This window comes from Cibotium barometz, chromosome 48 (genome assembly GCF_041138505.1).
Source record: "Cibotium barometz isolate CiBa-2024 chromosome 48, ASM4113850v1, whole genome shotgun sequence".
NCBI lineage: Eukaryota > Viridiplantae > Streptophyta > Polypodiopsida > Cyatheales > Cibotiaceae > Cibotium > Cibotium barometz.
Window position 1 is genome coordinate 35,710,343 of NC_141093.1, and position 144,179 is coordinate 35,854,521.

The following is a 144,179-nucleotide window of genomic DNA, read 5'->3' on the forward strand; positions in this document are numbered from 1 at the left end:
GTGTTAGCCAACACCTAAATCAGCCATAAGACGTCTGAGCCACACACACTCAATTGTAGCTGTTAAAGTTGTCATGTACTCAGCTTCACAGCTAGAAGTGGCCACTGTAGGCTGCTTCTTGTCGAGCCATGATATACATGAATCACTAAGGTGAAAGCAAAACCCACTAGTAACATCTAGCCCAATCCAAATCACTGAAAGCATGCAACTATGACTCACCCCCCTTTGAATAAAATAATCCAAAATACTGAGTGCCCTGTAAATAGTGGAAAACCCGCTTAACAGCGTGCCAATGCTTCATACCTGGGCTATGCATAAATCTGCTCTCAACTATGAGACCGCATACTGTATATCTAGCCTCGTGTTGCACACATAAAGAAGGGATCCAACAACCTGCTGATACAAACTAGCATCAAAAGAGTCTCCTGCAGCTTGAAGACTAAGATAAGTACCTATCTCCATAGGTGTAGCCACAGGTTTATAGTCTTCAAGATTAAACCTCTTCAATAGCTTATGTATATATTTAGACTGTAGCATAATAACGCCATCATTGCGTTACATAAACTGAATCCCCAAATAGTAATGCAAGGGCCCCAAATCTAACATCTCAAACGATGACTGCAAATCAGCCTTAAAGGCTGAAATCTGATCTATATCGGGTCCCGTGAGCATCATGTCATCAACGTATAAAACGATGACAAAAAATGTGTCCTTACTCCTCTTCACATAGACGGTACTCTATATTGAACTGTTGCAAAAATCATTTGCAACCAAGTATGCATGAATCTTCTCATACCATGCTCTAGGAGCCTGCTTAAGGCCATAAAGAGCTTTTTTCAACCTGCATACTTTAGACTCTTCTCCTTTCACAGCAAAACTAGGAGGTTACAATACATACACCTCCTCATGCAAATCACCATTCAGGAATGTAGTCTTAATGTCCAATTGATGTATATTCCACCCATGATGTGCTGCCAAAGCAATGAGACACCTAATGGTAGTTATACGAGATGTGGGTGCAAATGTTTCATCATAATCAATGCCCTTTGCTCGGCATACCCCTTTGCAAAACAAATCTTACCTTATAGAGATCAATGCTACCATTTGCTTTGCGTTTTAACTTGTAAACTCACTTAGTACCAATGGCATTCTTGCCATGAGGCAGATCTGTCAAATACCAGGTGTCATTCTTGAGTATAGAGTTATACTCATCCTGCATAGCATGAATCCAATGATCATCATCCTGTTCTTCCTCAAAGTAAACAGGTTCCTCCTCATTACATAAAGTAGAAATGAGAACATGATCCACATGAGAATAATCTGCATGATGAGAACCTGCACGAGTTCTGCTAGGTAAAGAAGTTGTCAACTTACTATCCCTCAATGTCTTCACAAGGCATTTTGGCATACGCCTAGATTCTTCTATGGCTGCTCTCTCCTCATCCACTACATCCTCAATAATTGCCTCATCAAAAGGATGATTTGCAGGCTGATTTTGCACCTACAAAGGCTGAATTTCAGCACTTGGTTGAGCATTCAATTGCTCTACATATGGTTGCCCTCCATTAAACAAAGGTAGGAGCAAATCAAACATGTCCCGTGAGCATAAATTCTGTTGTTTTTGCATGAAAGCATGGGCTGAACTGAGTTTTCGAAAAAAACATCTCTACTTACCAAAATCCACTTTGAGGCCGAATGGTAGTGTCTATATCCCTTGCTTTCTAAATTGTATCCCACAAATATGCATTTAACTGCCTTATCTCATCAAGCTTATTGCATTGTTGCTTAGGCATAAGAGCATAAGCAAGACAACCAAGAACACGCAAATGAGCCACATAAGGCTTCCTGCTGCCATGTCAAGCTTCATAAGGAGTTTTAGATTGCAAGGCCTTGGTAGGGCAAAAGAGCATTTAACTGCCTTATCATCAAGCTTATTGCATTGTTGCTTAGGCATAAGAGCATAAGCAAGACAACCAAGAACACGCAAATGAGCCACATAAGGCTTCCTGCTGCCATGCCAAGCTTCATATAAGGAGTTTTAGACTGCAAGGCCTTGGTAGGGCATTTGTTCAACACATAGTTACCTCTAACCAAAAACCACGAGGTAAATCTTAGGCTTTCACCATACATTGTGCTACCTGTTCTTCCTCTGAGCCACACCATTTTGCTAAGGTGTGTATGGCACTGTATATTGATGCCTTATGCCTTTTTCAGCCATATATGCATGAAATTCCTCGGACATATACTCCCCCCCTCGATCTGAACGAAGGGTGCTAACTTTACATTCACATGCATTTTCAGCCATGCATACAAAGTGCATAAAGCACATAAAAACCTCTGACTTCTACTTTAATATCTGGAGTAATCATCAATAAAAGTGACAAAGTAGAGATATCCCCCAATAGATGGTGTCCTCATAGGATCACATACATCACTATGTATAAGCTATAATTTCTTAACAGTTCTCACAGATCATCCTTTGGAAATGATGACCGATGCATTTTACCAAGAATACACCCCTCACATACATGTCTACCAAAGGGCCCCAGGAGTTGGCAACTCAGACACCATATTATGCCTTTGAAGGCGTAACAAACTACCATAATTTAGATGGCCAAATCGTGCATGCCATAATCTTGCATCACTCATAGCACAAGTCGTAAAGACTGAGCAAGTATCATGCTGCAACTTCTCAAATACATCCACCTTGTATAGGCCATAAAACAAGGTACCTGAGGCAATGATAGAATAACCATCATTTCTATCCTGAACTGTACATCTGCCATCCACAAATTTCACCGTCAAAGCCTGACAAGGCTAAGGCTGAAATTGACAGTAAGTTCTTCTTAATGTCTCGCACATATAAAACTTTAGAAATAGTAAATGCGTCCCCATTTGCAGCAATGAGCACAACTCTACTAACTCCTTTGACAGGATATGAGGAACCATTTGCACATGTGACGGTTCCTGCACTTGGGACAGATTCCAGATATGAGAACAAATTTTTTTGGTGAAGTAATGTGCTTACTAGCACCACTGTCAAAGTACCAAGCATCTGATTCTACCGCTGACATGCATACATCATGAACAGAAGGGTCATAATCATCTTGAGCAAAACTTGCAGATTCCTTCTTCTCTGCACTTGGTGCAGATGCATCAGCCACAACCATACCTGACTTTTTCTTTTTCTCCTTCTCTAGCCTTTTCTTGAACTCATTTATGTAGTGCCATGGTTTCCTGCAATAGTGACACTTGCCCTTCTTTTTAGGCTTATCACCTTCTTTCTCTGCATCCTTACGTGAGGATTCTGATTTTGGCTTATAGCCAACATGCAAAGAAGCTTTACCTTTGCCTTTCTGATTAGCAACAAAAGCTTGGTCACCAACTCGCATAACATATTTGTTTTGCCTAGATTGCTCTTCTTTCAAGAAAACTAAAACCAGCTCATCAAATGTAATGGCATTTGGATTTCCCTTCATTATGAGTCTAAGACTAAGGGTAGAGGCAAAACTCTGATAAGAATCCGGCAATGCATTGAGAACTGTGGGCACCAATGTACTATCAGGATATATCTCATCCACACTAGCAAGCTGCTCCTTAAAATCTTTGATCTTGGTCAAGACGCTATCCATTGAGTCTCTCTCATTCATGTGCTCAGACTCCAACTGTTTGCGCAGATATGCAACCATCTGGCCTGCTTAAGGAAAGTGCTCGAGCAATGTCGATTATATCGTATATCCTTGAACCCTTTAAAGTGTCAATTTTGGGTCAAACATGGTGTGATATTGGGACACACTATCTAAAATATTGGTATATCCAACAGATGATGGCAAGGTCAAGCTGATATTGGAGCTGCCACCGCCTGGCAATTACAAAGGTATGCAAAGATTTATGGACCATGTGGGGTATTATTGCCGCTTCATAATTTTCTATGCTGAAATAGCTAGACCATTGTACAAGCTACTCATTATCTTTGAATGGACCGAGGAATGCTAGGAAGCATATGATTGACTGAAGCAAGCTTTGGCAAGTGTGCCAATTCTATGACACCCCAATTGGGATCTCATATTTCACGCGCATATTGATGCATCAAATTTTACGATTGGTTGGTACTAGCCCAGCCTGGTGAGTTCAAATTGGACTATCCAGTCTGCTTCGCTAGTCGTCAGTTAAATGATACTACACCACCACAGAGAGGGAAGGATTGGCCATGGTTTACGCCATCAAGAAGTATCAACATTATCTCGTGGCCAACAAATTTGTATTCTTCGTGGACCATCAAGCCTTATTATACCTGGTGAATAAGCCTTGCACCACAGGGAGAATCACATGATGGTTGCTATTATTGTTGGAATTCAACTTTATAATCACGGAAAGAAAAGGAACACAACATGTGTTAGCCGATCATATGTCAAGAATTCCAAATAGGCAACCAGCATAACTGGTGTTGAAGATGATCTCCCTGATGCTTGTTTGTTCAAATTGGACATGGTACCCGAATGGAGCGAGGAAATCTCAAATTATCTAGCTCATGGTTTTCTGTAGGAAATACCTTTGAACAAAGATAAAATGCGATGGCTTATGAAGCTTGCTGCACCTTATCAACTGATTGCGAGAGAACTATATAAGCTAGGAAAAGAAAATGTGCTAAGAAGATGCGTGAGAGAAGATGAGTTCGTCACAATATTGGATGACGCTCATTCAAGGATAGCATGCAAGCATTTTGCTGGAGAGATCATAGCTCAAAAAGTGCTTCAAACAAGACTATGGTGGCCTACATTATTCGGAGACGCTATAGAATTTGTCAAAAGTTGCAAAGAATGTTAGCGTTTTGCTATCCCACAACAAAAGGACAAGATGCCGCTCACCCCTATGATTGTAAGACAACCATTCAAGAAACGGGGAGTAGATTTTGTTGGATCTATTAGTCCAGTGGCACATCTATCCCAAGCCCGATACGTGATCGTGGTGGCCATGGACTATTTCACAAAATGGCAGAAGCTAGAGCCTCAAAGCATGCACGAACAGCAGCAAAATTCTTATACAAGAAAATTACCTCGAGGTTCAACTACCCATTAGAATTAGTTAGTGATCGCAGCTCACATTTTATTAATGAGGTGATTGATCATTTACTTGCGGGATTCTTAGTGGTCCATCGAAAATCATCACCTTATTATCCACATGCCAATGGCAAGCAGAGAGTACAAACAAAATTTTGTGTACTATCTTGACAAAAACCTTGGACGCAAGTTGAACAGACTGGGAACATAAGCTGACAGTAGCTCTATGGGCGTATCGAACATCATATAAGGTAGCGACATCATACACTCCCTTCTGTCTAGCTTATGGTGTTGAAGCAGTTGTGCCTATGAAATACCTATTCCCGAGCTTAAGGATTGTAGTACAAGAACGTCTGAGGGAGAATGCATTAGCTGAAAGGCTAATTGACTTAGAGAAGCTTGATGAGACCAGGCTAATAGCATCACATGGACTCATGGTTGAAAAACTACGTAGGAAACATTGGTTCGATAAAAATATAAAACAAAAAGAACTGAAAACTGGGGACATTGTCCTCATCATCATGTATGGTGTAGGAAGCACCAAGAAAAAGAAACTCAAATATCGAGGCCTGGGACCATTTCGAGTATCTAAGATTACGCCTTAGGGGTCTGTTCGAATTGAGATAATCGACGGCATACAGATGGAGGGTTACGTCAATGGAAGTAAATTAAAAAAATATTTTGGACCACTGACCCAAGAGATGCTCTTGCAAGAACATCTCTTAAAACAACAGAAACAGCTCGCAAAGGAAAAAATCCAGCAAGCTCAAGAAGAAGCTAAGGCCAGGGAGGCTAAAGCTAAACAATTACTGTAGAAGAGACTTCAATACATGTCAACATAGCTTCCACGACTCTCTTGGATGAAGAGGAACTAAACATTGAGCCAGCACGACTCAATGTGGGACTTACTACATCTAGAGGCCATGCAATGAGCATTGCATTAATAGATACGGGGTCGAGTCATAACTTGATCTCGTATGAAACCTCGGTAGCATTAGATAGACCATGCCTTGAACAACCCAGTGATGTGCAAGTACACAGTGTTCACTTAATAACTACGAGAACTGAGGAATTTTTAAATGTTAACATTTCCATAAAAAATAATTCCTTGGTCGAGAAGGTGTTTGTCATGCCTGCAGGTTCCATGGAAGAGGAAATGATTCTAGGACGATCCTGGATTTGTGCGAGCAAATGCAATATCCAATGGGAAGAGAGGATAGCATTGTTGAGCGAGGGCGACAAGGTCATGTCCATACCCTTATGGAGCTTGATAAACAAAGGAAAAAAGATCATAAATGATGAACAAATAACACCGAATACAATTGCAACACCTCATAAAATAGAAGAAGCATCAGTCCCACGAAACTCGCATAAACAATACCCAAAATCTAAGGGTACACAGAAGTGGGTGCCCAAGATTCAACTAAAAAACCAACTCACAAGAAGAACGACATGAGTAATATGGGGACCACAAGAAGAATCTGTAAAAAATTCAAAAGTTAGACCTTGCTGACATAAATAGATTGGTAGGACTCCAAGTATCCCAATAGACCTCAACCAAGACATTGAAAATCCATGTATTCCAATGATTTAGAGAACAATGGGTACAAGGTAAGCAAGGTATCATTCGCTCATTATGTGCATGTTTGACTGCTTGAGCATGAAGAAAAAATGGGAAGGTATTGATCTTATGCATTCATGATTCAAAAACATTTAAGTCGTGAACTGGTTCACAAAGGTTTCCAGAATACAGCCAGGTCTATATGTGCGTACCACCAATACAGCGAGTTGACCGTTTATGCATGCCAGTCATCAAGAGAAGATAAACATTGCTGGAGTTTCAGGCAGTCAAAAGATGTGACTCCCATGTTTTCTACAACTTTCCAATCTTCATGCCAGCAACATTTGCAGACATACGAGAGAAAAGATAGCAAATGCTTACATGGATACAAGCATGGCGAAGAATTCTAGACCCAACAATTGTGGCTAACGTCAAAATTTTAAAATTGCTGGTGGTGCTGATTGATCAACCCAAGGAGCCCTACGATGCCTATGAAGCTGAACAATTGAAGTTCGACATGAATCAAGGGCCATCTGACAGGGGCATGATGCTCTACTACCACCGTCTAAGATGTCTTCTCGGCTACATGCATGTAACATTCAAAGACATGGTGGACATAGGATTTTGGCTATCCCACTTAGCGTTCAGACGTACACTCAGAAAGCTCCAGTCAAGAAGAAATTTCTACCGACATGAGTTCGGTGACTAGGTCTTTAGACCTCGGTAAAAACAGGTTCTGCGGACATAATCTACATTAGGAAGGCGGGGATGTTAAATCCCAATTTGGATTTACAAACATGATCCTCCAATTGAGGACATTAATAAGTGTCATGAAACGGCAATATAAAAGTTATACATTATGAGATATTGGCCACCCATGACTTAGTTAAGTAAGTTTTGGACGCCCAAGTGTGAATAAGGACCAAATGTATATAAGGCATTTTCTCATAATGAAAAGACACAACCCCCTTTGTGCTATAGAGAGCTCTTCCTTATGTCTTGAGAGAGATTGAGAGAGAGAGCATTCTAGCATTGTTCCTCTTCTATGCTTGTATGATTCATGCTTGTGTGGGAGAGTGAGAGAGAGTGATTGCCTTATGCGACGGTGCGAGCGACTTTACGGTGACAGCGTGGAGGTGGAGCTTGGAGGTTTAGAGCTTAACAAGTGAGCTTGGAGGCCTAAAGAAGAGACTCAAGTTCGAAGCATTGGTAAGTTCCCTACGACATTTGTGATCTATTGCTCATCCTTTAGGTGAATGCATTGAGTTCCCTCTTGGAGGTGTGGTAGCCCATAACAGGAGCAAGGGGGAACCAATAGTGCGAGTATTGTAGGAGATATGGAAATCATGAATCGTCTAATTGCTACCACACACAACGAATGCTAGAATAATAGGAGTGCTTGCATTACTAGTAGCTCCTTGGCCGTTACGTTTACCAGCCCCACTAACAACTGGACCAAATTCTACTCGTGTAGTAGTGAACCCTATGTTGGCAAGAATCCCATACAGAACATCAATGTTACCACCACAACCAATGCCACTAAGAACCACGTTGATGAGGCTAGTAGATGTGGAACACATTTCAGATGAGCCCCTAGCATGTCAAAATTTTACGTTGACTATCCAGACTTAATCCTTGAGAGGCTCACCTAGAAGTGCATCATTTAGGACAACGAGGACCAATGATGTAGGATATATAACAATTGACTACCTTAATGCAAATAGCATCAGGAGCTGATAGATTGTTAGACATTAATGACCCGAGGGGAGCCTCTCTTGCTTATTTTAGATGCCTAAGCTCCTTGGGAATTTCCTTGATGCCCCTTATCTTCATATACATGCCTTAATTCAATCATGCCTTAGTGTGCATGCCCTTCCTTCCCTTCATGTATTTATTACCCATCGTGCTAGTTATGCATTTAATGCCCATCACCATGCCAGTAATGCCTTCATCTTATCTACATGCTTTCATACCCTAAACAATTATCATGGTCACATTATAAGTGCTGCCACAAGACCTCCCCCTAGACTACATCTTCACTGACATGGCCTCTAGGTGTGATTCCCATGCACGGCTTGGCTTAAAAGATGCCATGCCTCGTTGTTGGAAGAAACATGATAGCGGGCAAACTCCATGATGGCAAGGTCTCTCTTGAAAGGTGGTGACATTGCCACAGCCTCTTTCAAGGAGAAAATTACATGGCTTTTAATAAAACTTTAATTCTAAAAACTTTGGTTGAATGCCACTTTGTATGTTTAAAACCCTATCTATCTATCTATCTACATACATACATACATACATACATACATACATACATATATATATATATATATATATAACCCTTGTTATATATCGTGCACATGTGTGTGCAAGACTTATGCTCATTTTTGTAAAAAAGCTCAATATTGTTTGAAAAATATTTATGACTCTTTGCTACTTTATTAATTTCTTCATGATTTTATATGCCATTATATATTTTTACATGGTTGACTTATTTGAACGTGTCCTTCACTCCTAGTTTAAAAGATAAGAAAGTGTTAAGATTTCTCCTTGCACTAAGATCCGAACACATTTCTCTCTCTTTATATACATGCCCTAATTTATACACACCATTGTGTAGACTTCTCTCTCTCTCTCTCTCTCTCTCTCTCTCTCTATATATATATATATATATACACACTAATTTATACACACCAGCCATTGTGTATCGATTCTTCCTCTCTCTCTCTCCCTCTCCTCTCATTTTTCCTAGTCTCACTTTCCGGCCGTTTAATCTCTCTCAAGCCGCCTCCTAAAATGAAAATGGTAAAGTAAACAGGTTTCAATTAAAAATTTAGATGTTCGTTCACACTCCTGGATTTAAACTAACACGCGTACAGAGAGTGTATTTGGAGACACGTAGAAGGGACGGAAGAAACAAACTCTCCCATGTCTTCTTTACAACAGTCACAATCCTCATCATAGAAATCCAAAATGTGAGGTTTTTTTAACTAATGATCGAACTTCATTTTGGGAGCGAGAAATCACAAGATAACATGAGCGCACGAGTACGACGTTCGTGTGTGGGGGCACGTGTGAGCATGTACACACGTGTGTTCAGAAAGGTGCAGAAGGCAGTTTGGGAGGAGGCGTAGTTTGCCTCTGGCTCTCTTGGATACCTACAGGAGGAACTGGTTGATGAGGTGAGACATCTACACAGGGCTGTAAAAATCAAAATTAAAAAAAATGAGGCAGCATTATGTGATTAATCAAAGAAAACCTCTTCTCTGATTAAGATTAAAGAACTCCACACAGATCTAGCTTAAGGGCCTAGTACCGTTGTGAAAATTTCCATGGCTTCTCCTGCATCTTTCGTTTGTAGTATATCAATTGCCGCATCCTGCATCACGAACAAAATCACTTTTATATTAAATACGCGGTAAATTCCTAATTAACACCTCCATAATTAAAACTCTTAATGATGATAAAACATACATCATTAAGGAGATGGCTGACCTGGGCCTCTGCAATCTGATCTTCGTAAAGCGTGCGGGGCTCGGTTTCAAGGGAAGACGTCCGTTGGCCCTCAGGGGCGACGCTGATGCACGAAGGGGGCGGAGGAGGAGGAGGAGGAGGAGGAGGAGCCGCCTCCAGTCTGCTATGCGGGGCTTGCTGCGCCACTGTGACAAACTGTGTTGTGATTGGCTACGAGGAAAAACAAGATCTCAAGGGCCTGAGTAAATGGAGAGAGAGAGAGTGTTCTTCCATAATTTGACTTGGTCTTTACCGACCACTAGTATATTAGCTCGACACACGTGTATTAAAGTTTGCCTTACACGTTTCGCTTTCCTATCTCTCCATGTGGGATCTCCTCCTCCTCCTCCTCCTCTTCTTCTTCATCATCATAGGAATAACCATGGTCTGTACACATGATGAGCCATGAGAGTCTTTGGCCCTTGGGCACACTACAATAAACCCCCACAACGTTTTTTGCTTTTTTGATTAATTCATTTCTCATTGCTAGTGTAAGGTATTCTTGGACATGTGTTTGCATGCTCGGTTTCTTGTATTTTGCATTTTTCGTCTACGGTTGCGTCTGCCATGGTCCTGTTGTTGCCATGCCGTGGTGATTGGTTCCCGTGCCATGCCTTGGTGCCCATGCTGTGTTGCCATGCCGTGGTCCCTGTGGTTCTTCTGAGGCTTCCCGCGAGCTCATGCTTCGCTCGTTGGTTCCTGTTTTACTGGGCACAGTGCTTCCAACACCTTGTACGTAACTTCCTTTTGGAATTGCATGGAGTTGTTTCATCAACAGTCGTCTTCATCCTCAAAGTGCATGCTTCTTGTTCCTGGTTGGTTACACTTTTGGTGAGCACGCTGCTTCGACCGCCTTTTAGTCATCATATCCGGCTTCCAGTATGCATATATCGGATCATCGGATTTCATCTTCTGGAGATCTGTCGTGGACAGCCGTGCCTTTTGGACGCTTTTTATTCTACAAGTTATGGTCTCCTCTTCTATTTAATGGCAATGCGCGTTGTCTTGTTCATCTACTTTCCCGTCTGCTCTGTGTTCCCCTCGCTGCCTTGCTCTTGATTGTTGTTATGGCTCCTAAAAGAAAACCCATGCATGACATCAGTAATATCATGCAAGTCGACCACCGACCATCTTTCCCCTCTGATGAAGGTCGTCCATCGATTTGCGGTCTAGCACGACCTACAACAGTTTTGCAGTCCCCATGGACATCTACTGTGCCCAGACAACAAGCCGCTTCTATGTAGAATCGTGTTGTGACACCTCCCGAAGGCCCTTCCACACTTCGTCATTTGCATGCTATCAAGCAGGGAGCTCAATCTTCTGGTCTATATAAGCTCTAGTTCTAATTAATTTATTATATATATGTCTTTTCTGCTATGTATAAGCTCCGAGAAGTTTTTTCATGTCTTCTTCTTATACATTAATAGTACGTTGATTGATTAAACAATGTGTGCACATGTTCACTGATTGTTTGCACTGTTGATAAGATTTTGTGGTTAATAATAAAAAGCATAAGAATAAGATGCAATTTAAGCATGCACTTATTGTATTACCAGGCACTTACTGTAAATAAGCACTCAAAACGTTTCTATGTTTCTATAGTATATATTCAGTGTAGAGAAGTCGTAAACAGTGAATTCTGTTTTGCTTACTGTAGTAGTCATCCGAGAATACCTTACACTAGCAATGAATAATAAATTAATCAAAAAATCAAAAACATTGTGGGCTCTTATTAGTCGTCTTTCATAACGTTTTGTACACTGGTCGTTATAAAAAATTAACTAGTGATACTTTATTACTGGGTGCTCATTTAATTTATGTGTCTTGCTTATAATAAATTAAACAGAAACGTGAAAACGTTGTTGGCGCTTACATTAGAGGCTTACTGTACAACTTACTGTGTAGGATCCACACAGTGCGACAACAAAGGTAAACAACCAATGACAGAAATGCAAATTCGGAGCCTTCTGTGCACAAGACGCTTGCATTTCCTCCAAAGAAGAAAACAAAGCTCTTCGAAGTGTCAGTGACCGTGGCTATTGGGAATGGAGATATACAATTGTCATATTGGGAACCACTAGAAGAATTTATAAGAATAGATTGTTTAAAAGGGCTCTTTGCACTAGAGAAAGGTGGTACTTTGGACCACTTGCATTTTCAGATGGTCCTCAGTTTGATGGCTCCATCTCTTATAAGTATAGGCAAAGCTATAAAACGATATTTAGGATGATATTTTTTCAAACGAGAGGGTGGATTGGTGATGTGTAGAGGTCAGACAAATTAAAATGCACACCTTCACATGGTAGGTTACTGTGTATGAAAGACTTGTACAAGCCGCACTTCAAGTTCTTCTCTGTGAGATCCCACTGCCCCCTCCGCACACCGGATTCCCGGTAGAGCTGGCAGCAGAAGCAACTCCCTCATGCGCGGGGTAGGGTTTCCCACTCGGGGCCTCGCCCTGAAATGTCTGGGCGCACGAGACTAAGCTAGTGGTCATTCCGAAAACCGAAAGCGGGAAAATTTTCCATGCCCGGAAAACGGGGACGATTCCACCATTTTTATTTTCTTAACGAATTTTTCTAACGAAGTCAAGATACTGAACTAACCTTCATCTGAATAAACCAGATAGAAGGGAAATGATTACGGACTTAACTTGAAGGGATCAACGCTTTTTTCCTAATTGAATCAGGCACAGCCGTTGATCTATTCATTAGAGAAGTCTTCAGGCTTTTATTTAACTACTCGAGCTCTAAACGTATTCCTATTAATCAATTTTATTATTAAAACTCTACTGCCACCGCCCAACCATTGGAATTGGTAGAACCAGACAAGTACTCACCCACCCATAATTGAATGCCTTTCTTAACTTTTGCTTTAGAATACAGATACGCACACACTCCTCTTTAAACTTTAACTTATAAAATAATCCATTGACAAACAATTATTGGTTACAGATGTCATAACTCAAAATTTCCATTCAATCCTTGTTTCTCACAAAAAAACAGTATCACTCTGGACTCTCCGTTGAGACTAGCTGGTCAGCAGCAGCGAGATCCAGTAATAACAGATTACAATAAACATTGGTCCATCATATAATATATATCTTCCATGACATACGCATGGGTATCCTAAGCACCACGAGCCCGTGCATCGCCTGGTCAGAACCCTCCAGGATCCTCCTTAGGTGTCGTGGCACTTCTCTCAGCAGGGACCGCTTCGTCGGCCCTCGCCCATCGTACCGGAAGCACACCATTTTTCACCAAGGCTGGTCAAGACCTGGGCAGGTTTTTGCCGCGTGAGCCGTCCTTTGAACACTCCTCACCAGTTGTTGCAAACGAACTTCCCTTAGAAAAACACATATACCAAATGCTCCCTCCAGCATTCTGGCGTAAGACAGTCCTTTAAGAAAACAGGGTTTCTATGTAAGTTTTCATTTTTTATTTTCTTTTGAATATAATGAGTATATCTTAAATCCGTATCCCAATACTTCTAGATCGCAGGCCTGAATTCCAACAGAATTTCATGAATTCTGTAACCTTGATCCTCAGATCTGAATCAAAGGGTCTTAACTTGATTTCAGATTATTCGGTGGGTGATTTGAGTGAATTTTCCTGAACTGGTCACATTGTCTTTTCTTGAAACTGACGAAGGAGTTATGTCTTGGTCATAGTCTGATTTAGGGTTTGAGTCTGGAAAGGTTTTCCCTGAACTATCTTTCTCGAAGGGTAATATTTCAATTACTACTTTACTGAATTTCATTCATTGAGTATTTGCTTAACTGAATTCAAAACTAATCACGAATTCCTATAAGGAATAAATTAATCATTTATCTAAAATTTTGACTTCGATAGTTTTTCTAAGTTTTCTCATTACGGTAGAATTTTCTCTCACATAGTATTTACTTATTCATTTACCAATATTCATGGGATTTAAACATAGGATTAAAGAGAACTCTTATTTTGATATAAAAATTTTGTATGCATCTATTTATGCATAAAATCCAACTTCTATGAAAATAACACTTTTATATAAAAGAAAATCCTTTTATGCATCTATTTATGCATAAAAATCAATTTTGATGAAAGTAACACTTTTATAATAAAAAATTCTTTTATGCATAAATTTTTTTTTTGATGAAAGTAACACTTTTATAATTTAAAAAATCTTTTATGCATCTATTTATGCATAAAAATCAATTTTGATGGAAGCAACACTTTTATAATTTAAAAAAAATCTTTTATGTGTCTATTTATGCATAAAAATCAATTTTGATAAAAGCAACACTTTTATAATAAAAAAAAACTTTTATGCATCTATTTATGCATAAAAATCAATTTTGATGAAAGCAACACTTTTAGAATTAAAAAAATTCTTTTATGCATCTATTTATGCATAAAAATCAATTTTGATGAAAGCAACACTTTTAGAATAAAAAAAATTCTTTTATGCATCTATTTATGCATAAAAATCAATTTTGATCAAAGTAACACTTTTATATTAAAAAAATCTTTTATGCATCTAATCAATTTTGATGAAAGTAACACTTTTAGAATTAAAAAAAAATCTTTCATGCATCTATTTATGCATAAAAATCAATTTTGATGAAAGTAACACTTTTAGAATAAAAAAAATTCTTTTATGCATCTAGTTATGCATAAAAAATCAATTTTGATGAAAGTAACACTTTTATAATAAAAAAATTCTTTTATGCATCTATTTATGCATAAAAATCAATTTTGATGAAAGTAAAACTTCTAGAATAATAAAAGTTTTCCAATATGCATCTTTTTATGCATAGAAATTAATTCTAATGGAAATAACACTTTTATAATAAAAATATTTCTAATATGCATTTTTCTATGCATAGAATGAAAATAACACTTTGAGAATACACAAACGGTGGGGATTACTCTTTTTGAATAATAAAAGATAAAACTTATTTCACAAAATTTAAGAAAGTTTTGCCGTAACCTCCTTTGTATGGCAGACCATTTTTCATTTTTTTCATTCTCAAGTTACTTAAAAATTATCCCAAATGGTGTTAAGCATTCTAAACTAATCAAATTTCACTTATTAAAGAGAAACAATATGAAAAGTTTAATTATAAGAATTTGATTACATATCTAGGATAAAGAAAGGCTGAATTCAAGAATGAAGAGAGGGGGAAAGCCTTTCCAACAACAAGGCATAACATCATTTTTTATTTTAAAGAAAATAAAAATTAGAAAACCATTAAATGGAATAAAGAAAAAGTAGGATTTCTAGCTTACATGAATTTTTGTGAGCTTTCCTTTGGCTTGATGGTTTGAGGGGTCTACTCTTGTTTGCAACAAGAGTGGCCACCAATTCTTTTGAAGAGGAAATGGTCAAAAACTAATGAATTATCAATAAATTCACCGTTTTTGGCTCTGGGGAGGAGTAGAGTAACAGTGCATAAAACACTATTGAGCTTCTACAAAGGGGGAGGCTTCTATTTATAGGAAAAAGTGAGCTTCTAACCAAGCAAACTGGTTCTAGAATTTTCCAGATCAGTTTGGTCAATTTTTTTACCATTTTTGGGTCAGTTTAGTTCACTTTTTGGATCCAGTTTTGAATTAGGAGAGAGGAGAGATGAAATATCTAATTTTATTGATTTAAAATTCAAAAGCAATGATGGAAAAAAGGCACCTAATTCATGAGGTGGAATCCCCACTCTGAGGTATCAAAATTTTATTTTTTTAGTATTTCCTTTGGTCCTTAGTCCACTCTTCATCTTATGTGAGTATTTACTCATTTTTGGAGGGAATTTTCTTTATTTCTTTAATTTACCTCCTCTCTACATTTGGATTAATCTTATTGGTCCATAGGAACCTTAATTTAAATTTTTTAAAAAATCTAGACCCTTAGGAAATAAGGCCTTTTGAACAGATTATAATTTATTTCTAATGGACCTTCTGAAATTCTTTTTGAATTTCTGTTTCGGGGGAATTTATTTTAATAAGATGAGATATTTTTCCATCCAAAAATATTTAAAAACTAAATCACCTCTCTCTAGAAGATTTTCTCTCTCTAGGCCAAAACAGGTAGAAACAAGATCTTTTATATTTCTGAAGAGGGAGTTGATTATGAGGAAGATACTGGAATTCTTGAGAGGCTGGGGAGGAATCTTACATTCTCTCCCACTTTAAAAACGCGAGATGTCCTCATCTCACAAACTGGGGGTAACAGTTCGGCTTCTTTTTCCCAGGTGGCATCTTCAAAAGGATAGAACTTCCATTTAACCAATAATTCTCTCAGAATTCTATTCCTGAGAACCTTCTCTCAAACATCAAGGATTTCTTCAGGTTGGAGTTCCATATGCCCTTGGGTTTGAAGAAGTTAAGATTTCATCATCAAGCAAATGATTCGGGCTTGGTACATACTTTTTAAGTAGGCTGACATGAAATACTTTTTAAGTAGGCTGACATGAAATACTTTTTAAGTAGGCTGACATGAAATACATTATGTACTCTGAGATGAGGAGGCAGAAGAAGTTCGTAGGCTAAGTCACCTACTTTCTTTGTAATCAGATATGGCCCACAATATCTGGGGGATAACTTCTTGTACTTCCCAAGAGATAGAGAACTTCTTTTGGGGTGTACTCGAATGAAGACCATATCTGCTTCTTCGAATTTTTTGTCTGTTCTCTTCTTATCTGCATACTGTTTCTATCTATCCTGGGCAGCTTTTATATCTTTGCAAATTGACTGCATTTGCTGCTCCATGTCGTCAGCATCTGTCTGGACATCTCGACCCTAATCAATGGGTCGGGACCAAGTTAATGGAGTTAAGCAATCTTGTCAATACAGAGCTTTGAAAGGGCTCATCCCAATACTTCGGTGGTAAGAAGCATTGTAGGCGAACTCGACTAGGTGCAGATAACTTAGCCACTTCTTGGGTTCCCTGCCCCACAGCATGACCAAAGTATATCTTCGATTACTTGGTTTACCCTTTCTGTTTGACCGTCGGTCTCGGGGTGGTAAGCTGTGCTAACATCCAAGAAGGTTCCTACTGCTTCGAAAAATGCAGTCCAGAATCTTGACGTGAATTTGGGGTCTCGATCACTTACTGTTCTTCTAGGCCATGCAATCTGAAGATTTCCTTGAGGAACACTCTGGCCACATCCACTGTAGTGTAGGTTTCTTTTACTGGAACCAGATGGGCAACTTTGGTTAATCTATCAACTACCACAAAGATGGAGTTGCAACCTGATTGCACTGAAGGTAATCCAGTAATAAAATCCATACTGATGCATTCCCACTTCATCTGGGGGATGTCTAATGGATGTAACTTCATAGGCATTTTTACTATCTCGGCCTTGACTTTCTGACATGTCAGACACATTGACGTACATGATTAAGTACATCCTTTTTTAATCTAGGCCAAAAGAAGCTTTTCTTCACAGACATGTAGGTTTTGATGAAACCTGGATGTCCTGCAATAAGGCTGTCATGGGCTTCATTCAGAATTTGACCCTTAGTTCCCTCATCATTGGGAGTGCATAGCTTGCAAAATTATAATACATAATTCCATCATCCAGGCTGTACCCTTGAACTCGGTTCAACTCGTGTAGAGTTTTGCTTTCCTGCATAAGTAGGGTAGCAATAGGGCCAAAGAATCTATCCTGCATGATCTTCTCTCTTGCTTCAATAATCAAAGGATTTGACACTTCAGTAATTGCAAGCAAGAAGGCTTTTCTGCTGAGGGCATCTGCTACCACATTTTCTTTGCCTGGGCGGTACTTGATTTCAAAATCAAATTCCTGCAAGGTCTGCATCCACCTTGAAACGGGGTATTCTTCTTGAGAAGATTAGTCAGGGGGGAAGCTATGAGAGCATACTTTGGTATAAAAATTCTATACCAGTCAATCCCAAGAATCCCCTGACTTCTTTCACTGTTTTTGGTTCAGGCCAATTTTGGTTCAGGCCAATCTATGACTGCTTGGACTTTTGTGGAATCTAGAGAAATTCCATCTTTGGATACCAGAAAGCCCAAGTATTCAACATGGTCGACAGAGAAAGTGTATTTGCTCCTTTTTGCAAAGAGTTGGTGCTTCCTTAGAATCTTAAGAACTTTTCTGACATGAACTTCATGGTCAGCTGCATTCTTTGAGTAAATCAGAATATCATCAAAGAAAACAAGAACAAAATCATCCAGGTATTCTCTGAGAATGTCCTACATTAGGCAATTGAATGTAGCTGGGACATTTGTCAATCCAAACGGCATGACAGTGAATTCATAATTCCCATACCGAGTATTGATGGCTTTCTTCGGGATATCTTGCTCATTAATCCTGATGTGATAATACCCTGATTTGAGATCTATCTTTGTGAAGATCTGGGCTCCACTTAGCCTATCCAGAAGCTCATCAATTCTGGGGATAGGATACTTATTCTTAACTGTCAGCTGATTGAGACCTCTGTAGTCCACACAGAGTCTAAGCGTTCCATCTTTATTTTCTGAAAGAGAACTGGCGCACCCCAAGGTGAAACATTGGGTCTTACAAACCCTTGTTCTAACAGATGTCTAAGCTGTCTAAGCTGTCTAAGCTGTTCCTTGAGTTTGATGGCTTCAGGAACTGGCATTTTGTACATGCGCAGGGCTACTGGCTGGGGGGGTCAATTCTATCTCATGATCTACTTCCCGGATTGGAGGCATCTCTGTTAATTCTGCTGGGAATAAATCATCATAATCACTTAACCATTTAGGTTCTTTCGCTTTTAACTTTGTGTCTACTGGATTCATTTTGACAACATAAATGAGCTGCTTCTTTCTAAGTCCTTTTAGTAACTTAGAAGCTTTTACTAATTGCAGACTTGGGGATCCTGAAATTCCGGTTCCTTGAACTTTGCTTCTGTGAAAGTCACGAAAGTAAATGGTTCCATTATGATAGTGAATGTCAGCTTGATTTTTGTGGAGCCAATCCATTCTAAGGATCCCGTCAAAAACTCCCAAAGGTAGGACTCTGAACTGACAGTCAGTTAAATTCCCATCTAGATTGAACTGAATACGACCTGTCTCTCAAGGTGAGTGAAAAGAATCTTCCCACTGACCAATTCAACTTGCATAAGTTTCCCTGATTTCTGTTCTAAGACTAGCTTACGCAAGCATCCTGGGGAAATGAAAGAATGAGTACTGCCTAAATCAATCAAAAGCTTAAACGGCTTACCCTGATACTCAGCTGAAGTATGGATGACTGAGATTTGACGGTCTAGCCCTTGGTTTTCAATTGCTGCATAAATGTGTCCTCTTTTCTCTTCCACTACTTCTGCTATTGTGATTGCTCTGGCTGTTGTGCAGTCTGATGCAGAACTATTTCTCTTTGGTTGCCCTAGTTCTGGGAAGGAGTTCTGAGGCTACTCTGGATAGAGGCATATGGCTGAGCTAGAGTTCTCCTGGGATTTTCCTGATTTGGGCGAGACGGACCCTAATTTGACTGATACGAAGGGATTGGTCTGTGCACTCTGGGTCCTTTGACTTCCCTGTCCCCTTGACATGGTAGGAGTCGGGCAGTCTTTCAGCTGGTGACTAAAACCCTGGCATCCAAAACACCGGTTCTCACTTCTGAGCTCGTCCCTCTGAATCCTTGAAAGAGGTGGGGCTCCTGAGAAAGTGTTCTGGGGGAAGGGTCTTCCTTCACTTCTGTGGAGAATATTTGAGGAGAAGGGCAAAAGCTTGATGGTACTCTTCAATTGTCCGGCTATCCTACTTTAGTTCCAAGAACTCATTCATTTTAGTTTCAAGGAAGCCCAGAGGACAAAACCTCTTTCTGAGGTAAGCTTTAAGATCGATCCAAGTGTCTGGGTATTTCGGTTGAGACGGTTGGTCTCGCAGTGATTCCTCCAAGCGACCCTGGCCGTTTCCACAATCTTTAACCTGGCGAGAGCCATCTTGCTTCTCTCATTTTAGCCAGTTACATCAAAGTATTCTTCCATAGCCTCAATCCACTTTAACCTAGCAAGAATCCACATCAATCCACACGTCAATCCACATTACCCACACATCAATCCACATCATCCATACATCCATTCACGTCAATCCACATTACCCGCACATCAATCCATATCATCCATACATCCATCCACATCAATCCACATTACCCTCACATCAATCCACATCATCCATACATCCATTCACGTCAATCCACATTACCCACACATCAATCCATATCATCCATACATCCATCCACATCATCCACATCAATCCACATTACCCACACATCAATCCACATTCATTTCATAAGTATTCCCATTCTCATCTAATCACATCTTTTTCTAACTCATCACTTATTTTCTCATTTATCCTCATCAGATAACATCTGCTTGCATCTACCCATACATCTCATCACTTCACATCTATTTACCTCTCATTCTCATCACTTCTATTCTCATCACATCCATCCATCCATCCATCCATCCATTCATTCCTATCTATCTGATTCGCATCCCATCTCATCACATCTATTTACCTCTCATTCTCATCACTTCTATTCTCATCACATCCATCCATCCATTCATTCCCATCTATCTGATTCGCATCCCATCTCATCACATCTATTTACCTCTCATTCTCATCACTTCTATTCTCATCACATCCATCCTCTATTCATTCTCATCTATCTGATTCATATCACATCTATTTATAGAATGTAAGAGAATTCTTATTTTTGATATAAAGATTCTTTACGCATCTATTTATGCATAAGAACATTCAGTGAGAAATAACACTTTTATAAAAATCCGTTTATGCATCTATTTATGCATAAATTCAATTTTAACGAGAATAACACTTTCAAAATAAAAATAAATATTTTATGCATCTTTCGATGCCAATTTTAATGAGAATAACTCTTTTGAAATAAAAATAAATTTCTTTATGCATCTTTCTATGCATAAAATCAAAATTGATGAGAATAACTCTTTTGAAATAAAAATAAATTTCTTTATGCATCTTTCTATGCATAAAATCAAAATTGATGAGAATAACTCTTTTGAAATAAAAATAAATTTCTTTATGCATCTTTCTATGCATAAAATCAAAATTTGATGAAAGTAACACTTTTATTAAAAAAAATCTTTTATGCATAAAAATCAATTTTGATGAAAGTAACACTTTTATAATCAAAATATTCCCAATATGCATCTCTCTATGCATAGAAATTAATTCTAATGAAAATAACACTTTTATTATAAAAAAATATTTCTAATATGCATTTTTCTATGCATAGAATAAAAAAAACACTTTTAGAATACACAAGCGGTGGAGATTACTCTTTTTGAATAATAAAAGATAAAACTTATTTCATAAAATTTTAGAAAATTTTGCCATAACCTCCTTTATATGGCTGACTATTTTTTAATTTTTTTCATTCTCAAGTTACTTAGAAATTATCCCAAATGGTTTAAAGCATTCTAAACTAAACAAATTCCACTTTTTAAAGAGAAACAATATGAAAAGTTTAATTCTAACAATTTGATTACATATCTAGGATAAAGAAAGGCTGAATTCAAGAATGAAGAGAGGGGGAAAGCCTTTCCAACAAGGCATAGCATCATTTTTCATTTTAAGGAAAAACTTTTCCTCTAAAACCTGCATCTGATGCACATACAGTTCTGTTATTTCTGGTTCTCTGTGAAATAATGAGAATATATGGTTTTTAGAAAAAGCTGAATATATCCCATGTGGATATATATATCTTGATTGGACAGGGCTTTTCTGTTAGCTGCTCATATAGGTTGGGTTTTGACAACTTCTATTCATACCTCTTGGCCTAATATGGTGGCTTTTACTTGGGGTATTTCATCTCTCTTGTTGGTGAAATGTCATTTTTGCTCTTTTCCCTAGGTAACATAAAACTGCTATGCTCTAGTTGCTCAGCTACACTGTAAACTCTTGGTTTTGAGGTTTGTTAGTAACATTAGTCTTATGTTGGTGGCTGATACTATTGATTTGGTATACCTATTTGCAGCATTTACTCTTAGATCCCTTATAACTTTGCTTAGCCTAGCTAGTTTTTCTACTGCTACTACAATGCATCTAAAGTGATCTTTTTAGCTGCTAAACAAAAATATACACCTATATAAGCTTTGGGTGTTTGGATTGCCTACCCTTCTACTCAAACTTGATGTGAATTGGTCTTGACAGAATACATCTTATTGCATTTTTGCTGCTTGACATGTTGGCATTATACTTTTAATGTTTTCAACTGTGCTTGGTAGTTTCTGGGAGGAAGATTGATTTCTCCTCTGCTCTGTCTAACTGTGAGATTCTGAGTCTCCTCTCCTGTTATAACTTGGGTATTGTTTTGGGACATATGACTTTTGTCCTATTTTCAGCTTTGGTTTACTGCTTTCTTGATAGATTTCTAGCTCTACCTTTGTCTAGATTGCTTTTTGCCATTGGGTTGATACTTTGCCTTGTTGGAATTAGGGTTGCAGGAATGCACACACAACTTCAAGAAGATGAGGAAGCTTGAGCACAACACAGTAGTGTATTATGAGTGCCAAAAATGAAAGATAACAAGCCCTAGAAGATAATGGGCGTATATACAATGCACGGGGGAAAAAACCTCCTAGTGAGGGAAAAAGTGCCCCGGCGGTCCTAAGTGTGTTCACATACATCACTACTATAATATGGTAACAAATCCCCCCTGGAGTGATGCGGTGAACAAGAGCTAGCACTCATGTATAGGGAAGTGTCTAGCTATGTGGACGAATCCACAAAAGGGAGTAAGCCCAAAGCTTTGAGAAAAGCTTCGAACTTCTCACGAGGCAGAGCCTTTGTGAAAAGGTCTGCAAGGTTATCCTGTGTTGGCACATAAGCCAAACTGATCTCTCCTGCAGAGAGTCTCTCCCTGACATAATGGTAGTGCACCTCAATGTGCTTCGTACGAGCATGGAACACTGGGTTCCGCGCAACTGCCAATGCGCTCTGACTGTCAGTGAAGATGGTGGTGGCAGATGGCTGCCCAACACCCAAATCAGCCATAAGGCGTCTGAGCCACACACACTCAACCGTAGCTGTGAAAGCTGCCCTGTACTCAGCTTCACAACTAGAAGTGGCCACAGTAGGCTGCTTCTTGCTCAACCATGATATGCATGAGCTTCCAAGCATGAAGCAAAAACCACTCGTGGACACGCGTGTGTCATAACAACCAGCCCAGTCAGAATCTGAAAAAACATGTAAATCTGGCGGCAATGATCCCCCCTTGGGATAAAACAACCCAAGATGCCGAGTACCACTCAAATAGCGAAAGATACGCTTCACTGCCTGCCAATGCTTAATGCCTGGGCTATGCATAAATCTGCTCACCTGTGAGACTGCAAACTGAATGTCTGGCCTCGTAATGCATACATAAATGAGGCAACCAACAGCTGTCTGATAGAGTGTGACATCAAAGTGATCTCCAGCATCATGAAGACTCAACTTCAAACCTGTCTCCATTGGAGTAGCAATAGGCTTACAGTCTTCAAGGCCAAATCTCCGCAACAATGTTTCAATATACTTTGTCTGACACAAAGCAATACCTCCATCACACTGCTTAAATTGTATCCCCAAATAATGATGCAAATGCCCCAAATCTGACATCTCAAAAGAGGCATTCAAATCAGCCTTAAAATCAGCAATATGACTCTCATTTGGTCCTGTGAGCAGCATGTCATCGACATAGAGAGCAATGATTAGATGTACACCATCCACACGTTTAACATACAAAGTGCTTTCTGTTGGACTATTCTGAAACCCATGTGCAGTCAAATATGCATGTATTTTTTCATACCAAGCTCGTGGAGCTTGCTTTAAACCATATAAAGCCTTTTTTAACCTGCACACTTTGTTTTCCTGCCCTCTTTGAACAAAACCACGAGGCTGCGATACATACACCTCCTCATGCAAATCTCCATTTAAGAACGCAGTCTTTATGTCCAGCTGATGTACATTCCAACCATTATGAGCTGCTAATGCACAGATGCTACGAACAGTGGTCATACGACATGTGGGAGCAAAAGTCTCATCAAAATCAATGCCCTTCTCTTGAGCATAACCTTTTGCAACAAGCCTAGCCTTATGGCGATCCACTGTGCCATCAGGCTTACGCTTCAATTTGTATACCCACTTAGTGCCAATGGCCTTCTTGCCAGGGGGCAAGTCACATAAAGACCATGTACCATTCTTCATAATAGCATCGTATTCTGCTTGCATAGCAGCCATCCAATTTTCTGAACTTTGTGCCTCATCAAATGAAACAGGCTCACTTTCATCGCACATACTAGAAACAGCCAATGCATAACAATCTGACGCATAAGAGGCACCATGAGAGCCAGAACGAGTGCGACTAGACAAAGGGGCATCCAACTTGCTGTCACGCAAAGTCTGCACCAGCCATCTAGGCATATTCCTAGAGCCCTCAATCTCTTGTCTCTCATCCTCAAGTGCATCATGCACATCTACATCAGATATAGGCTGATCTGTGCCATCATTTAAAACCTGCATAGGCTGAAAAACTGCCTCATGAGGTATTGCACTTGACTGTGCACCACTGAAAAGAGGCAACAATGTATCATAGACATCACGTGAGCTGATATCTGTCTCCTTAGTACATGAAACCAAGGGCTGAACTGCATCTTCCACAAATACAACATCACGGCTAACCAAAATGCGCTTTGTCTGTGGATGATACAAACGATAGCCTTTGCTCTCAGCACTATATCCAACAAAAATACATTTGACAGCTTTGTCATCCAATTTTCTGCGATGTTGCACAGGCACTAATGCATATGCCAGGCAACCAAAAACACGTAAATGGCCAACAGATGGCTTGCGGCTATGCCAAGCCTCATATGGAGTGACAACCTGTAATGCTTTGGTGGGACACCTGTTTAGTACATAAGTGGCACACATGACAGCCTCAAGCCAAAAACCATGTGGTAGACTTTGACTCTTAACCATACATCTTGCCATTTCCATGAGAGACCTGTTTTTTCTCTCAGCCACACCATTTTGCTGTGGTGTATACGGCACTGTACATTGGTGTTTTATCCCACGCTCAGCCAGAAATGCATTAAATTCTGAAGACATATACTCCCCCCCTCGATTTGAACGGAGGGTGCCCATCTTACTTTCTGACACATTTTCAGCCATAACCAAAAACTGTTTGAAGCACAAAAACACTTCGGACTTTGCCTTCAAAGGATATACCCATGCATGCCTGGTAAAATCATCAATGAAAGTCACGAAGTAAAGGTAGTTTCCAAATGATGGAGTTTGCATGGGACCACAAACATCACTGTGAACAAGCTGCAATCTGCGTTCAGCTCTCACTGATCCATCTTTGGGAAAGGAAGCACGCTGCATTTTACCCAATATGCAGCCCTCACAAACATGCTTGACAGGTGCCTCAAGCTTAGGCAAAGAAGACACCATTTCAGATTTCTGCAGGCGCAGCAAACTTGCAAAATTCAGATGACCAAAACGTGCATGCCACAGTTTTGCATTTGAAATAGCCTGCGTATCCATAATAGCACATGCTGAATCCTCTACACATTTGCCATCCATATTGAGCTTATACAGCCCTCGACATAGTGAACCAGATGCTACAATGATGTCACCACAAGAGAGATCATGAACAGTACATCTGTCATCCACAAATTTTACAACCAAACCTATTTTGGCAAATGCGGAGACTGACAGCAGATTCTTTTTGATCCCTGGCACATACAATGCATCAAAAAGTGTAAAGGTGTTGCCATTTGCAACATTCAGCACAATCTGTCCAACTCCTTCAACGGGATAAGAGGAGTTATTGGCACAAGTGACAGTATTCCCTGTGGGAGCAGACTCAAGGAAAGTGAATAAACTGCGCTGCGAGGTGATATGCTTAGTGGCACCACTGTCAAAGTACCATACATCTGAATCTACTGCAGACATACATGTGTCATGCAAAGATGGGTCATAACTGCACTGCGCATTGAATGCCCATTCTGTATCTAGCACAACATTAGCAGATTCATTGTTAGAAGGAGAGGCATCTGCAACAGCCATACCAGCCTCTTTCTTCTTAGCCTCTTTCGCAGCCAGCTTAGGACACGCTTTGATGACATGATCATTTCCCTTACAGTACTTGCAAAATGTCTTCTGTTTGTCACCCTTCTTCTCATCTTTGTCTTCCTTCTTTGGTTGCGCAGCATTTGCAGATTTCTGCTTATTAGAAGAAAAGCCAGCTTTACCTTTCCCGCTTCTCTGACTAGCAACGAAAGCTTGATCTGCGACACGCATAATATTCCTGTTTTGCCTTGACTGGTCTTCTTGCAGCAAAACAGAAACTAACTCCTCAAATGATAAGGCATTGGGATTGCCTTTCATCATCAAGCGAAGAGTGGAAGCAAAACCCTGATAAGAATCTGGTAGACCATTCAAAACAGTCTGCACAAGTGAACTGTCTGACAGGATTTCATCTGCAGAAATGAGCTGCTCTTTGAAATCCTTGATCTTTGTCAAAAAGCTATCCATAGAATCACCTTCGTTCATATGCTCACTCTCCAACTGTTTTCGGAGATAAGCAACACGAGCCTCATTTCTTGCCTGATACAATGTGGCAAGTACATCCCAAGCATCCTTAGAAGTCCTGCAGGAGCGAATATGTGGGATAATGGTACGTTTGACAGACAGCGCAATCAAGGCATGAGCCTGCGCATCTCTACCATCCCAACGAATCTGCTCTGCTGAAAGTGGTGGTTCTCGAACAGCTGCTACAGCACTTGTGCCTGCACCATCATCAACAGTACCTGTTTCTGATGTGTTTGCAGCATTTCCAGCCACAATAGGACGTGCATCAATACCCTGCACAATGTTCCATAACCCCTTTGCTACCAATACATGTCGCATCATATATGCCCACAATGGATAGTTGGTGCCATCCAACTTATCCTCAGCAGCCAACATGCGGAATACATCATTGTTGTCAGCCATGGCCAATGACTGTACTACTAGATGTAAATGCTGTCTGTAAGAGGTAAACCTGTATAAAATCGACCTGTGCTATGTAGCACAGCCCAAAACAGACGAATGGGCACCTGTCCTGCAGATTTTAATCTTGACAGAAAATCTGCACAGTAGGACGATTTTGCCTGCGCAGTACTTGGAATGCAAAAACGGAGGGCGAAATGACTTCAGATCAAAATTCTGAAACGAACGAGCCCTACGGGTTCTCCCACGGCATATACTAACCTGCAGACGCTCGTGAAACCTCGTCGCAATCGGAGGAGATGAAGCGGCAGGTGCCGGTGATGCTGCCCGGGAGGAGGAAGCCTGCTCTGATACCAATTGTTGGAATTAGGGTTGCAGGAATGCACACACAACTTCAAGAAGATGAGGAAGCTTGAGCACAACACAGTAGTGTATTATGAGTGCCAAAAATGAAAGATAACAAGCCCTAGAAGATAATGGGCGTATATACAATGCACGGGGGAAAAAACCTCCTAGTGAGGGAAAAAGTGCCCCGGCGGTCCTAAGTGTGTTCACACACATCACTACTATAATATGGTAACATGCCTTTAATCTGTTTGCATGGGACGTTCTCTAAAGACTATGCCTCTTGATATACTATTTAAGATTATGCTCTGCCTAGCAGGATTGGAATTATCTTTGTGCTAGGCCATGTTTCCTTCTGAGCTAACAGTATGACTTGGTGTTTGCATATACTGGTAGAAATGATAGTAGCTCCTAAATGGATGTTTTCCCTTAGCTAGGTTTTGACTTTTATATGGGGTTTTTTTACAAATAGGCATAGGCCTTTTTTGCCTTAATCTGAGGGTCAATCTGATATGTTTTGCCTACACATAGGTTGTATTTGCCTTAATCTGAGGGTTAAGCTGCTATGTTTTGCAGTAATGCATTCCAATAATTTGAAGGGATGATAAAACATGAGTATTATATTCTAGATTTAACTTAAGCACATTTCTTAAGCTGACAGATAATAGTCTAAGTTTGCATACTGAGATTTGGAAATTTCTGATGGAATTTACTGAGTAACTTTGTAAAAACAAAACTAATTGTGCCTCAATTGACAAACTTTTGTACAAAACTTAAAAAATTCTTTTTTAACAAATGTGAAGCATTTGTATACTCTGATTGGTTCATATATCAGTATAATACTTTGTTATGTTTTCTTGGTATAACTTCTTTTAGGGAATTTATTTCTTACTGCATAGAGACCTATGACATGTGTAATGTTGAGTGACATCGATGACAAGTGGCTGAGTCCCTGACACCTGCAAGACACATCCAGACTAACGCATTTGTTTGTCTGTTTGTATGGATGCAGGTAACAGGACTCTCCTTCTCTGGATTGCATGTGTGAAAAAGGGTTTCTCTGCTGAGGATCTGCCTCGGCTTGTTGTGTTTTTCTCTCTCACTAGATCTAAATTTCATCTTGAAGTTTTACTTGAGACTCAGTGCTCCAAAAACATGATGTATTACACAGATGATGAAATATATCATGTTTCCATTCATATCTTGAGTATAGAGTGTCTTTTGAATTTGGTATTCAGCTTTAGGGTATTGTATTATGTTTAAAACGAAAACACACACACACACACACACACACACACACACACACACACATTACATTGTTACCCTCTTTCGACCACTACAACTTAGCACTATCTATCTTCTCCATGTATAATGATGCACACACACATGTATATGTATATCTTTTGGTGCACCTATCCTAACCTATCCTATGTTGTTTGCCTTAGGATATGGGGTAATGTTGAGCTTATTATGTATATTTTTGAGGACTTATCCTATGTTGCCTTAGGATATGGGGTAACATTGAAATTATTATGTATATTTTTAAAGACTTATCTATGCTTGCCATGTGGTATCGTGCATATGGGATGGCCCTACTTTTTCCTATATATACAGATTATGGGTTAGGGAGATCACATTCCCCTCTAGCCTGTGATCTCCCCTCTAGCTCAAGTTGTGAAGTTCATCCTTTTGTTCCTTCTTAGATTAGTGAGATGAGTGATTTCATCTCCTCCTTGTTCTTGTAGGAGTGGAGCTTGTTGGGTGTGGCTTGCTCACTCTTGAGCACTCCTCATGTATGAGATGCTTGCTGTTGAGAGCTTGTGTGGGTTTGCCTTCATCTCATTGCCGTGTCCTTGTCATTTACTAGCTTAAGCTTGTGAGTATGTCTTTGTCATTTGCTTGAGCTTAAGCTTGTGAGTGTGTCCTTGTCATTTGCTTGAGCTTAAGCTTGTGAGTGTGTCCTTGTCATTTGCTTGAGCTTAAGCTTGTGAGTATGTCCTTGTCATTTGCTTGAGCTTAGGCTTGTGAGTGTGGAGATGAGTTTGATGGTGTTGTTTTGATTTTCCTTTTAGATTAGGTTCCTTTTCCTCTTGCTAAACAAATTGCTCTCTTCTTTTGTTGCTTTGGTTTCCCTTCATTAGGTTCCTTTCCCTTTTGTTACCCTCTTCCTCTCTCCCCTTATTTCCATTAGATTAGCATATTCTTTATTCATTATTCATTTGCTCAAGGGTTTGCGTGAGAAGCAAGCTCTTGGGTGGCCTCCCATGGGTATTCCATGGGCCCATGAACACTCAGACTAGAGAGAGCACCTCGTGGTGGTGGCTTAACAAATATATACATGTGTGTGTGTGTGTAACATATACATATATACATCACACATGTGTGTGATATGTACACACACACACACACATCACACGTGTGTGATATGTAAACACGCACACACACACACATACACACACACACTTACTCCATTTGTGCTCATATGACACGTGTAATGGCACAAATTGCACGATAGCCTACTTTACTAGGGTTTTTTTACTTCTGCAACTCTTTCACATTAGACCTCTGGATTGTGCGACTCTGCCACGCCTTTGTACACGAATGTTCATCATAACCCTACAAGGGATGGTGGTGGGCACTTACATTTTTGTGGCACCTGTTGCCTATGAGTTGTTGCAACTCTGTTGTGCCCTCTGTACATGATTGTTCATCATAATCTTACAAGGGATGGTGGTGGGTAGTAACGTTCTTGTAGCACTTGCTGCTATGATGAAGATGGAAGACTCCTCCGCTCTGCCTCACTTATGATCCATATATTAGAATGGAGGTGGGTTCTTTTACTCACTTAGTATGTCTGCCTTCTTATTGAGCATTACACGATGTCTCACTCTTGCCTCTGTAGGGGGTTCGTTTGCCCAGGTACACAAGTACTTAAGAAAAACACTATTTTTCATACCTCAATAAGCTGGGATTTTGCAAGTAATTAAAATAATCTATGGAACTATATCAATGGGCATCATTATGTGTTTTAGCTCTGAATATTGTTGGATCAAAGCTTTGTTTTAATTGTTTTGCATGGTAAGTATTTGAGAAAAATGAAAGAGTGTTGCTTTAAACTATGAATACACATGGTTATGAACATGGGTTCATTATGGCCATCATTATCACTCTGTTTGGACTACATCTACTCATACTAATGATATGCTACAGATGGTTATGAGTTGCCCAGCCCAAGGTACAAAACAGATTTACAATTATCTTCTGAATCTCTGCTGATATAGTCTGACACCTTACCCTTCTCAACTTGAATTAGCTGATCCACTAAAATGTCTTCTTAGGTCAGATATGATTGTAAACAACCCCGATCTTCAACCCTATCTCCTTACTTGACCTTCTCTGATAACATGCCAACCTAAATTGACCCCAGGAGCTGACTCTCAGCTGACAACTACCTATGTGACTGTAATCTAATTCAGCTAATTGTTGTGACCTCTGTCAAATTCTTGTCCTCCAAACCTTCAGATTTTCCTTCAAGACCAAGAATCTTCAATCCTCAAAGCTCTAGCTCTAGGACCCCACTGAATACGTCAATTGTCCTCTACTGACGTTTATTTGATTCAGGTCTCATTAAACTAATTCAATTGACTTAGTTGATTCAGATCTCCTTACCTATGTGTCCTTTGACTCAGCTGATTCAGATATCCTTACCTCTGTGTCCATTGACACTCATAGACCTTCGAACACTTTAGATCCTATATAGATTAAAAACTACAGTCTCTTACCTCACTTTAGCTGACCTTCAGCTATGATGACTGCCTGAGTCGTCCTATCTAGTTCAATTGATTGATCTGACTCAAATCTTTCCACTTATGTATTCTTTAAGGCTTAAAAACCTTCCAAAACCTTAAATCTCATAAAGATTCAGCCTTATAATCCCTAAGCCGACACATCAGCTATCTTCCAGAGCTGATTATGTTAGATATCCTTCAGCCCACAAATTGTTTGATTGACTTAGACCGACTTTTGATTATTAAACTAGATCTAAAATAACTTCCTCTCAACCTCAAAAAAACTGACTCTATTCTTCCGCACCCTAAGCTAACGAGTTCTGACACTCACTTGACCCTGTTGGACACTGATGACTCTCAGCTAATGCTGTCTAGCTCAAACCTCACTCAACATACTTCAGATCTTCACTCATAAGTGTTTTTACAGTCTTACTGAGTTTTGAGAGTCTTTTTAAATAGTAACATCTTATTGAAACCTACAGGATTTAGCTCTAGGGGTGCTCCTTAGAAATTGTATGCAGGTTTGCTAGTTACATAGCAATGAATATTTTGCTATCTTCAGCTCACTTGGTCTACTCTTACTAAGAGGAAGTACACTCCCCTTTCACCTATTTGATCTGGTTCTGTTCAGGTCCTCCTTCTATGTATGTAGGCAGGATTTCAAGATTGATAGACACAAGCTGGCAAATAAAAAAATCATAAGATTTGTAAGATATTAATAAACTTGATAAATGGAGGTTCTCTCAACATAAATTTAATGATGACTGTTGGATAAACACATAACAACTGGATGTATCAGTACATGTGGTGTTAAGTGCTACTTGGACTTACATAATTTAGCTTGGTTAGGCTTTCTTGTTTTTAACTTGTGGAGATAGGGTGATATCTATAACATGTGGATAGGTCCATTGACACCTGTAATACGTATTCAGGCTAATAAATTATTTAATCTTTTTGTTTGTATGGACCTACCTTCTCTTCTCTTGCGATTAATTTCAAACAAGCTTCCCTTGCTATTTTAATTTTATTTCCACTAGATGCAGCATGTCATCATTGACCCGAAAATGTACATAACTCATGGTTGAACTTGTTTCATATATAACATTTCTTTAGATCAAGACGGTATGGCTTCATGAATAGTTTTGTCTATTCATCTGTGGATATTGTATATGTTTTAAACTAGCAACACACACACACACATAGATCCCTAACACACTGACCATGGATAAGTCCTATGAAGATGATATGTTGTCAAAACCAACTCGTTCTTATGGTAAGGTCTCCCTTTATCTCATTGCATGAGCTTAAGAAATAGAGGCATGACGTGCAAAGACAAAAAAAAGGAAAGAGAGGAGAGATTTTATATAGCCTACACCCTCCTCTTAGAAATGCATATGTTTTGTGAATTAACTTGTGGCTTGGTTGTAACATTAGTATGGTTTTATCAACAAAAATGCAACAAAAGGTTTTTTTGGTATTACAAGATAATTTTTACGACAATGATATTTTGCAAATGTGTCATTGCAAAAGGGCACTTCCTCTTAAGGTATATATGCAAGGATGGGAGGGTAAACAATCTATTTTTAACAAAAGGTACTTGCTAAATTTTATGATAATGATATTTTGTAAACGTGTCACTACAAAAGGGCACTCCCTTTCTCAAGGTATATATAAGAGGATGGGAGGCTAAACAATCTTTCCATGCTAGGGTTTCTTACTTAATCGATAGCTTATTATCTTCTTGCTCATGCAGGTGCTTGAGAAGAGGCCATAACTAAGGTTAGGGTCTACTTGAGAGATAGTCCTAATACTCCCACCATCACTAGGTCCTATGAAGATGATACGCCATTACATCTTGATGCAAGGAGTCTCTTTATCCCATTCCCTATTGCATGAACTTATAACACTTGGGAACTTTATGTAAAACACAAGTTTACTCTCTATATGTCTTATTGTTGCTGCCCAATTTTTAGATGAGACACTAGAGGAAAGAATCATCGTGGTGGTTTTGATCACATTTGATGCATGCATGGAAGAAGTAGAGGTATGAGTGACCAAGACAGAGAAAGGAGAGAGAGGAGTGATTCTATGTAGCCTAGACCCTCTTCTTTATGTTTTGTGAATTTGGTTAGAGGCATTAGTATAGATTTATTATAAAAAATGCCCCTAGTGGTTTCCCGTAGTGTTGTTAAAAAAATCATTGCCAAACTTATATGAAAATGTGTGAATGCAAATGGGCATTGCTTTAAAATAGTCGTTTTTAAGAAGTCCCCTTAGCCCCCAAAAAAGAAAAAATTGGGCCTAGTCACATCAAATAAATATATCAATGCATAGTAAATATCTATTTAGTGATGTGAAACCTCAATACATTATAAGATAAGGGGCGAGATTATAGTTGAATTTAATAGGGGCGAGATTATAGTTGAATTTAATAGGGGGATTTAAGAGCAAGTGATCTATTCTCAATTGGGTGGATAATGAGAATGGTTTGAAATTCATGTGGATAAATCATCACTTTTGCACTTAAAGTCATGCTTGCACTACACTCTTTATTAAGGACATGTTTATATCTTTTAAATAAATCCACCTTGAATCAAATGCAATAGATTTGTGTAAACATGCGTATACCTTTTTAATTTCAATCTTGCCTTAAGCTAAGGATCCAATGTTGCAAAACATTGCAAATAAATCTATTGTGGTCAATTTCAAAGTGTCTGGATCATTCTATCAACCATAACTTTTATGTGATATTGCATGGATATGCTTGAGTTGGCCTAGCTATATGCTTTCTAAGGTGATTGATTTTGTAAATGTTATTCCTCATAATTAAACCCTCAATACCTTGAAAAGCAATGTGCTTTTCTTCTCTTTTATGTTCAAAAGAGCCAAGTGCTTACTCAGCTTCAATATGTGAGCATTTTTACACACCATTGTTCATTGTAGCCTAAGGTACCTCACATTAGAAGGCTTTTTGCTAAGAACAAGTGAAGAAAATAAGGTACCTCACATTAGAAGGTTCTTAAATGAAAATACAATGCCATGATTTATACTAACCAATTCTTAAATGCCTCTTAATTTCGAGGAAAGGGGGTCTTAGAGTTGCACCCCAACTTGACTTAGGAGATCTTACTGTTTACTTTTAATACTCCTCATATTGAATGTTTATAGGGAAAGCTCATGTCTTTCATGATAAGTAACTAAAGGTCCAAAATGGGGGTGACTAGGGGGTCACTATGACTATATGACTAACTGCAACCGGACCTTTAATTTTCTTGAAGAGAATAATCAAAAGACTCATAAAAATTATATCAAATATCAAAACAACTACTTGAATTAAATTAAAAATTAAGCATATAACAAAACATAAGACAAGAGAAAGAAATACATCACCATCAACACAAGGCAACATAAGACTGGGTGCAATCTTTCCCCCCCAACGTGAGTGGCTTCCTCTCGCGTGGGTATTTTTGATATATTCCCAAAAGTAGGCTTTCAGCCAAAAATAAAGTATACATCCATATTTGGACTTTGCCATTTAATTAGCCTTTGTCCTCAATTAACCTTTGTCCTCAAACCTTCTAAGGTTTGCACAATTTTTCTAATACAATAATCTAACTTGTGCACATATGCACATTACAAAATAAATCAACTAGTGCTCGTACACACACTTGTACAATAAATTGACGTGTGCACACACACATCACACTGATGTCAAAATAATATCTCGCCATAATACAGCCACAAAATATTGTGAGATTGGTCCACACGCCATGACTCAATCCACCATTCGTGCGACACCTAAATCGGTACCCTTGCACACCTCATCGCCTAAACTCATAAACATAAACCACGTCAGTAGTAACAATCAATTGACATCACATCAATCAATCCTAACGTGTTCATGAGAAATAGGCATCATAAAAAATATATAAATTTAAATGACCATGATTATCATTCAAATAACATGGGTCATAACAGTCCCCCTGTTGGGAATCAACTGTCCTCAGTTGCGCAATCAATGAGTGGATGGCTTCATGGCACAAGTGGAGGACAAGATCATCACATCAAACAATTTCTGAAAATAAAACCAAACAAGTGAATGCATGTAAAAGAGATCTAAGTGTCCCATACCACAGAGGTACCTTCCACATACAAACACTCGCTGGTGAAAGATAGAAGACATAGATATGTCTGGGGTAGGCATGTAAAACCAATCTAATGTCCCATACCATAGATTAATTCCACATGACACTACCTTAAGAACAGAAGTTTGAGACGGAGTAGCTAATTCCCTCTGAAACTTTCATTCCGACATAACTTTTCTCTATCCTCAAAATTAGACTACAAGTCTTATTCCAAAAATGAATTAGGTCGAAATGGAAATTCTTGTCAACTTAAGATTGAAAAATAATCACTTACATTACTGTTAATAACTTGATGAATTTTGGGGATTTGTTCTTAATCTTAATCTTGTAATTGTCTGACTAAATTCTCGGGATTTATTTTTTATCTTAATCTTGATGAATTCTCGAGATTGGTTTTTGATCTTAATCTTAATCTTGTAATTGTTTAACTAAATTTCAAAAATTATAATCTTTGAATAGGTTTATAATTCTTGAATTTGTGAATCTTTACTTGTAAACAATGAAATCTAAAGGGGATCTTGATCTTAAGCTTAATCTTAAACTTGAAATGAGAACTTGAATAATGATAGACATCTTGCGTCCTAGTTGATAGCAAGAACTTGATATACTAGTAATGAATCTTGGTTTAGATTAAAAATACTTGAATGCACGAAAATTGAGAGATCAGTCTTTAATTAATCATAATTGCAATTCTTGAATAAATCTTGTTCTTAAGGGGTTTAAATCTTGTGGTTGAATATATCTTTGACTTAGAGTAATTCTTGGTCTAGAAAGAATCTTATACTTGGATAGATCTTAAACTAGAACACTTGAAAATTTAGACAAAACTTTACTTGAATTGGTATAAACTTCGTAATTGTGATTGGTATACAACTTAAGCTTGGTTTCTAGTCACTTGAGAGCTATTTCTTTACTTTTTTCATCATCACTAAATTCGATGGTGAAGCAATTGATAACTTGAATCAAAGACTGGAGAAACTTGCTTGGATCTTGAATCTTCAAATTGGTCTTAATCTTCTATGAAATGTATAGCAATAACTTTTACTTGAATTTGGGCAACTAGATCTTGAAGATAACTTTTGCTAATCTTGTCTCGATCTTTCTAGTTAGGTCACGGTATCTAAAATTCTTTTCAGGAGCTAAAGTTTTCTAACTAGGTCTAGAAGGAAAGAATATTTAGAAAACAGATGCAAAAGCAAACAAGAAATTGTATACAATAAATAAGTTTTTTACATGTGTCGAGTGCGTTAACCTCTTCGGTGTCAAGCTGTTCCTGAATAGTACGATGGTGCGGATATTCACCCATTTCTTGACAATTAAAAGAATAGGAAAAATTTAAAACAAGAGAAAAGATAGGGTTTCTTATCTCATTTGGAATGTCGAACTAGATGTGAGTCTTGCCAAGTTAGCTCAATACACAAATGTATAATTTTTCAAGAAATAATCCATATACTCTTTAAAATTAGAAAACTAGCCGTAGGTTAAAGCAAAATTTTAATGATATCTTCACTAATAAACTGTTTATATTATTTGGACTTCATGAGAATTTAGAAAACAACATTATTCACAATAATTTGACAACTCTCAAAATTTCTCTTGAGGTAAATTCTAAAAATCTGTAGAAGAAATCCAAACTAACTATATGTACATGAGATTCTTTTCGATAAAATATGTTGGAAATAGTTAAAAAAAATATTTTCTTTTGTAAAACTTTTGATTGGTCTCATTTGTAAAGCTTTATGCTTATTGGGAAAGCTTATTTGAAAGCTTTTAAAGCTTAGTCAAAAGCTTAGATATATATAAAGTTTTATGCTGGTTAATAAGCTTTTAATTAAGCTTATTAAAGCTTTTATAAGCTTTAGAATTTCTTTTTCTCCCATGGCTATTCACACAACGCAGCCCGTAAGAGTAAAAAGGGAGATTTTTAATTAATTTTTTTAATTTTTTTTTAAAAAAAATAGTGCCTCCTGGATTTCGCACGGCCAAGATTTGAGGGACAACCCTTAATGTGGGTTGTAAGCAAAAGCTCACAAAGCTTTTGAGCTTCTGCTTTAAATAAGCGCAAATAGAAAAAATTGGGGCCTCCCTTGAATTCGCAGTGCCCGCCGGACGGATGGAGAGAGAGAAGCCGCTGCCGCTGCCGCCCGGGTATGAAGGAGGGAGAGAGAGGGAAATTGGAAATCAATTGGGAAATTATATATATATATATATTTCTCTAAGATTTGCGCCCAGCGCATAAACTATGGAGGCGAAAGGAAAATAAAAATTAACAGTAATTCTTTTTTTTTAAACAACTCTTGAAGAATTCTCATCCCTCTATTATAGAAACTGAGCAAAGGGAAGGTTTAGCAATTCCGATTTTAGCTTTCCATGCTCCTCTGCTTGCTCTTTCAATCCGTACGGACAGATTAAGAAGAGGATTAGTGAAGAAGAAGGTGGTTTTATGGTTTTGAAAAACCCACTAATGGTTTTCCACCTAGTTTTACCCTTTGGGCAATAGATTGATGGAGATTGATTACCCAATGGTTAAAAACAAGCTTTATTTCATCCATACATAAACAAAAATCCCTAAACGTGTTCTTCTTCAATTTAAATTCAAGAAAATTACCAAAATCACCTCTGTTTTTGTCTCTTTCACCTCTTTTGACCGCCTTCAAGAAAATTAAATTACACCAAAGCTCTGATACCACTGCAATCGGACCTTTAATTTTCTTGAAGAGAATAATCAAAAGACTCATAAAAATTATATCAAATATCAAAACAACTACTTGAATTAAATTAAAAATTAAGCATATAACAAAACATAAGACAAGAGAAAGAAATACATCACCATCAACACAAGGCAACATAAGACTGGGTGCAATCTTCCCCCCCAAACGTGAGTGGCTTCCTCTCGCGTGGGTATTTTTGATATATTCCCAAAAGTAGGCTTTCAGCCAAAAATAAAGTATACATCCATATTTGGACTTTGCCATTTAATTAGCCTTTGTCCTCAATTAACCTTTGTCCTTAAAACTTCTAAGGTTTGCACAATTTTTCTAATACAATAATCTAACTTGTGCACATATACACATTACAAAATAAATCAACTAGTGCTCGTACGCACACTTGTACAATAAATTGACGCGTGCACACACACACATCACACTGATGTCAAAATAATATCTCGCCATAATACAGCCACAAAATATTGTGAGATCGGTCCACACGCCATGACTCAATCCACCATCCGTGCGACACCTAAATCGGTACCCTCGCACTGTGCAACACCTAAATCGGTACCCTTGTACACCTAAACTCATAAACATAAACCACGTCAGTAGTAACAATCAATTGACATCACATCAATCAATCCTAACGTGTTCATGAGAAATAGGCATCATAAAAAATATATAAATTTAAATGATCATGATTATCATTCAAATAACATGGGTCATAACACTAACCAATTAGCTTTCATTGTAGGCATTTAATAAAAGCAAAAAGTGGGACATAACTTTCATGGGCTTTCTTAATATGAAACCCATGATTAACACCATTCTAGGCATGCATGATAGGTGAAAAAATTTTCAACAATGAATCTTCCAAGGGTTTTCTTCTTAACAATTGCTTTCCTTGGGCTATCTAAAACACATCTTTTTTGAGAAGGAGACTCTTGGGCGAAGGGAGTTTTGAAATGGTGTAAACTTTTCAAAGGGAGATCTCTTTACTTGGAAGCATGAAATATCAAAAAATATCAAAAGTGTAGGCATTTTTAAAAATTCAGGAGGTGGAAACAAAAGTAGAAGTTTTATCATCAAAACACTCCAAAAGTATCAAGAACAAGAGGAGTAACTAGTTATGATAATAGGACCTTTTATTGAATATAATGCCCACTATATTGAGCATTGCGAAAGGACCATGTGGCACAAAAATCGCATAGTGGTATATGCATAAATGCAGACAATAAAGTTCACAACAAAGACAAAGTCTCATTTTCACAAGAATTAGATATAAATATCTTAGAGGGGTGAACTTTATCTTACCTATTATATTCATATTCTTTTATTTATTGGATGTAATTTTGGAAATTTGTTATTAGTTAGGGGATAAAAGTCACAATGTGTAGGTTGTGGGTTTAGAGCTAAATATATTAGTGGGGTGAACTTTATCTTACCTATTATATTCATTTATTTATTAGATATAATTTTGGAAATTTGTTATTAGTTAGGGGATCAATGTCCCAATGTGCAGGTTATGGGTTTGACTGGTGCTGCACAACCAAGTGCGACATGATGAAATAAAGGGTCGTCTAGCCCATCGGGTTGACATACCCAAAAATCTCAAAATTTTTTGTTTTAAATATCATTGCCATATAATGAGTGAACATAGTTTAATTTTAATTCTATAACAAAAAATGCAAAATCATAAGTGATATAGTGCACATGATTTATTGTTTAAACACTAATTAATAATGTATGTTGAAATTTTTATTATAATTACAAATTTGAATTTTTGTTATTGCTATGCGATAAAATAAACCTGGTGAGATTTTGCCCGAGTGGCTATCGTACCACATGAACTCTACTATAAGCATTTATTTCATGGACCTTTGGATATAATATCCTAGGATTTATCCCAACAGTAGCGCCCTTGCCTCTAGAAAGGGCGAGGCAACCATTTTTTTCATAACCACGTGAACTCTATAACCATTTTTTTCATGGACCTTTGGATATAATGTTTCTTTTCCTGGGATTTATCCCAATGGTAGTGCCCTTGCCTTTGGTACATGGGTCGAATCTACCCACATCCATAGTGGTAAGTGATGGCATGTCTTACGCTACCATTCAACGTATCGTGTAGCGATAAGTTGTGGCTGAGATGACACTTGCTGCCTTTGGCAACAAGTAACCATTCAAATATCACTTTAGTATTTTAACAAAGTAATAAATTATTGAGTGGAAGAATGCACACGGCAATAATTAATATCACTTTAGTATTTTAACAAAGTAATAAATTATTGAGTGGAAGAATGCACACGGCAATAATTAATAACCATATTTAAAATGTTAACCATCGAGAATTAAGGAATACTATTATGTACTGATGGCTTCGTGTGTGTCGTGGGGCCAAAGCCTTTTACTGTTTTGTATTTTGCTCTGTTTGCTTTAACCTCTTCATGTTTCTTCGTTAACAAACCCTAATCGCGCCAAGCAGCTTCGTTTATCCGATCGCGGCGCCGGCTTCTGATCTCTTAAGGTGCGTTTTAAATCCTAACTCTAGCAGATTGACTCTACATCCGTCTAATTCAAAATATTAAACTGTGACATTGCATCCCTCGTAATTATCCCCCAACTTTATTCTCTTTGCTAAGTACATTAACCTAGTTTGTTAATCTTGGTCTTCCATGTAACAACCGTGCACGGAAGGTTAATCTCTTTGTTAAGTAGATTAACCCAGTCTGTTAATATTTGTCTTCAACAGAGATTACTTTAATTTATCCAGATTAGGGCGTTTGGGACATGGCAACAGAAAAACACTGTTAAGCATAAAATGATACTGAGTTTTACTTAATTTTAAAAAATGGTTTAGGAGATCTCTGACATGCCACCATCAATGTGAAGCCACACATCTGGATACCCTTGAAACTTCCTTTGAACATAGCTTTGAGGCCCAAGACTAGTACAGAATTGTAAACAGATGGTTATTTCACCGAAATTAAAGATGATATTTCAATCATTTAGAATCATCAGATTGGCCATAGAATACCACACGAGTGCTGTGTGTGTGTTGGGGAGGTGGGGTGTGCGTGTGTGATGTGGTGTTGGGGGGGTCGGTAGAGCATGCGCGGTGCATCTGGCTGTGTTTGCAAACATAATAATGGTTGAATTGAATTCCATATTTTTATTCACAATGAAGTTCTGTATACAATATTGATCTTGAAGTTATGACAGCAGGTGGGCTCAGCATCTGCCGCATGGTAATGGCTTCCCATGACAATGTGAATCAGGAGGCCGAAATAGTTTACAAGACAAAGGTTGTGGAGTTTCTCGGCCGCTCTGTCCCAATCATTCTACAGAACGACAATGGCCCATGTCCTCTTCTTGCCATTTGTGAGTGCCTCTGTTGGTCTTTTCACCAATCAAAATCACTTGTAAACTTTTACATGATTTATAGTTGAGGAAGAGCTCACATATCAGTCATGTTTACTGCCCTTACATCATTGTCAAGCATTGACACCTCTCCCCACATGCAGGAATACTTGTTATGATTACACATTGTTAGTAGAGCTTTGTTGGTAATGGTTGCAAAACAAACAATGAATCTGAATGATTGCATATGCACAAGCAGAGCTTTCTTGGTCATGGTTGCAAAACAAACAATGATGGCTCCTGCACATGCATGCACTCACATCCACACACAGACATGTAACCACACGTACACACGTGGTTGGTAGGGAGTGAGGTTCTAATCACCAAATTGATATGTGGCATATGAGACCTAAAACCGGAGTACAAACTTGGGCAAGAAAGTGACAGGAAAAGTCAATAGACCATGACCCTTGTCTAAGTGGCATAGGCTGGGTAATTCAACCAGTGTTTTATGACATTGAGCTGAAACAAAAGTAGCCATGTTATTTACAACATGAATTTTAGTATTGCATTTTTGAAAAGGAGCTGCCTCAAGAATGTGAGCCGTACATAAGGTGGGCTTCACATGTGTCCTTGGACTGGGGGAGCCTTTTTGCAAACGATTGCGTGCCAAACATGGGTCTTCACAAAGACCATGGACACTTGTGCCAAGGACTGACCTTTTCTGCCAACTCACTGTTAGGGGGTGTGCATTACCCGGAGACTTCAATTAGCCATTTAGTCATTCACATAACCAATCATTATAGCATTCACATAATGCACAACTATAAAAATAAACATTTGCAAGATATAAACACATGCTTTGTGCTTGTGCATTATGCCACATTAGCAATGTTGGAAAGAAGATGGCGGCGAACAACAACAGACAACTGGATTTAAGTTGATTTATAGGTTTTTGGGCGTAAAAAATGCTCAAAAACTGGATTTTAGGGTTTCCAGTAGGTAGATAGTTTTTCAATCTCACAAGGTATCTCTTGGAAAGCTTGCCACCAGCTAGCTTTCTCTCCTTGTGAAAAACAATCTGCTGAGGCCGGAGAATCTCTTGTAGCCTATCAACCTTTGGCGGAACTTCTGTGATAGGCTTTGGTGGGTTTGGCCCCACGTACTTCCGCAATAGATTCACATGAAAATGATAAGGTAATGCCAACTTGAAAGCAACCTCATTGATTTGCTTGTTCACCTTAAAAGGCCCATAGTACTTACTAGAGAGCTTAGGGCACGCTCCCTCTTTCCCTGGCCTCTTACGTAGTCTTGCTTTCTCAAATTTTAGCAATACCAAATCATTCTCCTTGATGTCCAATTCTCTTCTACGCTTGTGAGCAGTCCGTTTATGCTTATCTCCCCCCCTCTCCCTTGGGAAAAAGATCCTTATATTAGTTATTAAGAAAATTATTCAAAATGGCTAAGGACAAACTCGTCTCCATATGGGAAACCAGAGTCAAGATGTACAAAGGGGGACGACTCCTCCGGTTGGCCGTTCTTAGGATTAGAAAGCTATCTCATACAATATGGGGAGGGGGAAACAACCACATATGTAGTCTAAAATGCCAATGTGGTCTAAGCCACCTTGAAGCTGCCCCCACTAACCACGGAGGGTATGAATGATATCGAGCCAGATGCTCCGGATAGACTCCGTTGGGGGGTGAGGCAGGTCATGAGGGGCTGGCCAACTGGAGCAAGACAACCTGGTTGAGTGGAAATGCATCACCCGACTTGGGAAAAATACCAAGAAAATGGGGGAAAAATAAGGAGAAAATAAGGGTGGCCAGCCCACAACCAAGGGCCATAAAAGTGATCAAATATGGGCACAATACATGGGCAGAATATGGGGATGAATCTGCCAACACCTCCTCTTAGCACCAGATGTTGAACAAACGCTGAGAAGCCGAAGAAGTCGTCCTCTGTCAAAGAGAAAAGAATGCAGCAACAACAGGTACTACGGAAGCTCCACAAGCAATCCCCTCAGCAACTTAGCTACAAAAGCAAAAGAACAAGCTGCCAGGTACACCGCTCCTCTGGAAGAAAACAACCATGTAGGCTGCGTTGTGCTGCTCCAAATAATGGTGCCAAACCCAAATGTAAACACAGTGCCAAAGTCAAAGAAATCCCTAGAAGCTTGTAGCTCCAAGAAGAAAATACTCTCAAAATAATGGTGCCAAACCCAAATGTAAACACAGTGCCATGGTCAAAGAAATCCCTAGAAGCTTGCAGAAGAATGCAGCAACAACAGGTACTAGGAAAGCTCCGCAAGCGATCTCCTTAGCAACTTAGCTACAAAAGCAAAAGAACAAGCTGCCAGGTACATCGCTCCTCTGGAAGAAAACAACCATGTAACCTGCGTCGTGTTGCTCCAAATAATGGTGCCAAACCCAAATGTAAACACAGTGCCACAATCAAAGAAATCCCTAGAAGCTTGTAGCTCCAAGAAGAAAATACCCTCAAAAGAAAGAGTCCATCTGCTCCAACTCTGTACCAAGAGTAACCCAATGCTGAACAATAGCACCCTCCTTGAAGGTCGGCATCGCAAGATGTAAGAACTCAACTGCCCCCTCTGAAAACTACTGTTGGGACTCCACAAGCCCAACCAAATCCAAATCCCAATCCTTCAAGCCTTGGAAGCACCACTATGCCCTAGGCACGGTCACAGACACACCTGACCACAATCCAAAATCCCACCAAGTTTGTAAGCACCACCTCCAAACAAATCCAGCATCTTGCAACATCGAAGAAGCAGATCTATGGAGCCGGGTGGTCTCATCAATAGCATCACTCAAAGCTAAAGTAGACTCCTCATGTAGAGAAAGGGAAACATGTAAATTCACTGTAGTGGTAACTGTTGTAGTAGCCTCCTCAATAGCATCATACAATGTAGAGGCAGGCTCCTCCATAGAAGGCAAAGGGACGTGCAACACATCCTGGTTCGAAGAAAGAGTCGGAGGTGAAGCAACAGGAGACAAATCTCCCTCAGAAGCTGTGGGCAAAGGTAGCCCATTGTCCTCCACTGCAGGAACATCTCCCAAAGAAGCGTCCACAAGATGCAGAGCACCCAGAAGCAGAAACCATTTGCCGATTATTGGCATCACTATAAAGGTCACAAAGCAATTGCCACACATAGAAAGTAGAAGCAGCACAGATGAAGTGTCGAAGAACTGAATCCTGACAATTCAGGAGGAGAAAGTCATAGATCTGTCCGTCAGTCTTCCTCCACCGACACACATCCTCCATTGAGGCAAGGTCTGGTAAACACCGATTCTTGTACGAGAGAAACTCCATCAAACCATACTCCCTGAGAATAGAAGTAACCGGCAGCTTCCATGAGTGAAAGTTACCACCGACCAACTTGTCTGCCTCATCCAAGTAATAACAAGAAAGTGGTATGGGAGCCAAATCTGAAACTGTCATTGGTGATCCAATCATTAGGATCAAACCTTTGTAACATGCGGAAGCTTCGGGGGAGATCGGTAACTTCAATGCTCAGAAATCCGCACTCTTTTCGCGACGGAATTAACGCACAAAAATTGAATGAAGATGTGCAGAAAATAGAGAGAGAGAGGGAGAGATGGAGAGGACACAGTATTGGGACCCAAATACCCCGAGTAGGGCCCCCACCACGGGGATGGTGTATTTGCTTTATTAGAATGATGTAAATTTGAAAAGAAAATACAGAAATCTTGACCTTTCTTGGCTGAGAAATCTTTGCGAGACGGTTTCTTGGACACAGAAATGGGCTTAAGAGCTCAAGTGTCAAGCGGAAAGTATGTATGAACTCTTGAGGATTTGGGAGGGATTGAGCAATCAAACAAGTTTCTACGTGGTGCTTACATGTATTTCTCATGTGGTGGAACACAAAGAGATCATCTCCAAAATTTTAGGGAAAGTTGCTATTTTCGGCAATCTCCGATGGAATTTTCGTTTGTGTCATTACCTCTGGAATTTGACAGAGATCGAGTATTGCCAAAGCGCCATTGTGAAATAAGCTATCATTTGGGATATTTTTAGAGTTGAAGATTGTGGAATTTTTGGCCTTTGGATTTGGAACATGTGGCAGATAAGAGGATAAAAGTGAGACAAGTGTCCTCACACTTGTAAATTCAGCTCTACACATGGCATTGTAGCATTTTCTTGCTTTTTTGAATATGAGAGATTTATCGCTTGGGCGAGTTTGAGCTTCAAGCAGGTTTTTGGAGGTTGAAAACACTAATTTTTCACCATTTCTTCATTTCTAAGCCCACTGTAGCCATCCGGCTTGGGGAAGATGATTTTCACTACTCTACACCATCTTGCACACCCCGGATGGCTATTTTTCAGCAAAACAATCTAAAGCTTGCTGAAATTTCTGGTGTTATGCGATATACAGGTTGTTATATAGGTTTACGAGCTCATGAATGAGCCGCATGGGCTGGTCTACAGGTTTATGAGTTCATGGATGAGCCACATGGGCTGGTTTACAGGTTTTGGCCCTCATGGATATGACATACAGGCTTTTATATTGGTTTATGCGCTCATGGATGAGCCACATGGGCTCGTCTAAGGTTTATGAGCTCATGAATGAGCCACAGGGGCTAGTTTGCAGGTTTATGTGCTTGTGGATGAGCCATATGGGCTGTCATACAAGTTTATGTGCGTATGGAAGAGCCATGTGGGCCATTATACATGTTTGTGTGCCTATGGAAGGACATGTTGGATAGCCATATTGGATGAAGGACACATTTATGGTTGTATATGGATTATCCGGCATCTCCCATGGAGAGAGTAAGGCCCTCAAAGCTTGTACATGTTATATTTCTCGCTGGATAATGAAATACTCCAAGGGTGATCGGCCCATTCTGGCCTCTATGCGGTGTTATATGTGCAACTTTTATTTTTAGCTTTGTGGATTGTTTAATGGTTGTGATTAAATCCCGAGATGTTTAATTGTGCTCATGGTCAAGCGATGCACACCCACTCCCTTGCTTCCTGGGCAAGTTTCAGTTGCTCTCTTTGCCCTTATTTTTTAGAGTCCTGTATGTTTTTAGTGGCATCTTTTTTGCTTTTCTTTTTCTATTTACTTAGTTGTGTCACTTAAATCTAATGAGGGTGCATAGGGTTTATTTTTTGATCAAGCCTTGTAGTTAAATTTGTTTGGTTGAATTTACAGGCAATGTGCTGCTCCTGCGAAATAATGTAAACCTGAGTTTGGACATTGCAGAAATAGCCTCATCGAGGTTGCTATCTTTGGTGGCTGAGAGGCTTCTTGATTCCAACAGTAACATAGAGGTATGCTAGGTTACACTGTCTAGAACATAGTATCGTAGAGAGAGAGAGAGAGAGAGAGAGAGAGAGAGAGAGAGAGAGATTAAACATCTTCAAAGGACCCAGTGGGTCTTTGAGACCAAAAGTGATACAATAGTGTCTACGTAATCTCATTATGGTACAAAAGAAAACAAAGAAGAGAGCTATGAGCTGGGAATGTCAAATCTGAGCCATATGATACACAATGGGACCATCATCATCATGTAGCCTATGGAGCTAACCCCCCCGAGGAGGAGGAGGAGGAGGAGAGAGAGAGAGAGAGAGAGAGAGAGAGAAAGTTGTATTAACGTCTTCAAAAGGCCAAAATGACCTATGAGACCAAAAGGTTACATCATATCCATGAGGTACATCATCCTGGGTACAAAATAGTAATAAAGAAAGATAACAAAAAGCTAGAACTATAAAATCTGATCTTAGGTACATGAGGAGAGAGCTCTCATGTCATCCTAATACATCCCTCATGGGCCGTTGTGACATGGTGCTCAAGGTGGTAAAACTGAGCTGGCGCAAGGTCTTGTGATGATGGGAGATGATGGCCCGGATCCTCTTGTGGGGGGGTGGCCGTGGGTGAGGGCCATGGGCTCCGGGGCATCGAGCTCTGCATAACTGAGTGGTTTTGTTGAGTGTCACACCTCTGGGTCGAGCTCCTGCACTAGCTTGTGGTCCGGGTTGGTGGGTGGATCGGCCCTCGGAGCGGTGGTCTGGAAGAAGAGAGAGAGAGAGAGAGAGAGAGAGAGAGATGGGAGAGTAACACGATGCTGAATGTATTAGAAAGATGAGGTTGTTTGTTCACAACCACAAGTACAAGGCATAATAATAAATGCTGTCCATATGGTGTCCTTTCCAACCGGGTGGTCATGGGAAAAACCCTTCAATATAGAAGGTAAAAAGTGCCCCTGATAAGCCCATGTTCACACCTAGCACTACCACTATGAATTTTCCTACAAATCTCCCCTGTAATGATAGTGTGAATATGTACACAATAGCATATCATCAGTCTCCTAACAGGAGTAAGCTCAAAGCTTTGCGGAAAGCTTCAAGCTTCTCTCTAGGTAATGCCTTAGTAAAGAGATCTGTAGTGTTCTCATGTGTAGATCAGTAAATGAAACTGATTTGCCTTGCATGTAGCCTTTCTTTGACATAGTGATAATGTATCTCTATGTGCTTGGTGTGAGCATGGAAGACTGGTTTCTATGCTATAGCCATAGCACTTTGACTGTCATTGAGAATGGAAGTGGGTGTCAGTTGACTCCCACGAAGATTAACCATCAATCTCCTCAGCCTTACACAATCAACTGTAGTAGTGAAAGTTGTATTGTACTCAGTGTAACGGAAGGGCAGCTTTAACACGGAAATCATATCAATCATGAATATTGATCAAACACATGAACATGCCAGATAAGAGAGAGAAGAAAACAACTTTGCACAGTACACCACACTAGGGGTCAAAAGATGGGCTGGACCCCCCCCCCACCCTCTTTTTTCCCTTTTTCTGGTTAGATTACCAAAAAGGAGTCTGCTTTAGATACAACCTTGCGGGTGCCCAGGGATTCTCCATTGGCTAGCACTTGATTCTCCCAGTACAAGATGAAAACAAAAGCAAAACATATACTGAATTCGGTGTTCGTTCACAGAACAGGAGAGGCTTGAGCACATGTAGGACAACCATGGACAGCCCACAGCATTCCCACATCAGCCCGGGACAGCCCTGTAAAACCATCTTCAACCCTCCAAGCCCACAGAGCAAATGGACCAGCCTTAAGGGGCTATTTTAGCAGTCGACCAGCTCTCAGGAGTCTCAAAAGAAGTCGGCCAGGAGAGGTTTACACGCCAGAAGACAACCGGCCAGCAGAGAGAAGTCCCCACACAAATGGATCAGCTTCTGCTCTTGCAAAGATGAGTTGGCTAGTTGCTTTTCAAGGCCTGTTAGCAGTCGGCCAGCTCAAGGGAAGCCTTTGGTTTAGTCAACCAGTTCCCACCAGCCACTTGGATGATACAGATCTTGACGACTAGTAGTAAAACAGCTCTAGATCAGGTTGGCCAGGTCCACGTACACCAGTAAAGCACGTGAGCACCCCAAAACACGACGTCTCTCTAGTAATAGGACTTGTCCTCCAAAAATATCCCAGGCGTGTGCTTTTTAAGTCTAGGAAGGGGCGCCTACAAGCAACCAGCCCATAAACTGTCCGGTGCCTGTCCTTTGGCCGCCACATGTATTAAAATAGTCATGTGCAATGTGTACAACTTATAAGTTTGTCCAGTCACTCATAAGACCTGCATCCATATATATTAGTATGTGAAATCATAAAGCTGTAAATTGAGTTTTTAGGAACACTTACCACCTGTAAAACACATGTAGACCGCATGTCAGTCCAAAACAGGTGCGCACATACACATCCACATCCACAGGGTGCTCAGGCATCCCCGGCCCCATGGACAACACAGGCAATAATCTCAGGCATTGTCCAAGCAAATGAGCAGATGGGTGTTTCTTCCAATCTAGTTGCACTCATGTGTGTGCCTGACCTTAATTGGAAAGCAAGTCAACCCACCTGAATCTGGCCACTGAGTCATCCCGTTATAAATAACGAGATGGTGTCAGGCCCCAAGCTCCAGCAAATGTTGCCCATATCCAGTGCTGTCAGCTCCTCCATCAGCGGAGATCCGAGTGGTCCCTGTATCCTCTGTAGCTTGCGGCTCTAGTCTCAAGGGATCCTCAAAGTCATAGATCTCGCACTGTCTGCTCTGAGTCCGTGCATTGAAGTGCCCCATCAAGAAGACTTCTCCCAGTGTCGAATAGTGTAAGATCTCCTCAGATAAGACAGAGTATGGAGACTCACTAGCCTCTCCTCCACCCGGCTCCTCGGTGGTGGCAAACCGCGACCCCTTCGGAGGAAATAGCAAAGGGCGATATAAATCCATCTGGTCTCCGAGAGACGTAAGCTAATCCACATGTATCTCACCTCCGAGTCTCATGCTACGACTCGAACATGCTCATGTAACCCATGCCTGAAAAGCACTGCAATACCTCTTGAATCTCGGGAGGTGGCCTGTCTCATCCCCTGTCGGTGAGCTGACTCCCACTGATAACCCTCAATCCGTGGTAAGCCCCTCTCCGGGCTCTCATGTGTCTCTGTCATCAAGATGATATCCCGGCCCTCCATCACCTCCTCAAGTCTCCCTGGATGTGTCCATAGGACTCCATTACAGTTCCAGATTGCTATGTGTATCTCTTTGTCTTCATGTTGTTTCCTCCGTGTCTCATAGGCCAGATGGCGCTATTCGACCCTCTTCCCATCAATGTAGATGTGACCATCCCTATAATGTGCCTTCTTCCCTTCTTTGCGTGCCGCCTTGATCTTCGGCATGCATAATCTTCTGTGCTCCAGTTGCATCCATGTGAGATCATCATCGAAGTAGATGGGGTCCCCTGGCAAGCTCCTCAAGATAGCGCGTCTTCTCATAAAGCTCATCCTACTCTCCTCGTCCGGGAACTGTAGCACTAAGGCCTTGCCTTTGGTGGAGTCCTTTGGGGTTGTCCTTCATACTCTAGTGAATGGGAGCGGCTCATCCTCCTTTAGTCCTAGCTTGGTACATAGGTTCCGCCCGTCAATCTCGGGCGTGGAGGTAGTGCTCTCTGGTATCCCTGTGACTCGGATGTTGAGGCGCCGGATCCGTCGCATCTTCTCTTCATCAAGAGTAGACTGCATCATGTGTACATCTTCTTGTACCTCCTTCTTGATGTTCTTCTTCATCACTTGTACATCTTCTTGCACCTCCTTTTTGATGTTCTTCTTCATCACTTCTACCCATCCTTCGCGGGCCGCCTCCATTTTCCCCTCGATTGTGTGGGTGAGGGTTTTGGTGATCTCTTCTTTGATTGCCTCTTTGTCCACCTCAAGAGTCTCTCCTTCCTCCCGTGGACGATCGCGTAAGGATGCCACTTCGCCCTTCAAAAGGTTGATTTCCTCCTTCATGGCGAGCTTTTCCTTCTCCCACTCCTCTTGCATGGTAAGCTTCTCTTCCTTCCATATTTCCGCTTCAGCCTCCAGCTTCCCCATGCGCGTCAATAAGTCCTCCTTGATGGCGGTGATGGTGCTGTCCAATGTCTTCTTCTGGTCCTTGATAAGATCCCTAAGGATATGATCAAGCTGGCTGATTTTGTCATCTACAGACCCTCCCATTGTAGAGGGAGGGAATGTTTGAAAGGAGCAGGTAAATATGTGGGAGAGAAAGAGAAGAAATGGATGAAATTCAAGTCCCCATTATGTTGCTGCCTTGGGGGCCTGAGCAAGGGTGGCTGGGGAAAGAGACGGGCTACACACAGAGGGGGCGAATGCAGGCGAACAGTGACAGAGAGGCCTGACGAAAGAGAGGGGCTACACACAGAGGGGGCGAATGCAGGCGAACAGGTGTGATGGAGAGAGACGGGAGGGAGAGAAAGAGAGAGAGAGAGAGAGAGAGAGATGGGGGGCGCAGGCAAGCAGCGGGAGGGGAGAGCGAAGAGCGAAGGGAGCAGCGGCAGGGGTGGGCACAGAGCGAAGCGGGCAGCGGGAGGGGTGGGCGCAGCGGGAGGGGGGGGCGCAGGCAAGCAGCGGGGAGGGGAGAGCGAAGAGCGGGAGGGGTGGGCGCAGAGCGAAGCGGGAGGAGTGCAGGCAGGCAGCGAAGCGGGCAGCGGGAGGGGTGGGCGCAGCGGGAGGGGGGGGAGAGAGAGAGAGAGAGAGAGAGAGAGAGAGAGAGAGAGAGAGAGAGAGAGAGAGACTCTGAGTGACTTGGGGCCTTGGGCAATGAGCGCAGGCTGCAGCACGCTGAGAGAAGTCCAGCACGTCGGCACGACCAGCCCACGAGCGCCCGCCGCCGAACAGAGATAGAGCCGCGCACACGTAAGAAACAGGGAAAAAAAACTTGATGTTGACGTGCGTGGGTTTTTTTAACCTACATTAATCAAAATCCCAAGGACCCATGTTCACTCAGGTTTCCAAACGTTAGTGAACGTTTCAATCGTTCTTAATGTTTGGATCAGATCCCTTGATGCTGCGGTTCCGAGGCCAAGAGGAACCCAAGGTCTGAGTCCCATTTGACGTTCGTACCAAGATTGGTGAAAAGAAGGTCAGAAATCAACAAATTCCACGCCTAGATAACCTTATCCGGGGTCCCTGATTGGCTGTCAGGATCCTCCCCGGTGAAGGTCTCCTCCCACGTGTCGTCTACATCCTCATCTGGGTGATCGTCGGCCTCCCTTGGATAGCCTTTGTTAGCCAGCTCAGTGAGTCTGGCATGCTCCAGACAAACATCGCCCGTGGTCGGTTATGTGCTCCATTGCCTTCAACGGCCATAACCGCGCTCGTTCCAAAGGGTTTCTTGTGTTGGCAGTCATCTCCTGTCTGTATATTTACACCAGGCCCTTTGTTGTGGGTGTGCCCTTCCGATTTAGGTGTTTTCTCATTTTTCCCCCCTCTCCATATTTTTTTCCTATTTTTACCAGGTGTGGGAGGCTGTTGTGTGGCTCCTAGCTGATCCAGACACTGGCTGACTGCCGGTCTGAGTGTTCTATACGCTGGCCGACTGCCCTTGCTGCTCCACATCTCCATCTGTGTGCTGGCCGACTGGCTATATGAGCAGGTCGTGACGTTTTTGCTGCTGTCGGTTGCTTTTTGGGCTGGCCGATTGGCTCATAGGGGACATATAAAATGGCCCCTTTCCCCCACACATGTATTCAGTTACCGGGATTTTCTTGTGTATATATAGTAGAGTTACACGCCTCTCTCTCTCTCTCTCTCTCTCTCTCTCTCTCCCCTTCTCTATTGCTGTGTTTTTCTGCAGTGCACTTGCTCTTGAGTTTTCAGATTTTGTCTTCATCTCCGCAGCATATTCTGACATGGTATCAGAGCTCTAGGCTCTTGATAAATGTTGGGAACTGTGTGGGCAAGAGGGGTGCTGTTGTGTTGCTGATTGGTGGACTGCTTTGGACCGTCCGGGAAGAGGAGAAGCAAGAGGAAGGCGGGCTGATTTGTTGGACAGCCACTTGCAGGCTTAAGTTCTTATTTTTTCCCACCCACCCATCCTTTTCAGGTACACCCCTGCAATGGCAGCAGATTTACTTGAGATGGCTGAGAGGCACGTGAAGATCCCGACACTCCCCACATTTCCAGTGGGTCGTCAGCTGGACGGGAACAACCACGGCATATGGAAGGTAATGATGGAATCTGTTTTGGAGTCTTACGACCTTGCTGATTTCATTGTGTTGGGGTTCCACGGCCGGAGTTAGAGAAAGGGGAGTTACCCTCAATTCGGAAGGAACGTGAGGCACATGCACATTTATGGGATCGTGTCAATTCCAGGATGAAGTCCTAAGTGATGTACTTCATGGATATATTATGAGAGTAGTCATTGTAATAGCATTAGGCCTCTTATGAGTCTAAAGTGTCCGGCCAGCCACAGTTTAAGTGAGTGTGAACACTTACGGCCATGTATATAAGTGAATTTCTCTCATAATACAACATACTCTCCCATTGTGCAATTGAGTCTTACTCTTGCTAATCTCTCTCCTTAATGCATGCTAGTGAGTGTGTGTGAGTGAAGTGAGGTGAGAGGAGGGACGAGGACTTGTAGTGCAACGCGGCGGTGTGACAACGTTCGCGGGGAGATGCGGTGGAATTGCTTCTCAAGTGTTACTTGTGCAAGCACTGCTCGGTGAGAGGGCATGCAAATCTTATTGTGTGTTAGCTTGTAAGGAGAAGTTTGATGATATCTCTTGCAAGGTTACATCAGCCTGGTGACTTGCTAGAGTCAAAGAAAAATTGTCAGAATTTGTGGAGTTGCTAGATATTGCTTGTAGTTGGCATCTTATGCATAATAGGAGTAACCATGCCTCATGTTACCAAATCATGACGATAAAATCATCACAAGTCGCGCTAATGCTTTGGGGGTGGATTATGGAAGTGAAAGTGAGAGTGAGGATGATGAGAGTGACCTTGATAGCCATGATGATGGGATGGATATGGTGGTGGTTGAGGGAGCATCGGAGGATCAAGAAGGCCGGAAGTGCTAGGAGTCGTCCTCGAGTGTAATATGCGGAAGCTTCGGAGAAGGATCGGTACTTCAAAACTCAGGGACATTAGCACTCTTTTCGCGACAGAATTAACGCACAAACTGAAAGGAGATGTGCAGAAAATAGAGAGAGAAGGGGGAGATGGAGAGGACACAGTATTGGGTCCCAATTACCCTCTGTAGGGCCCCCACCACCACGGATGGTGTATTTGCTTTATTAGAATGATGTAAATCTGAAAACAAATACAGAAACTTGACCTTTTCTTGGCTGGATAATCCTGCCCTTGACCTTCAGTCCTTCACCCCTTTGCGTTAGCAACTTCTTGGCTGTCCTGGCCCTTGTTTGCTTGAGCACTTGGTGAATTATGAGATGATTTCATTGATTCTTGGCTGGAGTATTCATACTCCCTTTATCATCCAGTCGGCCAGCTTTATTAAGCCTCACGACCATGTCTTTAGTAATATTGTGCTTTCACACTATTGCAAACTGCTGGCCACTCTGCGCATGCCTGCTGGGACAGTGCCAGGCTGCTGGGCACTCTGCGCATGGGTGTGGGACTGCCCCCTACACCTGGCCGACCTGCTAGGTAGGGTTTCTAGCCCTGTCGGCTGCCTGTCCAGAAGCACTAGAGCTGGCCGACAGCCCTTCCAGCCCATGCCATGGCTGGTGGGCACAGCCTGGGCCCTCCTGGCCCCTTGGGGGGGTGGTTCTACATCTCCCCCATGCCCACACTAAGAGTGCAAACCTTCGCACTGGGGTAGCCTTATGGGCTGGCCCCATCTCTACATGCAAACCTACATGCCCACAGAGGTCTGGCATCCAGTTGCAAACTAGATACACAGAACATCTGACATCATTCCAGAGGGAGACTCACAGCGCGGACTGGCACTGTTTCATGTGCAGGACAGTGCACACCTGACCTTGGACTCATGTGCAGGACAATGCACACCTGACCTTGGACGACTGAGATGGATCCCTGGCTGACTCGTCCCGGATTGGGCTCACATGGGACCAGTTCACCATCCTAGGTCCTGCACCTTCTGTACAGAAATGTCTACGTGGCTTCCAAGTGCGGGATGTACGTGACATCCCCTTTTGCTTAACTTGACGGAAGCTGCATAGCCTCCAAATAATCCGTCAATAATGCCAGATAGTCTTCAAAAAATTCTTTGTCGAGCCATACTGCTTCATGAGTTCCTCGGTCCTGAAACTTCGTGAGAAACTGTCGTAGTCTTCGGCCTGAGCCATGCTTGAAACGGTGCAGAAGGATCTGTTCTGGAACCATTACTTCTGCTTCATCAATAATGTCTGGTTCCGCTTCGTCTTTGACCTCTGAAGGGGGTGGACCTGCATATGGCTTTAACCAACTGACATGAAATACATCGTGCATAGTCCAACTCGGAGGTAGCTTTAACTGCATAGACACCTCATTAATCTTTTTCCGGATGGGAAATGGTCCGAAGCTCCTGAAAGACAACTTTGGGCATCTCTTGCCCACTTGCTTCAATCTTTGCTTCATAATCCGAAGATACACCCAATCCCCTTCCGAGAACTTCATGTCCCTTCAGTCTTTATTGGCCTGTCGAGTGTAGGCCTCTTGCGCTTTAGCCAATCTGTCTTTAACGGACTCTAGGATCTCCTGGTAAGACTCCGTCACTCTGTTCGCCTCCGGTACTGAAGACGAAGTCCTGGTTAACGACGACTGGAAAGGCCTTCCAAACGTTGCCTCATATGGAGTCCTGCCAATAGCTGAAGAAAAAGAGTCATTCAAAACAGCTTGAACTAAAGGCAAAAACGATTCCCACTTACCTTGCTGATCGTGGACATAACACTTCAGCACATCAAAGGCCAACTGGTTGTATATCTCTGTTTGGCCATCTGTCTGTGGGTGGAATGCACTGGAAAAATTCAACTTAGTACCAAAATTATCAACAATGCCAATAGCTGAAGAAAAAGAGTCATTCAAAACAGCTTGAACTAAAGGTAAAAACGATTCCCACTTACCTTGCTGATCGTGGACATAACACTTCAGCACATCAAAGGCCAACTGGTTGTATATCTCTGTCTGGCCATCTGTCTGTGGGTGGAATGCACTGGAAAAATTCAACTTAGTACCAAAATTATCAAACAATGCCCTCCAAAAATGACTGGTAAACTTGGCAGCTCGGTCTGACACTATGGTCCTAGGAATCCCGCCAATCGGGTACCAATGCCGAATGAATAGCTGGGCAACATCCTCGGCGGTCACATTGGCCTTGCAAGGAATAAGCATAACAAATTTGCTGAACCTATCAACAATAGTTAAACACTGCGTATTACGCTTACTCGGACTGGGAGGCAGATTTGTGACAAAGTCCATCGAAATGTCCTGGAAAGGACCCTCAGGAATTGGCAAAGGCTGTAACAACCCTATTTTCTTTCCACGAGGAGCTTTCACCTTTTGACAAATGTCACAGCGTTGTACATATGTAAACACATCACGCCTCATCTTTGGCCAATAGTATTGCCGTTCTAATTTCTCCAGAGTCGAATTCATGCCCCTATGACCACCTGTAATGGCGTCATGGGCGGCATCATGGAGAAGAGCTGCCCGGAATGATTTCATGACACATAGTCGGCCTTTGTAGAAAAGCCAACCATCGCGTATCAGAAAATGGCATGGTCCTGTGGCATCCAATGCCTGTTCCCACTGTGTACCGAATTCCTCGGAATCCGCGTACGTGTGCTTCATGTCTTCTAGTCCTGTACCAACAAGGTCAAGTCTAGTGGTCTGAATCGCAGATACTTGTCCCTTCCTGCTCAAAGCATCGGCCACTGGATTGGCCTTTCCTGGAAGGTACTCAATCATACCACCGAACTGCTGGAATATCTGACTCCAGCGGTGTTGTCGATCACTCCACTGTGCACTTGGCATCGTCTGAATCCAGCGCAATGCCTGATGGTCAGTGCGAACCTCGAAGTCACGGCCATGCAGGAAATGTTTCCAATGTTTCAAGGCTTGTATAACTGCTAAGAGTTCACGATCATAGACTGAGTAGTTCTTTTCGGCGGGCCAGACATGTAAGCTACCGGATGACCATTTTGTTGCAATACACCTCCAATTGCGATGTTACTCGCATCGGTGATCACTTGAAATGGTTCGTCCCACGAGGCAAGGGCTAAACAAGACGCTTCTGATAAAGCCACCTTGAGGTTCTGGAATGCCTCCAATGCTCGTGGAGTCATTCAAATCTTTTGCCTTCTTGTTTTCACTCCCTTTAGCAGATCGGTGAGGTCTGCCGAGAGATCAGAAAACTTGTCAATGTGGGTGGAATATGCCTGGCATATACCCACAAATGATCTAATATCATAAGCGGTCTGAGGTACTTCCCAGTTAACAATCTCGGCCACTTTAGCCGGATCCAGTCGAATGCCTTCAGCACTAATTATATATCCCAAGTAATGTACCTGGAACAGATAAAATTCTGACTTCTTTTCATTGACATAGAGCTCGTTGCTTTCCAGCAACTTAAGGACTTTCTCCACATCAATGTCATGCTGCTCAACTGTAGCAGAAAATATGAGTATGTCGTCCAGAAATATGAACACACACTCTCCAATCAACTCCCGGAAAATACGCATCATCATGCGGTTAAATGTAGCTGGGGCGTTCGTCAATCCAAATGGCATAACCGCAAATTCATAGTGGGCCCGTTCTGTACGGAAGGTTGTCTTGGGGATGTCCCCCTCTACAATCCGTACCTGGTGGTACCCACTCTTTAAATCCAGTTTGGAGAACACCTTAGCTCCATTCAGCCTCTCGAGAATATAGTCAATTCGAGGCATCGGGAATCTGCTCTTGATAGTCAGCTTGTTGAGTGCACGATAATCGACACACAACCGAGAAGACCCATCTTTCTTCTTGACAAACAAGATCGGTGCTGCAAATGGCGACACGCTGGGGCGGATGAAGCCAGCTTGCAACAATTCTTGGAGTTGGCGGTCCAACTCCGATTCCATTGCCTTAGAAAGGCGATACGGAAACTTGCCCGGGGGTTCCGAGCCTGGGAGGAGGTCAATCTTGTGATCCTCCGGTCTGGACGGGGGGAGCTGGGGAGGGAGACTGTCCCGAAGAAAAATCTTCTGGAACTTTTCATGGAGAACCGAGTACTTCTCGGAAGCACTGGCCACCGTCTGGGTTGTCTGAATGTAAATCATCGCACACTGTGCGCCTTTCCTGACTGCTCGCTTAGCCTGCAAGTGGCTTATGAGCGAAAAATTTGGAATACCTGGCTCACACTTAATGGTCACCGGGGTGTTTGACACATTCCGATCGATCTGGAACGTGTGCTTGTCCCACTTGACATCAGGAAGAAACTTGTGAAACCACTGGATACCCAAAATTATGTCTGCTCCTACAAGAGGGGCAACCATAAAGTCACGCACAAACTCTATGCCCTGAATCACTAATTTAGCACCTAGAGCTTCATACTTGACGCTCGTTGTCATACCTGTGCTAAAACCCTCAACCTGTTTGTCCACCGGAGTCAGCTCGAAACGGGCACGCCTAGCGGCCTGTTCCGTGACCACATCCTCCGTGCTGCCGCTGTCAAACAAGACAACGACTCTCTGGCCACCTATGTAGCCAAAGGACTTGAGCAATTCGTTACGCTCATACTCTTGGTCATGGGCGCCCTTCTGCTTATCTTCGAGCTCCCGGCTAATAATTGCTCCAACTGAAGCACCGGGGGTTGAAGAACTAGGGTTAGCCGCTGGGGTCTGTGTGGGAGCTGTGCTCACCACGGAAGCTGTGGAGGCGGCGGCGGCCTTTGGAGGCTTCTTCGGGCAATCTCGAGAAGTATGTCCTTTTGTGTGACAAAAGAAACATCTACCCTCCTTCTTGTACTGAGAAAGCTCCTCAGCACTCAACTTGCCACCTGTCTTGCCTGCCTCCGCTTTCTGGTCTGGAGTAAGCTTAGACGCATTGTTCGAGTTCTTGGAGCCAGAGGCTCCCGGGCTCTGTCCTGGGGAAGACCCCGTCTGGTTCTGGCTTTTGCCCCCCGATGCGTTAGCCTTAGGGGAAGCCGGCTGGGAAGTCTTGGGCTTGCCACCATTGTGTTTCATTTCTGCACTCTGTGCAAGCAAGAGTGCGTCCTCAAAGGTGGCTGGCCTAAACATACGCACCTCCCATTCGATTTGCGTGTCCAGGCCATACAAAAACTGCCCTTTCTTGTCCGAATCAGATAAGCCTAATTGTAGACACAAGGTCGAAATTTTATTGGCAAACTGAAGGACTGGTTGCGTATTCTGACGCGCTCCCTTGAACTCGTCTTCGAGTCGCTCAAGGTAGTGGGGCGGTAGAAACCGCTGCTGAAGGTCGCGGACGAACTCGTCCCACACATAAGCTGCCATACCTGCTCTGGTGTGGGCATGAGCCCACTGAGTCCACCAAGGAATGGCCTCACCTTCCAAGTACCAACTAGCTAAGATCACCTTGTCAGTATCTGTTTTCCTAATTGCGGCAAAGTAAGCTTCAAATTGATGTAACCATGAATAAAGAGTTGTGGGATCGAGTTTACCATTATACTTACTGAAATTCATTTTCTCGGGAAAATGATTTGAGGGCGCCGCCGGTGTCAATCTGGCGTCCAAAGCTCTGAGGTAACGCTCGTGTTCCACTCGTCGCATGGCGTCGTCTTCTCGTTGTCGAATCTCCAATGCACGCATCTGCATCTCAAGCAAGGAGCTTGGCTGCGGCTGTGACCCCGCGAGAGGGTCCCTGTGACGAGGATCTGGTATCTGGGGTACGGAAGGAGAGGGAGGAGGAGATGGAAAACGCGACGCTGGAGAGCGAGAACGCTCCTCTAGAGCCAAAATCCGCGCCTTCTGCTCATCCAACTTGGTTGTGTGGTTTGCGATTGCTCGCATCATCTGCTGGAACATGTCTGTGACACTTAAGCCGGGTGCCCTCGCTGGGCTGCCTGGTGCACTCTGGTCCCATGGTTCTGGTTCTCTCTCGTCGCCAAAGCTCGCCATAGCGGGAAAATGCAATTCCTTTCCGGAACGCAATCTGACCATCCACTATCTGTGTGGGTGACTTCCGGAGGCTTCCGGAGGCTAAAAACCAACCGTCCTTCGAGGGACATGAGTCACTCCGAAAAGGGTAGTCCACCGGCGTCTAAAAACCAACCACACGAGCGAAATTTTTTTTTCTGGTTTTCTTCGCTGAATCTTTGTCCTTGAAGTAGGCTCTGATACCACTGTAATATGCGGAAGCTTCGGAGAAGGATTGGTACTTCAAAACTCAGACATCAGCACTCTTTTCGCGACGGAATTAACGCACAAACTGAAAGGAGATGTGCAGAAAATAGAGAGAGAAGGGGGAGATGGAGAGGACACAGTATTGGGTCCCAATTACCTCTGTAGGGCCCCCACCACGGATGGTGTATTTGCTTTATTAGAATGATGTAAATCTGAAAACAAATACAGAAACTTGACCTTTTCTTGGCTGGATAATCCTGCCCTTGACCTTCAGTCCTTCACCCCTTTGCGTTAGCAACTTCTTGGCTGTCCTGGCCCTTGTTTGCTTGAGCACTTGGTGAATTATGAGATGATTTCATTGATTCTTGGCTGGAGTATTCATACTCCCTTTATCATCCAGTCGGCCAGCTTTATTAAGCCTCACGACCATGTCTTTAGTAATATTGTGCTTTCACACTATTGCAAACTGCTGGCCACTCTGCGCATGCCTGCTGGGACAGTGCCAGGCTGCTGGGCACTCTGCGCATGGGTGTGGGACTGCCCCCTACACCTGGCCGACCTGCTGGGTAGGGTTTCTAGCCCTGTCGGCTGCCTGTCCAGAAGCACTAGGGCTGGCCGACAGCCCTTCCAGCCCATGCCATGGCTGGTGGGCACAGCCTGGGCCCTCCTGGCCCCTTGGGGGGGTGGTTCTACATCTCCCCCATGCCCACACTAAGAGTGCAAACCTTCGCACTGGGGTAGCCTTATGGGCTGGCCCCATCTCTACATGCAAACCTACATGCCCACAGAGGTCTGGCATCCAGTTGCAAACTAGATACACAGAACATCTGACATCATTCCAGAGGGAGACTCACAGCGCAGACTGGCACTGTTTCATGTGTAGGACAGTGCACACCTGACCTTGGACTCATGTGCAGGACAATGCACACCTGACCTTGGACGACTGAGATGGATCCCTGGCTGACTTGTCCCGGACTGGGCTCACATGGGACCAGTTCACCATCCCAGGTCCTGCACCTTCTGTACAGAAATGTCTACGTGGCATCCAAGTGCGGGATGCACGTGACATCGAGTGTCCCTAGCCTTGCATCGGATTATCCTATGGATTGGCGGATGGTCAGGATAATGGTGATGATGATGGGCATACACATGATGGGGACACACATAGTGATGATGCGGTGATGCATGGTGATGTGTTTTCCATTCATGATCAGATTTGTGATCCAAATCTTCATATGGGTGTGGAGGCTCACATAAATTTTACTATACATGATGTTTTTGGTCTGGATAGCAATCCTGATCCGGATGCTCCAGATCAACCTGATCCGGATTCATTTGCCAATCCGGATAATCAGGATATGCCCATTATTGATGATGATGCAGAGGAGCTAGTTTTGACTAGTAGAGATGCATATATGAGGGCTCTCTTTGAGCCTATCCATGATGTTCCAGATGGTGATTCGTATGTTCTTGCGGATAGCGATCCGGATGACCTGGATATTTCAGCTTGTGATGCGGATGGAGAGGCTTCTTTGATGAAGTCTATGCTTGAGGATGTTGATGTTCGTGGTGACATGGATACATATAGTGATGTTCCACATCTTGTGGAGTTGTCTTTTCATGATGTTTCTTCTTTTGATCCGGATCTGGACACTTCTTCTATGCATGACATTAGTGATGGTATTCATGATGCTATCATGGATGATCCAGATATTCTTACAGATGGTAATTTTGATTCAAATATTCTTTCAGATGATCTTCTTGATCCGAAGTTTCTGGATGTTCATGTTCTTGATTTAGATGCAGCGGTTTATACTTATGATGCGGATAGTATGGTTCGCATGGATTCTCATGTGGATATTGATCTTGATCCATATATGCATGATGGTGGTGATCGAGGTCTAGTTGCTGATGTTCGAGCTTATATTCATGATGATGATGCGGTTTCTCTTATTCTTGATGATGCTATTGTTGTCCATGATGATCTTCATGATGTTTTTATGCATGATGGGGCTTTGCCTATCCATGCTATGGTTTCTTATTCTCGGCATGATGGGATTTTTATCTTTGCATGCTCATATTGATGGATGTTCAGGCATGTGCTTATAGATTATATGTTGCAGTGGGAGAGCATGGATTTTCCTATGCTATTGGCATGGGGATATTATACATTTATCGTTTTGTGTGTTTATATTCTTTGATGCTAACATGGGAGATATATTTCTTGAAGGCCCTCCTTATTTATCTTATCACCTTGATTGGTGACACACATGTTCTTGATGATGATGATATCTTTTATGATGCTATGTCCGAGTTAGAGCATGGTGGTGCTCTAGATGATCTTCTATTGGAGGTGCATACTCTTGCTCTAGATGATCTTCTATTGGAGGTGCATACTCTTGCTCTATGTGTGGATCATTCCGATGTTATGATGTTCTCTTTGGAGAATGATCTGACCATCCATGCTTTCTTGATGCAGTTGCTCAGATCCTATTTGGCATGGTTTTATGGTGATGATTTTTTACCATGTGCTTCATTGACATATATTCTTGGTGTTGTGCCATCTTGGGAACATGTCCTAGTTGCTGGAGTTTTGTCATCGACACATCGCTTTGTTGTTTCATGTGTTTCAGTTACTGGTGGATCTACATTGACATCTCTTTCTGGTGATAGGCTATTTTCAGCCTATGATGAAGATGCTGGTGCTTCATGCAGATTCTTATGTTTCACTCCATGCTCTTGGAGTGTGGATCTCATGATTGATTCATGGTTCCATATATTCACATTATATGATATAACATGGCATTGCATGTACCTTATGGGATTTCATTTCCGGCATGCCTTGGCATTTATGTGGGTTCTCACTTTGGATTGGCATCCGATTCACCGCGTGTGCCGGGTGTTAGTGGACACATTACTCATACACTAGCTTAGGCATTAGCATGGACATTTCCATAATTATATGGTGATCAGACCTTATGCTTCATGCAGATTCTTATGTTTCACTCCATGCTCTTGGAGTGTGGATCTCATGATTGATTCATGGTTCCATATATTCATATTATATGATATAACATGGCATTGCATGTACCTTATGGGATTTCATTTCCGGCATGCCTTGGCATTTATGTGGGTTCTCACTTTGGATTGGCATCCGATCCACCGCATGTGCCGGGTGTTAGTGGACACATTACTCATACACTAGCTTAGGCATTAGCATGGACATTTCCATAATTATATGGTGATCAGACCTTAGGAAAATACACCCATTTGATTGCACCTTTTCATATCATAACCACCATCATCTCTCTCATGTAGACACAGGAAATGTAATCTCTCTTTTCATGCAATACGAGCAATGGTGTGCGCGTGCATAATCTTTATGTTGACAAGTCTTTGTCAACAAGCTCATCATGTTTAGGAAGGTCAAGATGGTCTATTGCAGGACGAAATAGAATTATGCAGGGGATCAGATGGATGTCTTCATCAACTCGGCATTGGACAATAGAGGTAGTTTACCTTCAGGTGTTGGATATCAATGCTGCACCCTCATATTGTTTTGTCCAAGCATTGGCTAGATCATGTTTGGTCCCCGTTACAAGGAGTAGCCATGGTTGAGCAGCCCAGGCGCTCCTTCATTCCCATATTCACACGAGAAGGTGGTGTGGGAGGCGAGATGGTTTAGAGATGACTTGGATTTGATTTGGCACAGTACCAAATAGGCTACATGCTACATTGGATTGTTATCTCACAACGGTCCACACATGGAGTAGGTAGACTTCACTCTTGGACACCCTGTCCTGATATTGCGGGGTCTGAACGGGGGCCAAGATGAACTGGTGGGAGGTGGCACCGACTATGACCGCGGACCTACGTGGTTATGTCATGGCCGCCTCACGTATATAGGCCTATATAGATACACGGCCAACCCCTTCTCCACATAGTTAATCAGTCATCATTGTGAGTTTACTCCCTAGCTTCTACTAGCACACAACCTTGGTCTTAGCAGTTCTAGATCAGCCATCGAAGCTCCCTTCATAGGAGCACACAAGTGTGGGGCTTTGTTGCCATCTAATGTATCACTTTAGTAATACAATATACGTCTCTATCTCTGTTATTATGCAATTTGATTTTTAAAGTTTTGTGTTGCAAAAGATCTTACTTCTTGTGAGTGTTCTCTTGTATACACCGCATGTTGTAACCACTTATAGTGTGTACATGTTAGTCATGGATTTTGACGTGTGTACATGCTTATCTTGTATAACGGTTGCATGGATGGTCTCCATGAAACTTAGGCTTGGACATGTGTATAGGTCTCATGGATGGTGTCCATGAGGAGTCCAATGAGATGGCTGGGCAGCTCTTTAGGGACAATGGTCTCAAGAGAGTACTTGGACTTTGTGGGTAGCACCCATAAAGAGTACTGGTCTGAACATGGCATGCACATCAACGATTAGTCATGGAACTTGGTGTACAGCTTGTTTACGATCGGGACTTTCCAAGTCGACAATTGCATGTGAATGTTGCATGGTTGCATGTTGCGTGGTAGTTAATGCATGTGAAATTGTGAATGCCCTCCTGTGAATGTCCACAGGACCGGGGACACCTTGGCACTTAGTGAATGCTTGTGTGCTTGACCTCTTTGGGAGTAAAGACTTCTGTTATGGGTTTTGCAAATGGTAAGTGTGCACACAAACCCAATTTGTATGTCTTAGCATTTATTACTAATGTTTGATACAGTAGGTACACACTGCATTAAATCACGTGCCGTCAAATTATAAGCTAGTTACAAACAGGGCAGGTAATATTTAAAAAAATAGAGGACACATTGGTCAATGGCACCTAAAACCGGGCTGCTCATGCATGTGTAAGAACATGAATTGCCAGATATAGCAGGAGGGACAGGACAGGATTAGCAACTCGACCAGTTATTGTGCCATGTGGGCTGGACTGCTTTCATGCTCGTTTTTGCTCTTGGAGGCCTCATAGCCCCCATCTCCACGAGGTGTTTGCCGTAACTGGTGATAATGTATCCAGTATCCTCTGATATCCCAACTCCAGCGGATCTATTTCTGAGAGCACCACCGGATCCATTTGGAAATCATACATGTGCATCTGTCTATTTGCTGTCTGAACATTGAATCGGCCCAAAAGGAGGATGTCTCCTTGATGGACAAACTCCCCACTATCTGCAAAAAGGAGCTTGTGGTGATTGACCTTGCTGCAACAAATCCTGTGCAAAGGCAAATGTCTCTGGTAGGAAGTAACTAAGTGCAATGTGTACTACCGTTGCTCTTGGCAAAGCTAAGTGGAATCTCATATAACCTCTGCAATCACTCACGTAGATGAAGTTGGAAGGAGACTTGCAACAACAAAACCCACCCACACAACAACCAACCAACCCCCCCCCCCGCCCCCCCCCCCCCCTCTGCGCCGCCTTCCAAACACCCAACACACACAAACAAAAGAGGTACAAGTCTGACCCCTATAGGCAGACTTCCATACATAACCTGACACCTCGGGTAGCTCTCTCTCGGGGCCCCCTATAGGCAGACTCCCATACATAACCTGACACCTCGGGTAGCTCTCTCTCGGGGCTCTGGTGCGTCTCTATGTGAAAGTTCTCATTCTGTATCTCTCTGCAAAGGCTCCAGGATCTCACCATATTGTCTAGTTACAATCGTGTGTAATGAGAGAGATCACACACACACACACAGACACACACAAATCTTCTAGTATTAGGCATAACATCAAACTTGTCTATTTGAATAAGCAATGTTTGTATTGATTTTGCAAAGTAAACTAGGTTACTCAGTGCTGATTACTCTGTACCATCATTCACATACAGGTAAGAGAGAGACGTCCTCCTCTATTTATAGTTTCCAAGGGAGAAACGTGTGCGCATGCGCCCACACACACACGTGCATCATAGAAACACATCAAATTTTGGTATTTGAAGAAGTGTTTGTGTTGATATTGCATGTACGTTTGGTTTTGAGGTATGATGTTTTAAGCATAAGTAATCATGTGTAATCCTAAGTACTCAGTATGGGTGCTGATATTGCATGCTTTTGACAATGTTTTTTTTTTCTTTTCTGGAAAACACAGAATAAAGATGAGGAGTATGCACGCAATCAACAACAAAACATATCAGATGTTCTTCCATTGCTTCGTCACCTTGCGACCGGTCTGGATGTGAATGTTCGTTTCCGGAGGTAAGTCAGTAAGACTCATTGCTTGAGAAAGCAAATCTTTTATTTTGTAGTGGGTTACATGTTACATCATAGGTGTCGGGCTTCGGTCCCACACCCTCTTTTGGGCAGCATGGTGGTAGATAGCCACACAGGCAAGGGCCCATGGATGTCATATTCTGACTGCATGGTTTTCATTCACTCTGAGCTCGCATCAGCCCCGATTTCTTTTGGGGAAATGCAATGTAAAAGGAGTATTGTGTTTGTGTGTGTATTATCTTGTGGGAACAACCCCTTGTAAAAGAAGTGTGCTTTAGTGTAGGAACAACGTCTTAGATAGGTTCTTCTAAAGGTGACAACTCTCCTGGCCACTTGGCACTCTTGTTGACATGTGTCATATGTGTTGGCAACACATGCTTGTATCTTGTTAAGAGGTTTAAACCTATATAAAGACCTAACAACTAATGTAAAATATGCTTGCCAAAGATGTAGCCTCTCGTGCATCTTGTGTTTAGATTAGGGTTATCTTTATTTATTGCTTTTCAATCTTAAGCCCCAAATTACAAGTCAATAATTGGTATCAGAGCCTGTCACCGTCGTGCTGTTGCACTTCCCCGCCTTGCTGCTCACGCATCTGCACACTCAAATCTGGTTGACATTCTGCGCCGATCTGTATCTGCGTGCCTTGCAGCCACCCTCCTGTGTTCCCAGACTGCCCGCATTGTACGCCTTCTCTGCCTCCTGTTTGCGCCGCCATCTCGGACAGCACTAGTGCCCGCAGCCCCACCGCCCAGCCTGGCCGGTGGCTCCTCCTCATCCGTGTTGAGAGGTTTTTTCTGGTGATTAAAAAAAAAGGTCCTTTTAGCTCAAACATTTTGGGGAAGCTTTCCAGCTGGAGGATTTTTGGGGATCAGTTGGATTTTTTAGGGGCTTGAAGGTTTTTTGGGGCTTCTTCAGCTTTTGGATTTGGGGGTTCTCCATCAAGTGAAGCTTTCCTGTCGATTGGAGCTTCTCAAATTTGGGGCTTTTCGCATTCACGCATCAGCACACATCCTGCATCCATGTCAACCGTTTTGTTCAAATATTGGGTTAAGTTGCAGTCTCGTCAACCTGCTACAATCCTCTTCTAGAGGCTAATGGGAACTAAGCCGGTTTCGTCTTTTTGCTCCAGTTCTGTTAATGTTGCAACTCTGTGCCTCAACCAGTTTTGCTGGCTCTTGTTTTTCACTAGTCTTGTTATCTGGCCCCGTTCATTAGCTGGAGATCCAGTCGTGAGGATTTTGTCCTCGTTCTACTACTGCAGTTTTCATGTGTGGTGCTTTTGGGTAGGTGATTAGGCATCTAGTTTGGGTATCTTGTTCTTGTGCTTTCTGTTCATTTGAATAGGTATATGTTTAAGTTTTAGTTTCTGAATAGTCATTTGCAAGGGTCTAGTTTGTACAACACACATTATGTTGACACTCTCAATTGGTTCTCCTAACCGTCATCAAGCAAGTCAACTGCCCTCAACATTCTTCCATGAAGATTTCAGAGGATTCTGTTCTTTGGTCTCACCTCACCTATGACACATTCAAAGCTTGGTGCAAAGGAGGATCTGCTGGAGACCATTCTTGTTCCCGTGGCTTGACATCTTGGAGGCTTTCGTTAGTCTGAAACATGAGTTCCAGATTGGGCCCGTATAGGCTAACCACAACTCATGACTCCTTCCATTGACGGAGGATTTGTTGGGGAAATGCAATGTAAAAGGAATATTGTGTTGTGTGTGTATTATCATGTGGAAAAAACCCCTTGTAAAGGAAGTGTGCTATAGTGTAGGAACAACCTCTTAGATAGGTTCTTATAAAGGTGACACCTCTCCCTATTCTATATAGGGATGAGAACGTTGCTGTGAGACACAAAGGGATGCATATGGTAGTTTAGGATTGCATTGGGGAATGAGTGTGAAACAAGGAATCGAGGAGCTAACAGGGCCAGCCAAGGCAAGGAGGATCAGGTTATCTGAGAAGCAACTCAGAATGGCAGGTGTCAGAGCAGGCCAAGCAAGCACCCAGGATATGCAGGTTTGTCTGGGCCAGTTTGGCCACTTCTTTGGAAGGCAAAATAAAGAGAAATATTCTATGCCGGTTGTGGGCTGGTTGCCCCCCTCTTTCATCCCAGAACAACCAACATAGAATACTTTTTCAGCTGTTTTGGTTACATTTCACTGCATAGACTGCTGCTGGTTTTCCAGTCTGATTTCTTACTCTCTTTTTTGGATTAGCTGGATTCCCCCTTTTTTTTTGGGGGGGTCTTCATAGATTTTTTTAGCAGGCTTCCTGACTCTCCTTTGTCAATCTGAAGGTAATGGTGAGCGATGGGTGTGTGACCCAGAAACGTGTTTCAGTTTGTCTGAAACATTTGAAACAGTTTCATGAAACCCGAGTGTTAAATGTATACTGAGGTCTTGCTAATTGTGGGGCTTTTTTGATCCTTTTTTTTTTTTTGGATAACATCGCTGCCCATACTGCACCGTGTATGAGATGCCTTGAATCCCATTGCTCTCAGGGTTTGAGTTGTGGAAGTCCATTGCTGTCCTCTTGCTTACTTATGTGAACATGTCACGCCACCATTAACAGCAGCAAGAAGCAACCTGTAATCAGCTCTTTGTTAGGCTTGAGTCACCATTAGAAGCAGCAAGAAGCAACCTTTTTTTGGTAGGTTTGAGTCACCATTAGCAAAACATTTGTCTACATACTAGGGCAAAAAGCTTAATGATAGATGTCCCTTAGCTCATCACCACCTTCTGGAGCGTAAAGATAGTAGAAATTCACCAACACACATTAAGGCTCCAATTGGGAATATCACACGAGCTCTTGGCATGGAATTTCAATAAATGTAATATTAAACAAGAACACACAAGCCATTCTCATGATTTACAAGAGAGCCTCTTAAATAAGCTCTTTAATATCACTAGATTTGGTAACTTTGCCTATTTCTAATGCCAATTTAAAATGATAAAAGAAACTTTCTCTTTGCAAAAGTCACAAAGGTAACTTCCGTTTTGGAAGTAGCTCTATGATTAAGTTACGACTAGCTACTCATTTAGTAGATTACTTTACAAAAAGAACTATTAAAAGGATTTACAGCTTCAAAATATCCCTTTTTATTCCAGGTCGTTTAAGGTGTAGCCCTTTCTATCTATTAAAAGCAGCAAGAAGCAACATGTAAGTTGTAATCAACTATTTATTCAGCTCAAGCCTCACACACAGCCCATGCATCTTTGTGTAACATGACTACGGAAGCTGTTGTAGATCATGCTAGTTAATGCTGATTAAGAACCGCGAAGTACATGACCTGATCACTTATCTACAAATACAGAAGGACAAGGCAAGATAGACCTAATCTATTGTATATTACCATAACATGACCGTATATAATGATGATACAGATCCAAACTCAGATCTATCCATGCATAATTGTGCTAAACTGCTAAAATGCATGATTTAACTGATGGTATTGCTGTCCTCCCTTGAGCATTGAGAAACGCTCATGGAAGATGCACACTGCAAATGAGATGCCCTGTGTGCTGTCCCCCCGAGTACTCTGCAAGGCAGCGCCGCCATATTTAGCCACAGGAGGTCGATGGTACTGCTGCTGCAGCCACTCATTCCTTTTCTCACAGACTTTTGGTGATAGCTATGGGACAGTTTCCACCTTAAGAAGATTATCCTCTTTCTGTGTGGGCTACACAAGAGCCGTCTGGTGGGCATGTGGTTAGCCATCGGAGGCCAACCGGCCTCGTGGATCTGGCCACCTCTTTCCTTCTGGTGAGCCATCGGACTGGGTCAAAAGCTATCCCTAGATAGGATATCGGTTAGGAGCTGTCAACCCTCGATGATGTCATGGAAATTGGGCATCCCATCATGGGTCAGACGAAATACGACCCAGTCCGTGACCAATATGACCCACTTACGATACGGCCCTGTGGAGCTTCCGAGGAGAGACTGTGTCATTGCCCAAGGGCGTAGCAGGTTTGGTGGAGGATTCTTCTCCTTGTTGCACCTCCAAGCCTCGTACCCACTGGACCATCACCTGGGGGACCATTGCTTGGGCCGTGGAGGCAGGCTGATACTCCTTGAGGAGGACGGCGAGGGTCTAGCATTTCAGCTCACTGTGCCCTTTCGGATCATGGGTATCCCTGTTGCTGCAGCCCTGGCAACTCCCCGGATCCGAGAGACCCGATCGGACTTAGGAGGGGAGCCTATCATCAGCATTGCAACTTGGCACATATGGTACGCTCGATGCAGCGAGGTTATTGAGGGTTTTGTTGCCCTGCTGGTGCGCAGTGACCATCCACTGCATTTGGAGAGACCTCATTCACAGGCTTGGTGGGTGCTGGGAGTGCTTGACAGTTGACTGAAACCGGATGCAACCATGCCAAGTTGCTTTCCTTTGCATGTGAAGCTGGGGCCCCTTCCCCATCCGAGGGGACTCTGGGCTAGTTTGGCATTATATGCCCTCCGTGTGGCTCCTCTAACCCGCCCCGATGTAGCCTCTCCTTGAGGCTGCTAGAAGTTCCCCCCCCTTTTTTTTCATTGTATCATTACCTCATGAGTGGGTTGTAGTTTGCTTTTGAGTGAACACCTTTTTCCTACTTATAGCAGGAGCTTTTCTAGGGAAAAGAAAGAGCCCAATTTCTAGTAAAAATCCCATGTTGAGCAAAATTCCCATTTTGTAGTAGAATTCCCAATTTTTTAGCCTAGAGATTCAAAAGTTTCTATTAGAGAGAAAGAGAAGAAGATTATTTATTAAAGTCTTGCAAAAGACCGAACGGGCCTATGAGACAAAAGGTGTACATGTGTCCATGTTATATGGATCATCATCGTCATCCTAATCATCATGGATAGAAAGTGGGTGTAGAGGATACGGGGGCTTGAGCTGAATAGTGTGCTAATTATGGGTTCTTGCTGCATCTTGTGGTGAAGTTCCCACCTTAGCAAGCAAGAGCTGAGTGATGGTCTTCAAGGTGTCACTCATGCAGGGTTGTCAAAACTTCAGAAACATGTGAACAGTATGGGTTTTGAACGAGTTTAGTATGGGTTTTGAAAGTTTCGATCCCCAAAGGAGATGCATTGTTCACCTGTTCACTTGTTCAGTGTGTGTGTGTGATTGTATGTGTGGGGCTAATGAGTATGGTTGAGAGGTCTCCCTCGGCTATGTCATGTGGAAAGGTAGCTCGATGGCGATGGAGCATGTCCAAGATCTCAAGCTGATGAGGGGATCGTGGCCGATGTCCGGGGGGCCGGGGGCGTCAGGCACGCTAGAATGTGGAGGCCCGGTCCGAGGTAACTCCTCTCGGACGAGGTGGAACCACAACAGGCCGAGGTGGGTCCACGGGATCCATTGTATGGGAGGAGTCCTCTTGGTTTCGGAAGAAGTTGGTGATGGTTGGTTGGCGAGGAAGGGGCCGGGGTGGTTGGGGCGAAGCTCTCTCAAGAAAGTGTCCATGTGTCTGTGAAGCTTGAGTAGTAGGAAAGTGTCCGTGTGTCTGTGAAGAAACCTCCTGCGGATCTCATAGTATACTAGGTAGCGACATATGTAATGCTTCTCTGTCTCAACTTCTGTGTGGCATAACTGGTATATCCTCTCCTCCTTGGGTCTCTGTATGAACTTCTTGGCTTTGAAGGCGCTCTTAGGTCTCCTTGTCTCCACTCTGAGGTGGTGGGATAAAACTCGTATCTGGCCAATCGCAATCCGCATGGCATGGGACATGTGAACACTCAGGTAGCTCGGGTGCAAAATGAATCTGTCCTCAGTGAGCTTGAGGAAGTGATCTCTGTAGAAGTGCATCTTTGGGGAGCTCCAAAGGTGTGATCCATGTGTAGTGGATGTAGAGGCTGAGAAGATCTAACCGGATAACCTGGTTGGTGTCCTCACGAGAGAGTTGGAGAAAAGGGGAGTCCAAATTGTACTGAAGGCTATGCGGAGCCCATATTCTGAGAATCAAGTGGAAACTCGGGCATGCCATACTCCAGGATGGCCCTCGAGTGCTAGCTATTTGCGAGAGAGAGAGAGAGAAAGAAAGAAAGAAAGAAAGATTTTATTAACGTCTTCCAAAAGACCGAACTCGGCCTATGAGACAAATCGGAGTACCTGTATGGGGTATCCTCTGTCATCCCAACAAAATGAAAAAGTACTGAATAAAAAGGCTGAATCTGGGTGTGCAGGGGATGGAGCTCTATTACTAGGAGAATGCAAAGCTATATGCATAGAGTATACAATCATGATATGCAACCTAGCTAGCTCCATCCTGTACCATACTGGGGGTATAAAATGGTATACATCAGTGAAGGGGGTGTCCACAGCTCCCTGAAGAACATGCCTGGGTGTGCTCTGAAGCGAGCCAGTCGCTCCGCACCCTCTCTGTGAAACTGAGCTCTGATCTCTGTCATCTCTCTCTGGTATAGGCGTGGTGTCCGAAAGCCAGGTGTCCTCTGTCTCCTGCGGGCTCTAAGTGTCTCTGCTCTCTGGAGAGTAATTCCCTGCCGTGTAGGGGCTGGGAGGGGTATGGATCTCTGAAAAAATGTAGTAATCTGTGTCTGTCGCCCCCCCTCTGGAGCTGTCTGAGCCTGTAATAATGTCTCTCTGTGGCGCTGTATGTCTAGAATGTATCTCCCTAGTATGCGCTGGTCTGCTGTCTCAAAGATCTGGCGTAGGGAATGTGGCTCTCTGAATAAAATGGGATATCTCTCTCTCTCATGGCTGTATATGCTCTGCATCTGCATACATAATGCTCCTCACTCTCCACCTCCTCTCTGCACAATCTGCATACCCTCTCCTCTCGGGGGATCCGTGCTGCTCTGCCAGTCTCAATCTCCAATCGGTGTGATGAAACTCTGAGCTGACCAATAGCCACTCGGGAGCCGTGTGGTAAAAAGCCCTCCATGTATCTAGGCCTCTCTATAAATCCATCAACAGTGATACTCATGAAGTGATCTCTGTAGTATAGCATCTTCGGTGGAAGAGGCTGTGTAGGCGATATCCATGTCTCTCGTGTATAGAGCTGCCATAGATCCTGTCTCAATACTCTGTTCCTCTCACTATGAGAGAGACAGATATGTGGTGCATCCCTGTCATACTGGAATGGTGGTAGTTGATCCATGTCTAGGCCATGCTGTGAGAACCAATGTGTGACCTGTGCATACCATGATCCTCTATCTCCTGCCTCAGCCAACTGTCTAGATGCCTGAAAAGCTCTGTATGATAATCTGTCGTGTGGCATCTCTCTGAATCTGTCTAGCAGGCATATAGTCTGAAATATGGCCTCTACCATCATAGGAGGCGCAGCAAACTCTGCTCGGATAATGTCATGAGGTACTGACGGTTTGCTGCGTATCATGCGTGCCATCATGAGGGCCTGTGGTCTCTCTATCTGTGTCCACCAATGGGTAGCAAGGCTTGGCGCCCATACTACTGCTCCATACATCAATGCCGGTGTGACTAATGTGTCAAATAGCCACCCCTTCGTCCGGGGCTCCTGAAAATGCGCCTGGAGGCACTGTCTCTCTAGCATAGCCAATGCTGCATATCCCCGTGTCAATCTAGCTCTGGCTGCTGAACCCATGGTAAAGCGTGTGGCTGCTGCAGAGAAGGTAACCCCTAGGTACACATATGATGTCACCACCTCCACCTGGCATCCTGCGAGAGTGAATGTCAGCTGACTCCTGCCCTGTCTCGATGTATGAAAGACCATAACCTTGGTTTTCCCAAGGTTCACAGTAAGACCCCTCTGTGTGCAGAAATCATCGAGTGCATGTAGATGCTGCTGTAGACCACCTGGGGACTCAGACACTAATACAATATCATCAGCATAGAGCATAATATGTACTGAGGTACCTGCTAAATCAACTCCATCTCCGCCTCCCCGTGTAATGAAGTCAGCCACCTCATCAATGTATAACCCAAATAGCGTGGGGGAAAGTGGGCATCCTTGCTTCACACCAATGGTGCTAGCAATAGTCTCGGACATACCTCCTGGACATCTGCTGGTATGCCAAGAGACTGCAGGCGCTGAAAGAGCCTCTCTCGTGGTACTGTGTCAAATGCCTTGCGGAAATCCACAAAGCAGCAATAGAGCTTTCTCTTCCTCACTCTGGCCTGATCAATCATACATCTCAAAGTGAATACATGGTCAGTGGTAGAGAAAGCTCTCTTGAAGCCTGCCTGCCCTGATGAGCGTAAACCTGCTCGCTCAGCATATAAGCTAAGCTCTTGCTCCAGCACTGCACCATAGAGTTTGGCCAGCACGTGGCCAACCATAACCGTCCTGTAGTTGCTCGGATCGAGCATATCCCCTGTTTTGTGAATCGGCACAATGGTGTGCATCGTCCACTCCACAGGCAAACCCTCTGCTAGTGCCCTGCCCTGTTAAACAGGTGTGCAAGAAAAGGAGCTAAAGAATCTACTGCATATATGAGATGCTCACCCTACAGGCCCATATGGTCGGCGGCCCGTCCATGCTGTAGGCGGCGGATAGCTTCCTGTACCATCGAGTGGGTAAAGAAGCTAGCTATGGTAGGTCGAGGCTCCTGTGGCTGAGGTATAGGTGGTTGCTGTGGGGCATGGTATAGACCCTCTGCATATGTGTGCCATGTCTGTGGGTCTGCAATAGGTGTCGGGGTCCGGGGCTCTCTGAAGTGCCGCCATGAGACAGGGCTATCTCTACTCATGAAGAAATGAAAGATCTCTAGCTCCTGTATCTCTGCGAAGGCCCGCCTTTTGCGGCGAGTAAGTCTCCTCATCTCTCTCCTCGACTCCTGCTCTATGATGGCTCCCAAGGCTCTCTGTATGCGGAGTCGTGAGTACAGGGCTCTGCACTCGTCATCATACCATCTGTTCTGGGGCATAGTCCTAGGTCTCGCAGGCTCTCCTGAGTGTACACGAGAGAGAGAGAGAGAGAGAGAGAGAGCGACTACTAAAGACCCAATGGGCCTATGAGACCAAAGTGATACAATAACTTTGTAGGCTCTGATCTAAAAGGAATGCATCTGAATATGATGATTTTGCTACTCACATATACATGTGCATTGATAGTGTTGGTCAGTTTGTACTACCTATGTGGGTCTGCTCTATCTGACGTGGCACGTGTTATTGCTGCCATGTCATGGCACTGCCACATGGCACCTACTGTCATGTGCACCCTGCACTGGGGTACACAGTGACACACTGGCATGATCATCAGTGCAAACATTTGTACAGTAGTAGTACCTTTTCTAGGAATATTTGTCGTACGCCGTGACCCATTGTGAGCCCTCAGTCCAAGGACAGCCAGGCACGAGCTATGTAGGTCAGTCTCCAAGCCATAGAGGTCAATCTGGAGTCAGTCCTGTTAATGTACAGAATTCATTAGATAATGCAATAGGGTTTCATTAGCAAGCATGTAGAGTGTTGAAGAATTATCTATGGGCCAGCCCGTAAGCATGGCAGCCTAGAAGGGCATCATCAAGGCCTTGGAGGGGCATAGCTGGCTGCCTACACCTGCCCCTACCTACAGTCGGCCAGCCATGGGAGCCCTAGAGCACCAGTTGGCCAGCATTGGAAGAGGCAGTAGCAAGTCGGCCAGTGGGCAGGGAGTCGGCTAGGTCTAGGGACAACAACATCTAAAAAGTGCAGCATTTAATGCTGTAAAACAGCAAATTTTGTCGATTCAAACAGGCCGATAGCCTTTGGTATGACCGACCAGCAGCCTGGTAAATATAAAAGCAGGCGCCTCATTCCCTTATTCATCATTCAATATTCAACAAAACATTAAGCAGTAAATCAGCCCACATCGTCCTCTCAACTCTAGGCAAAGATTGAAGCTCCTCTTCAGCATTCTCAGCCAGCATATGTGCAGTCCTACAACTATCTGGACTTGCATAAGTGGCCCAAAGAGTCTTGTGCAGTGTGTTGGATTGGTGGATACTCAGCCGACGTAGAGTCTTCCTCATCCTTGCGTTGGGCAGTCATATCGCTTGTTCTCAAGCATTGTAAAGCATACTCCAAAGAATTAATATAAGCAAATACTCCTACTTGGGGGGGGGGTGTTCAATGGGTAAATTAGGACCCAATACTGAGCACCATATTTTTCCCTCTAGTCAGGGCCCTTGGTTGTAGGGTTGGCCACCCATTTTCACATGTTTATTATTTTCTAGTCGTGGGTCCTTTTTTTAAGAGCAAGACGGGGCTATATAAGGCCAGAACTTTGTAGAGCCTCTACCAGCATCCACCGGATCCCGTAACACTCAGTGTTTCACCATTGTAGATGGCTTCAGTAAATTCTGCATGCTCATCCCATGCAAGCATACGGCCACAGCCGAGGACGTAGCTCGTCTGTTTCTCAAGCATTGGTACCCAATTTGTGGTTTGCCTAGCACCATTACATCAGATAGAGATTCCAAGTTTACCTTGCATTTCTGGAGGGCATTATTTGAAAAGTTCGGAACTAAGTTGCAGTTGTCTAGCGCATTCCATCCGCAGACAGACGACCAAACATAAATTTATAACTAGTTGGCCTTTGATGTTCTCAAGTCATATTGTCATGACCAGCAGTCTGGGGCTGAAGAGGGAGCACATTGTGTGGATAGGTGTGATACAGATTGGGTTGGAGATATGGACATCTGGTGGTTCTTTTTTTGGATTTTGTTGGACTTCTGGATCGGGAGCGGTTTCTTGGAGTAAGTGGCAGAGGCAGGAGCAGATTGACTTCTCGACTTGCTTTGGAGGTTTCCTTTTCCAGCTCCTTGGACTAGTTTCTCTCCCAGGATCTGAGAGCTGGTGTTAGCATTATTCATCTCTTGGTAGTGTGCCCAAGTTGTGTATTAGGGGTGCTCAGATTTATCCCGGGCAGCACCATATTTTTCCCTCTGGTCAGGGCCCTTGGTTGTAGGGTTGGCCACCCATTTTCACATGTCGGCCAGCTCCAGTAGGGGCTATATAAGGCCAGGCTCTTACTCATTTGTAGACATCTTGACAGGGGCTTCCAGGCCCGGGTCCTCCCTCAGGGGAGTTGCTCATCATGCCCTCACTTACGAGGACCACCCGTTGCACAGGGCTGCTTGTATCATTGCTTCTTCATCATTATGGAGATTTGTCTCACGCTTTCCGCTGTGCACTTTTGACACTTTCTGCAGAGGACGTGCTTAGGAGAGTATGGTCTGCCAGTTTCCCTCTTCCTTTGCCATTAGGATTTCATGGGAGCTAATAGAAGGTTCTTTCTTTGGGGAAAAAAAATTTGCAAGCTTTGTGGGATCCATAACAAGTCGCCCAAAATTAGGGGTAAAGATGGCAAAGGATGAAAGATTTTCACACTAAGAAAGGGTGGCTGCGATAAAGGTGGGTCACCCTACACCACAAGTATCATAAAGAATCCAAATGATTACTCTTCCGAGACCGGACTTGTGCCACTATTGGAGCCTAGGGACTCTACCCTATCCAAGCAGTCAATGCATGTTGGGGTAAAGGCATTATGCCCACCCTTATAGTGTGTACTAGCCCATAAGTTTTATAGTACATAGTACACTTAGTACTTTTAATGTACTAAGTGCACTATGTGTACTAGAGCAAATATACATGTGTGATAGGGGAGTCACACACTCATACTGTGAGTTGACTTATCCCCACATGTCTCTCTCTCTCTCTCTCTCTCTGTCCCTTCTTCTCTGTGTATGTCTCCCACATGAAACCCTAACTCTCTCCCTTCAACTGGTTTCAGAGCCACGGTTGTGTCCGTGTGCGTGCGGGTGTGCGGAGTCATCTTCATCGCGAAGAAGAAGCTCGGCTATGGAGCCTTGAGCTTGGCACGAGCAGAGGAGATTGCTTGGAGCTTTCTGGTGCTCAGCAAGGAGCACGTGCGCTGCAAGACAGTGAGAGGGAGTGGCAGCCTGTGCGTGTGAGCATTGGAGACAGCGCTGGACTTTGGGCAGCGTGAGCAAAACACGTGGTAGCGGGCGGCAGCAAGAAGCCGGCGAGTGAGGAGGAAGGGCAGCGGTGCCTCACGAGCACGCGCAAGGAGTTTCGCGCGCAGCTGGAGGAGTCGGGCGCCATGCGGGAGAAACTCCATTCCATCGTCGCCGACCTTGATAGCGCAACTCGGGCGCCATGCGGGAGAAACGAGGCTCGCATCGTCCCAAATGGCGTCCGCCTAGCCTATGAGGCCGCGCGACTGCTTCAATGCCTCCAGCTTTGCCTTGCGAGCGTAGGAGGCGTAGGCGTTTAGCAGCGCCGTCAGGTCCCTCGCCTGCCCAAACAGGGCCCACGCCTGTGACTAGCCCAAGCTTGACTGTGAATTGGCATCTCGACCACCTCTCTCCACAGCCGCTGCAAACAGGGGTCCTCTTTGCAAGCAGCAGCATCAGCTCCTTCACGAATCAGCAAATACGAAGCCCCCCCCTTTTCTAAAACAAAAATTAGAAATTGTCTGAGATATCTTGCTTCAAATTTTTTTTTGGGGATTTTGCATGTCCATTATCATCAATTGAGCAGGTACAGGTCCTAATGGCTCAGATTTTGAGCACAACTGGCAACATTGGGTGACATTGGTCACATTCCGGGTCAATTTGCTGGAAATAGGGTGTCAACATTTGGGGCTTTTGATGTAATTGTGCCATTGGGCATTCATACATGCTGTATGATGTGAGCAATCTCACATTCGGGGCTAAATTGCAAGAAATTGCAGTGCAAATCAAAGGGCTTTTGTGTCAATTGGATTGATTTGCATGCAGGCATTGGCATTGTGTTGATGCCTGTCAAGCACTCAATGTGCCAGTAAATCAAGGGGCTTTTATGTATTGGATGTATATGTGGCCAGGGGGAAGCATTGTGAAGACTCTGGATGCCTTCATGTGCATTAATGTACCATTCATGATCAGAAATTGATCTTGAATCAAGGGGCTTTTCAAGATTTGTGCTTGTTGAGCTTGGCAAAGCAGCAGGGAAGACTTTTATGCCTTGAACCCTCAGTAATCCACTTGCAGTCAAGGGGCTTTTGCCTAATTTCTGTCCGGGACTGTTGTATACAGTGGTGGGGACAGTCAAGGTCTGATTTTCACTCATTTGGACAGCCAGAGAGCATTTATTGCTACTGTACTTGCTGGTACAGATTTGGTACAACTTTGTACAAGTTTTGGCATGGCTGTACAGTGATTTGAGTGAGGAAAAGGCTCATTTTCAGCTGCTGTACTTGTCGGTACAGGTTTGGTACATCATTGGTGAGCACTTAGTGCTGTCATACAGTATTTTGGAAGGGGAACAGAGCACATCTAAGGTGCTGTCATAAATCTGCAGCAACCAGATTTTCGTGATTTTATCACATTCAGTGGGAGGAGGGTTGCATTCGTGCTTCCGCAGTGGGAGATAAACTTTGGGAGATTAACTGTGAGCACTTTGTGTGCTTTGGTGCAGTGTTTGCACATCTTGCAGGGAGTCAGGCATTGACTGTGTCAAAGGTTGCATATTGCTATGGCAACCACAGGTGAGAGCTCTTCATTGCTTCACATCAAAAAGCTTGAAGGCTCACATAATTATGACATTTGGCAAACCCAGTGCTATAATGTGTTGCTCCAGAAGAAGCAGCACAAGCCCATCAAAGAAAGGGGTGTAATGCCCGCTTCTCTTACTGCTAAAGAATGGGAAGATATGGATGAGCTGGCAAGATCCACCATCATGTTGTCTGTGTCAGACACTTTACTTTTCAGCATACGTGAAGAGAAGACAGCTTGGGGAATGTGGCAAAGATTGCAGGACTTGTATGCCCAGCAAAGTGCCTCAAGCAAAGTGTATTGGTTGAAGAAACTCATAGGTCTTCAAATGAAGGAAGGGGCGTCTATGACAGCCCATCTAAATGAGTTTAATGGTGTTATCAATCAAAAGTTGGCAATGGACGATGAGTTCAAAGCCACCTTTCTCTTATGCACTTTGCCAGAGAGTTGGGACACATTCAGGACAGCCACTAGCAATTCAAATGCTATGCTATCATATGCAGATGTGGAGGGTGCTCTCCTTCAAGAGGAGATGAACAGGAAGAACAACTCTGTTGGAAAGTCCAATGCAATGAATGCACGTGGGAGATCCCAGCAAAGGGGTAAAAGCCAAGAACGGGGAAGGAGCAAGTCCCGCTCCAAAAAGGACTTGGAATGCCATTATTGTGGCAAGAAGGGACATTTCAAAAAGCAATGCTACAAATGGAAGAATGATCAAAAGGAAAAGGGCAAAAGGAAAAGACAAAGACAAAGATGAAGCCAAAGATGCAAAGCCAAAGGGCAAAAGTGGAGTCAAGATTGAAGAAGTCAATGTGTCACATGCAGGTGACAGTGAGGATGAAGTCCTATTCACGTCTTCACTTGATGCCCATTCACTCCTTGCAGGAGATGGTCATGGTATGCACTCATGGATCATTGATTCAGGTGCCTCCTTTCATGTCACAGGTTACAGAGACTTGTTTGTCAGGTATTCTGTTGGCAATGAAGGAGTAGTTTATTTGGGTGACAACCATGCATGCCAGATTCTTGGCAGAGGTGATGTGAGGCTTGTGTTTTCAGATGGCTCACAGCTTATGCTCCATGATGTCAGGCATGTGCCTGAGATCAAGAAGAACCTGCTTTCTACTGGACAGCTTGATGATGCTGATTATGTTACCACATTTGGTCGTGGAAAGTGGAAGATTAGTAGTAAGGGCTCACTGGTTGTTGCCAGAGGCTCTAAGGTGGACACTCTTTACTTCATGCATGCTGGTGTTTGTCACCATGTTAATGTAAATGCAACCGAGCTGTCGGAAATCTCTATGTGGCATAGCCGGTTGGGACACATGAGTGTCAAAGGAATGGAGCAATTGTCTCGTTTTGGTTACTTGCCTTCTCTAAAGTTCTCAAGTTTTCAGTTTTGTGAGCATTGTATATATGGTAGGCAACTCCAGTGCCCCCACAAGAAAGCTCTTGGACAGAAAGATGCTCAGTTAGAGCTTGTGCATACAAATGTATGTGAGATGCCTCAGCTTTCTTTGGGAGGGGCAAAATATTGTGTGTCTTTTATTGATGATGCCACACGCAAGGTGTGGGTTTATCCTCTTCGATTGAAGAGTGATACATTCTCAGTGTTTGAGAAGTTTGTTGCTTATGTTGAGAATCAAACTGGCAAAACACTGAAGGCTTTGCGTTCCGACAATGGTGGAGAGTATATGTCCAAATAGTTTTAGGACTTTTGTGATGCTAAAGGCATCAAGAGGGAGCTCTCTACTCCTTATGATCCTCCACAAAACGGGACAGCAGAGAGGATGAACAGGACCATTCAGGAGAAGGTCCGTTCTATGTTGTCACATGCTGCGTTACCTCATGGTTTCTGGGCTGAAGCTGTTATGACAGTCGTTCATCTTATAAACAGGTCACCTAACACGAGGCTTGGTGGGAAAGTGCCAGAGGAAGTATGGACAGGGAAGCCTCCGTTCTACAAGCACTTGAGAGTGTTTGGTTGCGTTGCGTACGTGCACATACGTAGGGAAATACGCACCAAACTTGATCCTAAGTCTCACAAATGCATATTCCTAGGATATGGTGACAGAGGTGAAATGGGGTATAGACTTTGGGATCCAGTGAATAGAAAGATTATACGCAGCAATGATGTCATTTTTGATGAAACATGCATGTATAAGGAGCCTACAAGAAGGCAACAGGAGCCTGGCAGAGTCATCTTTGATGATGATGGACATCATGGACAACAACCAAGGGCTGTAAATCAGCCATTACAGCAACAAAACCAGCCCTTAAATGGTGCTGAAAATGGTCCAAATGGACAGTCAGAGATGGCAGAAGATATCCCTATGGATATCCCACAGTTAGAGGAGATACCGGGCATGATCTTTCAACCTTATGGCATGGAACAGGAGCCACCAATAGGTGATATGCAGGCTGGACAGCAACCTGCAAATGATGGTCATTGGGTACGGAGGTCCACAAGACCCTCCAGAACCCCTGACAGGTTTGTTCCAGGGGTTGACTACTTGATGCTCACTGACTGTGGGGAGCCCTCATGTTATAAGGAGGCTTTACAAAGGGCAGACAAGGCTCTTTGGGAGCGTGCTATGAAGTCAGAGATGGATTCTCTGCGAACATGGAAGTTGGTGCATTTGCCTACAGGCAAGAAGGTTTTGCCATGCAAGTGGGTTTACAGGCTCAAAGTTGCACCTGACGCAAAGCCAAGATACAAAGCGAGGTTAGTGGCTAAGGGCTTCAAGCAGGAATATGGTGTGGACTTTGATGGGATCTTCTCTCCAGTGGTCAAAATGACCACACTTGAGCTGTATTAGCTTTGGTTGCTCATGATGATCTGGATTTGATTCAGATGGATGTGAAGACTGCTTTTCTTCACGGTGATCTCCATGAGGAGATATATATGCAACAGCCAGAGGGTTATGCAGTGAATGGAAAGGACAAGCTTGTATGCAAGCTGAAAAAGAGTCTTTATGGGCTCAAACAGGCACCAAGGGAATGGTATCATAAATTTGATACATTCATGAAATCCCAAGATTTCAGGAGCAGTGACATAGATCACTGCTTATACACCAAGAAAGCTTTGGATGGCAATCTATTGATCCTCATCTTGTATGTTGATGATATGTTGATTGCCGGGAAATCTCGTAAAGAGATGGATGCCTTGAAGAAGAGGCTGCATCAGACCTTTGATATGAAGGATTTGGGTGATGCAAATCACATTTTGGGTATGCGGATACTTCGGGACAGAAATCAGCATGTGTTGTATTTGTCTCAGAAGGAATACATTGGCAAAGTTTTGCAGAGGTTCAATATGGAAGGGGGGAAGAAGACTAGTACTCCTTTGCCTCCATATGTGAAACTCAGTGCTATGGACAGCCCACAGTCGGATAGTGACAGGGCTGATATGGCCAAGATTCCGTATGCTTTAGCTTGTGGCAGTCTCATGTATGCCATGGTTGCTACCAGGCCGGACATTGCATTTGCAGTGGGAGTGGTTTCTAGATACATGTCCAACCCTGGCAAGAAGCATTGGGAAGCAGTGAAAGGTGTCATGAGATACCTGAAGGGCACACAGGATATGTGCATCTGCTTTGGCAAACAGGATGCATTAGTGCATGGTTACACGGATTCGGATTATGCCGGTCATCCAGATAACCGGAAGTCTACTACCGGTTATGTGTTTACATTCACAGGAGGTGCTGTGTCATGGATATCCAGGATGCAGAAGTGCACTGCCTTATCTACTACAGAGGCCGAGTATATTGCAGCCACAGAGGCTTGCAAGGAGGCATTATGGCTATCTCGGTTAGTGGTTGATTTGGGTTATACAGGGGATATTCCATTGTTGCATTGTGACAGTCAGAGTGCCATCCAGTTGGCAAAGAACCCTGTCTTTCATGCAAAGATGAAGCATGTGGATGTGAAGTATCACTTCATCAGAGAGGTGATACAGAACAAGCAAATTCAGCTTGTCAAGATTCATACGGATGACAACCCGGCTGATCTGTTGACAAAGAGTTTGCCTCCAGAGCAGTTTGCTCATTGCAGACACTTGATGGGCATTGGATGAGGCCAGTTTCAACCTTGATATGGCCTTGTATATTATCATGTACATGCTGATTTTTTCTTTTCCTTCATTTAAGGGCACTTTGCCTTTAAGTGGGAGGTTGTTGGGGTAAAGGCATTATGCCCACCCTTATAGTGTGTACTAGCCCATAAGTTTTATAGTACATAGTACACTTAGTACTTTTAATGTACTAAGTGCACTATGTGTACTAGAGCAAATATACGTGTGTGATAGGGGAGTCACACACTCATACTGTGAGTTGACTTATCCCCACATGTCTCTCTCTCTCTCTCTCCCTTCTTCTCTGTGTATGTCTCCCACATGAAACCCTAACTCTCTCCCTTCAATGCACACGGGTGCTAGAAAGGAAAAAAATTGGAGGTTCACTAGGCTCTGATACTAACCTTAGAACAAAAGTGCGTGTGTCTGGGTTTTTAGAGATAGAAAGAAGAGTGCGGTGGAATCACACAACACACACAAGATTCTTGAACTATGTCTTGTTGGAATTAGGGTTGCAGGAATGCACACACAACTTCAAGAAGATGAGGAAGCTTGAGCACAACACAGTAGTGTATTATGAGTGCCAAAAATGAAAGATTACTAGCCCTAGAAGATAATGGGCGTATATACAATGCACGGGGGAAAAAACCTCCTAGTGAGGGAAAAAGTGCCCCGGCGGTCCTAAGTGTGTTCACACACATCACTACTATAATATGGTAACAAATCCCCCCTGGAGTGATGCGGTGAACAAGAGCTAGCACTCATGTATAGGGAAGTGTCTAGCTATGTGGACGAATCCACAAAAGGGAGTAAGCCCAAAGCTTTGCGAAAAGCTTCGAACTTCTCACGAGGCAGAGCCTTTGTGAAAAGGTCTGCAAGGTTATCCTGTGTTGGCACATAAGCCAAACTGATCTCTCCTGCAGAGAGTCTCTCCCTGACATAATGGTAGTGCACCTCAATGTGCTTCGTACGAGCATGGAACACTGGGTTCCGCGCAACTGCCAATGCGCTCTGACTGTCAGTGAAGATGGTGGTGGCAGATGGCTGCCCAACACCCAAATCAGCCATAAGGCGTCTGAGCCACACACACTCAACCGTAGCTGTGAAAGCTGCCCTGTACTCAGCTTCACAACTAGAAGTGGCCACAGTAGGCTGCTTCTTGCTCAACCATGATATGCATGAGCTTCCAAGCATGAAGCAAAAACCACTCGTGGACACGCGTGTGTCATAACAACCAGCCCAGTCAGAATCTGAAAAAGCATGTAAATCTGGCGGCAATGATCCCCCCTTGGGATAAAACAACCCAAGATGCCGAGTACCACTCAAATAGCGAAAGATACGCTTCACTGCCTGCCAATGCTTAATGCCTGGGCTATGCATAAATCTGCTCACCTGTGAGACTGCAAACTGAATGTCTGGCCTCGTAATGCATACATAAATGAGGCAACCAACAGCTGTCTGATAGAGTGTGACATCAAAGTGATCTCCAGCATCATGAAGACTCAACTTCAAACCTGTCTCCATTGGAGTAGCAATAGGCTTGCAGTCTTCAAGGCCAAATCTCCGCAACAGTGTTTCAATATACTTTGTCTGACACAAAGCAATACCTCCATCACACTGCTTAAATTGTATCCCCAAATAATGATGCAAATGCCCCAAATCTGACATCTCAAAAGAGGCATTCAAATCAGCCTTAAAATCAGCAATATGACTCTTATTTGGTCCTGTGAGCAGCATGTCATCGACATAGAGAGCAATGATTAGATGTACACCATCCACACGTTTAACATACAAAGTGCTTTCTGTTGGACTATTCTGAAACCCATGTGCAGTCAAATATGCATGTATTTTTTCATACCAAGCTCGTGGAGCTTGCTTTAAACCATATAAAGCCTTTTTTAACCTGCACACTTTGTTTTCCTGCCCTCTTTGAACAAAACCACGAGGCTGCGATACATACACCTCCTCATGCAAATCTCCATTTAAGAACGCAGTCTTTATGTCCAGCTGATGTACATTCCAACCATTATGAGCTGCTAATGCACAGATGCTACGAACAGTGGTCATACGACATGTGGGAGCAAAAGTCTCATCAAAATCAATGCCCTTCTCTTGAGCATAACCTTTTGCAACAAGCCTAGCCTTATGGCGATCCACTGTGCCATCAGGCTTACGCTTCAATTTGTATACCCACTTAGTGCCAATGGCCTTCTTGCCAGGGGGCAAGTCACATAAAGACCATGTACCATTCTTCATAATAGCATCGTATTCTGCTTGCATAGCAACCATCCAATTTTCTGAACTTTGTGCCTCATCAAATGAAACAGGCTCACTTTCATCGCACATACTAGAAACAGCCAATGCATAACAATCTGACGCATAAGAGGCACCATGAGAGCCAGAACGAGTGCGACTAGACAAAGGGGCATCCAACTTGCTGTCACGCAAAGTCTGCACCAGCCATCTAGGCATATTCCTAGAGCCCTCAATCTCTTGGCTCTCATCCTCAAGTGCATCATGCACATCTGCATCAGATATAGGCTGATCTATGCCATCATTTAAAACCTGCATAGGCTGAAAAACTGCCTCATGAGGTATTGCACTTGACTGTGCACCACTGAAAAGAGGCAACAATGTATCATAGACATCACGTGAGCTGATATCTGTCTCCTTAGTACATGAAACCAAGGGCTGAACTGCATCTTCCACAAATACAACATCACGGCTAACCAAAATGCGCTTTGTCTGTGGATGATACAAACGATAGCCTTTGCTCTCAGCACTATATCCAACAAAAATACATTTGACAGCTTTGTCATCCAATTTTCTGCGATGTTGCACAGGCACTAATGCATATGCCAGGCAACCAAAAACACGTAAATGGCCAACAGATGGCTTGCGGCCATGCCAAGCCTCATATGGAGTGACAACCTGTAATGCTTTGGTGGGACACCTGTTTAGTACATAAGTGGCACACATGACAGCCTCAAGCCAAAAACCATGTGGTAGACTTTGACTCTTAACCATACATCTTGCCATTTCCATGAGAGACCTGTTTTTTCTCTCAGCCACACCATTTTGCTGTGGTGTATACGGCACTGTACATTGGTGTTTTATCCCACGCTCAGCCAGAAATGCATTAAATTCTGAAGACATATACTCCCCCCCTCGATCTGAACGGAGGGTGCCCATCTTACTTTCTGACACATTTTCAGCCATAACCAAAAACTGTTTGAAGCACAAAAACACTTCGGACTTTGCCTTCAAAGGATATACCCATGCATGCCTGGTAAAATCATCAATGAAAGTCACGAAGTAAAGGTAGTTTCCAAATGATGGAGTTTGCATGGGACCACAAACATCACTGTGAACAAGCTGCAATCTGCGTTCAGCTCTCACTGATCCATCTTTGGGAAAGGAAGCACGCTGCATTTTACCCAATATGCAGCCCTCACAAACATGCTTGACAGGTGCCTCAAGCTTAGGCAAAGAAGACACCATTTCAGATTTCTGCAGGCGCAGCAAACTTGCAAAATTCAGATGACCAAAACGTGCATGCCACAGTTTTGCATTTGAAATAGCCTGCGTATCCATAATAGCACATGCTGAATCCTCTACACATTTGCCATCCATATTGAGCTTATACAGCCCTCGACATAGTGAACCAGATGCTACAATGATGTCACCACAAGAGAGATCATGAACAGTACATCTGTCATCCACAAATTTTACAACCAAACCTGTTTTGGCAAATGCGGAGACTGACAGCAGATTCTTTTTGATCCCTGGCACATACAATGCATCAAAAAGTGTAAAGGTGTTGCCATTTGCAACATTCAGCACAATCTGTCCAACTCCTTTAACGGGATAAGAGGAGTTATTGGCACAAGTGACAGTATTCCCTGTGGGAGCAGACTCAAGGAAAGTGAATAAACTGCGCTGCGAGGTGATATGCTTAGTGGCACCACTGTCAAAGTACCATACATCTGAATCTACTGCAGACATACATGTGTCATGCAAAGATGGGTCATAACTGCACTGCGCATTGAATGCCCATTCTGTATCTAGCACAACATTAGCAGATTCATTGTTAGAAGGAGAGGCATCTGCAACAGCCATACCAGCCTCTTTCTTCTTAGCCTCTTTCGCAGCCAGCTTAGGACACGCTTTGATGACATGATCATTTCCCTTACAGTACTTGCAAAATGTCTTCTGTTTGTCACCCTTCTTCTCATCTTTGTCTTCCTTCTTTGGTTGCGCAGCATTTGCAGATTTCTGCTTACTAGAAGAAAAGCCAGCTTTACCTTTCCCGCTTCTCTGACTAGCAACGAAAGCTTGATCTGCGACACGCATACTATTCCTGTTTTGCCTTGACTGGTCTTCTTGCAGCAAAACAGAAACTAACTCCTCAAATGATAAGGCATTGGGATTGCCTTTCATCATCAAGCGAAGAGTGGAAGCAAAACCCTGATAAGAATCTGGTAGACCATTCAAAACAGTCTGCACAAGTGAACTGTCTGACAGGATTTCATCTGCAGAAATGAGCTGCTCTTTGAAATCCTTGATCTTTGTCAAAAAGCTATCCATAGAATCACCTTCGTTCATATGCTCATTCTCCAACTGTTTTCGGAGATAAGCAACACGAGCCTCATTTCTTGCCTGATACAATGTGGCAAGTACATCCCAAGCATCCTTAGAAGTCCTGCAGGAGCGAATATGTGGGATAATGGTACGTTTGACAGACAGCGCAATCAAGGCATGAGCCTGCGCATCTCTACCATCCCAACGAATCTGCTCTGCTGAAAGTGGTGGTTCTCGAACAGCTGCTACAGCACTTGTGCCTGCACCATCATCAACAGTACCTGTTTCTGATGTGTTTGCAGCATTCCCAGCCACAATAGGACGTGCATCAATACCCTGCACAATATTCCATAACCCCTTTGCTACCAATACATGTCGCATCATATATGCCCACAATGGATAGTTGGTGCCATCCAACTTATCCTCAGCAGCCAACATGCGGAATACATCATTGTTGTCAGCCATGGCCAATGACTGTACTACTAGATGTAAGTGCTGTCTGCAAGAGGTAAACCTGTATAAAATCGACCTGTGCTATATAGCACAGCCCAAAACAGACGAATGGGCACCTGTCCTGCAGATTTTAATCTTGACAGAAAATCTGCACAGTAGGACGATTTTGCCTGCGCAGTACTTGGAATGCAAAAACGGAGGGCGAAATGACTTCAGGTGCCGGTGATGCTGCCCGGGAGGAGGAAGCCTGCTCTGATACCAATTGTTGGAATTAGGGTTGCAGGAATGCACACACAACTTCAAGAAGATGAGGAAGCTTGAGCACAACACAGTAGTGTATTATGAGTGCCAAAAATGAAAGATTACTAGCCCTAGAAGATAATGGGCGTATATACAATGCACGGGGGAAAAAACCTCCTAGTGAGGGAAAAAGTGCCCCGGCGGTCCTAAGTGTGTTCACACACATCACTACTATAATATGGTAACATGTCTATAGTATGTCCAAAAATGAAGCAATGCAACTAAGTCTCTAGTACAATGGACATGGCTGAGTGAAAACGTAAACTGCAACCCTGTGACCTATTGGACACTCTTGGCTAGCACTTCGCCTATAGAGAAATGCTTTGTGAAGTCCAATGCGGAGGAAAGTAGGTGATTATGACGATTTGGCTACCCACGTATATATATGCACCAATGCTTTTGGTCGGTTTGTTTTACTGCTGTCGGCCAGTCTGCCAAGTTATCACATGCCATGTGGCATTTGTGCCTGACCACAGGCCCAATCTTTTGTGTACCACAAGTGAGGTGTGTCACACAGAGACAATGGAGACTTTGGCTGATCCCTTTCTACATCAAAACCTTCTTCTTGGTTACTCATAGCGGGAGTGTTTGTGTTCGTGCCTGAGTGTAATAAGACCATCCACTAGAGGTGTGGCTCTTTTGGGGGCATACTGAAATGCTAGTGAACCTTCCACCCTTCAAGACATGGGAGCCACTCCGGTACTTGGGGTGGGCTCCGGGGAGCCTAAAACCAACCACACAAATAAAAATTTCAGCCCTTCTTGTCGAAGCCTGAAGCTTTGAAGTTTGGTACCAATGTGACATTCACCTGTGTGGAAGCGTTTCAAAGCTGCAAACTGAATATGCACAGAGATTAAAGTTTAGAAGATATGCAAGGACACAATATTGGGTCCCAACCAGCCCCCAACCTTATAGGTGTATTTGCTTTATTGCTTGCTAGGGAATAAGTACAAGATGGACTAACTTGCTGTCCACAGACTGAACTGAACTCGGGCAGAGGTGGACCTGATTTGGGCTGAATATGGCCACCCCTTGGGCTGCAATTGCTGCCCCTTGGTGCGTTTAGGGTTGGCAAGGTTGCCCCTCTAGATGACCATCAAAAGGTGTGCCATAGGCACACTCTTTCATGGCCCTTTTTGGTCCCTTTCATACCTGGGTGCCCATGGGCTGGTCACAGCACGATGGCCCCACTTTTGGCCATTGTTAGTCACTATTAAACTTAATGGTCTCTACACATGGCACGTCACATTTTCACAGGACTTGGACAAGGACTTCACACTTGACCTGGCCTTCCCAAAAAAATGCGACCATGGGTCTTATAAGTGTCCGGTCTGGCTGGTACAACCATTACATCTTGCAAAGAGGATTAGTCACGGGCACGACATGACTACACCCTACTGATGTGTGGTGCTTGGTGACACGTCCCTTGGACTAGGGCTCACAACATGCTCAAGGCCCATTAGAAAAGGGATCCTCTCTCCTAGACGAAGGAGAATGCTGACGTAGCACCCTAGGACAGATGGTGCACATGAGACACAATAAAGGAGTGCGCTGTTTTGGGGAAGACAATTAAAAGCTGGCCTAGCAACTCAAGGCTTTGGCAGGTCGGAGGAGTGCTGGCTTGTGTAGGAAGTCAGCCATCCTAACGTGGGTGGAGTCATAAGCTGGTGTGCAACCAAGGAGCCACTAAATGTCTCCTCCATAGCTGTAGATTTGATTGCTTCTCGAACTTCCCACATTACTCTGATTCGGAGTAAAGCTACATCATTTTAATGGAGTTCATCCCTGCATGCATGCATCAATGCCTTCCCCACACATTCTTTAGATGCCATATGTGCTTGCTAAAATTCCAAGGGCCATTGGCTTTCCAATCTCCCATTCTTCCAATTATGAGCTTCTAATAACGAGGGACCAATCAATTTCTCAATTTTTGAAACCCCTATATTTTAATTTTTAAATAGCAGCAAACTAGGGCATCTTCCCTTTTCTTTTTTTTTCCGAGAAAAGATCCTTTCATTAGTTATATAAAAACGCCCGAAGGGCTACAAAAGATCTCTCCTGCTCCTAAGAGAGAGAAGAGCAGAGAATACATCATGGCAGCCCGGGAGACTCTCCCTAGGTGCTGCAAAATACAAGCATTCGTATATAAAACTGAGCGGCTAAATCATACAATAGGGGGGGGGAAGAGCCAAACAGGTGGCCTGTAGTGCCAACGGGGGGATCCCGTGTGTAAGGTGTAGAACGGGCCACAGCGCCAAGTGGTGTGAAAGGCCTGGCGCCGTAAGATCGCCTCATCCGAGTCCCCCCGGATGCGGTCGTACTGTCCTCGCAGGGTGTGGATCAACTCCTGCCAAATCCCCCGAACAGTCTCTGCTGGTGGCTCTAACCGTAAAGCACCGGGCCCTCCAGGTGAACCAGATGGTGAGGCTGCTGAGGAGCTCCCATCGTAAATCCCTCTCCTGTGTCCAGTTGGCGGACGAGAAATCCGGTGCCGGAACCAGGCGAGGCTGGCCCCTAATAAATCTGATGGCCTGACTGCCCTGCTCCATCTCATAGCCCATAGCAGGCCCTGACAAAGTCGACCAAGCAGCGGCACCCCACGTAAACATACCCTCTGGAGAGAGGGGGGCCAGAATACGCAGTATCCGCAGCCAAATCTGCTGTGCCTGAGGGCAGTCCCAAAGGCAATGTCTCTGTGTCTCCATGGGGTGGCCGCATCGGACGCAGGCCGCCGGAAGACCGCTGTACACAAGCCAAGTGCCAACTGCTGAGCCCCTGTGGGCGACCAGCCACTGAAAAGCCGAGATCCTGCGGGCCTGCCAACTAGCCCAGAGCCGAGCCCAGAAATCCTCCAGGAACTCCTGTGAGAGTCCCTGCAATCGCCAATGCCCCGCTGCCGCTGGAGAAACCGTCCTCCTCGCCGTCAAAATATACCGTCCCAGCCGAACAGTATACTGAAAAAAGGTGATCTCTGTGGCCTCAAGAGATGCATAAGGATCATGCCACTCGTACTCCCCGGGGTCCCACTGTAGCCGGGCCAAGGGGCGCGCTGCATATGCCCATATGCGCCAATCCGGGAGCACATCAGCAGGGTCGGGGTCAATATGCCACTTCCGAGAAGCGGCAGCCACTACCCGAATCCTCTGGAAGGTGCACTCTGCAACCAAAGGCGACTCCACCTCCACTCTCTGGAGTCTGCCCTCATCCTGAATCTCATAATAGAGGCATCTGCCATCCTCAGTGCGAGCTCTGACAGCAATCAGGATCTCCAACTGCGTAAAGGCTCCCATCCACCGTGGGGCCACTGGCTCGAGAGGTGTGAACCACTCCTCTGTAAGTGCCTCCTGAATATCATCCCTCATAATCATCCCCCCTCTGAAGTGACTCAGCCTCTCCACCTGGATCTCCTTTGGTAGACTGCAGAAAGCCTGCCAGTCTCCAAAACTACGAGCTGGGCCTGCCGCTAAAGGTCCCCAGGCTAGACGAGGCCGAGAACCCAGCATATGACCCTGCTCCGTACGAACCGCTGGGCTCCAGATGAGCGGCTGCCTGGCCCGCTCCTCAACACAAGAAGGAGGCCGCTGAGATAGCCCTGGTCTCAGCAGCTCCCAAGCTCTCAGGATACTCAAAGCAAATCTGTCCTCCCATCCTCTACTGAGGCCTGTCCTCCTCATCTCTATGAAGATCCAGCGAATCTCTGGTGCCCAAGTACCCCCTGCAGGGGGCGCCCGAGCCTGCAGTCGCTGCAAAAGGAGCTCTTTCCAAGGCTCAGCGCCTGGAAGCAACCCCCGAACAATAAGCTTCCCCAATAAGGCTCTACTCTGATCGACTGGATCTATAATGCCCAAACCGCCCTGAGCCAGCGGAAGTGAAATAACTGCCCATGCAACCTTTGCCCGAGCTGGCTGACCGTCCCGCCCAGACCACAGAAAGTTCCTGATCAGCCTCTGTACCTGGCTGATGCAAGAGCTCGAGAAAATCCAGCAAGACGTAATGTACCACATGGTCGCTAACAGCACCTGATTTGCCACCACCACCCTCCCAGCCAAGGATAGTCGAGCTGTACTCCAATACAATAGCTTCTTCCGAATGCTCAGAAGAAGCGGGGCAATCTGCTGCTCAGGTGACAAATCGAGGCCAATCTGGCATCCCAAATACCGCACTGCTGTGCCAGGAGGAATCCATCTAAAACCGGGGTCCGGGCTCCATGCCGGAGTGGGAGCACTACTGATCCAAAAGGCCACTGTCTTGCGCCAATTGATCAATGCTCCCGAGGCTGCACTAAAAACCTGGAGCGACTGCTCAGCCCGAATAAGATTGGCCTCTTGGCCATGCAAAAATAAGCCCGTGTCATCTGCAAACTCAGCATCAAGCAAATCCTCCCCCCGGACTGGGAGCTGAAGTCCTCTCAAACCAACCTCCTCTGCCGTCAAATACATACTCATAGCCTCCGCAAAGAAGAGAAAAAGGAAAGGGGCGAGAGGACACCCCTGGCGGACTGATCTGGTCAGCTCAAAACTCGGCCCCCGTCCTCCTGCAATCAGCACCTGGCTGCGAGCTGTGGAATACAAAGCTGCCACCCCTCTGATCCATCCTGGCTCAAAGCCCAGGCGAAGCATAGTGTCCTCTAAGAATCCCCAATCAACTCTATCGTATGCCTTCTCAAAATCGAGAAGCATCACGACCAAGTCCTCGCCAAGAAATCTAGCTCGGGCCGTCGCCTCCCAGAAAGTAAAGATGTTGTCAAGGATACTGCGCTCCTTGACAAATCCTGTCTGAGTAGCATGAATCAACTCCCCCAGGAAGGGCTGGATCCTCAAACTCAAGGCCTTTGCTAAGACCTTGTAGACAGTATTGAGGATCGTAATAGGCCTCCACTGCCGAATGTCATCTGATACTCCCTCCCCCTTGGGGATAAGATAGATCAAGCCCTCTGAAAAGCTCTACGGCATCACCCCAGTGTCCAAAACATGCTGAAAGCCCCTGCGGAGGCCTGGCCCCAAAAGGTCCCAATAGCGCAAAAAAAAGGCCGGCGTCAGTCCGTCCTCCCCTGGGCAACTATGTCGCGGCAGGACCCTCAAGGCCTCGGCAAGCTCAATCTCTGACAGAGGCGCACCTAGAACTGTACGCATATGGTCTGTGACCCTCCTCTGCACATGGGCCCACACAGTCTGTCTGCAAACATCTCGATCCTCAGTGGCTGGCTCCGCTGAAAGCAGGTCACTATAGAAAGCAGTGGCAATGGCTCTGATCTCCCCGAGCTCAGTAGCTACTGATCCATCCGGTCTACCAAGCTGGCGGACTCCTGCTCGCGCATGACGGGGTCCAGTGATCTCAAAAAACTCCCCAGTCACTCTATCACCAAGCTGCGTCCACTGAGAGGCCTGACGCCGATAGTAAAACTCATGTCTCTGCTCCTCTACCTCTCTAACCTCCTGACATGCCTGGCTCAACTGGGACGCCACCCACTCACATGCAGGCTGCTGCTCCTGAAGGCGCTGTAGCGAAGCAAGGCTGCGTCTCAGCCGTTGCTCCCGCTCGCGAATCTCTCCCAGTCGCGTCAAAGCTGCAGCGTGCAAAAAAGAGCTAAGATCAATGAGTCCCTGGGCACACTGGCCCGCTGCATCCTGGTCAGAGCACTGACTATCATGCCAGATCCTCTCAATATCCTCAGCGAGACTGGGATCTGCAAGTACCCTCTCTGGGATCCTCAACTGCAAGCTGGGCTCCCGTGTCCCCTCCTCCAATGTCAATATAACTGGCGCATGATCTGAAAATGAGGTGCCAGCGAGAATGCCGACGGAGCCTCCTCGCTCCCCTAACCAATCGCCCACATAAAAGCGATCAATCCGAGATAGATTAGTCCCTCCCTGCCGGCGATCCGACCGAGAGAAACTAAGACTGTCCTGAGACTGGGAGAAAGCCCCATGCTGCCATGCATCAGTGATCCTCAGTGACATGCAAAACCGGTCCCAAGCTGCAAGCTCCGTGCCGTGCACTGTAACATGACTGCCTCCCACCCTATCTGCCGGGTCCTCAAGCATGTTGAAGTCTCCCCCAACACACCAATGTGCGGCCTCTGGCAATGCATCTGTGACCTGAGTCCAGAACTCTGCTCTGGCACTAGCATGATTGGGCGCATAGATGTTGAGCACACCCAATAGCTCATCATGCATCCTCAGAATGACATACTGTGCTCTACCAGGCACAATGATCCCTCGATCCACAATGGCCTGCCGCCATACATCTGCAATAACCATGCATACTCCTCCCTGTCCACCCAAAGGACCAAACCCTGCAGACCAAAAAGTGTCCCATCTACCAGGCATCACCGAACCATATCTCCGGATCCTGCTCTCACCCAAGTGGTGCTCCTGCATCATCAAAATGTCAATGCTGCCACCAACCAGGCATCTCTGAAGCTCCTGCCTCAAGCAGCCTCGATAACGTATAAAGTGTGCTCCGCCAAGGCCCTGTACATTCCATGAGACGATCCTCATGGATGCCCTGCTGAGGTGGATGCTGTCTCAACCGTGCGGCGGGCCTTCGCAAGCGGCTTGGATGGAGAGTAGTCCCCATCCGAACGGCTGCGAATCTGCCCACCCGGTGTAATGCAAGAATCCCGGATCAGGCGCCAGTGGCTGTGGCCCATGGCGACTGCCTCCTGCTCTGACAGAGAAACCTCGTGTATACTCACATATCCAGGGTCGCGTGCCAAGTCTGCCACTATGCGCACGACCAAATGCCGAATCCCTGAGGTATCCACACTCCCGGGATCCAAGAAAAAATGAGCCAACTCCCAAAGTCGGCCTATCACATCTGTCACCTCCAAATCGCTCATGTGGTGAGAAAACTCAACTGCCTGAGTCTTCAAAGTGCTGAGAGCGAGCTCTAGAGTCCACTCCCGATCACAAGGTCCACAAAGAGGGAACGAGAAGGCCACCGCTGAGTCTAGTGCCTCCTCCCCGCGGGCCGGAGGTATCACTACATGGACTCGAATGGGTGCTGGCTCATGGGGGCCCTCTGCTCCAAAAAGCCGTGTAAAGGTATAATCAAAGGCCTCCGAGCGCTGTCTAATGCCAAGGCGACTCAGCCGACTGCGGATAGATGAAATCCGCGAGGCCCTAATCGGCATAGGTCTCCTCTGTGATGCTCGAGCGAGGTCAGTGCTCAGCGCTCTCCGGACTGCAGGTGAGCGCCAGGGAACTGCCAGGGTCTCCCGGGAAGGTGAGGCGGGCGGAGGGGGAGGAGGGGGAGGCGAAGGAGGTGGAGAGGGAACCGCTGCCGAAACCGGAGCGGGGGCGGGAGGAGGCGAAGGTGGAAGCGAGGCGGTGGGAGGGGACGGGGGTGGGGGGGGTGAAGGAGGGGGAGCTGGCATCTCCTGGTCCTCGGTCGCTGCAGGGGTCTCCTCCTGAAGAGGAGCAAAGCTGTTCCTCACGGGAACCCAGTGAGGCTGAGACTGTGGCTGCTGCTGCAGCGGTCTCTGGGCGTGCTACTGTGGCTGTCTCCCTCGGCGGCGCACCGGTCCAGGCTGCCACTCCGAGGTCTCTGTGGCCTGGGCAGGCGTCCCTGAGGCAGCCTGCCGAGCCGAATCTGTGGGCGGGCCATCAGAAGCCTGCTGCTGTGGTGCGGGTCGAGGTCTCCTGCGAGGGCAGGCCTTGGCCAGATGACCGACCTGCTTGCAAATGAAACACTGGTTCAGGAGCCCCGAGAACTCCACTCTCTGATCTATCCACCCCCCCCCTATCCTAGGTAGCTGAATGACCTTAGGAAGGGAGGAGATGTCAGACACCAACACTCTGACCGAAGGTAGCCCAGCTGCTCTGGCCACCAGTGAAGCTGCTGAGGGGCCCGTCTCTAGTACCGAGCCCACCAATGCTCCGAGCTTGGAGAGGAGCGGAAGATACTCCCGGCGGAGACCAGGGAAACAAACTGTAATATGGAAGAGGCGCTCTCCCTGTTCCGCCGCTGCTGGGTCAAATCCATGCTGCCAGGGTCTGAAGAAAGCCCGAGCACCCCTGATGTCCAGAGGACTCATGGCAAGGACCTTGGCAACGCTCTGGGCGGCCTCGAACTCGATCTGATAATGGCCCCGGCCCAGGAGCTGTACATCCAGTATCTTGCCCACATCTGCAAGAAGGCGGGCCTGAAGAAGATCCCTGATCTCCCCTCTACTGGGGCGAGTGCCGACTATACGGCAGATGGTGGAATGAGCCTGGAGGCGTTCCACCTCTGCGGTGAGGCTCGCTTCCTCTTCCGGCGAAAGAGAAAGCCTGATGGGGATGTCCTCGGGGGCGGGCGAGGGGGCTGCGGATGAGTCCCTCTGAGGCGAGGCGGGAGGAGTCTCCATCAGAGTCTGAAGCTCAGGCGAAGGCGAGGCGAAAGCGGAAAAACCTGCAAGAAACAGGCTGCACACCAAGAGGCGGAAGTCGGGATGAAAATGGAGAAAAACAAAACCCCCTGGGGGTGAAAAAAACACGAAAGAGGAGGGAGGGGGCGAAAGCGAAGGAGAAACCCTAAGGGGGTGGCGGCAAAAACGTGAGAGGGAGGGGAGGCGGGGCGCTGCTGAAGGGAGGCGGGTGCGAAAAGGCGGCGAGGTGGGGGGCGAACAGGCGACAAAGGGGGAGGGGGGGCGAACAGGCGAAGGGGGGGGGGGGGGGGCGAAAAGGCCAAGAGGCGGCTAGGAGGGGGGGGGGGGGGGGGACGAAATGGCGAGGAGGGGGGAGGCGCAGCAGCGAGGCAGGAGGGGGGCACAGCGGCGAGAAGAAGGCAGGCGGGGGGTGGAGGGGCGAACAGGCGGAGAGGAGGGGGCGAACAGGCGTCAGAGGAATGGGGGCGAACAGACGGGTGCGCAGAGCAGGGTGGAGGCGGGAGCTTCAGCGAGCTACGCGATCTCGGCATCTTCCCTTTTCTTCTCTTAATCTAGTTATTTATATGCTTTGTTTTTCACTGTTACATTTTAATCAAGTGCAGTTGCATTCACTTCAGGGTGTGCAGTATGATTGTTATGTTTTTTTTTAATTTTACCTTTTGACCATGTGCAGCATACATGATTTTGAGTTTACCCCTGAATGTGCTGTCTTTGATCTCCTGGATATCGGGCTTGTACACGGCTGGTTGTGCGATCCTCAGGTGATTATATCTCTGCAACAGGTCTTTTAAGAGCGTGCAGTTGATGGGTTTTTTTCTCCTATCTAAATTCAAATTCAAAGATGTAAAGTTACAATTTTAAAAATATATTTTTGGGTACTTTTGTCATGCTGGGGTGGTTTGTCCGTATTATGCATGCAGGATGAAGTAACAAGCAGGATCATTGGAGCCAATTCATACAATACTCTGGTTGAGAAGCTTGTGGAGTTGCAAACGGCCAAGGCAGACCTTCTGGGCTCAACATCAGTGGATCCTGTCGACTTTGCTGCTGCAACGACAGCAACTTTAGGGGTCCCTTCTCCTTCATGCGAGATGCTTCTGAAGACGAAATCGTTTGATGATCTGGATGCACCCTTACTTCCGGACCACACACAACGCAAGGGGGATGCAGAAGAAACTGCCCTACTGCTCCAAGCTTTGAAGTTCTCAAAAGATGAGATGATGTCAGCAGGCAATCACCAAGTGGGACATGCATTTGATTTTGAGCAGCTCATAAGCAATTCAGATCAGGGAGACATGTTCCAAAAGGTTGAAAACTCAGTCTCTTCAGCTGGAGCTGAGAGCTGTTTGTTGAAGAAAAGCAATGAGGGGGGAGGGTGTTTAGCCTCTCCTGATGGGGCTTTCGAGGACAAGGATCTATGTGATTATTTTGTGCAAGTTAGCACAGACAATGACCAATGGGACCATGGAGGCGGTTGTGGCACAACAGGTTCTCTTGAGAAGGGTCAAGGGACTGATGGTGGGCATGCTAGAGAAGGATATAAGGCTGCATTAAGGAATCACTCGCCGCCAATTTTCGACGATGAAGGTGAAGCAGAGTTTCATGAAATCCAGACAGTGATCCCCCAAAACCCCCTGCTTAATGCACCAAATATAAGCAAAGGTCAAGATGTTCTTGAACAGGAAGTGTTGGATCAAGATAAACCAGTCATTGAATCAAGGACATTGGATTGTAGCCTTGATGTGGGTGCTTCTGCAAGCTCATGCTCAAGGAGCTCTGAACCTCTCTACGAAGGTGAAGCTGAGGCCGGGACATCCCAGATTGAAAGTAGGGAGCCTTTATATGAAGGGGAGGCCAGTTTAGCTGAGTGCACAGAGCAAACAGGCTTTGAGGAAGAAGGTGCTTTTAGTTCCCTATTTCCAAAAAAAGACATCTTTTGAGAACTATCATGTGAAGTGGTTGAACTGCGCTCTCGTACCACATGAAACCTCATCCTCTTATCTACACTTCACCTGCAGGTGGAACCTATTCAACATCAGTCACACACACACATGCACCCACACGTGTGCTCACATATACTCATGCATGCACATAGTCTTATATGTACGTACACGCACATCCACACATGCACACAGGCACGTGGGTGCACACACCCCTATGAATCGATTGAGTCTTTTGGCTGACAAACTGAAGGTTCTGATACATCCTATCACTTACGTAGGTGTAATTATCGATAATTTCCTGAATCGCCATGCAAGCCAGCTGACTTACTTCGGGTATGCAATTTTGCAAAAAAAAAATCAGTAAATATTTTTTTTTCCCAAAATTGCATGGTCTCTTTACAAATCATCATAAATTGGCTGTATATTACACAGGCTTTTTAGTCTTCAAGAAGGGCTGAAAGAGAGGGAACTTTGCGTCTTTTTTCGGAATAATCATTTCAACACCATGTTTAAGGTATATCAGAAGCATTCTGTCCAAGTGCAGTGAATGTGCTGGTTTATTCCTCATTGGTAGAGGCATCTATCGACTCACATAATTTATTAATATTAATATTTTGTCATGTTACTTTAGTACAATGGGGAACTCTATTTACTGGTTACGGATCAAGGCTATCTAAACCAGTCAGACATAGTTTGGGAGAAGCTGGATGAGGTACACAATTCTTATCTAGTGATGATTTTTGTTTTTAGTTGATGTCGGGAAAAAACTAATTCTAGTGCGGATCTCATTGTGCTTTGTGGCTCCTCGTTTGAACGTGGGCACGGTTGAGTTTTACAAAGGCTTCGTTATGTGGCAATACTGACACTGGCAACTTGGTCTCAAGGCTGATATGCGTCAGAATCTCAACCCCCTTACCTATATTACTTTTGCTCGCTATATATCCTAGATAGGCTGCATCATCATCCCACACTAACATGGGCTTTACATGACAGTCCTTTTTTCCAGTTGGATTGAAGCCCGTGGGACACTTTTTATTGAATACTTGGGCAGCCTAGCAGGTTTGCAGGTGGTCAGTAGGGTGCTAGGATGTTGCTTGTCGAAATGGGAGTTGATTAACAACCATTATGAGGATGACAGCTGCAGGCTAGCCCTCAAGATTGTATAGCATGGGATGATGCTCAGTGAGAGACAGCCTACCTAGACAGAGTGGTGGTGACTGGTCTGGACAGTCCCTGTGATTCACTATTGGGAGATGATAAGTAGCCTAACTGTTTGGTATTTCTTATGGTCTAGATAAACACGATACAGTGACCCCCTCCTACCTTCCCTTTCCTCCCCCTCTTGCTAAAGAATAACATGATGTAGCATGGCCAGAAAAAAGGGAGCGGGTTTTCCCCCTGCTGGTTTCTTGGCCTTTTCCATGCACGCTGGGGACTGTCTTTTATATGAAGGTGAAATGCCCAATATGATGAGGTTTCTTTTTGTTGATAAAACCTTGACATCAGCTTTTGGGGCTTTCAATTTCTTTTGTAATTATAACCTTAGACACTGAAAGGTGATTTAAAATATTTCAGATAAACAAGGATACTGGAATCCTATTCTCTTAGCTAGTAAATCAGGCATTCTGTACCTTAAGGGAGTGAGATTCTGTTGTATAGGTAAGTTTCTAATGCAAATTGTGGTAACTTCGAATCGTCTTGTAGGTACATGGAGACGGTGTGTTTGTAACGGGAACATTCACACCCTTCCGAGCAGATGAAAGTAATGGTTTGTGGGATGAGCAGGGTGCCATAGCTGCTACTGCGGTAATTTTAAACATTTTTTCTAAATTTTCCTCACGGATTTATATTATCTTATGAATTTTAGTACGTAGACTTCATTTTAAAGAACACTGAAGCTGGGTGTTTTTGGTGATTATTATTATTATCATCAGGACTATCTTTCTTCTCAGCATCAAATCAGTGAAACAGCAGCTAAAGAGACTGGTTATAACAAGTAGGTGTGCTAAATTTTCTTTACATGAGTAGGACTCCACGAATTGTGTGCGCGTGCACGTGCGCGTGCTTGCGTGTGTGTGGGTGCTAGGGGTATGTGTGTGCTAGTGCGCAGTATGGGTAGTTGATTGATTTGCTGTGGTCCAAGAAACACACATTTTTTTCTGTTGCATTGATATAGCTCGGATCTGGAGCTCGCTATGTCTCTTCAACATCAGGAGTTTGAACAGCAGCAGCAGGAGCAAGCAAAAACTGCGTCCTCGGCTTCTGTCCGTCCACAATCTCAAACTGTGGGTGTTGTCGCGAGAGCAGATGGTAGCAGGCTGATCACTGTAAGTTTAAGAGGATAGAAAGACCTACATCACTATGTTTGATCAACAAATAACTAATTACCAAAATTCTAAAATATAATAATGATTTGTGTTGCTAAGTTGATCATATTTTTAGCACGGAAGAAGGCTATGACTTGGGATATATGGGGCTGATATTAACATAGGGGAAGGGGGCTTCACCTGTCGCCTAATTTGACAGTTCATCAATAGTTCTCTCCCTAAAAGGTGCCCGTCCCCTTTTCACAAGGAGGACACCAAGAATATTATCAGGTGGGTCAAGTGGTTCGGTCATGATCATAAATATGTCCAGGTCATGGTTTGAATTTTGTTGGGGCTGTTTTTACCATATCTTCTTTACATCTGTGCTATCCAGGCCGGCTGTGTGTGTGTGTATGTGTGTGTGTGTGTGTGTTTTTTTTTCTTCAAAAAGTGTCTTTGACTAAGCATGGACTTGGACACACACTCAATCCACTCATCTGCAGAATGTGAAAATGCTTCTGCCTGGACACCAATTTGAATAAATTTCCAATGTAAGCCAGGGTAGTGACTGTCTGGGCATTTGTGAATCTTCCCTAAAAAACATATGCAAACTTAGCCTTATTATAATACTGCTGTTTACCTTGCAACGTGTAAAAAAAACACCAGAAAAATCAAGCACCATTATTCTATGATGAGTGATATGGGGGAAGCCTCTAATTACATTATGATAGCGTATCTTGATGGTTGAATGCTCTCTCTGCATGGTGTGGGCGTTGCATGTGGGGGCGCATTCACATGCACTTGTGTCGAAAGGATTTAGTCAAAGAGATTAGTTGACTTAAATGCTGAGCATTATGTGTCACAACGTTTCAAGCTTGTGTTAATTGAAAGTGTTCTGTAATCTTTGCAGGGGCCCAAAAAGAGTTCCTACTCCTCAAAGCCTGATCCAAAATCAAAATGTGTAGTTATGTAATACCGACATACCTGTATGAATGGCCCCAGTATTTTATTTATTCTTTTAGGTGAGTAGAAATTAGTGCGCATTTCAGGTCGGATTCTTGATGTAAGAAAGACTGGTAATTAGGTTTATTTGAACAGTGGCAAGGCATTCCATGTATGATAATTGCCAAAGATGTTCTATCAATACTATATTGTATATGTAAAACTGGGTTGGATGGGGCCAAAGGTCAAAAAGTTAATAATTTTTGGTATAGAATTTTGCCAGTATAATGAAGTTTTTGAAATACTTTAATTCAATTTGTGTGTGTGTGTGTGTGTGTGTGCACGCGTAAGCTATGCTCCATGAGGGTGCTGGAGGGACCTGCAAGGTATGCTCATAAATGACAACTTTTGTATCAAGGACTGTATATTGATGTGGCATGTTGTGGTCTTTAGATGTCTTCAAAAAACCTTCTCTATAATCTTACATGGTAGATAGTCGATGTATCATTCCATTCTCATTTCCTAGGGAGCACTTGTTAAGATGCCTCTGATAATATGAAGTGTGTATACAAAATAAGACAAATGACAAGTTCTTTGTGAAGAATCATGTACTTATCCCCATGTAGAAATAACGTCATGCAGATTAAGCTGAAATCTCCTTGTCATATGTTGGGCTGATGAGATAATAAAGACACTTGGCACTATACTCTATCGTTTAACCACGTCAGAAGCGCCAAAGTCCTCGCTGAAATCCAACGCTGCTAACAGTAGTGAGCCAAAACAGCAGGTTGGTGCAGCCTTTCAAGTCTCTTCAACAACCCCCTTTCACTACACCAGATATAAGGTCCAAACCCAGAGGCAAAAAGACTCTTCAGAATTGTCTAATGAGTTCTCACACTTCATCACATGTCCAGTTTGGAGTAAACTCTGTTGGTTGAGATAACTGATCATTACATTGACTCGTGTGAAACATGTGTTGGTTAAGTCATCTTCAAATTATGACCTTTCCAAAGGTTGGGGGTACGGGAACGTTCCTTGTGACATGTGGAGCATCTACCCTGAGATACCTCTTGAGGCCTTTGATGAAAGGAGACATTGTATACCATTCTTTTTACGTTGGTTGATAACAAATATGATTAAATCGATAACTCTTATGTTGCTTTGGATTCCTCATGAGACGAATACCATTTGTTTGAAATCTACTTTGCATGTGCTTGAGTTTGAGTGTTTCAAGGAGCATGCCTCCAAGTGTTCTCCAATATGGTTAGAGTTGCCATGTTGTCAGTGTGATGAGTCGAGATGTAGGAACTTGAGACAGTGGGTTGGCTTGCTTAAGTCATGTGAATTAGAGATGTTGGGTTTGTTAGACATTAAGCTCTAGGCAATTTCTTGACCGGGGGTGATATATAAATGTAAGGTCCCTATTAGTGCTAGATTGAGTAGAGCACAATTTGTTCGTGTTTGTGAGTGTGTTTTTTTTGCGCATGCTTGTGCACGTGCATGTGCGCATGCGTGCGTGCGTGTATGCACGTTTATATTTGATCTAAGTTGGATACAAACACAACTTTTTATATTGAGAAGCCAACCAAAACATGTGTTTGCCTCTTGCACACAACAAAGGTGCTCTTTTTCCACTTGTTGATAAGGATGCCAATAAGGCCGGTGAAAAGGGAAAAATTGGGCAGTAAAAAAGACCAAACATAGAATAGACAAGCAAAAAAGAATCAATCAACAAAGTTATATTTTTGACAATAATTTTCTAACATTTACTTTTTCACAAGGGAATTTTCATGTGAATGGATACTTGGTCTAGCTATCATTTTACAAACAGATTGCCTCACAATACGTGTCCATCTTGTTGGTAGGGTGTGTAACTAGCTTCAATTTATAGTTACATGAAATTTTAGAGAGTTAAGGTGAACTAGGTGTGTCCAAGCACATGTAGGTAATACTACTTGTGTAATCACTTGTTTGTATTTGCATTTTGTGACTTATTTTAATTTTTTATTTAATTTCTTTATTTCAAAGAAACAAATAGTAGATTGTTAACCACTTCGTAGGTTTATATGTTTTCACTCACGACCTACCCTAAGGTGCTTTGTTATCTTATCCGCTTGAACGAGCACTTATCTTTTATAAGATGACATTGGAATGCTTTACCTTGTGCTTAATGTCAAATTTGGAAAGTCTAAGGGCTTAGTGTACATACTTGTTTTAGACTAGCAATAGAGGGCACACCATTTTTAAGTTTGGCCGGCCTAGTGTGAGAACGGGTCACTTATATATATGAAAATCATTTTTGACTACTATAAGAAATACACAATCATTCTCTTGCAATAGTTTACTTGTGAGCTTCCCTTCTTTCCTCTTCTTGTTTGCTTGCATGCTATTGAATTCTTACGTGCTAGATATATGCTTGTTTGAGTAAGTTAGATTGTAGGTTTTTTTCTTTCATTAGCTTCTTCTTTCCCAGTCTTTTGTGAGAGAGAACCATCATGAAGGACCATCTCTAGTTGCCTCCATCGAGGCATAGAGAGCTCTCCTTTTATTCCTTTGGCAAAGAAAAAGTCCGGTGTGACAACGGAATAAACGTGACGGACGAGCTAGCAGACTCCACACATGGAAGTAGTAGTTTATGGCTTATGGCTTACCTCCGTTTACCCGTCCATTGCAAGCTATTGGGATCACCCAATATTGTTTGCAAGGTGTTTATTAAGAGATCACATGCCAAAAAATATACGGTTTTGGAGCTATTGGATGCATTTGTTTGTTGTGTTTGATTTTGATTTTAAGTTTATTTGCATTAGGGCATTCTATTTTCATATCTTGGAAGGAAAAAATTCTAGTTTCTTGGTGATTTGCATGATTTTGGAGTTCACAAGGCTTAGATTTCATTGCATTAAGTCAATGAATATTTTAACAATTGTCATAAGGAATGAAATCCACTCTGAAAACATGAGCATTCGTCTTCATTAGGTGTGGATTAGAGTGGGATAGTTAATTTTGTTTATGCATTATATATCTTTTCTTGAATTGTTTGAATGAGTAGCTTAGAAGAATCTAAAAGTTAAAAAAAACTTAAGTGCTTGTGCAATATTCATTAAATAAGATTATGATCCTTAATCATCTCTCATCAAGTCTAGAAAACCTCAAAAAACTAGAGACATGAGTCGACAGTCTCATGAAAAAAGACCCGAGTCAAACAAGTGACGTAGAGACATGAGCCGTGAGCTTGGACACATGAGCTGCGAGTCTGGAGACTTGAGTTAACAAATGTAAGTCAATCAATAATGAGTTTTGGTAGGTATGTCTAACATTGTACCAACTAATTATTATTGTCTTAAAGACTTGTAAGGACATATCTACTCATGTCCTTTAAGGAGTTTCTTGTTATTCAGTCTGTATATCAGCTATAATTTTCAAGGACCCTTTAAGGAGTTTCTTGTTATTCGGTCTATATATCAGCTATAATTTTCAAGGACATACCTACTCATGTCCTTTAAGAAGTTGCTTGTTATTCAATCTATACCAGTTATAATTTTTAAGGAAAATTCTTGTCCTTTGTAATTATTAAAGTAAAATTATTTTTCAATAATTGTACACCAATCCTATCATAGATTTAGTATGTGCCTATTCATAAAAACAGAGTACATGAGCCTAGTTCATACAAAAAAGGCGTGAGCCTATAGATGTGAGCTTATAATTGTACACCAATCCTATCATAGATTTAGTATGTGCCTATTCATAAAAACAGAGTACATGAGCCTAGTTCATACAAAAAAGGCGTGAGCCTATAGATGTGAGCTTATAGACACGTGAGTCTTGAGATGTGAACCTGGACACATGAGCCTAGAGACATGAGTGAGTCAATACACCTGAACCTAGGAGAAAAAAAATGTAATTTTTAAACTCAAGCAAAACAAACATGTCTAAAATCAGTTTTAGACTTGCTTGAGAAAGCCCTAGAGACCGTTTCAGTAGGATGAGATGTGAACATGAATTGGACATGGTTGAAAATGATAATATATTCAACTATAATGTATTAAACAACACTTTCTCAAACCCACTTAGTCTTCGGTCCCAACAAATGACCAACACTCAACAAAGTGCTTCCTTGTTAAGAAGGCAAAACTCTTTCGGATCCACCTTAAGCGAGGAGATTTGGGACGAAATGAGCCACCTAAATGCAAATGTCAGTGAAGGAACAATGGAACACTTGAAAATAGGAGCTGCCAACAGCCTCCGCCCCCCCTATTCACCAATAACGTCATACACTTTATGAAAAGGGTACTAAACCGCTCTATTTTTTGACGAAGCTCCTAAGGAGTGGGAACGAGACTTAGAATCTTAAGGTTCGCTCCCTTAGGAAGCAGTTAAACCACGTTGGATACCACAATGTTTTAAACATTTGGTGTCGATTCTCTTTTGTTATGACAAGTGTTTCTCAACAGTACATCTAATAATACATCGCACACACAAGGAGGGCTTTGCTCTCAAGTGAAGCTCATTTATAGAAGTGCCTTTACCATGGAAGCAAGTTCCAGTTCTTCTCGATTTGGATGAGGAACAAGGAATACGAGAAAGAGTAAAGAGTCAATGTACGAGACTACCACAAACCAAAGGGATCCACAAGAACCTTCACATACCATGTCCTTGATCGGAGTGAGCATGCAGTCAGCTAGGCCATTGGAAACCGTACAACCCTATCCCATGGGATAAGAAATCACAAACCTTGAAACAAAGGGTTCTCAAAGCTTGGCTAGAGCCATTGGAAACCTTATAACCCTATCCCATCATGGGATGATAAATCACAAACCTTGAACAAAGGATTCTGTACAACCACTCTCTTACGTTCCACCACCATGTGAATACATAGAAGACATGCTTAGGATTCCGTAAGGGGGGTGCCACAAAAATAATACCTAGTGGCTCAGAGGCAAAAGAAAGCCAATCCACACCTCAAGGATGATGATTAAATTTAGTGGAACTAGAGATCCCATTCAGTATCTAAAGAAGCTCGATCAAATTTACAAATCCATGGGAAGGATTGATGATCCCATCAAGACTTGTTTCAACTTTAGGAAAAGTTTGGACTAAAAAAGGGGCCCTCTAAGAAATGCCATGTCAGCTTTTTCTACAAAAATGGGCTAGTGGTTAAATTTTTATAAATCAAATCAAAATTTATTAGAGATTTTAGATTGGGGATCTACTTTTTGAGATCTTTCTAATGATATATAGCATGATGGAAAATTTTACATATTCAAGAAGTTTCCAAATTGGTTATGATGTGGTATGTAATGCTATATATCATTGGAAAGATCTCAAAGAGTAGATCTAGGTACAATCTCTCAGAAATTTTGATTTGATTTATAAAAATTTGACCATCAGCCCATTTTTATTGAAAAACTGACGTGGCATTTTTTAGAGGACTCCTTTTTTAGTCCAATTTTTGCCTAATTTTAAACTTTACCTTAAAGGCAAGGCATGATAATGGTTTAGGTCTTTAAACCCACATGAAAGGCTAGCTACTACAAGGTCTTGAGACACACATTCCAGTGGAGCTGGATGAAGCCCCATCACACACAGATAACCTCAAGCAAGATGAGGGTAAACACAATGCGAAATTTTATTGCAAGGACAAAGTATCTCCATGTGAGAGGCACCCCCATGAGAGACTAGATAACTTATTGCTCTTTGATCAATTTATGATTGGTCTGAGGAGCAAGAGACTTCATGACTATCTTAACACTACATCTCTAATGAATATACCTAGTAGACAATCTCAAAGACAAGGATATAAAATTCATCCACCCAAAACAAGAGATAGGGGACACATCATCCAAAGCCTCAATGACTAAGAGTGCCCAACCAACACTTCCTAGAGACTTAGTTAAGGACATAAGCATGGATGAGTTGGTAGAAAATTTGCTAAATCGTTTAGGTCAACAATGGAAGGGCTAGTCCCAAGGGCAACCTCAAGGCCAGCCCTAGCTAGCACCCCAAGTGGGACACTCACATCTATTTCCATGAAGAGATATGGTTTGGTGCACAATCTGTTGTCAAAACCATACAAGAACAGAGTGTCCACGGTGTTGAGGCCTAGACAACAAAAGTATTGTGTTCATTGTTGCTAGCACCATGGTAACCATTATGATACGACCCATTGTTGGTACTAGGGAAACTCAACACCACAACCTATGCTCCTGGTGCCAAAGCAACCACTAGCCCTACTGCCCATACCAAATGCTTCTCAACTAACACATAATTGAGTGCCCATTTACCAGAACCATATATACCGAGAGATATGTACACCGACCACTAATAGAAGGACCGAAATAAGAGGTCCAAAATATGAAAACCTCGAAGAGCATGCGGAAACCTAAGAATGCACGATTAGTTATCAAGGACAACAACATCATGACCATTGAAAGTGCGGATGAAAGCTTTGAAGCTGCCTCCCTTGCGAAGATATCAGCGGGGCGAGCGATCTCCCACGTTGCTTTGAAGCTACCTTGCGCGGTGAAGATATCGGGAGAAGATAGTCACACAACTTCTCTCAGACCATGTCAGGTTATATCTATAGAGCTTGCAACAAGATGTTGGATGGTGAAGATGAGGACCAAGAATATGAGTCACTCCTAGAGCCTGCCGAATCCACGGATAAGATTCACATTTTAGTGACCATGGACACTCTTTCACAAAAGCTTAGGATAAGGTTTGCATGATTTGATGGTGCTGAAATCACATCCTAGTTTGTGCGTTCGACATATTAGAAACAGAACCAGATGAGTGAAACCCAGTCACCTTGAGATTGAGTTCCCCTAGAAAGACCACCTAGCTACATGGCTCACCTTAGTTGACATCGGGGCTAGCCACAACATGTTATGAGAAGTGGACCTCATTAGGCCACCCACCCCTCGCACCATCTGTAGCACCCATTATCATTATAAACAATTCCCAATCTATGATCATTGTTTGCTTTAAAGCTAAATTTAATATTGGAGTTAAACCTGCATCTTGCAAGTTTTATGTGATTCTCATATGTACAATGAAAGAGAGCATCATCCTTAAGAGGAGATTGATTACAGCTATTGATTGTGTAGTAAGTTGGTGAAAAGGGACTCAACACTCAAGATTCCCCATGGCATGATTATCGTACCCCGCACCTATAAACATCCCAAGCCTTTTCCTCCACCTATAAGTAATCACCTTAGGTAACCCCTAACCCTCAACACTCCTCTCCTCTTGTCATGTGACCCAGCCCCTCAAACCACTATGGAGGTCTAAAACCTCGACGGTGGTGGCAGTGAAGATGAAGACCACCCTTCAAACCTTAATCTCATCAACTCTTCAGGGAGGTTACTAGGGAGTGGGTATCCAAGAGTACCTTGTCTAGCCAAAGAAAAGTACGATGCCCATGCAAAGACCTGGTAGACAATCACCATTTAGTAGCCTACCCATGAGCGGAGATTTGTGAAGTGACATATGTAATAGAGTTTTAGCCAAACCCCGATCCTAGTTGGATCCCCATCAAGATGTTAGAAGTTTAGGTTTTCTACAATGAAATGAGCGGAGATCTACCAAGTGGCGGCATGCAACAAAGTTTTACCCAAACCCGAAGCCCTGTTGGATCCTTATCAAGATATTAAAAGCTCAAGTCCTCTACAACGAAAACCCTTCTGTTTGGGTTCCAAAAACATTACGGACCACACCTCAATATTATAAGCCAAAGAGAGCCAGGTGGCGGCCTCAAATGCCAGTTCAAGCCTAATAGCCAACATTCCATTAGGTCCCAACCAAGCTGCTTTGCAGAAGCACAAGGCTGCTCTAAAGGAAACCCCTACATTTGGGTTCCATTTCTCTTGTTATAATTGTGCCAAAGAGAGAAAAAAATTAAGGTTAATACATGGTCACTATAAAGGATTTATTTCAAAAGAGTTATTCTCATCAATTTTGATTTTATGCATAGAAAGATGCATAAAGAAATTTATTTTTATTTCAAAAGAGTTATTCTCATCAATTTTGATTTTATGCATAAAAGATTTATTTTTATTTCGAAAGTGTTATTCTCCTTAAAATTGAAGTTATGCATAAATAGATGCATAAACGGATTTTTATAAAAGTGTTATTTCCCACTGAAGTTGTTCTTATGCATAAATAGATACGTAAAGAATCTTTATATCAAAAATAAGAATTCTCTTACATTCTATAAATAGATGTGATAAGATGTGATATGAATCAAATAGATGAGAATGAATAGAGGATGGATGTGATAAGAATAGAAGTTATGAGAATAAGATGTAAATAGATGTGATGAGATGGGATGCGAATCAGATAGATGGGAATGAATGGATGGATGGATGTGATGAGAATAGAAGCGATAGGCAAGAGAGATAAATCTGATCTTGCAATACACATAATAATATGGTAGGTCTTTTCACTAAAGCCTTATCACGTGAAAAGTTTGAGGCCTTTCACAAAGCTTTGGGCCACTTTTCTTTCAAACATTGATCTGTAATCTCTATAAATCTCACATTTATACCACAGGAGGGCTTATTAGATATTTGGCAGTACTTTACCACCGTGAGGTCATGCACTTATTGCATGGGCACTTTTGTCCCACTGGTTTTTTTCCCATGGCCATCCACGTGTAAACGGCACCTTAGGGTTAGCTAGCAAGTAACCATACATTTTAGGGTTACTTGTTCATTTGTACTTTCTCTTTATACTTGTAGAGAGATTTTATCCTTCTCCTTTGAGCTTGCCATTCTCTCTTACACTCTATATCCTCGTGTTCTTGTCATTAAGCATTATGTCCTTATCATTGAGAATTATGTGTGTGCGAGTACAGCTCTCCATTCATAAATGAGATCTAATAGTTTTATCACCTTGGGTAAGGCTCCTTGTATGTCATCCTTGTTAGGAAAAAAGGAGAGTGACAAGCTAGTCGTGAAGCTCTCTCTGGTCACTTACTCATTGGAGGATTAGCATAGCACAGGAGGTGCACATGGCTAGATTGCTTCTTTATAGCATTGGAGGATTAGCATAGCACAGGGGGTGCACATAGCTAGGTCGCTCATTTATAGTATTTGATAGAGTTAGAAGATAGTTTCTTCCTTTACATGTTGGGTCTCACCTCTACCACTCCAAAGAGGGGTGGTTTGTTGGGTATTTTAGAGCTTCACATCTATGTCCATCTTGCGTGTGTAACCATCCTATGTGTAACCTTATTGGAGCTTCACGTATGTGTCCATCTTCTATGTGTCACGATCCTATGTGTGTAGCCTTATTCATATGTGTGTGGTGTGAACACCTCCTTATTTATGGATAAGATAAGTGTGCCACATATTAGTAGTATGTGCATGTGTGTGATAACATGTCAAAAGATAAGGCTCCTCGCAGGCCTACAAATGAAGACCTTTTTAATGCTTTCTCTTCTCTTAACAATAATCATTGTCTCAATAACCCATCATCCCAACAATTCTAGTGGGATAGCGAAGGCCTTTTTAATGCTTTCTCTTAGGGCCGCTTATGCTCAAGTGTTTATCCCAATTACAAACATGCTTGGACTTTACTTGGCATAAGTGCCTCATAGCTTGATTTAATGCAAGGGAGACAAAGTTTGATTTTTTGAAGCTTGGACCACACACACACACACACACATACATATAAATATGTATGTATACCTATATACATGTGTGTGTGTGTACATCTACACACACACACACACACACACACACACACACACACACACACACACACACACATTTTATTTTATTTTGTAAAAGCCAGTCTTCTATTACCAAGAAACACTATACATGGGGAGGATGTACTTCAGAGAGAAGTCATCCAAGAAAGAAAGCTAAAAACAATAGAAAAAGACTTTAAATTATGGGATATCAATAACCTCCAGCCGTCAACAGTCATGTAGGGCTGGCGAAGATTAGCATGAAAGAAAGCATAAGCATCCAAAGAAGGTTGTCGAAACATAATATGGTTCCTAGCCTTTCGAATAGTCCAGAGTGCCCAGTATCTCATCCAAATGATGAAAGTGTTAAATCTAGCCATGCGCGATGGCAAAACACAAAAAGTCCAGAAGGGTTTTCCTCCTTTGAAAATGATGGAAAACGTCCCTTGAGGTTGTGAGTCAGTACTTGCAAAAAATTTATAAACTCTGTGCAATGCCAAAGAAGATGGGGAACGAACTCTACATGTTATCCACACAACATCTATGGTGGTATACATGGCCCCATCAAGCTTATCCTCTCAGTAGAAAGCATCCCAAATACATCGCTACATGCCATTCTACCTACAAATAACTAATTGAATACAACCGAAATGGCAATACCAATAGATCACTAATGATGACAATGGAAACCTGCAAAGTGTATGCAAAATTGTAGAGTGGGGAAATGATACTTAGTAAGAATGTAAAAATCAATGATAATGTTGACGATGTTGGAAGCTATTGAAGAAGAACTCGGAGATGCATTGTTAAAGATGACAAACAACACTATTGTGCAAATAACCAAAAATTGAACAAAAAGAGTTCAAGCTGAAACTCCCTTGGGATGCCTACAAAAACCTTACAACATGTGAACGAGCCCCGAAACGCACCCGAAATGTGTAAAAACTTAGTTAACGTAGTTAACATCACACTACATAGTATACCTTCTCCACCTAAGAGGCTAGCTCAATCTGAGACAATCAAAAGAGCAACTCAAGAAGAGAGATGACAAGGGGATGAGAGCTAAGAGAACCTACTCTGATACCAATTATTGGAGTGAAGATCAATGTAGCAACACCCACATAGATGTAGTAAGTAAGGAGAGATAAATGGAAGTACAACACTTAAAATGGATTGATGAGAATAAGTAAAGTGGCATGATAAGGTCACTTACAAACTTATAAGAGTGCCTACATATGCTTGAGGAAAAAAACCTCCTAAAGAGGAAAAAAGTACCCTAGCCCCCATTATTAGCCTACATCCACACATTATAAGAGGGAAAAAGTAGCCCAGCCCCTATTATTACCCTACATCACTACCATATAACATGACAGTCCACATCACTACCATATAAATGCTACAACATGGCAATCCACATCTAGAAACTATTTATTTCTTAGCAATACACATGATACTATGGTAGGTCTTTTCACTAAAGCCTTATCACGTGAAAAGTTTGAGACCTTTCACAAAGCTTTGGGCCACTTTTCTTTCAAACATTGATCTGTAATCTCTATAAATCTCACATTTATACCACAGGAGGTCTTATTAGATATTTGGCAGTACTTTATCACCGTGAGGTCATGCACTTATGCCATGGGCACTTTTGTCCCACTGGTTTTTTTCCCATGGCCATCCACGTGTAAATGGCACCTTAGGGTTAGCTAGTAAGTAACCATACATTTTAGGGTTACTTGTTCATTTGTACTTTCTCTTTATACTTGTAGAGAGATTTTATCTTTCTCCTTTGAGCTTGCCATTCTCTCTTACACTCTACATCCTCGTGTTCTTGTCATTAAGCATTATGTCCTTATCATTGAGAATTGTGTGTGTGCGAGTCCAACTCTCCATTTATAATAATGAGATCTAATAGTTTTATCACCTTGTGTAAGGCTCTTTGTATGTCATCCTTGTTAGGAGAAAAGGGGAGTGACGAGCTAGTCCTCGTCGGTGAAGCTCGTCACTTACTCATTGGAGGATTAGCATAGCATAGGAGGTGCACATGGCTAGATCGCTCCTTTATAGCATTGGAGGATTAGCATAGCACAGGGGGTGCACATAGCTAGGTTGCTCCTTTATAGTGTTTGATAGAGTTAGAAGATAGTTTCTTCCTTTACATGTTGGGTCTCACCTCTACCACTCCAAAGAGGGGTGGTTTGTTGGGTATTTTAGAGCTTCACATCTATGTCCATCTTGCGTGTGTAACCATCCTATGTGTAACCTTATTGGAGCTTCACGTATGTGTCCATCTTCTATGTGTAACAATCCTATGTGTAACCTTATTGGAGCTTCACGTATGTGTCCATCTTCTATGTGTAACGATCCTATGTGTGTAACCTTATTCATATGTGTGTGGTGTAAACACCTCCTTTTTTATGGATAAGATAAGTGTGCCACATATTATTAGTGTGCGCATGTGTGTGATAACATGTGTCAAAAGATAAGGCTCCTCTTAAGCCTACAAATGAAGGCCTTTTTAATGCTTTCTCTTCTCTTAACAATAATCATTGTCTCAATAACCCATCATCCCAACAATTCTAGTGGGAGCAAAGGCCTTTTTAATGCTTTCTCTTAGGGCCCCTTATGCTCCAATGTTTATCCCAATTACAAACATGCTTGGATTTTACTTGGCATAAGTGCCTCATAGCTTGATTTAATGCAAGGGAGACAAAGTTTGATTTTTTGAAGCTTGGACCACACACACACACACACACACACACACATACATATAAATATGTATGTATACCTATATACATGTGTGTGTGTGTACATCTACACACACACACACACACATTTTATTTTATTTTGTAAAAGCCAGTTTTCTATTACCAAGAAACAATATACATGGGGAGGATGTACTTCAGAGAGGTCATCCAAGGAAGAAAGCTAAAAACAATCGAAAAAGACTTTAAATTATGGGATATCAATAACCTCCAGCCGTCACAACAGTCATGTAGGACTGGCGAAGATTAGCATGAAAGAAAGCATAAGCATCCAAAGAAGGTTGTCGAAACATAATATGGTTCCTAACCTTCCGAATAGTCTCCAGAGTGCCCAGTATCTCATCCAAATGATAAAAGTGTTAAATCCAGCCATGCGCGATGGCAAAACACAAAAAGTCTAGAGTGCCCAGTATCTCATCCAAATGATGAAAGTGTTAAATCTAGCCATGCGCGATGGCAAAACACAAAAAGTCTAGAAGGGTTTTTCTCCTTTGAACGATGGAAAACGTCCCTTGAGGTTGTGAGTCAGTACTTGCAAAAAAATTATGGACTCTGTGCAATGCGAAAGAAGATGGGGAACAAACTCTACATGTTATCCACACAACATCTATGGTATACATGGCCCCGTCAAGCTTATCCTCAGTAGAAAGCATCCCAAATACATCGCTACATGCTATTCTACCTACAAATAACTAATTGAATACAAATAACTAATTGAATACAACTGAAATGGCTATACCAATAGATCACTAATGATGACAATGGAAACTTGCAAAGTGTATGCAAAATTGCAGAGTGTGGAAATGATACTTAGTAAGAATGTAAAAATCAATGATAATGTTGACGATGTTGGAAGCTATTGAAGAAGAACTCGGAGATGCATTGTTAAAGATGACAAACAACACTATTGTGCAAATAACCAAAAATTGAACAAAAAGAGTTCAAGCTGAAACTCCCTTGGGATGCCTACAAAAACCTTACAACATGTGAACGAGCCCTGAAACGCACCCGAAATGTGTAAAAACTTAGTTAACGTAGTTAGCAACACACTACATAGTATACCTTCTCCACCTAAGAGGATAGCTCAATCTGAGACAATCAAAAGAGCAACTCAAGAAGAGAGATGACAAGGGGATGAGAGCTAAGAGAACCTACTCTGATACCAATTATTGGAGTGAAGATCAATGTAGCAACACCCACATAGATGTAGTAAGAAAGGAGAGACAAATGGAAGTACAACACTTAAAATGGATTGATGAGAATAAGTAAAGTGGCATGATAAGGTCACTTACAAAAATGGCCCCGAGCTTTGTGAAAGGCGTCAAACTTTTCACGTGATAAGGCTTTTGTGAAAAGACCTACCATATTATCATGTATATTGCAAGATCTATAAGATTCCTCCCTCCGACTTTGAGGTGTGCAGGTGTAAAAACCTACCCTTCTGATCTTATAATTATTCCCCTCTCTGAAATAAAAGAAAGATCCTGTTTTACCCTGTTTTGGCCTAGAGAGAGAAAATGTCTAGAGGGAGGTAATTCAAAATTGAGATATTTTTGGATATAAAAATCCTCCTAGTGTCTAAAATGGTTTCCCCTGAAACAGATATTCAAAAAGAAATTTCCAATGTGTAATTGGAATAAATTGAAATCAGGTAAATAGGACCTTAGCCTAAGGGTCCAGATTTTCTGAAATTTTTGAATTAAGGTTCCTATGGGAACCAATTAGATTAATCCAAATGTAGGGAGGAGATAAATTGAAGAATAAAAGGAAATCCCCCCAGAAATGAGTAAATACTCACATAAGATAAAGAGTTGACTAAGGAGGGATATTTAGAAGAAATGATGCATTTTTGACACCTCAGTGTGGGGGAATTCCCCTCATGAAGGAGGCGCCTATTTCACATGTGTGGTTGAGTTTTAAACTTACAAATAATGAGATATTTTTATCTCTCCTCTCTCATGCTTCAACTAGATCCAAAAAGTAAGCTAACTTGACCTAAAAATGGTCAAAAATTGACCAAACTGATTTGGAAAATTCTAGAATCAGTTTGCTTGGTTAGAGGCAATAATAGGGGCTGGGCTACTTTTTCCCTCTTATAATGTGTGGATGTAGGCTAATAATGGGGGCTAGGGTACTTTTTTTCTCTTTAGGAGGTTTTTTTCCTCAAGCATATGTACGCACTCTTATAAGTTTGCAAGTGACCTTATCATGCCACTTTACTTATTCTCATCAATCCATTTTAAGTGTTGTACTTCCATTTATCTCTCCTTACTACTCACATCTATGTGGAAGTTGCCTTCACTCCAATAATTGGTATCAGAGTAGGTTCTCTTAGCTCTCATCCCCTTGTTATCTCTCTTCTTGAGTTGCTCTTTTGATTGTCTCAGATTGAGCTTCCTCTTAGAGGTGGAGAAGGTATACTATGTAGTGTGATGTTAACTACGTTAACTAAGTTTTTACACATTTCGGGTGCGTTTCGGGGCTCGTTCACATGTTGTAAGGTTTTTGTAGGCATCCCAAGGGAGTTTCAGCTTGAACTCTTTTTGTTCAATTTTTGGTTATTTGCACAATAGTGTTGTTTGTCATCTTTAACAATGCATCTTCAAGTTCTTCTTCAATAGCTTCCAACATCGTCAACATTATCATTGATTTTTACATTCTTACTAAGTATCATTTCCACACTCTACAATTTTGCATACACTTTGCAGGTTTCCATTGTCATCATTAGTGATCTATTGGTATAGCCATTTCGGTTGTATTCAATTAGTTATTTGTAGGTAGAATGGCATGTAGAGATGTATTTGGGATGCTTTCTACTGAGGATAAGCTTGACGGGGCCATGTATACCATAGATGTTGTGTGGATAACATGTAGAGTTCGTTCCCCATCTTCTTTGGCATTCCACAGAGTCTATAAATTTTTTGCAAGTACTGACTCACAACCTCAAGGGACGATTTCCATCATTCAAAGGAGGAAAACCCTTCTAGACTTTTTGTGTTTTGTCATCGCGCATGGTTGGATTTAACACTTTCATCATTTGGATGAGATACTGGGCACTCTGGACTATTCGGAAGGCTAGGAACCATATTATGTTTCGACAACCTTCTTTTGATGCTTATGCTTTCTTTCATGCTAATCTTCACCAGTCCTACATGACTGTTGACAGCTGGAGGTTATTGATATCCCATAATTTAAAGTCTTTTTCTATTGTTTTTAGCTTTCTTCCTTGGATGACTTCTCTTTGAAGTACATCCTCCCCATGTATATTGTTTCTTGGTAATAGAAGACTGGCTTTTACAAAATAAAATAAAATGTGTGTGTGTGTGTCTGTATAGATGTACACACACACACACGCACGCACGCACATGTATATAGGTATACATACATATTTATATGTATGTATGTGTGTGTGTGTGTGTGTGTGTGTGTGTGTGTGTGTGTGTGTGTGTGTGTGTGTGTGGTCCAAGCTTTAAAAAATCAAACTTTGTCTCCCTTGCATTAAATCAATCTATGAGGCACTTATGCCAAGTAAAATCCAAGCATGTTTGTAATTGGAATAAACATTTGAGCATAAGGTGCCCTAAGAGAAAGCATTAAAAAGGCCTTCGCTCCCACTAGAATTGTTGGGATGATGGGTTATTGAGACAATGAATATTGTTAAGAGAAGAGAAAGCATTAAAAAGGCCTTCATTTGTAGGCTTGAGAGGAGCCTTATCTTTTGACACATGTTATCACACATATGCACACACTAATAATATGTGACACACTTATCTTATTTATGAATAAGGAGGTGTTCACACCACACACATGAATAAGGTTACACACATAGGATCGTTACACATAGAAGATGGACACATAAATAAAGCGCCAATAAGGATACACATAGGATGGTTACACACGCAAGATGGACATAGATTTGAAGCTCTAAAATACCCAACAAACCACCCCTCTTTGGAGTGGTAGAGGTGATACCCAACATGTAAAGGAAGAAACTATCTTCTAACTCTATCAAATACTATAAAGGAGCGACCTAGCTATGTGCACCCCCTGTGCCATGCTAATCCTCCCCAATGCTATAAAGAAGCAATCTAGCCATGTGCACCTCCTGTGCTATGCTAATCCTCCAATGAGTAAGTGAACAGAGAGAGCTTCACGACTAGCTCGTCACTCTCCTTTTTTCCTAACAAGGATGACATACAAGGAGCCTTACCCAAGGTGATAAAACTATTAGATCTCATTTATGAATGGAGAGCTGGACTCGCACACACACAATTCTCAATGATAAGGACATAATGCTTAATGACAAGAACACAAGGATGTAGAGTGTAAGAGAGAATGGTAAGCTCAAAGGAGAAAGATAAAATCTCTCTACAAGTATAAAGAGAAAGTACAAATGAACAAGTAACCCTAAAATGTATGGTTACTTGCTAGCGAACCCTAAGGTGCCATTTACACGTGCATGGCCATGGGAAAAAAACTAGTGGGACAAAAGTGCCCATGGCATAAGTGCGTGACCTCACGATGGTAAAGTACTGCCAAATATCTAATAAGCCCTCCTGTGGTATAAATGTGAGATTTATAGAGAATACAGATAAGGCTTTTGTGAAAAGACATACCATATTATCATGTGTATTGCAAGATCAGATTTATCTCTCTTGCACAAGGTCTCTCTCTAAGATAGTGGGTAACACACTTTAATGTGCTTCATCGTGGCATGAAAGACACTTTAATGTGCTTAGTCGTGGCATAAAAGACAAGATTCTTAGCAGCTACTACCATTAGACTTTGACAATGAGTGAGAATAGGAGTAGGGGTGTTTGAAGGGACACAAAGATCCTCCATCAATCTTCTCAACCATACACAATCAACTATCACAATGAATATTGCTCTATGTTCAGCTTCACAGGATGACGTTACCACAACTAGTTGTTTATTTCTTAGCTAAGATAGGTACAAATTGCTAAGAAATAAATAGTTTCTAGATGTGGATTGCCATGTTGTAGCATTTATATGGTAGTGATGCAGACAGTCATGTTATTAGTTGTTTCTTTCTTAGCTAAGATAGGTACAAATTGCTAAGAAATAAATAGTTTCTAGATGTGGATTGCCATGTTGTAGCATTTATATGGACTGTCATGTTATATGGTAGTGATGTGGACTGTCATGTTATATGGTAGTCATGTAGGGTAATAATAGGGGCTGGGCTACTTTTTCCCTCTTATAATGTGTGGATGTAGGCTAATAATGGGGGCTAGGGTACTTTTTTCCTCAAGCATTTGTAGGCACTCTTATAAGTTTGTAAGTGACCTTATCATGCCACTTTACTTATTCTCATCAATCCATTTTAAGTGTTATACTTCCATTTATCTCTCCTTACTTACTACATCTATGTGGGTGTTGCTACATTGATCTTCACTCCAATACTTGGTATCAGAGTAGGTTCTCTTAGCTTTCATCCCCTTGTCATCTCTCTTCTTGAGTTGCTCTTTTGATTGTCTCAGATTGAGCTATCCTCTTAGGTGGAGAAGGTATACTATGTAGTGTGATGTTAACTACGTTAACTAAGTTTTTACACATTTCGGGTGCGTTTCGGGGCTCGTTCACATGTTGTAAGGTTTTTGTAGGCATCCCAAGGGAGTTTCAGCTTGAACTCTTTTTGTTCAATTTGTGGTTATTTGCACAATAGTGTTGTTTGTCATCTTTAACAATGCATCTTCAAGTTCTTCTTCAATAGCTTCCAACATCGTCAACATTATCATTGATTTTTACATTCTTACTAAGTATCATTTCCACACTGCAATTTTGCACACTTTGCAGGTTTCCATTATCATCATTAGTGATCTATTGGTATAGCCATTTCAGTTGTATTCAATTAGTTATTTGTAGGTAGAATAGCATGTAGCGATGTATTTGGGATGCTTTCTACTGAGGATAAGCTTGACGGGGCCATGTATACCATAGATGTTGTGTGGATAACATGTAGAGTTTGTTCCCCATCTTCTTTCGCATTACACAGAGTCCATAAATTTTTTGCAAGTACTGACTCACAACCTCAAGGGACGTTTTCCATCGTTCAAAGGAGAAAAACCCTTCTAGACTTTTTGTGTTTTGCCATCGCGCATGGCTGGATTTGACACTTTCATCATTTGGATGAGATACTGGGCACTCGAGACTATTCAGAAGGCTAGTAACCATTTTATGTTTCGACAACCTTCTTTGGATGCTTATGCTTTCTTTCATGCTAATCTTCGCCAGTCCTACATGACTGTTGACAGGTGGAGGTTATTGATATCCCATAATTTAAAGTCTTTTTCTATTGTTTTTAGCTTTCTTCCTTGGATGACTTCTCTCTGAAGTACATCCTCCCCATGTATATTGTTTATTGGTAATAGAAGACTGGCTTTTACAAAATAAAATAAAATGTGTGTGTGTGTGTGTGTAGATGAACACACACACACACACACACATGTATATAGGTATACATACATATTTATATGTATGTGTGTGTGTGTGTGGTCCAAGCTTTAAAAAATCAAACTTTATCTCCCTTGCATTAAATTAAGCTATGAGGCACTTATGCCAAGTAAAATCCAAGCATGTTTGTAATTGGGATAAACATTTGAGCATAAGGGGCCCTAAGACAAAGCATTAAAAAGGCCTTCGCTCCCACTAGAATTGTTGGGATGATGGGTTATTGAGACAATGATTATTGTTAAGAGAAGAGAAAGCATTAAAAAGGCCTTCATTTGTAGGCTTAAGATGCACTTGTTGAGGTAGCTAGCTTGTACTACAATCGTTGTCACCCACGGTGTTGTTGTATCTCTCCAAGGACAAACCCCTCATAGACCAAGAAGCTATGGGGTATTAGACAATAATTTCCAAGCTCTCACACACTCTCACACTCTCTCTCTCTCACCACACACACACACACACACAGATAAGGTAGAGTAGAGAAGTTAATGCTCTTAATATCATACAAGGGACACTTCCCATTCTCATTAGAGAAGTTATCTTTCATACATTTTACTCAAGAGATAATGAAGAGTAGAGAAGCTACTCATACAAGAGAAGTGCTTATTCTCATTAAAGAAGTTATCTTTCATACAACTTACTAAGCTTGGGCACCTAGACTTGGGTGACTTGCCTGATTTTAATCTACGCATATGTGTGTTTTAGGCTAACTAAACATCCCTTGAGTGCCAACATTACACTTAGTTCAATCATCCCTTGATGACATCATTATGAGCGCATTCGAGTGAAAAAATTAGTAGATTTACATGAAGTGCTAAAAAACTTCTCAAGCAGGAAAAATGACAAAGTGACCCAAATGAATAAATTTATTGATATCGACGATCACTCTTGTTAATGACTATGGCTTTGTTAACAAGGTGTCAAAGAAACCCGTCAAAACCATCCACCTCATTAACCACCATTAAGCTAGTTCCCACGCCTTGATCGGACATTATTACGAAGCACCAACATTTTGTTAATGACTATGGCTTTGTTAACAAGGTGTCAAAGAAACCCGTCAAAACCATCCACCTCATTAACCACCATTAAGCTAGTTCCCACGCCTTGATCGGACATTATTACGAAGCACCAACATTTTGTACTTCCTAAAACTTGGGCACTTTTTCCACAACTTTGGAAATAAAAGTACTTTTTTAATGGGGCCCACCAAAGTCATCCACCTAGTGACCAAAAATAGGGTTACCAATTCAGATGCTTTACCTTCAAAACAAAGTCCAAATGCTTTACCTTCAAAACAAAGTCCAAATGAACATATCTGAGTGGGATCATCAATCTATCCCATGGCCTCATAAATTTGATCAAACTTCTCTAGGTATACTAAATGGGATCTCCAGCAGTTCCATCAAATTTGGTCATCATTCTTGAGATGTGGATTGGCTTGGTTTTGCCCAACTTTTGAGCCTCCAGGTGCTATATTTATTAAAACACCCCTTCCCATTTCAATCACCATCCTCAGCACGTCGTCTCCATATTCACGTGATGGTGAAAGGTAAGGAGGTGGTTGTGCAAAACCCTCTATTTCAAGGTACATGATGTCTTTCCCTACAAGGTTGGGCAAGAGATCATATACCCTCTATTTCAGGGTACATGATCTATTGCCATGCAGGGTTGGGTTATGTGGTTTCTAATGGAACTTGTCCTCCTTAGGTGTGGCTTTGAGACTGCGGGTTGAGGACATGTTATCAAAATGCTCTCATGGATCCCTTTGTGTTGAGGTAGTCCATGGCATTGGCTCTTTACCCTTCCCTATGTTCCATGTTCCTTAGGTGTGGCTTTGAGACTGCAGGTTGAGGACATGTTATCAAAATGCTCTCATGGATCCCTTTGTGTTGAGGTAGTCCATGGCACTGGCTCTTTACCCTTCCCTATGTTCCATGTTCCTCATCCAACTGGAGAAGAACTAGAACTTGGTTCCGTGGTAAAGGCATTGACTCTTTACCCTTCCCCGTGTTCCATGTTCCTCATCCAAATGGAGAAGAACTAGAACTTGGTTCCATGGTAAAGGCACTTCTATAATGAGCTCCTGTAGAGAGCGAGACTCCTACTTACATTGTGTACGCTTGCTATTTGGGTGTATTTTGGAACACTTGTCCTTGGTGGTAAAAGAGACATATCTAGATTGCTATCACTATGGTTGTGGGCTACTTGTTGATTATAGTCTACTTACGATAAACCCAACTCAGGATCAACACCAAATATTTGAAATATTATAGTGTATGGTTAGATTTCTTCCTAAGGGAGAGAAATTTAAGATTCTTTATCTCACTTCCCCTCCTTCACTAGAGATTCCCCCAAAAATAGGGTGGTTTAGTGCCTTCTTCATAAAATTGATGGTGCCGTTGATAAAGCCAGTTGATGATTCTATAGCTTAAAGGACCATGGGTGGCGGCTCCTGTTTCCAAGGGTTCCACTATTCCTTTCCAAGGGTTCCACTATTCCTTTGCTTAAATCTGTGTTTCATTGGATCATTTCTTCCCAAAGCTCCTCACTTGAAGTGGATCCTAAGAAGTTATTTTTATTGGATTATTGAAGGCTTGGTGGGTTTATTGGATTGAAGGCTTGGTGGGTTTAAAGAAGTGATATGCTACAGTCGATTGTATTGTCATTTCAACAATTAGTCCAATTTAGGTTTGCATCAAAGAGGTCCTTAGTACTTTTGGTGTAGGTTTTAAAATGGTTTTAGGCACGTCTGTTTGTTAAATATTGATGTTGCTAGACTCATGTGTCCAACTAGGTCCATGCCTCTAGACTCTTGTTAAGATCATGTAAGCAAGTTCATGTCTACACATTCACATTTCCATGTTCACGTCTGCAGGTTCATGCCTCTAGACTCATATCTCTAAGCTCATGCATCCAAGTTCACATATCCAGGCTCATGTATCTAGGCTCACGCATCCAATTCACATGTATAGGTTCACACCTAAAAACTCACGTTTCTAGGTCTTTGAGTTCACTTATACAGGTTCACGTATCTAGGCTCACGCATCCAAGTTCACATGTATAGGTTCATGCCTCTAGACTCATATCTCTAAGCTCATGCATCCAAGTTCACATATCTAGGTTCACGTATCTAGGCTCACGCATCCAAGTTCACATGTATAGGTTCACACCTAAAGACTCATGTTTCTAGGTCTCCGAGTTCACTTATACAGGTTCACATGTATAGGTTTTGTACAGGTATGTAGCTTCGAATGTATAGGTTCACACCTAAAGACTCGCGTCTCTACGTCCGTAGGTTCACATATTTAGGTTCATGCTTCTAGACTCATGTTTGTAGGCTTACGTATATACAAGTTCATGCATTTAGACTCATATTTCCAAGCTCACGTCTTTTTTATATGAATCAGCTCACTTACTTTCTTTTCATGAAATAAGCCTACCAAAAATCTAGGATTTGGGCCTATAACAAGGTTGGTGGTATTGTAGGTAATAATAGTTCTTTAATTCTTCCCTAATAATTACGAAGGATAATAATTATATGAACTCAGCTCATGTACTTTCTTTTCATTAAAATAAGCCTACCAAAAATCTAGGAACTTGGCCTATAAAGTAAGGTTGGTGGTATGTAGGTAATAATTACAAAGGACAATAGTTTTCCTTGGAATTTGTGGTTGGTATAGATTATATGACAAGAAGGACATGAGTAGGTATGCTCGTGTCTTTATGATAATAATAATTGTGTAGCATTATATGGTAGTGATGTGTGTGAACACAATTAGGACCGTCGGGGCACTTTTTCCCTCACTAGGAGGTCTTTTCCCCCGTGCGTATGTACACTCTCTTATCTACTCATTTTGGGGTATGTACTTATCTTTTATATCTGGCACACATTTGTTCATTCTAATCTAGTGAGTTTGTGTGCTCTCAAGCTTCTCTATCTTGTGTGTGTGCATTGTTGCAACCCTAGCCATAATTTCAACAATTGGTATCAGAGCTAGCTTCCTTGACACTTGATCTAGTAGTCTGCCTCCCTCCACGACCCTGTTTTTCTGTCTCCGATTGAGATACCCTCTTAGGAGAAGAAGGGATATATTGTAGTTTTTTGTATATGAAATATAGGCAGTTTTTGAGATCCACAGTGCGATTCGGGCGTGTTTCGAACGCCGCAAGGTTTATGTAGAGGCGTCGTTTTAGATTGGTTCTGTTCAATTTCGGGTGTTTGGGCTAAGTAGCAACAAAGATTGAATGTGCAGCAGCATCTATAGTGTCTTCAACAACATTGACCATCATACTTTTGGTAGTAATACTCTATTCTCTACTCTGTGTTATTTTTCATACACTTTGCATGTGATTTAGTTAGTTGGCAGCAACCATGCAGGGTTGCATTCAGTGAATATTGAGTACTTGCAGTGTGTTAAAAGATTTTGCATTTGGTAGGAAGTCATGGATGGCAGTAGTGATGTATTTAACATGTTGTCTGCCTGAGGACAAACTTGATGGGACTAACTACCCATTGTGGTCCTATATGATGAGGCATGTACTGGTTGCTAAAGGCCTTTGGAATGTGGTCAGTGGTAGTGAAACTCGTCCTATTTCACAACTACTAGTGTAACCAGTTACTGCAGGTACATCTGAAGTAGAATTTAATACAGATGTGGCCCCTCCACATGCACCACCAGTACCTCCCACTACTGCTCAAACAAGATGAGACGGAAGAGATGCACATGCACATGCATTGCTTGCACTTTCTGTGAAGCGAAGCATTATTCCTCATATTCAGTCATGTAAGACTTCAAAATAAGCATGGGATGCACTTGCTGCATTATACCAGGTGCGCAATGAATGAATAGAAGTCTAGGATCAATATGATGTAGTAGGCCTTCATCTCACCATTGATTTATTTTTTTTTAGGTAGGTTAGCTTTGATTTCACTTGACTAGCACATTTTGATGTTGTGCTAATAAGGAACAAATGGCATGTAAGGAAGAAGCCAATGATTAATTTTGGAGCACATGTCTAATCAGTTCATGCATGAGCGGAGGACACATCACATCAAAGGTGAGCTAGAACTTTCCAAGATTGCATTGTGATTACAACAACTCAAATGCCTAAAATATTTGGTAAGTTTTAGCTTTATGTTTTGCTCCAACGGTGTCGCCATAGGCTTGCGTCATGCCATACTTTGCCAACATATCCAAGGCATATTGCCTTTGCACCAACCATATACCATCATGTGATGTCCTGATAACCTCAATGCCAAGAAAGAATCTTAGCTCTCCCAAATCTTTCATGTCAAACCAGCTGCTCAATGATGCCTTCACATTAGCTATATCATTCCCACAATCACCTATGACTATCAAGTCCTCCACATAAATGTGACAATCACCACCATCATACAATTCTATGTCTTCTTTGCATATAGTGAAGAATCTGAATTTCCCACATGAAATCTAATGCTAATGAGATCCCTGCTAATCTTATTACTCCATAAACATGGTGCTTGCTTTAGCCCATATAATGCTTCAATCTACATACATGTGTGGGAAAATCTCGGTATACATAACCTTGTGGTTGTTCCATAAACACCTCTTTTTGTAACTCTCCATTCAAGAAAGCATTCTTGACATCCATTTGATACAATTCCCAACCTTTAGATGCAGCTAATGAAATCACAGATCTTATGTAGCCATCTCAACCACTAGGCTGAATGTCGCATCATAATCAAGTCCATGAGGTTGTGCATAACCCTTAGTGGCTAGCCTTGCCTTATATCTTTCTATGGGTCCATCACGAGATTCCTATGTAGGATAATGAGTACATGCATAGTGTTATTGGGGTTTAACATGTAGCTTGTTACTTTTGAGTGCTATGTACTTACGATAGCCCATGATTGAAGTAGAAAAGGTACCAAGGAATTTTGTATTGGCAGATTGATGCCATGACTAACCTAAATGGCAAAATATTTTGAATGTTTTAAAATTTGACTTGCTCTCATCTTCCCCTTCATATAGAGATGTGGGGGAGCATTGAATCGAGGAATTGATGTCAATGGGCCTTTTTATAGGATGAGTTTGGTCGAGGAGTCTAAGGGGTCAAAGGTGCATCGAATCGAGCTTGTGATGTCAAGAAGACAAAGGGGTATAAGGTGTAAAAAACTCATTTCCGCCAGCTTTTTGTCTTTTATTGGATGAGTTTGGTCAAGAAGAAAGAGGGGTCAAGGTGTAAAAAACTCATTTACGTCAGCTTCTCATTGTTCACTTCTCTAGTCTTGGGTTTTTATTTTATAGCTCATGGAGAATATTTATTAACTATAGAGTCTTTAATAAAGTGACTGCATAGACGGGGTAAAAACAACCGGAGATTCGTCTTTTTTCCATCAGTATTTGATGTCATGGATCAATGATTGGATAGATGACGAAGAGGAGCAAAAATATTTAGTAAGATAGATCTAAAGAGTGGATATCAACATATTGTAACAAAGAAAGCATGTATCCAAAACTTCTCTAAGAGGAGCAAAGATCTGTAGTAAGGTAGATCTGAAGAGTGGATATCAACATATTTGTATTAAAGATAGCATGTATCAAAAACTACTTTTTGCACTTGTTATGGTCATTATGATATGAGTATTTTATAATGCCATTTAGGCTTACTAATTCACTAGCCACATTAATGATGTTAATAATGAATTATGTCTTTAGGCAATTCGTGAGTAAATTTATGGTGGGATTCTTCAAGAGCATGAGCCACAATAAATATTTGGCATTGTTGAAAGATAGTGTGTTGTTTAAAAATAAAGACAAGACTTTCCTATGTCAAGAAGAAGTTGAGTATAAGAGAATTTTGGCTCTTTATATATGTGAATCAATCAAGTTGTCATTGGATCGTGTTAGAGATGTGGCTTATAAGTTACACTTTATATAAGACTATTGTGTCCACCCAATATTTCACGTGAGTCAATTAAAGCATTATCTTCACAATTATGATAACTTAGTGATGGAATGATTTCTTAGCAAGAAACCATTCCAAAATTATTTTTTCGCACGAAAGCATTATCTTCACGATTATGATAACTTAGTGATGGAATGATTTCTTAGCAAGAACTTGATTAAAAAGATCATGAACTAGAGTAGATCCTAGAATAAAGAGCAAGATAATTACGAGGTCGCACTCTTCTAGAATACCTTATAAAATGGAAAGGACATCCCTTGTCACATACAACTTTGAAAATGGAGTCTTAATTTTGTTCATTGAGGAAGATGCTTCCTACAACGAGAATAGTACTTTGATTATACTCACAAAGTGTGGGACATGTAGCATACGAATGTACATTATGATTAAGTGTGAACCGATAAAGTTTGGGGGTGATAGTTATAGGTAGAAGGCCTAGTGATGTGTATGTTCTTGATGGTATGTGTAACACACATACCATCAAGAACATAAGGGGCATGTGACTAGGGTGTGTGGCCTGGTAAGGGCGCCACCATTGGATGCCTAGGGGGGTCAGTGGTGGGTGGTCAAACTAGGTAACCCATTCTAGGGTTTTCACAAGTCTTGCATATGAGAATCTTGACAAGATCCATAAAAAATTCAAAGGTTACCATTGGATGATTAGGGTCAATGGGTGGTTAAATGAGTATTCCATGCTAGGATTTTCACTACCTTACAAATTCTCCAATCATGTTTTTCGCATGAGGTCTGCAGAACTAGTGCTAGGTCTTGCATATGAGAATCTTGACAAGATTAATTAAAATTTGAAGGTCAAATTATGTTGTTTTTCCTTACAATTTTAAATAAGATTTCTTCTTTCACACTCATTCCCAAATCTTAATTCCAAGGTCAAATTTTATTATTTTTCCTTACTATTTTCAATGGATATATCCGAAGTCCTTGATTTGTATTTAGTTGAGAACAATTGTCTTTAATAGGGGGTCCACATATTGACATCCACTTTTGGGGGCTAGCATTTAAAAAAAAGTTCAACTTTTCAAAATAGAATACAACAATGAATATCTTAAGGCTAAACTTGGTTATTGCAAGATCGTGTGAAACCCATGGTCTACGGTTCAAATTCTACACATTGCATATAGCCTCCCATACATGTTTTAATATTGGCTTCCCTGAACACAAATTTTAAGAACTCTCAACCCTTACAACTAGAAAAATTATGATCCCTACAAAAATGTAGGGAGTAAGGTGTATGTAAGTTTACAAGAGTGTGTTACCAAACAAAATTTTCAACCACCCAAAAAAATTTAAGAACTCACAACCCTTACAGCTAAAAAAATTATAGCCCCTACAAAAATGTCTTAAGTATAAGGGTGTAAGGCATATGTAAGTTTACAGGAGTGTGTACCAGAAAAAAAAATCAACCACCCAAAAAGTCTATGTTGATGTGGGTGCACCACCCCAACACCCCAAGTCATGAAAGACAAACATAGGAGATGTTGTCACCTATCTAGGGTTTCAAATCATGTTAAGGATGATTACGCTTCTCTCTAGGTTTCTAAGTGCTTGTAGTAAGTGTACTTTTATGATGGGTGGTAGTCGTGTGTGTGTGTGAAGTTTGTGATGCTTGTAGTAAGCCTAGTTTTATGATGGGGATGATAGTCGTGTGTGTGTGTGTGTGTGTGTGTGTGTGTGTGTGTGTGTGTGTGTGAAGGATGTGATGACAACCTTAATTTTATCTTATGGCTTATATATGTAAAGCCTCTATTGCAGATTTTCAAGTGTTTACCCTTGTCTAACCACATTAGGGACGATATTGTGCCTCTCTCTAGGCTTGCAAGTGCTTGTAGAAGCCTGGTCTTATGATGGTTAGCAGATCCATATTGTAACCTTGATTTTGTCCGTTGGCTTAGATGTAAGCCCTCTAAGGGAGGTTTTCAAGTGTGTATGTTGAAATAATACACCAAAATATCATACATATGACATTGGGGATATGGGCATATGGTTCATAGGTCTTATAGCCATCACACATTTGGTAGACTTTGGTCAAAGGAGGATCTAAATCGGCATATTCTAGGTGCCTTCTATAAGTGGAGGAGGATCTTTACTTTTCCTCGAAAACTAGGCAATGGGTGCTCACTTCAAGAGTTTATTAAGGTTTTGCTTAAGAGTTAATCATGCCCTACTCACTTGTACTCTAGCCTTTATAAGAGACTTACATCTAATGGAAGAGTACAACACTCTCACTTTCTCAACATCTTGTTGTCATTCATTACTCTAATCTTATGTGATTAGCCTAATCTCATTTTGCTTAGCTTAATGGTGCCTTCACCATGACTTTCATCATCATGTTTGATCCACCATGAAAACCAACATGGTATCAGAGCCCAGATCCACTCTCCTTCAGCTTGATTAGCTTTAGGTTATCATTCACACTAATTATAATTAATGGTTAATCCTTTTTACCATTTCCCACATTTAGGTCATCTCCTCCTCTACCCACAAACATTGGAGCTTTGATTGCTCATAGAAGCAACCATTGCTTAAGCCACAACATTCGAGCTTTGATTGCTAGAAGTAACCATTGATCAAGCCACAACTTGAGGCCCCTTCTCCACTTCTAGGCACAGCCCCCAATCGAAGGTATTCGCATCAACGTCGAGAGTAAGCAATCTACAAAATGTATTTTTTTGAGGGAAAGACAAGCTAACGCTTCAACGAGGATGTTTCAATCTAATTCCTCTTATACTCGGTGGTTTTTGATATTTGCAAATCTACCTGTAGCATTGGATTTGCTAATAGTCGACCACACAGAATCCACCTTCACCTTGTGTACTCCTCAAAGACCTACTTTAGTAAAGCTATGATTAATCCATGGTTAAAAAGGTTAATGAATTGATTAATGGATTCATAGTAGTCCTAATCCAATCCTATTAAAGGCCACAAACAGACTTTTATTCTTTTATTGCCCTATCTACTAAAAATCATCACTCCAAGTTGACCCATTCTCTGTAGTGCAAACAATTAATTGCCTCTTCTAATCAAGTGATTAATGCTCATCATTGAGGTGATTTTGGACCATTGGGGGATCAATCATACCGTTGGGGACCTACTATAGCCTCCCAAAGTTTCATCTTGAGAAAGGCCCTTGATTTTTCCCTCCGACGGCTCTCTAGAATTTAGGGTATTTTTTGCATAGTTAACAAAACATTCTTTCACTAATATCTTGATTAGTGCTAATGATCTACGATTTTTTTGGGCATTTTATGATTGGATCTGCATATTTAGATGTTATTGAACCTCTGTAAAGCATCAAATCAAAATTTCCCCTTGATTTGAGTGATCAATTTGTTAATCCAAAACAAGGTATAAATCTACGTAAGCATTGTTTGGAACAATGGGATTTATGAGCTTGTATGCATCATGTAAATCATTGATCGTGCTCATTAATCAGTTAGACAAGGACAAGACACTAGTCATGGATAAGAGTAAGACTCCCTTACGGATATTTGTTACATTATCTTTTGAAAGGGATGAGCATCATCATCATGTAAGGCTTTATGAATACATTGAGAAAATGTTTTATCTATGCCTACATGGATTTCATAACACAATGAAATTAAGGATGAAGATTAGGAGCTACATGAAGAAGATCAAGAGCTATATCGACAAAATCAAGATTAAAAAGAAAGCACCTTTGAGCAAGGAAGAAGAAGCCTCATCCGGGGCCATCTACATTAAAGACAACCAAGGTTCTTGAGCCTACTTATAGTCAGCCCTCTATCTTAAGTGAAATGTAATCATAACTAGATGTCTAGCATCTGTCATCGTCTCTCACATTGTAAACCACCATGAGTAAGACCTACGGACACTTGGATGGTTATCATAACCAACATTGTAAATAGTAGCTAGAGCTAGCATTGCTATCATAGTAGCCGTGGATATTTTATTGAGGGAGGGTGTTGAAATAATACATCAAAATATTATACATGTGACATTGGGAATATGGGCATATGGTTCATAGGTCTTATAGCCATCATATGTTTAGTAGACTATGGTCAAAGGAGGATCTAAATCATCATATTTTAGGCGCCTTCTATAAGTGGAGAAGGATCTTACTTTCCCTTAAAACTAGACAAAATGGGTGCTCACTTCAAGAGTTTAGGGTTTTGCTTAAGGACCTAATTACTTTTACTCCAGCCTATATAAGAGGCTCACATCTAATGGAAGAGTACAACACTCTCACTTTCTCATCATCTTGCTATGATTATGTTGCTCATTACTCTAATCTTATGTAATTAGGTTAATCTCATTTTGCTTAGCTTAATGTTGCCTTCACCCATGACCTTCATCATCATGTTTGATCCACCATGAAAACCAACATGTAGCATGTAGCGATGCTAAAGACTTAAGCAAAAAACAGCTTGGACTTGTGCACATGTTTGTGGAAGGTCAAAGTCACCTTAAGGCACAAAGTAGAGACATGTGCTACTCATATAGCCAAATAGATACTCAATTTGAGCGGGTGTGTTGCAAAGGGAGCTAGCAAGTGATGCCACTGGCACTGACAGTGGAAAACACACGATTTTTTCCCAAAAGCTTGAGGGGATGTAGTCGGGTTAGAGGCTACACCACACACACACACAGCCCTACGGTGTTAGGAATCGAACCCACGACCTCTTAGGTAGGGTGGGTTGTGATGAGTTAACTAAGCCACTCTTGGTGGCGAACACACATAAATCTTGAGCCACTCCCACTGACGAACACACAAGATTTAGAGAGTTGCATGCACAACACGTGGCAGCATGCACAAGAGGAAAGATAGTACAAGAGGGCAAACTCAAAGAATTTTACAGAAGCTAAGCATGGGCTTGGAAGGGCTATGGGCAAGTTTTCATGCATTAAAAATTGGTTGGAGAGAGAGAGAGAGAGAGAGAGAGAGAGAGAGAGAGAGTAAAAGAAGATCCAAAAAGAAATCATCCACATTGTGTGGTTGCAAGATCTTGGCACATAGGGTTTGCTAAATAAAGTAAAAAAAACGACAAAATCAATAGCTTGCATGAAAATTGGCCCTATATTGCCTAACATCCATCTAGGGCTCAAATTTGAAGGCCACTCCTAACCTTCAATTTGAAGGCCATAAACTAGGTTGACCTTCAAAATATATATGTTTACATGTCCAAAATTTAGAGAGATTTTTTAATTAGTTGCCTCCTTTGGCTTTCTTTTGTAACCCTAGCCTGGGTTTAGACACCATTTGGTCTCCACACTCGCTCCCCCCCCCCCCCCCCCCCCGGTCTCCACACGGTAGACACCATTAGATCACATATGGAGTGTCCCTTGGTACAATATTATTTTGACCATACTTCATGAAGTCTCTCTCCTATCTTACAAGATTCTAGAGTGACTTGAAGTCACAAGCCACCATAACTATCACGGCACTTGCTAAAATCTTGTGCTGGCAAAAGTGGAAAAATTGAAGATAATTTAAGCCTAGAGTGGAAAATTTATGCAACCCCATGGGATGTCTATATATATATAAATTGCCTTATTTTACAAGAACCTTCTTTGTAAATATACACTTTGACACTTAGCAATCATTTCTTTGCACGGGATCAATAGAGACCTAAGAACTTCCACCAACCGAGGCCGACCGCAGCCCACAAAAGGCAGTTCAAAATTCCACAAATGAACCCTGTTCGAAAAATTTCCGGAAGCTCCACATAGCCAGCTGCATGTGGACAGTCATCATCAGCACGACAATCAAATGCTGCTCTCATGACACATAACCTGTAGCTGTGAATTCAGAAGCATGTATGTGCACATGTAATGCTAGAAGCACGTATGTATGTATGTGCGACTGTGACCGAAGAAGCATGTGGGTGCACATGTATGTGCAGCTTTGAATCAAAACGCACGTATGTGCACACATTTATGCAGCCGCAAATAGAGAGGCATGTAAGTGATCCTGCAAATCATGAAGCATGTGTATGTATGTTCAGCCACATGTCAAGAAGCATGTAAAGTATGTATGTGCAGCGGCGAATGAAGAAGCATGTTTAGTATTTATGCACATGTATGTGCATCTGCAATTGAGAGGCATGTATGTGCAGCGACAAAGCAAGAAGCATGTACGTGTAGCCACAACACGAAGCATGTATGTGCAACCGCAAATTAAGAAGCATGTATGTGCAGCCCCCAAGCAAGAAACATGTACTTGCAGTCATGAATCAAGAAGCATGTATGTGCAGCCCCCAAGCAAGAAACATGTACGTGCAGCAGCGAATCAAGAAGCATGTATGTGCAACTACGGATCAAGACGCATGTATGTGTAGCCGTGAATCATTAAGCATGTATGCACAGCCGTGAATTGAGAAGCATGTTACCTCCATAGTACACAGCAGCCTGTCCACTACTGTAGTGAGTAAGGGCGCCAAAAAGACTCGTGTTGTACGCCAAGGCAAGGGCTGCAAGTACACCGGGCACCCCGGCCACAATGTGCATTGCTAAGAATGCCGAATAGAGTGCCCCAACATGACCAGTCTGACTGGCAAAAAGGTAGTGGATCAAGAAATAGGATGCTTGGAGAATGCCAAAAGCTGCTGGCCAGCTTAAAGAGAGAGAGATGAGAATCTTGGCAACACAGTCTGACAACCAGTGCACTATGCCAAGACTGGTGAGCTGGCTAGCCATGCCCACGAGCACTGCAAACCAGGCTAGAGTGTCCCATGCTGACTTCTCATTTAAGCAATCATCCCAGTTCAAAACACCCAGCAACAGCAGGATAGATAGCCCAAGCATTGCAGTCACGACACTTGTGATACCTATTTGGTCCCTGCAAGAACATACAGGTTCCAATGGCTTTACTTCAATCAGCAGCAAGAGTAAGCAAGGATTAGAGACTAAAAAATTACCCAAATATCCAGAGTGTAACCGCAAACAGCATTGTAGCAATCATAACCCATTCATTTAGTGTCATTGGCCCCATCTCTTGCAACTTCTTTGCAGCAATAGCTGGTGCTTCTGGTGTATCTTTGATCTCAGGAGGCGAAATTTTGTATAAGATGAGGGGAGTTGCTAGCAAAGCAACAATACCTGGGACACTTGCAGCTTGAAACCATTGTACCCATGGATTTGTAAACACCACTCCCAACTCTTCAGCTAATTTCAAACACAGGAGATTCTGGGCTGCTGCAGTTAAAAAAAGGGCACTTGAATGCCCTGCAGCCTGTCGAAACACACATAAACACACTTTCAAATTCCAAATAATGGAAATTCTCTCACTTTCCAAACATGCGTTGTAAGACTACTGCTAGATGTAAGTGTTTAACAGAGGAAATGACAGCTGAAGACCAAAAAAACACGCAACAAAAGCACGCAAGTAATCTACTACTAATCTCTATATTAATGCCGAAAGGTTACCAATTGATGGAGCCCAAGTTGATGGGTAAAGCTTACTTCTGATGTACCTGGACAAAAAAAAAAAAAAAAGGTGGACACCTCGATCAGGCAGTCGTACGCTTCGAATGCCTCGTACGCCTCGAACGCCTCTAATCGTAACAACTATGACCTAAATGCACCTACAGATGTCCGGCACCTAGTCGCAAACCAAATACTCACATCACCTGACATCATTCCAGAGGGAGACTCACAATTCGGATTGGCACTGCTTCATTTGCAGGACAATGCACACCTGACCTTGGATGCATAGAGTGGAACCTTGGTTGACTTGTCCCGGGCTGGGCTCACATGGGACCAGTTTTCCACTCCAGGTCCTGCACCTTCTTGTTCAAAAGTATACGTGGCCATCAGTCTGTGGGTAAAATGCACTGGAAAAATTCAATTTAGTGCCAAAGTTATCAAAGAATGCCCTCCAAAAATGACTGGTAAACTTGGCATCTCGGTTTGACACTATGGTCCTAGGAATCGGGTACCAATGCCGAATGAACAAATGGCCAACATCTTTGGCGGCCACATTGGCCCTGCATGGGATAAGCATAACAGATTTGCTAAATCTATCAACAATAGTCAAGCACTTAGTATTATGCTTACCTTGATTGGGAGGCAGATTCGTGACAAAGTCCATCGATATATCTTGAAAAGGTCCTTCGAGAATCGGTAAAGGCTGTAACAACCCTATCTCCTTCCCACGAAGAGCTTTCACTTTCTGACAAATGTCACACTGTTACACGTGCAAACACATCTCGTCTCATTCTTGGCTACTAATGCTGCCCTTCTAACTTCTCCAAAGTCAAGTTCATGCCCTGATAACCACCAATGATGGCGTCATGGAAATCATGGAGAAGCGCTGTCCTAAACGACTTCATGACACAAAGTTGACGTTTGTAAAAAAACCAACCATCGCGTATCAAAAAGTGGCATGGTCCTGTGGCATCCAATGCTTGTTCCCACTGTGTACCGAATTCCTCGGAATCCGCGTACGTGTGCTTCATGTCATCTAGCCCCGTACTAGCGAGGTCGAGTCTAGTGGTCTGAATCAATGTCACATGTCCCTTCCTGCTCAAAGCATCAGCCACTGGGTTGGCCTTTCTTGGAAGGTACTCGATCATACGACCAAATTATTGGAAGATTTACCTCTAGCGATGCTGTCAGTCACTCCACTGTGCACTTGACACTGTCTGAATTCAGTGTAATGCCTGATGGTCACTGCGAACCTCCAATTCACGGCCATAGAGGAAACGTTTCCAATGTTTCAGGGCCTGACTAACATCGAGGAGTTCCTCGCAAACCGAGTAATTCTTTTCTGCGAGCAATAACTTACAACACATGTAAGCTATTGGATGGCCATTCTATCGTAATACACCACCTATTGCGATGCCCGAGGAGTCATTCAAATCCGCTGCCTTCTAGTCTTGACGCCCTTTAGCAGATCGGTGAGATCTGCCAAGAGGTCAGAAAACTTGTCTATGTGGGTAGAGTATGCCTGGCATATACCCACAAAGGATCTAATGTCAAAAGTAGTATGTGGTACTTCCCAACTGTCACGTGCGCCCTACACTAGGAGTACACAGTGACACACTGGCATAATCATCAGTGCACATTTGTACAAAAGTAGAACCTTTTGTACGCCGTGACCCCATTGTGAGCCCTGAGTCCAAGGACGGTTAGGCACGAGCTACGTAGGTCAATCTTTGAGCATACAGGTCAGTCAGATGTCAGTCTTCTTAACCCACTTGGAGAAAGCATCATTCAGAAGCATGCAGTTGTCAACCTTAGCATTAGATGCATGTTGGCATGTTTAGGTTCATTCACATAGAAGGGGCCAGCCCTAAGGCCAGCCCCAAGGCAGCCCCAACTTGGGCTAGCCTTTGCAGAAGGCATCCAAGCCTTTGCCAAGAAGTCGGCAAATCCCCTTGGTAGCTTTTGTGCCCAGTCGGCCAGCAGCCAACTAGCCCGACCAACATAATGTGGGCAGCCAACAGGTATAGCAGCACCCGACTAGGCATTAAATGCTGCCGACTAGCATTATCCAGTCGTGGGAAACTTTTACAGTAGCCTATTGATAGTTACAGTCAGTCGTGGGATTTTTCATTAGCCGACAGCCCTCTAAGGCAGCCGACTGCAGTCGAGAGGCAGTATATAAACATGGCCTCAGTCCCGCACAAAAACCATTCAGGTATTCAGCAAAGTACAGAAAGTTTGCAGCATCCTATCAACTCCAGGCAACAAGGAAGCTCCTCTTCACATTCAGCCAGCATATGTGCAGTCTGACAGCTATCTAGACTTGCATCAGTGGCCAAAAGAGTCTTCAGCAACCGAGCCTCGGACTAGGTGGATACTCAGCCGACGTACTATCTTCCTCGTCCTTGTGTTGGGCATTCATATCATTTGTACTCAGCATTGTATAGCATTTCTCCAAAGAATAATATAAGCAAATACTCTTGCTTGCAAGGGGGGCCCTTCAATGGGTATTGGGACCCAATACTGTGTCGTCTTCTACATTCTCATTCTCTAGCGGCATTCCAGGCAATGAAGAAAGTTGCCTCTAAGTCACTAGTTTTGAAGTTGGCATCATGGGATGATCCTTTCGAGGTGATTACCATGCCAATAACCTTGCCATTGGAGCTGTTTTACAGCAAGATCGTAGGCCCGTGGCTTATTATGGCCGCAAATTGAACAACGCCGAGAAGAATTATTCGGTGTATGACAAAGAGCTCTTGGAGGTGATGACTGCTCTTAAGCATTGGAAGCACTTCCTTTACAGGAGCGACTTCATAGTTAAGACAGATCACCAGGCACTTAAATGGTTGCAAACCATGCCCAGTGCCCAATGGAGTGACAGGCAGTCCAGGTGGAGTCAATTGTTCCAACAATTTGGGGGAATGATTGAATACGTCTCGAGCAAATATACCCCATTGCCGATGCTCTTAGTCGAAAGGGCACTATTTAGACATTGCAGGAGTCCACTGTGCTAGAAATTAAAGGCAAAGACTTAGACAGTATAAAGGCACAATATCCGGATTCGAAAGAGTTCAGGACTCAATATCAGTTGGCCCTCAGTTCTAAACCAGGCCACTACAATATACGGGATGGTTGGTTGTTTTTCAAGAACCGTCTTTGTGTACTCAAAGAAAAGCGCCAAGTCTTTCTCTACGATGCCCATGATTCTCTTGTTGGGAGTCATATAGGGGTATGAACAATACCTTGGAGAAATTAGAGAGGTCATTCTATTGGCCTAAGATGCAACGGGATGTCTACCAACATGTCCAATCATGCCAGATATGTCAAAAAGTGAAAGTTCTTCATACCAAACCAGCAGGGTTGCTTCAGCCTTTGCCTATTCTTGAGGGACCCTTTCACGACATCAGTATGGGCTTCATAGGCTCTCTTCCCACCTCAACTAGATCTAGAAACACAGTGTATGACAATTGTTGATAGATTCAGTAAGTTCTGCATGCTCATTCCATGCAAGCAGACAGCCACAGCCGAGGACATAGCTCGCTTGTTCATTCGGTTTTGATACCCCATTGGTGGTTTTCCACGAACTATCACATCAAATAGAGATTCCAAATTTACATCCCATTTTTTGAGAGCATTGTTTGACAATTTTGGAACTAAGTTGCAGTTGTCCAGCGCATTCCATTCTCAAACATATGGCCAAACAAAAATTTACAATCAATTGGCCTTTGACGTTCTTAAATCATACTGCCATGACCAACAGTCGAAATGGGAACAATATCTTCCTTTGGTTCAGGCAATCCTAAACGATACTCACTCATCGAGTATTGGTAGGACACCATATGAGACACCATTCGATCGCCAGTTCTCATCTCTTTTGACAAGACAAGTGTCACCATCTCTTGCGGCCAATAGAACCACCGAGACATTCTCGGAAATCATGGAGTCACTTAAGGAGCGCTTGCCAAGGCTCAGGAAGCATATACCCGACAAGCCAACAAATCCAGGCGAGATGTCAACTTTAAGGAAGGGGATTGGGTATATCTCCGCATTATGAAACAATGGCTAAAGCAGTTGTCCCAAACTATCATTCCAAAGTTTCGGCCCATTTCCAGCCATTCAAAAGTTGAGTGATGTCTCTTTAAAGTTAACACTGCCGAAAAGTTCAACTATGCACAATGTCTTTCATGTCTGTTGGTTGAAGCCATATGTAGGTCCAGCATTGCAGGATATATTTGACAAGCAACAACTAGATATGATAGACGAAGCTGAAGTCATAGAGCCAGAGTAGATTCTCCTCCACAGATGGAAGCATGGTTCTGGTCGAAGAATCCGACAGTTCTATATGAAGTTCAAAGACCGTAGAACCCATGAAGCAGTTTGGCTGAATGAAGAGTTCTTTCAGGAGTACCCCTAGTTGTTGGCGGACTAGTTGGAAGCCCTGAACCTGCCGCCAAGTTAAGCATGAGGAAATGTCATGTGCACCCTGCACTAGGGTTACAGGGTGACACACTGGCATAATCATTAATGCAGCATTTGTATAGAAGTAGACCTTTCTAGGATTATTTGTCATACGCCATGACCCCATTGTGAGCCCTCAGTACACAGACAGTCAGGCATGAGCTACGAAGGTCAGTCTCTGAGCCTTACAGGTCAATCAGATGTCAGTCCTCTTAACCCACTTGGAGAAAGCATCATTCAGAACAATGTAGTTGTCAACCTTAGCATTAGATGCACGTAGGCATGTTTACGTTCATTCACATAGAAGGGGCCAGCCCTAAGGCCAGCCCCAACGCAGCCCCAACTTGGGCTAGCCTTTGCAAAAGGCATCCAAGCCTTTGCCAAGCAGTCGGCAAATCCCCTTGATGGCTTTTGTGCCCAGTTGGCCAGCAACCAAGGCCAGCCCGACCAGCATAATGTGGGCGGCTGACAGGTATATCAGCACCCAACCAGGCATTGCCGACTGGCATTATCCAGTCATGGGAAACTTTTACAGCAGTCGACTAATAATTACAGTCAGTCGTGGGATTTTTCATCAGCCGACAACCCTCTAAGCAGTAAATAAACATGGCCTCAGTCCCACACAAAAAACCATTCAGGTATTCAGCAAAGTACAGAAAGTTTGCAGCATCCTACGAACTCCAGGTAACAAGGAAGCTCCTCTTCACATTCAGCCAGCATATGTTCAGTCCTACAGCTATCTGGACTTGCATCAGTGGCTAGAAGAGTCTTCAGCAGAGCCTCGGACTAGGTGGATACTCAGCCAACGTACAATCTTTTTTTTTTCAACAAAAAGATCCTTCCATTAGTTATCAACAGAACTCCCCAGTGGGCTACAAACTCCCGATCAAGCGGGATCACAGTATAGACAAAGGGAGGCTCTCCCACACCCACACGCAGACTCTCTGAAGCTATCTCAAGTATGAGGTAGTGGGGGGAATAGCCACACGGGTGGCCTATAGCTCCAGCGCACAATGCCCTGCTGCTCACTAAAGAACGGGCCGCTCTTCCATAGTCGAAGGAAGGCAAGCTTGTGAAGGATCATGGAGTCTGAAGTCCCCTGAAGTCTGTCAAACTAACCTCGAAGTGTGTGGATAAGCTCCAGCCAAAAGTCCCGAACAGTCTCAGTTGGTGGAATGACCCTCTGCTCAATGCAGCAGCTGGACTGGCATGTCTCGCTGAGCTAGCAAAATATGTCTGCCAAGCCGTGCCGAATATTGAAAGAACGGCGTGGGCAGTCTCTCTGCCGAGGCAAAAGGGTCTCTCCACTGCCACTCGCCTGGGTCCCATTGTAAACGGGCCAGTGGCCGGGCCTCCCATGCCCAAAGGCACCACTCCGAGTCAACAGTGATGGCCTCTCGGTCTGGGTCAACATGCCAAAGTCTGCCACAAGCTCCTACTACTCGGATCCGCTGAAAGATGCAGTCAACCACAAGCTCCAACTCAGTCATGACTCTGTGAAGTCGTCCACCCTCACCCACCTCAAAGAACAATGTGCAATCCCCAGAGCAACCTCTCACTGCAATGAGTATCTCCAAACGCGTGAATGCCCCCATCCAGGTGGGTGGAGTCTGAATCCTGGGCTGTAACCAAGTCTCTGGCACTGCTGCCTCAATATCACTAATCATCTACGGAACACCCCTCAAACCTGCAAGCCTTAAACTCTGCTGCTCCTCAGGAAGCTACCGAAACTGTATCCAATCACCAAGGCACTGAGCAGGTCCAGCAGTCACAGCTCCCCAAGAGACATGCGGTCTGGATCCAACCATGTAGCCTCTACCTGTCCGAACCTGTGGATTCCAAACCAGGGGCTGTCTCATGATCTCCTCAGTGCAAGAGGGAGGAATCTGGATCAAAGCAGGGCGTAGCTGCTCCCATGTCCTCAACAAACTGCATGCAAATCTGTCCTCACTCCTCCGCGGGTAACCAACTCTGCGCATTTCTGTGAAAATCCATCGGGCCTCCTGTAGCTGGAGTGCATCTACCAAGTCTTGTAAGAGGAGCTCCTTCCAAGGCTCAACGCCTGGTAAGAGTCCTCGAACAATAAGCTTGCCCAAAAGCGCTCGGCTCTGGCAAGCTGGGTCCACAATCCCTAGACCTCCCTGTGCTGTCCAGCCGACGCACGATCTTCCTCGTCCTTGTGTTGGGCATTCATATCACTTGTACTCAGCATTGTACAACCTTTCTCCAAAGAATAATATAAACAAATACTCCTGCTTTTGAAAGAGGGGCCCTTCAGTGGGTATTGGGACCCAATATTGTGTCCTCTTCTACATTCTCGTTCTCTTCTCTCTCTACTCTATAAAGTTGATGCTAAAGATTCTCACCACATAAAGGTATAAAGAAGGCCATGTTGTGCGTTATCATGATCAAGCTCGCCGCATGTAACACCAATTGACAATCTCGCCCACCTTGGCCAGATCAAGTCAGATGCCCTCGGCACTAATAATGTATCCAAGGTAGTGAACTTTGAACAAATAAAATTTTGACTTCTTCTCATTGACGTAGAGCTCGTTGCTTTCCAACAACTTCAAGACTTTCTCCACATCAATGTCATGCTGCTCAACGGTAGCTGAAAATACTAGTATGTCGTCCAGAAAAATGAACACACACTTTCCTATTAAGTCCCTGAACACAAGCATCATCATGCGGTTGAATGTGGCTGGGGCATTGTCAAGCCAAAAGGCATGACCACAAATTCATAGCGAGCCCGTTAAGTACGGAAGGCTGTCTTGGGGATGTCCCACTCAACAATTCTCACCTAGTGGCACCCACTCTTCAAGTCCAATTTCGAGAACACCTTGGCCCCATTCAGCCTCTTGAGAATATAATCTATTCGAGGCATCCAGAACTTGCTCTTGATAGTCAGTTTATTGATTCCACGATAATCGACACACAATCGAGAAGACCCATCCTTCTTCTTGACAAATAGCATCACTGCTGCAAATGGCGATACACTGGGATGTATGAAGCATGATTGCAACAATTCGTGGAGTTCGCGTTCCAACTCCCACTCCATTGCCTTGGAAAGGCGGTATGGAAGCTTGCTCGGGGAATCCAACTCCCCAGCCTAGAGGTCTATTCTGTGGTCCTCTGGTCTAGATGGGGGGAGCTGGGGAGAGATTGTCCCAAAGAAAAATCTTCTAGAACTTGTCATGGAGAACCTGGTACCTCTCTGAAGCATTGGCCACCGTCTGGCCAGTTTGGATGTAAATCATCGCACACTGTGCGTCTTTTCTAATTTCTCGTTTAGCGTGTAATGGCTTATGAGAGGAAAGTTCGGGATTCCTAACTCACACTTAATGGGTCACTAGGGCTTTGGATACATCCGACTAATATCGAAAGCGTGACTATCCCAATCAATATCTGGCTGGAACTTGTGAAACCACTAAATTTCCAAAATTATGTCTGCTCCTACAAGAGGGACAACCATAAAATCACACACAAACTCTATGCCCTGAATGACTAACTTAGTACTTTGAGCTTCAAACTTGATGCTCGTCGTCATGCATATGCTAAATCCCTCAACTTTCTTGTCCGCCAAAGTCAAGACGAAACGGGCTCGCTGAGAAGCATGTTCCGTGACCACGTCCTCCATGATGCCGCTGTCAAACAAGACGACGACTCTCTGGC

At 42.9% G+C, this 144,179-nt stretch overlaps 3 protein-coding genes, 1 long non-coding RNA gene and 1 pseudogene across 6 annotated transcripts in view; 2 read left to right on the forward strand and 3 right to left on the reverse strand.

Annotated features, from left to right (window-relative positions):
* Positions 1-9,427: 9,427 nt before the first annotated feature.
* On the reverse strand, positions 9,428-10,378 carry LOC147611122 (uncharacterized). Its single transcript, XR_015263868.1, has 3 exons — positions 10,117-10,378; positions 9,938-10,000; positions 9,428-9,822 (listed from the first exon to the last, which is right to left on the reverse strand). It is a non-coding gene; the product is annotated as an uncharacterized LOC147611122 (long non-coding RNA).
* Positions 10,379-40,475: 30,097 nt separating this feature from the next.
* On the forward strand, positions 40,476-103,030 carry LOC147611123 (uncharacterized). Of its 2 annotated transcripts, none has more exons than XM_086785784.1 (13): positions 40,476-40,630; positions 41,329-41,484; positions 46,661-46,779; positions 66,215-66,321; positions 98,244-98,331; positions 98,491-99,469; positions 99,792-99,846; positions 99,946-100,027; positions 100,145-100,225; positions 101,218-101,319; positions 101,448-101,509; positions 101,690-101,840; positions 102,730-103,030. In XM_086785784.1, exons 2-13 carry the CDS (start codon positions 41,349-41,351, stop codon positions 102,790-102,792), a joined length of 2,025 nt encoding a protein of 674 aa, XP_086641910.1. In that variant the 5' UTR covers positions 40,476-40,630; positions 41,329-41,348; the 3' UTR covers positions 102,793-103,030. The 2 variants fall into 2 exon arrangements, with proteins under 2 accessions (XP_086641910.1, XP_086641909.1); XM_086785783.1 differs by having other exon boundaries at positions 40,494-40,630; positions 41,326-41,484.
* Positions 61,175-63,616, forward strand: LOC147611124 (uncharacterized). The gene is made up of 2 exons (XM_086785785.1): positions 61,175-62,495; positions 62,586-63,616. Exon 1 carries the CDS (start codon positions 61,288-61,290, stop codon positions 62,188-62,190), a length of 903 nt encoding a protein of 300 aa, XP_086641911.1. The 5' UTR covers positions 61,175-61,287; the 3' UTR covers positions 62,191-62,495; positions 62,586-63,616.
* Positions 103,031-134,129: 31,099 nt separating the features above from the next.
* The window catches only part of LOC147611125 (dicarboxylate transporter 2.1, chloroplastic-like), a 21,067-nt gene continuing 11,017 nt past the window's right edge, over positions 134,130-144,179 (reverse strand). For both annotated transcript variants that reach the window (XM_086785787.1, XM_086785786.1), the window contains exons 2-4: positions 135,542-135,855; positions 135,014-135,462; positions 134,130-134,358 (exon numbers count right to left, since the gene is read on the reverse strand). In XM_086785787.1, the coding sequence (XP_086641913.1) occupies positions 134,243-134,358; positions 135,014-135,462; positions 135,542-135,855 (879 nt within the window). In that variant the 3' untranslated portion in view covers positions 134,130-134,242. The remainder of the gene's footprint in view (positions 134,359-135,013; positions 135,463-135,541; positions 135,856-144,179) is intronic.
* LOC147611126 (uncharacterized) overlaps positions 141,695-144,179 on the reverse strand; it is a 4,100-nt pseudogene continuing 1,615 nt past the window's right edge.

Bases quoted from the DNA above. Each gene is read 5' to 3' on its own strand.
- LOC147611123 (XM_086785784.1), top strand. From the start codon at position 41,349: ATGGTAATGGCTTCCCATGACAATGTGAATCAGGAGGCCGAAATAGTT. The intron at 41,485-46,660 runs GTGAGTGCCTCT...TTGAATTTACAG, and splicing joins ATGTCCTCTTCTTGCCATTT to GCAATGTGCTGCTCCTGCGA. The intron at 99,847-99,945 runs GTATGCAATTTT...TATATTACACAG, and splicing joins AGCCAGCTGACTTACTTCGG to GCTTTTTAGTCTTCAAGAAG.
- LOC147611124 (XM_086785785.1), top strand. From the start codon at position 61,288: ATGCATGGTGATGTGTTTTCCATTCATGATCAGATTTGTGATCCAAAT.